General features: G+C 49.3%; 1 protein-coding gene and 1 pseudogene across 1 annotated transcript; one reads left to right on the top strand and one right to left on the bottom strand.

Moving 5' to 3' along the window:
- Positions 1 to 19925: 19925 nt before the first annotated feature.
- LOC140711277 (uncharacterized) lies at positions 19926 to 74646 on the top strand (the record flags this gene model as incomplete). Its single annotated transcript, XM_073014217.1, has 7 exons — positions 19926 to 20094; positions 20379 to 20856; positions 61612 to 61714; positions 61834 to 61923; positions 62356 to 62438; positions 62642 to 62839; positions 74413 to 74646. Coding segments are annotated over 7 exons (1195 nt in total), but the record flags the coding sequence as incomplete, so codon positions are not given.
- On the bottom strand, positions 63136 to 74413 carry LOC140711279 (ATP-dependent 6-phosphofructokinase, platelet type-like; annotated as a pseudogene).
- Positions 74647 to 133778: the final 59132 nt, after the last annotated feature.

Genomic DNA, 133778 nt, shown 5'->3' with positions numbered 1-133778 from the left:
GAGGGGGTTACTCCCTCTGAGGGTGTGCACACTGGGGGTGTACAATTGTCTGAGAAGAGTTGAAAATTTTCAGATGGGGAGATGATATTACTCAAAATATCAGAAAGAGGCTGTGAGTCCACAAGGGTCCCAGAAGCCAGGGGGGCGGGCCGGGGGTGGCGGCTGGGAGCCCGATCGCGGGGGGTGCCTGCACCCCCGGCGATGGGGCTCCCAGAAGCCAGGGGGGCGGGCCGGGGGGTGGCGGCTGGGAGCCCGATCGCGGGGGGTGCCTGCACCCCCGGCGATGGGGCTCCCAGAAGCCAGGGGGGCGGGCCGGGGGTGGCGGCTGGGAGCCCGATCGCGGGGGGTGCCTGCACCCCCGGCGATGGGGCTCCCAGAAGCCAGGGGGGCGGGCCGGGGGTGGCGGCTGGGAGCCCGATCGCGGGGGGTGCCTGCACCCCCGGCGATGGGGCTCCCAGAAGCCAGGGGGGCGGGCCGGGGGTGGCGGCTGGGAGCCCGATCGCGGGGGGTGCCTGCACCCCCGGCGATGGGGCTCCCAGAAGCCAGGGGGGCGGGCCGGGGGTGGCGGCTGGGAGCCCGATCGCGGGGGGTGCCTGCACCCCCGGCGATGGGGCTCCCAGAAGCCAGGGGGGCGGGCCGGGGGTGGCGGCTGGGAGCCCGATCGCGGGGGGTGCCTGCACCCCCGGCGATGGGGCTCCCAGAAGCCAGGGGGGCGGGCCGGGGGTGGCGGCTGGGAGCCCGATCGCGGGGGGTGCCTGCACCCCCGGCGATGGGGCTCCCAGAAGCCAGGGGGGCGGGCCGGGGGTGGCGGCTGGGAGCCCGATCGTGGGGGGTGCCTGCACCCCCGGCGATGGGGCTCCCAGAAGCCAGGGGGCCGGGCCGGGGGGTGGCGGCTCGGGGCCCGGTCGCGGGGACAGTTTGAAGAGTATCACATGGCGTTGTACAGTGTGTGTGATACTGAGATTAATAACTGGGTGAACTTCCACCCTGTGCCACATTGCTAGTAATATCAGCCTGTCCCCTCCGTGAATTTTAGAAACAATATCCCAGACTGGGTGTACGCCTTCTGCTGTACAGAGTGCAGTATCATCCTCTCCCTCCCAGGATAGTAATTACAATATCACTGGGCGGGAGCACGCAGCCTGCGAATTATTATCATCCTCTCCCCCTCCGTATACTAGGAACAATATCTCAGAAGAGCTGTACCCTCAGTGCCATATTCGGACTAATAGCATAGGTGTCTTCCGGGAATATTACGAGTAATATTACCGGGTAGCTATCCATTCATTGTTATGTTTGGAGTCATGTGATACTCTCCCCTCCTTTATATTAGGATCAGTGTCACGCGGTGAGTGTACACCTACTGCGATATTAAAACTAAAGTCCTGCTTTCCGTCCCTGGATATGAAGAACAGCATCACAAGTAGGTTTACACTTCCTGTGGTATTAGGAATAATAATATGATTATTAATCATCAATGATCGATTTTAATAATTATCAATGATACTAAAAATTCATAGGATACCATTATTAATGATGGATAATGATTTTAAACACATGATTACGCATGTTTTCAATTAATTATTAATATTAATGTCATGCAATAATATTATTAGTTCCTAATACTAACTATTATTTGATTCCCAGCGTCTCTGGGTATTGATTTAAGTCACATTAATAGCTAATATCATAATATTATTATTAATAGTGATATTACTAATAATTATTATTACAAATCGATACCATTTTAAGCCAGTATTAATTTTTACTCTCTTTATTGTGATCATTAGTATCAATAATAATAATAATTATTAATATAATTATTAATATTAATGATTAATAGACTTCTTCCTGATATCCACCGGGGAGAGGACGATGTTAATTTCTATATCACAGATGGTGTACACCCCCCGTGATAGTGTTTCGAACTTCTGCTTGGGAGAGGAGGAAATGACAATCAGTATCACCGGAAGTAGCAACACCTGTGAGATACTGTTCTGAATATTCAGGGAGGAAGAGGCTGATATGACTACTAATAGAGAGGGGGTTACTCCCTTTGAGGGTGTGCACACTGGGGGTGTACAATTGTATGAGAAGAGTTGAAAATTTTCAGATGGGGAGATGATATTACTCAAAATATCAGAAAGAGGCTGTGAGTCCACAAGGGTCCCAGAAGCCAGGGGGGCGGGCCGGGGGGTGGCGGCTGGGAGCCCGATCGCAGGGGGGTGCCTGCACCCCCGGCGATGGGGCTCCCAGAAGCAAGGGGGGCGGGCCGGGGGTGGCGGCTGGGAGCCCGATCGCGGGGGGTGCCTGCACCCCCGGCGATGGGGCTCCCAGAAGCCAGGGGGGCGGGCCGGGGGTGGCGGCTGGGAGCCCGATCGCGGGGGGTGCCTGCACCCCCGGCGATGGGGCTCCCAGAAGCCAGGGGGGCGGGCCGGGGGTGGCGGCTGGGAGCCCGATCGCGGGGGGTGCCTGCACCCCCGGCGATGGGGCTCCCAGAAGCCAGGGGGGCGGGCCGGGGGGTGGCGGCTGGGAGCCCGATCGCGGGGGGTGCCTGCACCCCCGGCGATGGGGCTCCCAGAAGCCAGGGGGGCGGGCCGGGGGTGGCGGCTGGGAGCCCGATCGCGGGGGCTGCCTGCACCCCCGGCGATGGGGCTCCCAGAAGCCAGGGGGGCGGGCCGGGGGGTGGCGGCTGGGAGCCCGATCGCGGGGGGTGCCTGCACCCCCGGCGATGGTGCTCCCAGAAGCCGGGGGGGCGGGCCGGGGGGTGGCGGCTGGGAGCCCAATCGCGGGGGGTGCCTGCACCCCCGGCGATGGGGCTCCCAGAAGCCGGGGGGGGCGGGCCGGCGGTGGCGGCTGGGAGCCCGATCGCGGGGGGTGCCTGCACCCCCGGCGATGGGGCTCCCAGAAGCCGGGGGGGCGGGCCGGGGGTGGCGGCTGGGAGCCCGATCGCGGGGGGTGCCTGCACCCCCGGCGATGGGGCTCCCAGAAGCCGGGGGGGTGGGCCGGGGTGGCGGCTGGGAGCCCGATCGGGGGGCGTGCCTGCACCCCCGGCGATGGGGCCCCCTGAAGCCGGGGGGGGCGGGCCGGGGGTGGCGCCTGGGAGCCCGATCGGGGGGCGTGCCTGCACCCCCGGCGATGGGGCTCCCAGAAGCCGGGGGGGCCGGGCCGGGGGTGGCGGCTCGGGGCCCCGTCGCGGGGACAGTTGGAAGAGTATCACATGGCGTTGTACAGTGTGTGTGATACTGAGATTAATAACTGGGTGAACTTCCACCCTGTGCCACATTGCGAGTAATATCAGCCTGTCCCCTCCGTGAATATTAGAAACAATATCCCAGACTGGGTGTACGCCTTCTGCTGTACAGAGTGCAGTATCATCCTCTCCCTCCCAGGATAGTAATTACAATATCACTGGGCGGGAGCACGCAGCCTGCGAATTATTATCATCCTCTCCCCCTCCGTATGCTAGGAACAATATCTCAGAAGAGCTGTACCCTCAGTGCCATATTCGGACTAATAGCATAGGTGTCTTCCGGGAATATTACGAGTAATATTACCGGGTAGCTATCCATTCATTGTTATGTTTGGAGTCATGTGATACTCTACCCTCCTTTATATTAGGATCAGTGTCACGCGGTGAGTGTACACCTACTGCGATATTAAAACTAAAGTCCTGCTTTCCGTCCCTGGATATGAAGAACAGCATCACAAGTAGGTTTACACTTCCTGTGGTATTAGGAATAATAATATGATTATTAATCATCAATGATCGATTTTAATAATTATCAATGATACTAAAAATTCATAGGATACCATTATTGATGATGGATAATGATTTTAAACACATGATTACGCATGTTTTCAATTAATTATTAATATTAATGTCATGCAATAATATTATTAGTTCCTAATACTAACTATTATTTGATTCCCAGCGTCTCTGGGTATTGATTTAAGTCACATTAATAGCTAATATCATAATATTATTATTAATAGTGATATTACTAATAATTATTATTACAAATCGATACCATTTTAAGCCAGTATTAATTTTTACTCTCTTTATTGTGATCATTAGTATCAATAATAATAATTATTATTAATATAATTATTAATATTAATGATTAATAGACTTCTTCCTGATATCCACCGGGGAGAGGACGATGTTAATTTCTATATCACAGATGGTGTACACCCCCCGTGATAGTGTTTCGAACTTCTGCTTGGGAGAGGAGGAAATGACAATCAGTATCACCGGAAGTAGCAACACCTGTGAGATACTGTTCTGAATATTCAGGGAGGAAGAGGCTGATATGACTACTAATACAGAGGGGGTTACTCCCTCTGAGGGTGTGCACACTGGGGGTGTACAATTGTCTGAGAAGAGTTGAAAATTTTCAGATGGGGAGATGATATTACTCAAAATATCAGAAAGAGGCTGTGAGTCCACAAGGGTCCCAGAAGCCAGGGGGGCGGGCCGGGGGGTGGCGGCTGGGAGCCCGATCGCGGGGGGTGCCTGCACCCCCGGCGATGGGGCTCCCAGAAGCCAGGGGGGCGGGCCGGGGGTGGCGGCTGGGAGCCCGATCGCGGGGGGTGCCTGCACCCCCGGCGATGGGGCTCCCAGAAGCCAGGGGGGCGGGCCGGGGGTGGCGGCTGGGAGCCCGATCGCGGGGGGTGCCTGCACCCCCGGCGATGGGGCTCCCAGAAGCCAGGGGGGCGGGCCGGGGGGTGGCGGCTGGGAGCCCGATCGCGGGGGGTGCCTGCACCCCCGGCGATGGGGCTCCCAGAAGCCAGGGGGGCGGGCCGGGGGTGGCGGCTGGGAGCCCGATCGCGGGGGGTGCCTGCACCCCCGGCGATGGGGCTCCCAGAAGCCAGGGGGGCGGGCCGGGGGTGGCGGCTGGGAGCCCGATCGCGGGGGGTGCCTGCACCCCCGGCGATGGGGCTCCCAGAAGCCAGGGGGGCGGGCCGGGGGTGGCGGCTGGGAGCCCGATCGCGGGGGGTGCCTGCACCCCCGGCGATGGGGCTCCCAGAAGCCAGGGGGGCGGGCCGGGGGTGGCGGCTGGGAGCCCGATCGCGGGGGGTGCCTGCACCCCCGGCGATGGGGCTCCCAGAAGCCAGGGGGGCGGGCCGGGTGTGGCGGCTGGGAGCCCGATCGCGGGGGGTGCCTGCACCCCCGGCGATGGTGCTCCCAGAAGCCGGGGGGGCGGGCCGGGGGTGGCGGCGGGGAGCCCGATCGTGGGGGGTGCCTGCACCCCCGGCGATGGGGCTCCCAGAAGCCGGGGGGGGCGGGCCGGCGGTGGCGGCTGGGAGCCCGATCGCGGGGGGTGCCTGCACCCCTGGCGATGGGGCTCCCAGAAGCCGGGGGGCCGGGCCGGGGGGTGGCGGCTCGGGGCCCCGTCGCGGGGACAGTTGGAAGAGTATCACATGGCGTTGTACAGTGTGTGTGATACTGAGATTAATAACTGGGTGAACTTCCACCCTGTGCCACATTGCGAGTAATATCAGCCTGTCCCCTCCGTGAATATTAGAAACAATATCCCAGACTGGGTGTACGCCTTCTGCTGTACAGAGTGCAGTATCATCCTCTCCCTCCCAGGATAGTAATTACAATATCACTGGGCGGGAGCACGCAGCCTGCGAATTATTATCATCCTCTCCCCCTCCGTATGCTAGGAACAATATCTCAGAAGAGCTGTACCCTCAGTGCCATATTCGGACTAATAGCATAGGTGTCTTCCGGGAATATTACGAGTAATATTACCGGGTAGCTATCCATTCATTGTTATGTTTGGAGTCATGTGATACTCTACCCTCCTTTATATTAGGATCAGTGTCACGCGGTGAGTGTACACCTACTGCGATATTAAAACTAAAGTCCTGCTTTCCGTCCCTGGATATGAAGAACAGCATCACAAGTAGGTTTACACTTCCTGTGGTATTAGGAATAATAATATGATTATTAATCATCAATGATCGATTTTAATAATTATCAATGATACTAAAAATTCATAGGATACCATTATTGATGATGGATAATGATTTTAAACACATGATTACGCATGTTTTCAATTAATTATTAATATTAATGTCATGCAATAATATTATTAGTTCCTAATACTAACTATTATTTGATTCCCAGCATCTCTGGGTATTGATTTAAGTCACATTAATAGCTAATATCATAATATTATTATTAATAGTGATATTACTAATAATTATTATTACAAATCGATACCATTTTAAGCCAGTATTAATTTTTACTCTCTTTATTGTGATCATTAGTATCAATAATAATAATTATTATTAATATAATTATTAATATTAATGATTAATAGACTTCTTCCTGATATCCACCGGGGAGAGGACGATGTTAATTTCTATATCACAGATGGTGTACACCCCCCGTGATAGTGTTTCGAACTTCTGCTTGGGAGAGGAGGAAATGACAATCAGTATCACCGGAAGTAGCAACACCTGTGAGATACTGTTCTGAATATTCAGGGAGGAAGAGGCTGATATGACTACTAATAGAGAGGGGGTTACTCCCTTTGAGGGTGTGCACACTGGGGGTGTACAATTGTTTGAGAAGAGTTGAAAATTTTCAGATGGGGAGATGATATTACTCAAAATATCAGAAAGAGGCTGTGAGTCCACAAGGGTCCCAGAAGCCAGGGGGGCGGGCCGGGGGTGGCGGCTGGGAGCCCGATCGCAGGGGGTGCCTGCACCCCCGGCGATGGGGCTCCCAGAAGCCAGGGGGGCGGGCCGGGGGTGGCGGCTGGGAGCCCGATCGCGGGGGGTGCCTGCACCCCCGGCGATGGGGCTCCCAGAAGCCAGGGGGGCGGGCCGGGGGTGGCGGCTGGGAGCCCGATCGCGGGGGGTGCCTGCACCCCCGGCGATGGGGCTCCCAGAAGCCAGGGGGGCGGGCCGGGGGTGGCGGCTGGGAGCCCGATCGCGGGGGGTGCCTGCACCCCCGGCGATGGGGCTCCCAGAAGCCAGGGGGGCGGGCCGGGGGGTGGCGGCTGGGAGCCCGATCGCGGGGGGTGCCTGCACCCCCGGCGATGGGGCTCCCAGAAGCCAGGGGGGCGGGCCGGGGGTGGCGGCTGGGAGCCCGATCGCGGGGGGTGCCTGCACCCCCGGCGATGGGGCTCCCAGAAGCCAGGGGGGCGGGCCGGGGGTGGCGGCTGGGAGCCCGATCGCGGGGGGTGCCTGCACCCCCGGCGATGGGGCTCCCAGAAGCCAGGGGGGCGGGCCGGGGGTGGCGGCTGGGAGCCCGATCGCGGGGGGGTGCCTGCACCCCCGGCGATGGGGCTCCCAGAAGCCAGGGGGGCGGGCCGGGGGTGGCGGCTGGGAGCCCCATCGCCGGGGGTGCCTGCACCCCCGGCGATGGGGCTCCCAGAAGCCGGGGGGGCGGGCCGGGGGGTGGCGGCTGGGAGCCCGATCGCGGGGGGTGCCTGCACCCCCGGCGATGGGGCTCCCAGAAGCCGGGGGGGCGGGCCGGGGGTGGCGGCTGGGAGCCCGATCGCGGGGGGTGCCTGCACCCCCGGCGATGGGGCTCCCAGAAGCCGGGGGGGCGGGCCGGGGGTGGCGGCTGGGAGCCCGATCGGGGGGCGTGCCTGCACCCCCGGCGATGGGGCTCCCAGAAGCCGGGGGGGCGGGCCGGGGGTGGCGGCTGGGAGCCCGATCGGGGGGCGTGCCTGCACCCCCGGCGATGGGGCTCCCAGAAGCCGGGGGGGGCGGGCCGGGGGTGGCGGCTGGGAGCCCGATCGGGGGGCGTGCCTGCACCCCCGGCGATGGGGCTCCCAGAAGCCGGGGGGGCGGGCCGGGGGTGGCGGCTGGGAGCCCGATCGGGGGACGTGCCTGCACCCCTGGCGATGGGGCTCCCAGAAGCCAGGGGGCCGGGCCGGGGGTGGCGGCTCGGGGCCCCGTCGCGGGGACAGTTGGAAGAGTATCACATGGCGTTGTACAGTGTGTGTGATACTGAGATTAATAACTGGGTGAACTTCCACCCTGTGCCACATTGCGACTAATATCAGCCTGTCCCCTCCGTGAATATTAGAAACAATATCCCAGACTGGGTGTACGCCTTCTGCTGTACAGAGTGCAGTATCATCCTCTCCCTCCCAGGATAGTAATTACAATATCACTGGGCGGGAGCACGCAGCCTGCGAATTATTATCATTCTCTACCCCTCCGTATACTAGGAACAATATCTCAGGAGAGCTGTACCCTCAGTGCCATATTCGGACTAATAGCATAGGTGTCTTCCGGGAATATTACGAGTAATATTACCGGGTAGCTATCCATTCATTGTTATGTTTGGAGTCATGTGATACTCTACCCTCCTTTATATTAGGATCAGTGTCACGCGGTGAGTGTACACCTACTGCGATATTAAAACTAAAGTCCTGCTTTCCGTCCCTGGATATGAAGAACAGCATCACAAGTAGGTTTACACTTCCTGTGGTATTAGGAATAATAATATGATTATTAATCATCAATGATCGATTTTAATAATTATCAATGATACTAAAAATTCATAGGATACCATTATTGATGATGGATAATGATTTTAAACACATGATTACGCATGTTTTCAATTAATTATTAATATTAATGTCATGCAATAATATTATTAGTTCCTAATACTAACTATTATTTGATTCCCAGCGTCTCTGGGTATTGATTTAAGTCACATTAATAGCTAATATCATAATATTATTATTAATAGTGATATTACTAATAATTATTATTACAAATCGATACCATTTTAAGCCAGTATTAATTTTTACTCTCTTTATTGTGATCATTAGTATCAATAATAATAATAATTATTAATATAATTATTAATATGAATGATTAATAGACTTCTTCCTGATATCCACCGGGGAGAGGACGATGTTAATTTCTATATCACAGATGGTGTACACCCCCCGTGATAGTGTTTCGAACTTCTGCTTGGGAGAGGAGGAAATGACAATCAGTATCACCGGAAGTAGCAACACCTGTGAGATACTGTTCTGAATATTCAGGGAGGAAGAGGCTGATATGACTACTAATACAGAGGGGGTTACTCCCTCTGAGGGTGTGCACACTGGGGGTGTTCAATTGTCTGAGAAGAGTTGAAAATTTTCAGATGGGGAGATGATATTACTCAAAATATCAGAAAGAGGCTGTGAGTCCACAAGGGTCCCAGAAGCCAGGGGGGCGGGCCGGGGGTGGCGGCTGGGAGCCCGATCGCGGGGGGTGCCTGCACCCCCGGCGATGGGGCTCCCAGAAGCCAGGGGGGCGGGCCGGGGGGTGGCGGCTGGGAGCCCGATCGCGGGGGGTGCCTGCACCCCCGGCGATGGGGCTCCCAGAAGCCAGGGGGGCGGGCCGGGGGTGGCGGCTGGGAGCCCGATCGCGGGGGGTGCCTGCACCCCCGGCGATGGGGCTCCCAGAAGCCAGGGGGGCGGGCCGGGGGGTGGCGGCTGGGAGCCCGATCGCGGGGGGTGCCTGCACCCCCGGCGATGGGGCTCCGAGAAGCCAGCGGGGCGGGCCGGGGGGTGGCGGCTGGGAGCCCGATCGCCGGGGGTGCCTGCACCCCCGGCGATGGGGCTCCCAGAAGCCAGGGGGGAGGGCCGGGGGGTGGCGGCTGGGAGCCCGATCGCGGGGGGTGCCTGCACCCCCGGCGATGGGGCTCCCAGAAGCCAGGGGGGCGGGCCGGGGGTGGCGGCTGGGAGCCCGATCGCGGGGGGTGCCTGCACCCCCGGCGATGGGGCTCCCAGAAGCCAGGGGGGGCGGGCCGGGGGTGGCGGCTGGGAGCCCGATCGCGGGGGGGTGCCTGCACCCCCGGCGATGGGGCTCCCAGAAGCCAGGGGGGCGGGCCGGGGGTGGCGGCTGGGAGCCCGATCGCGGGGGGTGCCTGCACCCCCGGCGATGGGGCTCCCAGAAGCCAGGGGGGCGGGCCGGGGGTGGCGGCTGGGAGCCCGATCGCGGGGGGTGCCTGCACCCCCGGCGATGGGGCTCCCAGAAGCCAGGGGGGCGGGCCGGGGGGTGGCGGCTGGGAGCCCGATCGCGGGGGGTGCCTGCACCCCCGGTGATGGGGCTCCCAGAAGCCAGGGGGGCGGGCCGGGGGTGGCGGCTGGGAGCCCGATCGCGGGGGGTGCCTGCACCCCCGGCGATGGGGCTCCCAGAAGCCAGGGGGGCGGGCCGGGGGTGGCTCCCAGAAGCCAGGGGGGCGGGCCGGGGGTGGCGGCTGGGAGCCCGATCGCGGGGGGTGCCTGCACCCCCGGCGATGGGGCTCCCAGAGTCCAAGGGGCGGGCCGGGGGTGGCCGCTGGCAGCCCGATCGCGGGGATATTTGGAAGAGTATCACATGGGATTGTACAGTATGTGTGATACTGAGATTAATAACTGAATGAATGTCCACCCTGTGCCACATTGCGAGTAATATCACCCTGTCCCCTCCGTGGATATTAGAAACAATATCCCAGACTGGGTGTACGCCTCCTGCTGTACAGAGTGCAGTATCATCTTCTCCCTCCCAGGATAGTAGTTACAATATCACTGGGCGGGAGCACACAGCCTGCGAATTATTGTCATCCTCTCCCACTCCTTATACTAGGAACAATATCTCAGAAGAGCTGTACCCTCAGTGCCTTATTCGGACTCATGGCATAGGCGTCTTCCAGGAATATTACCAGTAATATTACCGGGTAGCTATCCATTAGTTGTTATATTTGGAGTCATGTGATACTCTACCCTCCTTTATATTAGGATCAGTGTCACGTGGTGAGTGTACACCTAGTGCGATATTAAAACTAAAATCCTGCTTTCCGTCCCTGGATATGAAGAACAGCATCACAAGTAGGTTTACACTTCCTGTGGTATTAGGAATAATAATATGATTATTAATCATCAATGATCGATTTTAATAATTATCAATGATACTAAAAATTCATAGGATACCATTATTAATGATGGATAATGATTTTAAACACATGATTATGCATGTTTTCAATTAATTATTAATATTAATGTCATGCAATAATATTATTAGTTCCTAATACTAATTATTATTTGATTCCCAGCGTCACTGGATATTGATTTAACTCACATTAATTGCTAATATCATAATATTATTATTAATAGTTATATTACTAATAATAATTATTACAAATCGTTACCATTTTAAGCCAGTATTAATTTTTACTCTCTTTATTGTGATCATTAGTATCAATAATAATAATTATTATTAATATATTTATTAATATTAATGATTAATATACTTGTTCCTGATATCCACCGGGGAGAGAATGATGTCAATTTCTATATCAGAGATGGTGTACACCCCCCCCCCCGTGATAGTGTTTCGGTCTTCTGCTTGGGAGAGGAGGAAATGACAATCAGTGTCACTGGAAGTAGAAACACCTGTGAGATACTGTTCTGAATATTCAGGGAGAAGAGGCTGATATGACTCCTAATACAGAGGGGGTTACTCCCTCTGAGGGTGTGCACACTGGGGGTGTACAATCGTCTGAGAAGGAGTTGAAAATTTTCAGATGGGGAGATGATATTACTCACAATATCAGAAAGAGGCTGTGAGTCCACAAGGCTCCCAGAAGCCAGGGGGGCGGGCCGGGGGTGGCGGCTGGGAGTCCCAGCTACTTGGGAGGCTGAGGCAGGAGAATGGCGTGAACCCGGTAGGCAGAGCTTGTAGTGAGCCGATATCACTTCACTGCACTCCAGCCTGGGTAACAGAACAAGACTCTGTCTAAAAAAAAAAAAAGAAAAAGGAAAATGGGCCTATAGAGCTCCATTTAATGGCAAAAAATTAAGGAAAGAATAAAAAGACTCTGCTAATAATGATGACATGAGCTGCTCATATTGTCATTTTCTCTGGGACCTAATATTGGGGAGGAGGTGGGATCACCTCCCACCAGGCTCCAGGTGACTTTCGGGCTGTTGCCCCAAATCACTGCAGCCTCTTCCCTGCTGGTCCCTTGATCCTGCTGCTGTGCCGGGCGTCCTGAGTGACAGGAGGCACCTCGGCAGCTTCCAGTGGGATAGGCCTGCGGCATTCTGAGCCAGAATGCCGTGATCACTAGGAAGTAAGGAGACATAAGCAGGAAGGGTTCAGGGATAGAGCGGCCACTTCTCGGGGATCAGTCTTGGGCCCGAGCTGAGAAGAATCCCCTTTCAGGATGATGGTCCAGGCTGAGGTCAGTGCTGTTTCTGTGCATTATGATGACTGACCTGCATCCACAGGGAAGCGTATCCGGGCTCCTTTTTCCCAGGCAATGTTGGGAACACCTTGAAATGGGCCCTGGTGGATTTCAATTCCAGCCTTCCAGAAGCCACTCCAAATGGAAATTGAGCTAACGGATACAGGTGGAGTAAGTAAACAACTTTAGGTCCCAAACAACAATTTTCACATACAATATAGTGTACAGGGAAAAACAAAGCCTCGGGACCCCAACTCACAGCCAAAACGGAAAAATATCATTAAGTTGGAAGCTGAATCATGCAAGAAACTGCCTTTCCTTTTGTTCCTAAGCAGATAGCTACAGATAGCTACATCTCCACAGGAAGCTGGTCTACGTTCACCTTATCTTATATAAAGGCTTATGTAGAGGACTGATTTACTGCATGTGAGATGAAGACGTAACTGATCCTTCCCCATCTGCTCTCTTTCTCTTGCAACCTGAGGAAGACCACAGGTTCCCTCTCTCCCCTCCTGCCCACCATTTTCCTCCAGCCCACCCTTCCCCTCCAGCCCACCCTTCCCTCCTGCCCACTCTTTTCCTCCAGCCCAGCCTTCCCCTCCAGCCCAGCCTTCTCCTCCAGCCCACCTGGAAGAGGAAGAGGTCTGCAGCTTACATCAGAATCTCGAAGTTGACACCCAAAAAAGGTAAAAGATCCTGTGGGATGCTGGCATGTACAACTAACGAGATAACGCTCTGGGTGTACATCCTAGCATACAGGAAGAGCATTCTTGTTCATGACGGTGGTTTCAAATATTTCAGTGGGTTTTCCCTTGAATGCCTCAGTCGGGAGCCACTTCAGTTCAGCGCAGGCAGCAAGGGAGCTTCAAGGACTGGTAGTTATGAATTCAAGCTTATACACAGCAACAGGTCACAGGTCTGTGGAAGATACTTGTCAATCAATATTCAGAGGTAGCATTCCATAACTGAAGCATAGGGCATATCTGACTTCATCTGACAAGGCTAAAATCATGATTGTTTTTCTAACTGGGAAATTTATGTCACTTATTTGCCAATAAACAACCATCTCTCTCTCCCCATTTTCTGACATAACGCTAGTCGTTAGAGAAATGTTCCGATGATGTTCATGAAAGAACAAACAAATGTCTTCCACTTTAATACCACCTATTTCACACATATGACTCTTGCTGCTTCCATGTGACACTAAAAATATCAGGAGTGCCAGGAAGTCTCTTTAATCATCATTCTCCAATGTGCTCAGGAGATGAAGTCATTCTGTGAAATGGACTTCAGTTGACACCACTGAGAAAATGTCCTAGAGAAAGTAAAACTTGTAGTGGCCTCATACTTTACAGAAATAATCCAACTTCTTTCTTTCATTTCTTTCCAGTTTTTGGACATTAATTTTAATTGGTTCAGGGCAACCTGTTTCTGTATCAAAGTCTTGGGAAGCTTCCATTTGTTTTTAAACTATATTATATTATATTATATTATATTATACTATTTACTTATTTAGAAATAGAGTCGCACTGTGTCACTCAGGCCAAAGTGTAGTGGTATGATCACGGCTCACTGCAGTCTCAACCTCCTAGGCTCGAGCCAATCCTCAGGCCTCCACCACCTGAGTAGCTGGGACTACAGGTGTGCCACCATGTCCTGCTAACGTTTTATTTTTATTTTTTGTAGAGACAGGATCTGGTTATGTGGCCAAAGCTGGTCTCAAACTCCTGGTCTCAAGCAATCCTTGTGTCAGCCTCGTAAAGTGCTGAGATTATAGACATGAGCCATGGCACGCAGCTGATTTATTATTTTATTTTCTCAGAACTCTATGCAACCTGATTCTTAATACATAAGGAAAGAGAAGCCAGTCAAAAGTGGAAGTAGTTGCACACAATGAAAGTGTCATTTGGCACTTAGACAAGAGAGGCGGATTATAAAAATAAAAGATCTACATGTCGCAATTGGCTGTGGGCTTGGATATGGACTCCAGCACTTTTTATTTTTATTTTTTTAGGAGAGAGTGTCTCACTCTCTTACTCAAGCTGGAGTGCAGTGATATAATCATAGCTCACTGTTATTTCAAACTCCTGAGTTCAAGTGATCCTCCTGCCTCGACCTCCCAAGTACCTGGGACTACAGATGTGCCATCGCTCCAGGCAATTTTTTTTTTTGAATTTTTGTAGAGACGAGGTCTCCCTGTGTTGCCCAGGCTAGTCTCAAACATGTGACCTCAAGCAATCGTTCCGCCTTGTCCTCTAAAGTGCTGGGGTTATAGGTGTGAGTCACTGTACCCGGCCAAGAAACCAACTCCACCTGTTTTCTATATAAAGTTTAGCATCTAGATACGAAGCAAAATAAGTTTTAAAGATCAAGGAGTCTGAAGGGAAGCTGCTGGGAGGGGAATGGGCTCAAGGCAGCGTTTTCTGGTCTACAGTTTTGCTTATTCTTGGACTTTCCAAAGTCCTGAAAGAAGAAGAAGGAAAGTGAGAAGAGAGGAAGAGGCAGGAGGAAAGGAGGAGTGCTGCGCCTCTGCGGTTGCAGATTAGCCCAAGGCAGCTCAGTGGCTGGGAAGGAAGGGAGGAAACCCCCAAGGCCGAAGGTGGAGTCAGAGTCCTGGGTCCAGCAGAGACTGGAGGGGAGGAGGGTGCCAGGAGCCAAAGACCTTCCTGCTAGCACTGCAACCTCTTAAACTGCTTAGGCTTTTATCTAAATTTGATATGTCCACATTTTGTAGACCTCCAAACCAAGTCACTCAGGGTAACCCAGACAGGAAGAGGAGGATGTTAGGAGAAGGTGCCCCACCTGATGATGCCCTTCTGGCTTTTATCCATTCCTGGGAATGACTCTTTCTCCAACTCGAGGGATGTCCCTATGGGAGAATACAGTGGCGTGGACCAGCAGTGGAGAATTCCAAGTCCAAAAAACGATTGGCATTTTCAAGGAAAGTAAGAAATCATCTTGCATATATGAAATATTGGGAAAAAGGTTGTTACTAATAATTCTCAAGCGACCACTCTGGTGAGACTAGGTTTCTCTGGGGATGTGTGGAGCAGGGTGTATGTACCGAGTGAGCACATCCCACCCTTCAGACTCCTTCAGCTCCTGTCTACTGTAGCAGTCAGAGGGCAACTCCTGTCCTCATCTCCTCTGAGCGACCCACTCACTCATTCACTCACTCATTCATTCACTCATTAACTCATTCACTCACTCACTCATTCACTCATTCACTCCTTCACTCGCTCACTCACTCATTCACTCACCCTTTTACTCACTTGCTCATTCATTTACTCATGCACTCACTCATTCACTGACCCATTCACTCACTCATTCACTCACCCATTCACTCACTCATTCATTCCCTCATTCACTCACTCAGTCATTCACTAACTCACCCTTTCACTCACTCATCCATTCACTCATTCACTCACTCATTCACGCACTTATTCACTCACTCACTCATTTCCTCATTCATTCACTCAATCATTCACTCACTCAAATCATTCACTCATTCACTTACTCATTCACCTCTTCACTCATTCATTCACTCATCCTTTACTCACACACTCACTCATTTATTGACTCATTCACTCACTCACTCGTTCATTCACTCACTCACTTCTTCACTTCCTCATTCACTTGTTCGCTCACTGACTCATTCACTCACTCTTTCCCTCACCCATTCACTCACTCACCCACTCATCTGTTCACTCACTCATTCACCCACTCACCCATTCACTAAGTCACTCATTCATTCACTCACTCACTCATTCATTCACTCACTCACTCATCACTCATTTATTCCCTCGGTCACTCACTCATTCACTCACTTATTCACTTGCTTATTCACTCACTCATTCACTAAGACACTCATTCATTCACTTACTCACTTATTCACTCACCCATTCACTCACTCACTCATTCACTCATTGACTCCCTTGGCAATTCATTCACTCACTCACGGTCACTCATTCAGTCATTTACCCACTCACTCACTCATTTCTCCTTCCCTCATCCACTCACTCACTCATTCACTGACTGACTGACTCACTCACCCATTCACTCATTTACTCACTCATTTACTCCTTCACTCACTCACTCACTCCCTCTTTCATTCATTCATTCAGCAGCACCCATGACAGGTTCACTCTGTCCTGGGCTCTGCTGTTGCCCTGGGACTGCAGCAGGGAATAGTCAAAGATCTCTGAATCCACGGCATTCAGGGTTCAGCCAGGGGACCTTTCGAGAAGCCCAGCAGATAGGTGAAACGCCCCATGTGTGACACTGACAAGGATGTTTTAAGAGCAGCAGGGAGAGAACAGGAGTGTGCATGGAGCCCAAAATTTCTAAGAGGGTGATCTGGGGAGGCCTCACCATGCAGGAGACCTTGCAGGACAGACCTGTGGAAAGTGGGCAGAGTCGGTAGGGAGAGGAGGGCCTGGTTTGAGGAAAAAGCAGAATGGGTCTGAGGTTGTTGGGTGCCTGCATGGGCCTCTGGGCAGCACCAGGATCTGAAGGGACCAGAGGACAGGCCAGTGTGGCTTGTGTGGTGTCTGTGACACCGAGTCAGCAGAGAAGATGCCTGAATTACATCCTGATAGGTGCACCCTGACTTTGAAGCTGAGGACACCCGAGACATGGAGGTGGGGTGGAGGTTGGGGCAGAGCAGGGGATGAGGAGGGAGCCTGTTCCGGTCCAGGTCAAAGGTGGTGGCCTGGCCCCAGTGGCTCCAGATGCAATGAAGAGCCAATAGGGACTTTCCTGAGGGACTTAGATGCCAGGGTGGAGGAGCACTGCAAGGCTTCAGCCTGAGCCCGTGGGAGGATGGAGTCACCAGGAGCTGAGGTGAGGAAGACTGAGCGGTGGGGGGTTGTGTGGGGGGTGCAGAGGCCTGAGCTCAGTTTGGCCCCTGCAGATTTGAGATGCCCACTCCATGCACAGGCTGAGACAGCAGAGAAGGGGAAGAGGCTGCAGCTCAGGTAGCCCTGGAATGTGCAGCTCCACATGCTGGGGCACTGGGTCATGGTGTCCTCATGGCTGGGAGCTGCTTCCCTCCTGGGATGCCAGAACTCCTTTAGGGCACATCGGCAACTCCTGCGCTCAACACTGAGGGGAAGTGGGAAGGGCAGCTGTCCCTATGCATGTTCTCCTTCACCTTGTCCTAGGCAGGTCCCAGGCAGCACCTCCCCTCCCAAGTGGCTCCCCTTGTCCGCTGCCCCTAATGTTCACAGCCAGACCCTAGAAGAGGGCTGGACTCAGTGGCTCACTTCTGATGAATAGAACCAGGCAAAAGAGATGGCGGTCTCTCCTGAGATTGGATTGGGAGGAGCTGAGGTTCTGTCCACTGGAACTCTCCCCCTGGCTCTTGGTAGGTGCTAGTTCTGGCAAAGCCAGTCACGCACCCAGGGCAGAGGGCAACCTGAAGCTGATGCCACAGAGAGACTGGGGCCTTCAGTCCAACAGCCTGCAAGCAACAGAATCCTGCCAGCAACACAGAAGTGAGCATGGAAGCAGCTCCTCCCCTGATGAGCCTGAGCCTTCAGAAGACACAGCAGCCCTAGGCAGACAGCTGCTGCAGCCCTGGAGAGCCCCTGGGGCAGAGGGCCCAGTGAAGCCTGCCTGAACTCCTGGCCCAAGGAGTAATCATTCCTGGGGTATAAGTGTGTGCTGGTGTGGGCCTTTGGAGTAATCTGTCAAGGGACAATAAAGAACATACACACACCTCAGGTCCTACTGGGTGGAAGCTGTATGGTCAGCACGGCATGTAATATCTTCCTCTTGAATTAGAAGATTCATTGCTAAGGCCAAAGTTAAAAAAAACAAAAACAAAAAAACCTCTAGTTGTAGCAACATTGACATACATGACTTTCAAAAAAAAAAAGCCATAGCTATTCTTTTCCATCTTTGCTACAGGTATATATTAATATATGTTAATTCCCTGACTGACTGAGCAATGGGCCAAACTCATAAGAACAGATGTGTGAGGACCGTCAGTGACCACCATGACCCCAGTCCCAGCCCTTATACACAGACAGACTTTTGAACATAATCCGTAACCTTGGGGGTCTTGACACTCTAAATTTTATTGTTTTTCATTAACTATTTCTATTCCCTAAACAATACCTGTTCATCGCAGAGAAAAATGGCATTGCCTATACTAAGCAAAAGAAAGGAAATAAAATGCTCAGAAACATTTACATATGTATGCAGACTCACACACACACACACACACACACACGCACGCATGCACAGGCTCGCACTGTGTCTAGGCCTGCCTTTTCACTTATTTGTATGTCCTGAACATATTTCCATGTCAGTAGACACATATCTTTGTAGTGGTAACAGCAACTAAATATTATTGCAGCGCATATTTTTACCATCATTTATTTAACTCATCATATTTGAACTGTTAGGTTATATCTATCATTTTCTGTATTACAGACAATTTGATGACAAATGACCAATCCCCTAATGTTCAATATAAAAATATCAATTGCATAAGGAGATAACGGGTATTTGGCTAAAATAAAATTCAGTGTGGCCCACCTTCTCCACATGTAACATGTTCTAAAAAGGCATGAATAATTATATTAGCCCTTCTATTCTCCAGCACAGATCCTGAGCCCAGCTGTGGGTACAGGTGCTTAGAGCCTCAGTCTGCTCTTCTGCCCACCAGAAGGCAAAGGCCACTCAACTGCCACCTTAAAACAGCCAGGATTCTCCTCTCCCTTTTATTTAATAGAATAATGCTCAGGTTCACTGCATGAGAGCAGCGCTCTCTGACTTTGCATTCATCAGGACAACCAAGGTGGTTTGTTTAAAAATACACATTTCCTGGCTGAGTTCCCAGAAACTGGACTTCAGTGGTTTAATGGGGGTGTGCATAGGACAGGTGATTCAGAGGACCACAAGGGGTTAGGAATTTCGCCGTTAATTCTGGCCAAGGGAGCAATTAGACTATCCAGCACTATCCGCAGCATATTTTTTTTTTCCTCTTTTGCAATGAATATTTGATGCTCAGCGGGATGAGGCCCAGGATGAGGCACACATCCAAGAAAAATCCATGCCTCTCCATCTTTTCCCCAGGATTGCCCTTTGGTGAGACTCTCCTTTGCGATTGCTTCACTTTCCCGGGTTCATAGAACAAACCTCTTCTTAGTCTCTTTTGTTGTTTCCTATCTGTTCAACAAACACCCACTGCGCAGGACCATCCTCCGGAAAGCCCTCGAGTGGGGCCGTTTGGGAGCCCTTCTTCGTGGGGTGAGCACTGAAGGAACCGGGATCCCATAAACCCGTGCTTTTGTGGGGGCTGCTCCCTCTCCCATCGCAGGTAACTGGCACCAGGCTGTTAAGCTGTGGATGGGCAACTGGCACAGTGCTTTGGATGTGCGTATTTCAGCACGTGGAGTTGGTCAGTGAAGTCAGCCGAGGTCAGCACAGTGTACGTAGGGAGGAAGGGTCGTCCCGCCTCCGCGCCAGGTCAGTCCCGTTGCGCCTCCTCCTGTCCCACTCTGACTTTCGCGCGCCCAGGCGTCTCTGAGGGTAGCGCCCCGACACTCTCCCCCACCCCAAGGATTCTTCTCCCCACGGGACGGGCTGGGGGCCCAGGAGCGCCACAGACCCCGTGGACCCGGGAAATCGCAGCTTCGTCATAGCTAAGCTCGCCGCGCTCAGCTTTTCCCACCACCTGGAGGATCCACTCTCCGGGCGTCCTTCCCGACCTCAGGCTGCAGAGAAAACTTGGGGGCGGGGATCGAGGAAGCCTCGCGCAGAGGCTCCTAGCGCAGCCCCAGGAGGAATCCTGCCGCCAGCAAGAAGCTGTGCGCACGGCCGGGCTCGGTGCTGACAACAGCCGGATCTACCGGGCCTACCGCGAGCCTCCGCGTCCAGGTGGGGTCTCCGCGCCCCAATTCCACCCCGCCCCGCCATCGGCGTTCCCCGCAAGTGCGGGGTTTCCACCGGCCCCTGCGTTCGCGCCCACTCACGGTCTCCCTTGCCCCCCCACCCGGAGATGCTCCCGGCGTTCTATTCCGCCCTGCCTTGGCCCGCCCAGCGAACGATGTGACCCCGCCCCCCTGCGGTCTCCCCTCCCCCGGTCGCTGCCCCTGCCCCCACCTGTGGCGCTCCGGGCATCTCTAAAGGCCCCAACCAGAGTCTTCCAACCCACCCGCGAGGCTAGCGCACCAGCAACGCGGCCCCACCCGCAGGGACCCCGCCCACTTGTGGTGCTACCCCCGCCTCCGCGACTTCACCCACCGCTGGCGCGGCAGCCACCTACGACGACCCCCGCGTAGGTCCTCCTGCCCACACCCGCCCCCGGCCAGCCCCTGCCCCTTTCTCTGCCCCTTTCCCTGCCCCTGCCCCTAGCCGCCCCCCCACCCCCGCAGCCCCTCCTGTGCGCTTGGGCCCCGCCCGTCAAGGCCCTTTGGCGCTAGGGCCGGGCGGGGGCGCGGGCGGGGCAGCGTTTCCGAGTCGGGCGCGCGCCCGCAGCGTCTCCATTTCCTGCTGCGCAACCGGACTAGCTACTGCCCTCGGCCTCCTCGCCTTGGACGCGGACGACTCCCGGGCCCCCAAGGGCTCCTTGCGGAAGTTCCTGGAGCACCTCTCCGGGTCCGGCAAGGCCATCGGCGTGCTGACCAGCGGGGGACATGCTCAAGGTGCGCGCCCCGCTCCGGGCGGCGAGGGAGGGACGGACGGAGAAGGAGAGAAGAGGGAGAAGGGGAGAACAGGGCGAAGGGGATGGGGGAACGGGGCAGAAGAGGGGGAAGCGATGGGAGGACCCGGGGAAAGGTGGGGAAGCGATGGGAAGAACTGGGGAGAACAGCGGCGAAGCGATGGGAAGAACTGGGGAGAAGCCCGTGCCCGGGAGCGGCAGGGGTACCTGCGGGGCGGCGGGAGCCGGCAAGGCAACCCCGGGGTCCTTGCCGGGTGGGGCGGAGGAGGAAGGGACATGGCGGTAGGAACCTCCATCCGGAAAATAGTGAGCTTTCCACCCTCTCCGGTTTATGTTTTAAATTGAGCCTGGTAGAGGGGGTCGCCTGGAGCACCTTCCGGGGTCGTTCTGCCTCTGAGCTATAGGATGGGGCCGGGCTTCCCCTCCGAATCCTGGGTACAGCGCGATCACTTCTTAAGTTGCCCCCGCCCCCCAACTCCGCCCCACGCCACCCCCCAGCATGTCGAGGAAGAAACGGCCGGATGCCCGCGGGCCTCCTGTCGCCTCGGGCCCCGCGCGGCGTGGGCAGGGTCCCGGCTGCTGCAAAGCAGGAAATGGCCGGGGTGCTCTGGGTTCCCGCCTAGCGTCTCCGAGGCGGTCCGGCAGCCCCTCGCGTTTCCGCTGGAAGATTTTAAAAAAGGGTTTCCTGCGCTCGCATGTGCTGTCGCCTTCCGGTTCGTGACAAAACCGAAAACTAAAATGGGTCCCAGGCCCTCCCCGCCAGCCTCCGCGGACGGGAAGGACCAGGAAGCGGGGACTCTGGGACGTCAGCGGCGCCGCAGCGCGGGCTCTGGGCTTCCCCTGTCCTGTAATGTGGAAAGGGCTCTCCAGTGGGGGCCGAGCCTGGGCCCACCACGCGGGCGCGCCAGGAGGACATTTAACATTGAAGAGCGGGAGGTGGTGGAGACTCGCTCCCCAGGCCCCGGGTGCACGTAAGGGCACCGGTGCCCGGGTTCAGGAGGGTGAGGCCTTCTTGGCCAGGTAGCCTTGTTAAATCTATCTGAAAATCACAGATAACTAAGTATCAAGTCGTCACAGATCATTTTAGTATCCTGAATGAGATGGCTACGGAAAACATGAAAACATCGTTACTGGTTACATGCATGATGCATCCAAAACATTGTTACCTGCACAGTGGCAGCACTGATATTTGTGGGCTTTTGAACGTGTGGACTGGAGTGTTAAGAGCCCCTCAGAGTTATGACAGTAGTTTGATTTGAATGTTCTTTTCTTGGCGAATAAATGCTGTACATTGAATTTACCCAGGAAACTAGGAAGGTGAACCCACACGAAGGACACAGGCCTGTGGGCTGCTCCAGGCGCCCTTAGGGCGTTGCAGGGCCTGAGCCATGCGCTTCCTGCTCAGCCTCCTGAGAGCCCTGACGGCGTCTCTGTTCTGCCTCACACTGGACCCGCTAGTTTCATATTCCTGTTATGGTTCCGAGGCTACAAGCGGTTGGATTCTGTGAGACACTCTCTGTCTTCCTCCTTTGGCTGCTTTCAAATGGGTCGTCTTTTTTTATAACTGATTTTTAAAGCAGTGATTGCTGGGGTGAGTTGTAGTGCTGTCCTGAACTGGGTTTTGATGCTGTGCACATCAGCTGAGTCACCAGCCCAGGGCCCTGTCAGTCCCATTATTAAGCTCTTTTCTTGCTCTTCTCATCATTTCTCAGACGCCTTAAAAAAAAAGCAAACTCCTGCTTGCCGTCACTGGCTGAGTTTGGCAAATGGGTGTTTACCCTGGAAAGAGGGGCATTTTGTCCTCTGGAACATCTAAGGCGCCCTTTGGTGAGGTGGTCTGTATCTGACCACTCTATCCCGTGGGCGTCCTTCCTGCTTCCACCTTCCCTTTCTGAACGCCTCCGCCTCCAGGGCTTTAATTTTCCTTCTGTGTGTGTGCCACGCAGAGGTTATGACTGTTGTGCCACTGCCCTGTTTTTTCTCTTTCTTTCTTTCTTTCTTTTTTTTTTTTTTTTTTTTGCTGAGGGCCCAAAACTTGCTGCATCTCAAAAGAAGCAATTGTATCCATTTGTTCGCGATGAGCATAAACTGCTCTTTAAGGGAGACTAATTGGTAAACCCTGCTGCTGTGGGTAGACAGACAGAGGTGGCCATGGAAGGAAGGCTCTGCCTCTTGGAAGCCTGCACAACCGTCCTGCTTTCTTTCTTCAGTATCCGCGGGGGGTGGGGGGTGGTTAATTTTAATAAGCCCTGGAAACCAACAAAGCAGGAAAGTGCTAAGACATTGAGGTGTGAGATTTAAAATTACAACCAGCAGCCTCTCATTCTTCCTTCACTGAGGAAGGAAGGAACCAGTTGCCTCTTCGTTTTGGGGCTGCAGGGTATGTTTGGCAGCGACACTGGCCCTTTGTGCTGTGTGACTCATGAATTGAGATAGTTCTTTGCTAAGTGTTTTGTGCAGTAGGTATGAAAATGGAGAAAGAGGGAGCACTGTCCAGGGTGGAGAGGCGTGGAGAGACGCTGTGATACATAGCGAGTCCTTTTCTTCTGGGCTCCTGGTTTTCAATCTTTTTCTTTTTTTTTTTTCTAACAGCTTGAAAGATGGTTTTTGTGTCTTAATTAAAAGATTGAAGACTGTGGGTCAGACCCAAACTAATTCCATTGGCATCAAAGAGAAGGATTCTTTACATATTTATCTATAGGCATAATTGATTTTTTTATTTTTTGCTGAATTATCTGGTTAGTCAAATCATACATTAGAGAAGTAATATTAAAAATTAAAAATTAAAAAATGTATCTGTAAACATATCCCCCTTCCATTCCAGTCTTTGTCTCTGTGTAATTTTAGAACCTTGGGCCATGATGTACATAGAGTTTATATTCTTTTAATATCTTGCTACTTCATTATTTTCATGTTTAATCTTTGGGTTGATGTATCACAGGTCACTTGACTGTTTCTTACAGGTGTTTGGTTTAATTTTTTTTTTTCCCTTAACGCTAATGTAAATTTCAGTGTTTGGATGGTAGTTTTAGCAGAATTTAAGGCAGAGTCTCAGTTAGGGTGATGGATCGATTTATAGTCCCTAGTTTGAGGAGGAAGGTGGCAATATGCCCTTTCTTCTAAAATTGATATGTTAAATCACAATGGACATTTACTTGATTTTGAGCACTTGGGACTCCCCTGGGGTTCACTGGTATTGCAAGGTCAGGGCTGGGGATCTTCTGCTGGAGAGGCCCCCAGCGTGCCCAGCGCAGGGTCCTGAGTGCGTTGCTGCAGGACAGAAGCTCTGGGCTTTGCCCTCCAGCGGCCGTCGCTCTGGGAAGAGCTGGCTGCTCCAGGAATGAGGCCTATGCTCTGAAGCTTACAGTCAGCAGACCAGCAAAGGTCAGCACAGATGACCTTATATGAATCATTCATTTAACAGGCATTCATGGAATACACATTCCATGCAGCTGGAACTTAGAGTGGAAGGCCATCAGTTCACTGTTGTCTCAGCAGAACTTTGTCCCTGGGTCCCTGTTGAACTTAGAGTGGAAGGCCATCTGCTCACTGTTGTCTGAGCAGAGCTTGGTCCCTGGGTCCCTGTTGAACTTTGAGTGGAAGGCCATCAACTCACTGTTGTCTGAGCAGAGCTTGGTCCCTGGGTCCCTGTTGAACTTAGAGTGGAAGGCCATCAGCTCACTGTTGTCTGAGCAGAGCTTGGTCTCTGGCTCCCTGTTGTAGCCTCCGCTCCTAGGAGGTGCACGGTGAGTGTTGGGGGACCCTCCACAGGCACAATTGCTGAACAAGGACCCCTCCCAAGGGTGTCAGCCCTAGGCCCTGAGCTCTGAAGAGGAGGAAGGCATTCCTAGGGCCGACTTCCCTTCTGGATACTGAGCTCTGCCCAGAGAGAAACTCTTCCACATTCACTGCAGTGAAGTTCATACTTTAGAGACTGGGGCCTGCATTCCCCAGAATTTCATGGCCACAGGTGGTGGCCACACCATGCGACTGGTGTCTTATGTTCCCTGGAATTTCCGTGGCCATAGACGGTGGCTGTACCATGTGACTGGGGTCTGCATTCCCTGGAATTTCCGTGACTGCCGGTGGTGGCTGCACCATGCGACTGGAGTCTGTGTTCCCCAGGATTTCTGTGACCACAGATGGTAGCTGCGCCATGCGACTGGAGTCTGTGTTCCCCAGGATTTCTGTGATCACAGGTGGTAGCTGTACCATGTGACTGAGGGTCTGCGTTCCCCTGAATTTCCGTGGCCATAGGTGGTGGCTGTACCATGGGAATGAGGGTCTCTGTTCCCTGGAATTTCCATGGCCATAGGTGGTGGCTGTACCATGCGACTGGGGTCTGCGTTCTCCAGAATTTCTGTGGCTGCAGGCTGTGGCTGCACCATGCGACTGGGGTATGCATTCCTCGGAATTTCCGTGGCCATATATGGTGGCTGTACCATGTGACTGAGGGTCTGCATTCCTTGGAATTTCCATGGCCATAGATAGTGGCTGTACCATGTGTCTGAGGGTCTGCGTTCTCTGGAATTTCTGTGGCTGCAGATAGTGGCTGTACCATGTGACTGAGGGTCTACATTCCTGGAATTTCTGTGGTCGCACATGGTGGCTGTACCATGCAACTGGGGTCTACATTCCCTGGAATTTCCTTGGCCACAGGCGGTGGCTGCACCATGCATCAGGTCCTCTGTCTCAGGAGTTGGTGCCATTGTCTCTGTTACTCCCTCGCCTGACACAGAGAGGCAGTTCCTGACTTTATCACTCCCAGGAAACACACAGGCATCTGTTTTGGATCCTTGTTTTCTTTCCCCATCACTTTTCTCATCAAAGGGAAATTCACATCCTCTAAAGCTGAAAATGGTGTGGGGCCCCCTGGTGGTCTTTCCAAGGCATTATCAGCAGGTAAATTAGATCATGTGGGCCAGTGTACCTGAAGTGAAAACAGAAAGGTAAGTCGTGTCACTAAACTTTGCTGGGAGATTCAGGGTCTTTTTCAGTGGCAGAATCATCCAAAGTAAGTTGTTTTTTCACTGCAGATCTAGATGGTTGGCTGTGTCGGGATTAAACTTAGCCAGTGTCGACAGAGTGTTGCTTAATCCTCACGGAAGGGTGTCAAGTACATTGAAGAATAGCTGCCGAGTCTGCTATTGTCGGGAGAGGGGCAGGTACGTCTCTCGCTTAGCCCAGTGCTGCAGGAGGCCAGGCTCACGTCAGGCTGTGCGTGTGAGTGGGTTGGATTTTTAGCACTCTGGGACGGTAAAGCACAAACATCTATTTTTAACTTGTGGGTGACCTTCTTCTGTGCTGCTTGAGTCTCTGTGGGCCTTTCTCTGTTTCCTTCCTGAGGAGTCTGTGCCAGGGTCCCAAGCGTTCTCTGGGCTGCACCTCCGCACCTGCCCAGTGAGGAGCCTCCTCCTGGTGGCTGTGGGACTGGGCTGGGCCCACACTGTCAGCATCATCTGGGGTAAGCAAGCCCGCCCTTCCACACCTCAGTGTCCCCAGCTGTTGAACAGGGCTAATCAACTGACCGTCAGGATTAATGGGGATCAGATGCGCTCATCTCATAGCCCTGTTGGTAAATAGCCACTTCCACTCTGTCCTCCAATGTGCTACTCTAGACTTTTTCTTTACCTCCATTTAGCCAGGTGATTCGAGGTGACAGTGACTATCAAGAGGGATGTACAGAGGAAATCAGTGGAAGAGAGCTCGAGGAGCAGACATGGGTGCAGGGAGCACAGTGCGTGAAGCACGGATGCAGGGAGCATAGGCATGGGGAGCACAGATAGGTGTAGGGAGCATGGGCATGGAGAGGACGGGTGCGGGGAGAACGGGTGTGGGGAGCACGGATGCCCGGTGCACAGGTGTGGGGAGCACGGGCGTGTGACGCATGGGTGTGGGGAGCATGGGTGCTGGGAGCACAGGTCATGGAGAGCATATGTGTACTTGCTCTGCTCTGACAGATGCTGCCGAGCATGTACTCTGTGCTCAGATGGGTCAGAGCCTCAGTGCCTCTTTTTAAAAAAAAAAAAAAAATTCTTTTTTTAAAGATAGTACTTCTGTCTTCCTGGTGGCCCCTTTTAGTCGATACTATTTTAAGCCTGCTTTTCCAGAGAAAAGCTAGGAAGGATGGCCTATATAGGTTCCAGTCTGGGCATATCTGGAAGAATGGGTCTCTTTTAGGTTTGAGTCTGGCGTACCTGGGGACATCTTTGAACCTCCACTCAGAGTCCCAGAACCACGTGTAGAGGCTCCCCAAATGTCTGCTTGGACTTTCCCCTCTGCTCGGGGATGATGAAGAGCAAAACCTCACCCTGCCACGACCTCTGGGGTCCTCCTTCCTGGAGGGCAGTGCCTTGGTGACCAGCGTGTGTAGGAGTCTGAGCTGGCACCTTCGGGCTATGCTGTGCAGCGGGGGCTCATGCCATGGGGCATTCTTGTGTTCTGCACCGGGACTGGTGATGTTGGGTATCCTCATGCACTGTGGACCACATGGGGTGCACATGAGCCAGACAGCTCCCGGAATTCGGAGCCTGGCTCTGTCTCAGGCCACCCACCTGTCTGTGGCACTTCTGAGGGATTGTGGGGACCGTATGAGTCTGTGTCCCCACCCTCACTGGCTGGACACCTGTGCCAGGCTGGAGCTTTATGTTTCACCATCCCCTGTTCCGAGTTGTGTGAATATTTATTTTCATTACCTACTCTCATGAGCTTTCCTTTTTAAAAAAAAAAAAAAATCGGAGACAGACTTTGAAGTCCCCTGGCCCCACCGTTCGTGGACCTAATGGTATTGCAGAAATTATGACTTCAATTATGTATAATAACTGGGGCTACTTTAAAAGTCATGTAAAGGAACAAGGTGGAGTAGCCATTTCAAGCTGTACATCATGCTGGATTCTTAAGTGAACGTTATCAGGCTTTCAACACATTTTCTCTTTTTATTTACTTTGGAGAATATAATGGATGCTCAGAAGCTGTTGGAATTTAGTAAGAGGAAGTTATCCTTAAGAAGCTATTTAAGCAAGGGGACAGTTGGAGTAAACGTAAATTATGAACACACACCTATTCCAAACCAGAGAAATAAAAGCATCAACTGTACTGGGGTTGAAACTTGAGTGCTAGTGTGTCTTTCCTGCCCACAGTGACTCTGACAGTGCTGTGGGCAGGAAATTCTGGAAAGAAGACTTGGTGCCAGTGGTAATTTTTGTGACGATTCATTTGCTTTCAGCTCAAGTGACTATAGTCTTACTTGCAAATGGCTAGGTCTCCATCAATGGGCCACAACACTGACATAGGACAAATGAGAAATGACCCTTGGGTTTTTAACAATTATTATTTTTAATGGACACATTGTAGTACATATCCGTGGGATACAGTGTGATATTTCAATACATATTTTTCGTGTGTAATTAGCAACTCAGGGTAATTAGCATGTCCATCATCTCAAACATTTGTAATTTCTTAATGCTGGGAATATTTTAAAATCCTCTCTTCTAGCTGCTTGAAAATATACAATAAATTGTAAACTATAGTCACCCTACAAGGCTATAGCACACTAACCCTTATTTTTACTATCTAGATGTAATTTTGTATTCATTAGCCAACCTCTCCCTTTCTGCCTTCCCGTCGCCCTTTCCTGTCTCTAGAAGCCACTGTTCTACCTTCAGAGGGTAGAATATCGTTTTCCTCATAGAGATCTTTAACCTTCTTGATTAGATTTCTTCTGAGGTATTTTTATTTTTATTTTATATTTTTGTAGTTAAATGGGATTGCTTTCTTGATTTCTTTTTTCACTGGCTCGTTGTTGGTCTATAGAAATGCTACTGATTTTTATATGTTGATTTTGTATTCTGTAACTTTACTGAATTTGTTTATCAGTTCAAAGAGATTTTTGCTGGAGTCTTTTTTTTTTTAAATATATAAGAGCACATTGTCTGAAAACAGACAATTAGAGTGCCTCCTTTCCACTTTGGGTGCCCTTGATTTCTTTCTCTTGCCTGACTGCTCTTGACTAGGACATTCAGTGCTGTGTTGAATAGGAGTGGCACAAGTGGGCGTCCTTGTCTTTTACAGATCTCAGAGAAAAAGCTCTTAGTGTTTCCCCATTCCCCATTATGTTAGCTGTGGGTTTGTCACATATGGCCTTTATTGTGTTGAGGTATGTTTCCTTCAGTGCCTCGTTTGTTGAGACTTTCTATCAGGAAGCAGCGTTGAATTCTATCAAATGCTTTTTCTGTATCTATCGAAATGATATTATGGTTTTTGTCCTTAATTCTGTTGATGTGATGTAGCATGATTATTGATTTGTGTTTGTTGAGCAATCCTTGCATCCTGGGATAAATCCCACTTGATCATGGTGTATAATCTTTTTGATTTGCTGTTGGATTCAGTTTGTTAGTATTTTGTTGAGGATTTTTGCATCTGTGTTCATCAGGGATATTGACCTATAGTTTTCTCTTTTTATTGTGTCCTTGTCTTATTTTGGTATCAGGGTAATGCTGGTCTTGAAGAATGAACTTAGCAGAATTCCTTCCTCTTCATTACTTTTGGAATAGTTTGAGAAGAATTGAAATAAAAATGTGTAGAATTCAGCTGTGAAGTCACCTAGTTCTGGGGTTTTCTTTGTTGGGAGACTTTTTATTATTACTTAGTCATACATGTTACTCATTATTGGTCTCTTCAGGATTTCCGTTTCTTCTTGGTTCCATCTTGGTAGGTTGTACGTGTCCGGGAATTTATCCATTTCTTCTAGATTTTCCAATCTGTTGACATACAGTTGTTCAAAATAGTCTGTAATGATCCCTTGTATTTCTGCGGTATCAACTATCATTCTCCTTTTCTGTTTCTAATTTTATTTCTTTGGGATTTCTTTTTGTTTGCTTAGTGTAGCTAATGGTTTGTCTATTTTATTTATCTTTTCAAAAAACCAACATTTTTTTCTTCATTTTTATATTTGTTAGTTTCAAGTTTATTTAGTTCCTCTTTGATCTTTGTTATTTCTTCTACCACTTTTGGATTTGATTTGTTCTTGCTCTTCTAGCTCATTGCAGTTCCTTGTTAGGTTGTTTATTTTAAATCTGTTTTTTAAATGTAGGAGTTCATTGTTATAAACTTTCCTCTTAATACTGCTTTCGCTGTATACCATAAACTTTGATATGTTGTGTTTCTGTTTTCATTTATTTCAAGAAATTTTTAAATTTCCTTCTTCATTTCTTCATTGACCCATTGGCTATTCAAGGGTATATTGTTTAATTTCTATGTATTTATACAGTTTTGAAAGTTCTCCTTGTTGTTGATTTTTTTTTTAAATTAAACTTTGTGTTCTAGGGTACATGTGCACAATGTGCAGGTTTATTACATATGTATTCACGTGCCAAGTTGGTATGCTGCACCCATTAACTCATCATTTACGTTAGGTGTATCTCCTAATGCTATCCCTCCCTCCTCGCGCCTCCTCCCTCCCCACAACAGGCCCCGGTGTGTGATGTTTCCTTTCCTGTGTCCAAGTGATCTCACTGTTCATTTCCCACCGATGAGTGAGAACTTGCGGTGTTTAGTTTTCTGTCCTTGCGATAGTTTGCTGAGAATGATGGTTTCCAGCTGCATCCATGTCCCTACAAAGGACGTGAACTCATCCTTTTTTATGGCTGCATAGTATACCATGGTGTATATGTGCCACATTTTCTTAATCCAGTCTGTCATTGATGGACATTTGGGTTAGTTCCAAGTCTTTGCTGTTGTGAATAGTGCCGCAATAAACATACGTGTGCATGTGTCTTTATAGCAGCATGATTTATAATCTTTTGGGTATATCCCCAGTATTGGGATGGCTGAGTCAAATGGTATTTCTAGTACTAGATCCTTGAGGAATGACCACACTGTCTTCCACAATGGTTGAACTAGTTTACAGTCCCACCAATAGTGTAAAAGTGTTCCTATTTCTCCACATCCTCTCCAGCACTTGTTGTTTCCTGACTTTTTAATGATCGCCATTCTAACTGGTGTGAGATGGTATCTCATTGTGGTTTTGATTTGCATTTCTCTGATGGCGAGTGATTATTGTAGCAGGACTAGCCGCAGACAAAACATGATGGAAGGCTACATGCATCAGCTAACAGAACAAAACGTTTTACAGTGCTTTCTCAAACAATGTCTGGAATTTACAGATAACACTAGTAGTTTTGGTCAGGGGTTAATATTATTATTATTATTTTAACCACCAGGGCCAGGTGGTGGTGCCAAGGTCATCTAGCTATTTATCTTACTTCTGTTTCCTTCCAACTTTTTGTTTTCTCCCCCTTCTCCTGTCTTATAAACTAGGGAAAAAGGGAGATGGGGAAAAGCTGGGAAAGACAGCAGGAGAAGTGGTGGTCTCCTTCTATATTATGAGCATTTTTTCATGTCTCTTTGCATAAATGTCTTCTTTTGAGAAGTGTCTGTTCCTTGTTGTTGATTTATAGCTTTATTCTGTTAGAGTCTGAGAATATCCTAGATGTTATTTCAATTTTAGAAAAAATGTATTGAGAATTCTTTTGTAGCCTAGCATGTGGTGGATTCTAGAGAATGTTTCATGTGCTGAGGAGAAGAATGTGCATTTTGTATCTGTTGGATGAAATGTTCTGTAAATGTCTGTTAGGTTCCTTTGGTCTACACTGGACTTTAAATTTGATGTTTTGTTGTTATTTTTTGTCTAGATGACCTCCAGTGCTGACAGTGGGATTTTGAAGCTCCTACTATTGTTGTGTTGGTATCTCCCTGTCTCTCTCTGTCTCTCTCTCTATATACATATATACACACACACATATATATATGTGTGTATGTATATATATATGTATATATAAATTTATTTGAGACAGAGTTTTGCTGTTGTTGCCTAGGCTGGAGTGCAGAGGTGCAATCTCAACTCATTGCAAACTCCACCTCCTGAGTTCAAGTGATTCTCCTGCCTCAGCCTCCCAAGTAGCTGGGATTACAGCATATGCCACCATGCTGGGCTAATTTTTTGTATTAGTAGAGACAGGGTTTCACCATGTTGGCCAGGCTGGTCTTAAACTCCTGACCTCAGGTGATCCACCTGCCCCCACATCCCTCCCAAAATGCTGGGATTATAGGCGTGAGGCACCACGCCCGACCTCTCTCTCTATTTAGATCTACTAATATTTGCTTTATATATCTGAGTGCTTTGTTGTTGGGTGCACATATACTCGTAATTGTTATATCCTTTTGCTATTTTGATCTCTTTATTATATAATTACCTTTTTGTCTCCTTTTTACAGTTTTTGACTTAAATTGTGATTGATCTGAAATAAATATGGCTACTCTTGCTCACTTTTAATTTCCATTAATGTGGAATGTGTTTTTCCATCCCTTCACGTTTAGTCTATGTGTGTCTTTGCGGCTGAACTGAGTTTTTTGTAGGCAGCATATAGTCGGTTTTTCTTCTTTTAAATTCATTCAACCCGTCTGTATCTTTTAATTGGGAATCTTGGGATTATTTTGCTATTGATATCACAGTCCAGACATTAAGATTTTCTCACTTAAGGTGCTTGTACACAAATTAATATGAAGAGGAAGTAGAGTTTTTCTGTTGTCCTTTTGAAGAGAGTGATGGATTATTATTTTGACTTCATGCAAGTGAGGGACTCACCATGCCTGTTGGGATTTTAGAATTTCTTTCCTGTTATTAGGAAGAGCAATGATCTGTAATGGGTTCCTGGAATCATCCAGTGATGGTCTGAATATCTTAAAAGTTTCCTTTCATGTCTCATTTTCTATTTCTCCCCTAGTAACCATGCACCCGGGGCAGGACATGGCCTTACATTTCCTTGGTTTCTTGATGATTTCTTGGGTTTAGTGTTTTACACTGTTAGGATTCTGGATAAAATCAGCCCTTCTGGGAAGTGTGTAAGTCAAACAAGGACTTTCTGGTGGCGTTATACAGGTTTCCCATGCCCCATGAGTACAGGAATAGCTCCCTGGGGAAGGAGAATGGGCACATGATGGCAGGGAGCCATTCTTGGATGGTCCCATCGTTCTGTAGAAATTGTCGTGCAGGAAGAAGAAGCACGTGGCGAATGAGCTGGTAGTGATTCTGCTGATAGTTTTGATCGTTATGATTTGCTCCTGAAAGGTGATGTGGGATGAACTGCAATATTTAGAATGCTGACATTCCTTGAAACAAAGATATAGAAAAAGGCTTATAATTGCATGATGCCTTGTAGTTTTCAGCTGCTCTCATGTGGATCCTTTTTCGTCCTTCTGAAATGCTTTCCCAGGAGAGAGCATTGTTTTTCATGTATAGATGAGGAGCCTGGGTTTCAAATGGTTAGGAATTCAGCACACACATTGGAATCTTTAGTTTCCTGGAACATTTTCTATTCAAGTATAGACCACATGGCCTCTAAAGGCTGGCTCATTCTTAACACCGTGATTGGGGATCCAGCCTCATACCTGGGGTGGGTGGCAGGAACTCCACAGCCATCCTGGGTGCTCTGGGGTGGGGTGGCTGAGCTGTGGCAGCCCCTCCCAGCTGAGCAGCAAGGCTGGGGAAAGCTCATTCCATTCCCCTTGGTTCTAACCAGGTAGAGGCTTACACTGCACATTTCCTTAGCTGGGAACTTTAGAACTTTACATTTAAATCTAATCTGTGATCCAGGGGGTAGACACATGGGTATTCACTGTACAATTCCTACATTTTTTGTATATTTAAAATTTTTTTTATATGTGTCATGGACGACAAAAGAAATGAGACCCCTTTGAGTTAGCTTTTCTGTATAGCATCTTCTAGAATCAGGAGGCTGGACAGGATTTAGTTCCATCAGAAATCTGAATCTTTCTGGTCAAGAGACGGCACATTAAGTTCTTGGTTGTGTGGTTTCTGGGAAAGAAATATTCTAAATGAGTTCCAGGAATCACCTCTGTGGGATTTCTACAGGAAAAATGACCACTCTTGAAGCTTCGCTGTCACTAACAAGAATAATGGTGACGGTTTCTAAGCTGTCTCCAGCCAATCTTTAGTTCTTTTATGCAGAGTGCTTTTATTCCAAGTGAAGTGCCCTTCTGTTTAATAGTGACCTCCAGTTATTACAGGGATTGCAGCTGCATTTGATGGACGTGAACCTGCTCATCTCTTGCTCCCCAGCTTCGCCTCTGGGGTGCATGGCAGGAGCTCCACAGCCATCCTGAGTGCTCTGGGGGTGGGAAGTCTCTAGGGGGAGTGGACAGTGCATGGCCGGGACGTTCCTGTCCGACGTTCCACACTGGTGTGTGGGCGTCTCTGCCCTGTTTCCTCCGTCCATGCATCTGTGGCCTGTTTTCTCCGTGTGTGCCTCTGTGGCACGTTTCCTCTGTCCATGCGTCTGTGATGTTTCTTCTGTCCGTGCGTCAGTGGCATTTCTTTCGTCCCTGCGTCTGTGGCACTTTTCCTCCCTCCGTGTGTCTGTGGCTTTTCTTCCCTCCGTGCGTCTGTGGTGTTTCCTCCGTCCGTGCGTCTGTGGTGTTTTCTCCGTCTGTGGATCTGTGGCGTTTCCTCTGTGAGTCTGTGGCCTGTTTTCTCCATCCACGCTGAAGGCCGTCGCTTCTCTCTAGTCACCACTTACTGATCGCTCCCTGTGTGCTGAGCCTGTGTCAGGCATGTGGCGTGTGTCACCTGTGTGGCAGGGTTTTGCGTGACACACAGGGACACACGCTTGGGGAGCTGCAGTGATGGGGTCATAGCCACGCAGCTCAGCCCTCGGTCTGAGGGTCTTGGTGCCCACCCAGCTCTTCCCGAAGCAGCCTCGGGGCAGATCCCAGCTCTGCTTTCTCTCCTCGAGGTACCTCATGAAGTAAACTAAGCAAATCGAAAGTAGGAAACGGTTGTGAAATGAGGTCTGGTTTCAGGTGTGTGTGGTCATTTCTCTTTACATGTTTACTTCACATACCCCAAATGATATACTTTCCAGCTGGTATAACAATTAATTACCAGCCATTACTAGTACAAAATTCCATGAAGGATATTTGAGGAGGGCATAGTCTCAAAAACATGCTTGATTTTCACAGTTGTGATTTGCATGATAAAGCTGTCAGGACTGTGACTTTCTTTTGTTATATTATTTTTATTTTTAGACCCTTGGGAGGAAGTTATTTAGTGATTACTTATAATTGTGAAAATAATGTAATGATTACAGAATCTCATTAGAATAAATATTATATTTTCTGTTCCTTATGTCAATGAAATCATCTTAATCCAGGCCGATGTTGGCAGGAATTGTCACGTTTAAAATGGGTAAGATATTTATGTGATGTGACGACCTCCCGTATTGTCTCTGGAACATATCAGAACTTTCATCTCAATTCTCACTTGTTGACACCCTACCCTGTTTTGTAATTATTCTTGTTTGCATCAGAATTTTGAATCCATGTACCTGAGATGATACTTACGTATGCATGTACGCATGCAGGTGTGTGCATGTGTGTATGCGTGTGTATGTGCGTGTCCACGTGTCCATGTGCACGTGCATATGCATGTATGTGTGTGCATGTGTACATGTGTATATGAGTGTACGTGTCTGTGCATATGCGTATGTATGCATGTATGTGCGTATGTGTGCATGCATGTGCGCTCATGCACACACGTGTACATGTGCATGCACGTGTGCACGTGCATACACGTGTATGTGTGTATGTGTATGCACATATGTAAACGTGTGTGTACATGTATAGGTACGTGTATGCATGTGTATGCATCTGTGTGCGCACAGATATACCTTCCCCTTTCATACAGGCTGTTTTGAGTATTGCTGTTAGGCAGTGACAACTTTCTGTTTCCTCAGTCAGAAAATGGGTAGCTCATCATTAATAAAGATGAGCATTCAACATCAAGAATAACTAAATACAAATGAAATTGTCATATTAAATAAATAAATTGCAAAACAAAGGCAATGTTCTGTACTATGTGTTCACATTGAACTTTCTTTTTTTTTTTTTTTTTTTTTTTTTTTGAGACGGAGTCTTGCTCTGTCGCCCAGGCTGGAGTGCAGTGGCCACATCTTGGCTCACTGCAAGCTCCGCCTCCCGGGTTCACGCCATTCTCCTGCCTCAGCCTCCCGAGTAGCTGGGACTACAGGCACCCGCCACCTCGCCCGGCTAGTTTTTTTTTTTTGTAATATTTAGTAGAGACGGGGTTTCACCGTGTTAGCCAGGATGGTCTCGATCTCCTGACCTCGTGATCCACCCGTCTCCGCCTCCCAAAGTGCTGGGATTACAGGCTTGAGCCACCGCGCCCGGCCCACATTGAACTTTCTTATAAAAATTGGTGTGAATGTTTCCCACTTATTGGAAATCACATGACTAGTTTAAGCCAAAACGTGGAATATTAATTAATTCTGTCTTCAGATCACTTTTGCATATTTATGATTGATCTGTTCTGCTGTTCTGGAAGCTCTGAAAACCACTCTGTCTTACTCTAGCTGGTGCCACGGTTGTGAGAATTCAGGGAAACAAGGTGTTTGCCAGTTTAAGTATTTTAGATCTCAAACTGCCTCTTTTCTGCATCATAAACCAGTCTTAAAGAAAGACATAGTGTGACTTGTAGTGAATTATATCAATTTTATTTTCTGTGGCTGAATCATCACTCTACATTGTGAATTAATGTTATTTTTCAGATCGTCTTCATAACACAGGGAGGTTCTCTAGTGTTGAGTGCAGGTTCAGTGAAAGTACTAACACTGTTACTACGGACTTAAACAGACTTGTTTTCTGAGGTGATAACCTTGGAGTCAGGCATTCAGTGTCCGCCCATCTCTTGGTTCCGAGTTCTCGGTCCCCTCCCGCTCTCCTCCCCCTGTACCCTTACTACTGTCTTACCTTCTTTTTGACTCATAGGCCCTCGGAAGATGGTGTGTTGGGTGCAGGTGCCTGCTCTGAATCTTTGATAACTTTGGGAGAGAACTTTTTCTTTGGAGCAAGACCTCTCTCAATAAACTTTCAGTAGCCTGAGTATCATCTGTTGTGTGAACTATTTGTGGAAAATGTTCAGCATTTTTCCTTGGATTTTGACTGATCTTTCTCCACCTGCCAGTTTCTTCTCAGTTTGCCATGTCTGTACCCTCACCAACCCGTTCCAGCCCTGGTTACATGTAAAGTATTTGAAGCAGAGCTCTGCAGATGAGAGAGTGTATGTCACCCCCCGAGTTCCCTTTCTGGCCTCTGAGTGTCGGTTGTGTTTTGTTCCGAGGGACGACTCTGAGGCTCCTGGCCCCTGTTTTGGAGCACCCCACACCAAATTGGGTGTAAAATGAAAAATGGGTTTATGCTGTATTATTGTAATTCATAGAGTAGATGATAAAAATGCTTGAATCTGAACAGCAACTGAAAATGAGGACATGGTACCAGTTTGGATGTTAGACGACTTTCTTGAAAAAAGTTTTCATCAAATTTAGAAACTGTGTGTGTGCTGTTTTCTATTTCATACTTAGAATATGTATAGTGTGTGTTGTATGAAGGTGTTGTATGAGTGTGTTGTGTTGTATGTGAGTTGCATGGGTTGTATGTGTTGTATGTGCATATTGTGTTGAGTTGCACTTATTGTATGTTTGAGTGTTGTGTGTTGTATGAGTGTGTTGTGCATGTATTTGTGAGTTGCATGCTTTGTACGTTGTATGAGTGTTGTGTGTTGTATGTGTGTATGTGTATGTCGTATATGAGTTGCATGTATTGTGTGTGATGTATGAGTGTTGTGTGTTGTATGAGTGTGTTGTACATGTGTTTATGGGTTGCATGTGTTGTGTGTTGCATGAGTGTTGTGTGTTGTGAGTGAATTGTACATGTATTTGTGTTGAGTTGCGTGTGTTGTGTGTATGTTGTATGTGTTATATGTTGTATGAGTGTGTTGTACGTGCATGCTGTGTTGTGCGTGAGTTGCATGTGTTGTATGAGTGTATTGTATGTATATGTTGTGTTGTGAGTTGCATGTATTGTGTGTACGTTGTATGAGTGTTGTGTTGTATGAATGTGTTGTACGTGAATGTTGTGTTGAGTTGCGTGTGTTGTGTGTGTTGTACGTGCATGTTGTGTTGAACGTGAGTTGCATGTGTTGTACGTGAGCTGTTTGAGTGTGTTGTATGTGTATGTTGTGAGTTGCGTGTATTGTATGTATGTTGTATGAGTGTTGTGTGTGCATGTTGTGTTGTGAGTTATGTGTGTTGTGTGTTGTATGAGTGTTGTGTGTTGTATGAGTGTTGGAGTCCGCGTGTTTCCTAAACAAAAGAATGTACACACAAGACAACACAGGACAAGAATACATGGCTTCCACGCTCAGAGCCTCCGCCTCACTTTATTTATACTCCATAAACCCCACGTCAGCAGAAAGAACACAATGCAAAACAAACTTTCTTTACCCAGATGTAACCTTCTGCTTAGTTCCTTGTCTCTATGCTCTTCCTTATTTGTCCACCTTCTTGGCGCCTACGGGAGTTCATTAAAAGTTCAATTGGAGATACTGTCCTTGAGCCCTATCTATTCTTAGCATACTGTTTTCAAGGGCCCCTGCATATGAGTGTGTTGCATGTGCATGTTGTATGTGAGTTGTGTGTTGTGTGTGCTGTATGAGTGCATTGTACGTGTGTGTTGTGTTGTATGTAGGTTACGTGTGCTGTATGTGTGTATGAGTGTGTTGTACGCACATGTTGTGTTGTGAGTTGCATGTATTGGTTATGTGTCGTATGAGTGTGTTATAAATGCATATTGTGTTGTGAGTCGCAGATATTGGGTATGTGTTGTATAGGTTGTGTGTGTTTGTGTGCAGTGTGTGTTGTCAGTGTTGTATAACCGCATTATACATGCGTGTTGTGTTGTGTTGCATGTGAGTTGCATGTTGTCAGTGTGTGCCATGTGAGAGGCGGGGCATCCACATGACTGCTCCTCAGTGAGTCCTGCCTTGCAGCCCCTTCGAGCTTGTATCTTCCCGAGCAGCCTAGAAGCAGCAGGCTGTTTGCCTCTGCCCCTCCCCAGGAGGCCTCAGCCAGGTCCTGTGCTCAACCCCCCGCTGGGCAGTTTGCCTCTCTTGTCTCTCTCTCTTCTCTCTCATCGTCCTCCTGCGCCTCCTCCTTCTCGGGACCTGCATCCTTCCTCTGTGCTTCCTGGCAGGCCACACCTGGGACGTTGGAGTTCAGGCTGTCCTCGAAACCGTTTGCTCCTCTCTGAAGAGCGCCCCCCTTGACTGGCCGTGAGCAGCTGGAGTGGATTGCAGGGAAGGGAGGTGGGTGTTCCTGTAGAGACGCCAGGGTCTTACCTGGGGAGAAGGGAGCCTGCACTGGGCAGGCCGCCCTCCTGAGGAAGGGGATAGGGTGGGAGGAGGCTCTCGTGGACAAGGGGCTCACCTCCTGCCCTCCTTCCCTCTATCCCAGTCTGTTGTGAGGGAGGGCGGGACCCTAGGTGATTTCTATGCAGATCTTCAATTATCCACACTGTGAAACAAATACTTCTGTTTTTTTTTTTTTTTTTTTTTTTTTGAGACGGAGTCTGGCTCTGTCACCCAGGCTGGAGTGCAGTGGCCGGATCTCTGCTCACCGCAAGCTCCTCCTCCCGGGTTTACGCCATTCTCCTGCCTCAGCCTCCGGAGTAGCTGGGACTACAGGCGCCCGCCACCTCGCCCGGCTAGTTTTTTGTACTTTTTAGTAGAGACGGGGTTTCACCGTGTTAGCCAGGATGGTCTCGATCTCCTGACCTCGTGATCCGCCCGTCTCGGCCTCCCAAAGTGCTGGGATTACAGGCTTGAGCCACCGTGCCCGGCCTAAATACTTCTGTTTTTAAGATCAGAGGAAATCTCCTTTGTTTGTCTGCCTTTTATTTTATTTTATTTTATTTTATTTTATTTTATTTTATTTTTTTTGAGAAGGAGTTGCCCAGGCTAGAGTGCGGTGGCGTGATCTCGGCTCACTGCAACCTCCACCTCCCAGGTTCAAGCAATTCTCCTGCTTCAGCCTCCTAAGTAGCTGGGATTACAGGTGCCCGCCACCACATCCGGGTAATTTTTGCATTTTTAGTAGAGATGGGGTTTCACCATGTTGACCAGGCTGGTCTCAAACTCGTGACCTCAAGTGATCCACCCGCCTTGGCCTTCCAAGGGGTTGGGATTACAGGAGTGAGCCACCGTGCCCGGTCTGTCTGCCTCTTAGTTAGAACCTGTGTATTTTATGTTTTAAATTTCACTTTTCTGGGTCAGAACAGTAGTGTTTCTTTTTCGTAGTGTTGCTATGAATGTCCTTTACGATTAGGAGACTGGGTTGGCTGCCCACTGGAGAGTGGTATCACTGGGTCACGGTCACCATCTGCCCCAGCAGCGTCCAGAGTGTTTAGAGTCTTTCCTGGACGTAGAAACCCTTTTGTCTGACGTTCAGATAAAACCAATCACCGCATTCAGTTAATCAAAGAGGTCAGAGCTGGGAACCGTTAGTGCACATCCACCTCTCCCGAGAGTGTTCACGCCTCTTCCACACGGGGCTAGGCTGCTGCTGAGCATGGTTCTGCTGGCTGTGGCTGTGGCCCCTTTCCTCAACCACAGCCATCGCAGGCCTGCCACAGTTTTTGTTCTTCTAGAAGAGAATAGGCAACACAAGAGAAGCAAGGTATGTTAGATATGAAACCATTAAAAATTATTTCCTCAAACATTGCATATATTTTTTGCCCATACCTAATTTGATAGCAATTTTTAAAAGATTAAAATGAAAAAAAAATCCCCTATATTAAGTCTTTGAAAGGCATCCAACTTAGTTTTCATACAATTATTCTCTCTTTGGAGTCATACTTTATTGGTTTCAGTAATGTGTAACAAATGCACCAGCATAAACAGATTTAGGAGCAAACAGCTGCTTCGTAATTATAGTTCAGCTCGCGGGGCCCAGCTGTAGGGGTGCAGCCTGTGCCTGCCTGTGCGCCAATAGGGCTGGTCACCTTGAGCATCTGGGAGTGTCTGGGTAAGTGAGGTCTGGGCAAGGCAGCATCCACACACCTGCATAGTTCTCACTTTGTCCACGTTATCCGACAAGGCCACAAAATTATCAAGTAAGTGTTCTCCAAGCGCATATTCAGTTAGTGTTTGGAAAGTGCATAGGTACCTCATACAGCACCTTTAAGAGGAGCTAGGAGCCCAGGAATGATATCAGGTGTGAGGCCTGTACTCTCTTTGCATAGATAAAATATGCATGTGCATATCTGAGGCCAGAAAGTTTGATTGGGGCCAGAATGTGGAAGTCCTTACCTGTGGGATACTAGGGAACCACTGTGGATTTCGGAGAGAATCGTGTCTCTGATGTGCAGCATGCCGTGGAGCCGGGGGGTGACAGGGCAGGCTCATGCAGGGCACTCGCCGTGGCCGGAGGAGGAGAGAAGGCAGCCAGTGAGCTGAGCAATTCGGTGCCTGGGTCAGGAGGGGAAGAGGGAGTACAGGAAGGCGGATGAAGCTGCGAGTCTGCACCTCGAGGTCGCCGTTGCGCTTTGCCGGAAATCAGGAGAAGCAAGTGTGGACCTGACTCAGAGATACTTAGAGACACCACTGCAAGCTGCAAGTTTGGAAATACAGGAGGAGGCTTGGGGAAAATCTGGAGCAGGGAGCATTTGGGAGCCTCTTAGGTAGAAGTGCAGGTCAAGTAGCCAGAGTGTGAGGCATGCACGTCTGGAGAGAGGAGGCCAAAGGAAAGCCCACATTTGGAAATGGAGGAAGGGTTGGAAGACCCAGAAAAGGCCCTGCTTAGAGTCCAGAGAAGAGCTGGATGGTGCAGTTCACGAAAGCCCAGAGCCGAGAGTTTCCAGGAGAGTCCCAAGTGTTGCTGAAAACCAGGGGGCAGGACTCCAGTTGGAGCCTGTGAGGGGAGCCTGGCGGCCCTGATCCCTGAGAGCAGCCAGAGCCTGGGCGTCATGGTGGAAGTGGGTGGGAAGTGCAGGAAGCAGGTGGAGATGGCCTTTCAAGGCCTGGTGCTTCACACAGGTAGCCAGCTGTGGACCGAGACACAACTGGAGAGGGGCCTGAACCCAGAGCATCTCCAGGTGGATGAGGGAGCCAGGAAGGGCAAAGGTATCCGGAAGAAAGGGGGCAGGCATGGAGCCAGGTCCCCAGGGAGGCTGCAGTCTTCTTTTTCTGTTCATGGACTGGTTGTTGGTTATTTTGAGTTCTCAAAGTCGTCCACTCGGTGTGGTCCAGAGAAAGTTCCCAGGGGTCTCAAGTCGGAGCAGGCCTTGTGCTTTTCTGAACACTGTGCGTGTTGACTCAGGGTTACCGTCAATGGCTAATTCTAGCGTGTCTTTTGTTGAAGTCTGCAGAAGAGCCTCAACCAGCACCAGCTCTTGAAGAAATTATAAAACTTGTGTTCTTCTGATTCTGGGATTTTTGCCTGAAATGCCTCGTATATTTTTGGGTAGGTGTTGTTAGCACTTGTGTTACAGCATTTGGAGCTCTGCATTTTTGTGATGTGCTAGCTGTGAGGATGTTTAAAATTAGATTCCTAGAAATCAGGTTATAGGAGCTCTCGGCCATGCTTCATGGGTTGTGTTTTGACTCCTCATAGTGGACCCCATTGCAGTGGCTATTCTTAGTATTTGTGGAACACCTGACTGGTGATGCTAGGAGAATGTGATTTGTTTTCTTTGTAAGTCTAAAGTCTAATGACCTTGTAGAGTCTTTATACCCATCTCTTATATATCAGCTTTAATATACTTGAAAATGTCCTCATTGTGCCCTTGAAAAGCAGGCTCACATTTTAAAAGTCATCCTTTTAAAATCCTTTTCTGCAGCCTGTGCCCTTTGTCTGTTTTGTTACCTTCACTGCAACATCATGAAACAGGGACAAGGGCTAGAATCTGTTTCAAACACAGAGCTTGAAACAGGGACAAGGACTAGAATCTCTGTTTCATACACAGAGCTGAACTGTGCTGAGCGACCTGCTATGCTAACGTCTGTTTCTGTCATGAGAGGGAACCCAGACCTCTTGACTTTTCCTTTTGTACATTTTCAAAAAGAATATTTTTTCCTCTCTGGGGTCCATTCCATTGTGGGATTCTCTCCTAAGGCTGTTTCTTTGCATTCCATTTTGACAAGTATGATTTAGTTTCCGAGATGATGAAAGGGCAGTGAAAAGGCCTGGGAAAGAGAAAGCAGGAAGAGAAGGAATTGTCTCATGATTTTAGTCAGAAGGAAATCACTCAGACAGAAACGCTATTCCAAGTGGGTCAGATCCCAGGAAGTGGGATTGAATAAGTGACATGGTATCGCACAACTCTGTTTTACATTCTTGCTGTTGCCAGGGGTAACGAAAAGAACGAGTATATTCATTCCGAGGTCAAATATATATCTTTGCTGACTCTGACTATAATTAGCAGAATTCGTTCAGTTCAAGTTTGAGAATACCTTTACAGAAGAGGGTCTTCGTGCCCGTGTGCCTATTTCTATTTATATGTTCACACGTATTGGAGTATAAATGTGTGTGTGCTGTGTGTGAGACCTCATTATTTGAAACAAGAAATGTGCAGTAGAGCTTATTAATTACGAGAAGGTACATTTGGGGGATAAACTACTTTGTTTAGAATTGAATAATGGGGTCTTTGAGGGATGTATATATGTATGTGTGTTTGCATTTATGTGTATGAAAGTGTGTATTGCATGTATATGTGTTGTGCATGTATGTGTGCCTTTGTGTGTAATGTACATGTGCATGCATGTGTATATGTGTGCATGTGTATTTGTGTTGCATGTATGTGTGTGCATCTGTTACATGTTTAGGCACGACTGCACATATGTGCAAGTAGACATGCATGGATGCTCGTGTGTATATAGTTATACATGTATATTTGTGCATGTTATGTCTACGCATTTACATATGTATGTGTGTCAGAATGTGTATGTATATGCATGTGTGTTTGAGTGTTGTGTGTATGCTTGTGCATGTGTGTTTGAGTGTTGTATGTGCGTGTGTGTTTGAGTGTTGTATGTGTATGCATGTGTTATGTGGTGGTATTACGTGATTATGTGAATGTGTGTGCATGTGTGAATGTATGCATTGCATGTAGGTGTGCTTGTCCATGTGTATGTGTGTGTGTGATATGTGTCTGTGCATGCATGCATGTGCACATTTGATTTGTGAATCCTCTCTGGGAGGGGCATGTTCCTGGAGACAGTGCATGGGATCCTCCGCTGTCCTCTCAGGGAGAGAGACATTGTGAAAGTTCGAGCCATTAGGTAAACATGCCTGATGTTCTATAAAATATATATTTACATATACCACTGGGGTTAAATATATGTTAAATGGGTGCAAAGCTGTTATATTGCATTAAAAGTCATGTTAGTACTTCCTGGTTAAAGGCTTTGTGAATGATTTCCTGTACATGGGACATAATACACCACAGAGAATTACAGCGGGTCAATGGTATTTGCCAGGAGGTCTGGCTTATGATTGGTATTTCTAGTTGCAGACATGCAGGTTGAGATTTGCTGGACTTAGAGGAGGGTCATTGACTCTGCCCACTGAATGATACCAGCGTCTCTGCTGCTTCCTTTTTCTGCCGGCTTCATCCAGAGCTGGGACAGCTGCTCTCAGACGCATTGTACTTTTCTCTCCATAAAAATCTGCAGCATTTGTTAGCAGTCCAGTAGCAGACCGAGTGGCAGGTCCAGGGGCAGGTCCAGCGTCAGGTCCAGCATCAGGTCCAGCGGTAGGTCCAGCATCAGGTCCAGGAACAGGTCCAGCGGCAGGTCCAGCGGCAGGTCCATCCAACTTTCCACATGGCCCATGTGAAAATGTACCCTCTCCCTTCCATTTTTTAAAGCAGTATCATTAGTAGAGCCTACTGCCATTTCTCCTTGAGCTCCTCACAGTGGATGGTAAGCATTTGCTTTATTAAAGCAAAGTTCTGTGCTCTTTGTGCTAAGTCTCCTCTGCCTTTCTGTGAGAGGCTAGAATTGGGATCGACCCTCAGCTGTGCCAGAGCCTTGGTACACGTCTCAGTTCTGGAATCTACTCTGTGCTTGTTGCCTTCCATCCACCGACAGCCATCTGTCTTCCTGTCACTCCTTCAACACGGAGTCCAGCAGTGTGCACACAGGTGAGCCTGTGTGAATGCTGGTTTTGTAGGATCTTATCGGGACCTTAGTCATCTTTTCACTAGGAAACCAGACACTGCAAGGGACTTAAAGAAAAGCCCAAAGAAGCCGTATCAGTAGAATCATAGAGACAGAATTCTACAACCATAGGAAATGGCATTGATTATCATGAAATGTGCATTTATGTGAGGCATAGTAAAACATCACATTTCTTACTGGGTAAGAGCTTGGAAAAGAGATTATGAAAGTATAACTGACTCTACTCTTGTATCGTGGAACATGGTAAAATGACGCAAGGTATTGTATAGAATGGAACAAACAGAATAGAATTATATAGAGTAGCGCAGAATAGAACAAATAGCATAATGTTATATAGGGTAGCATAGAATAGAAGAAACAGTGTAACATTATGTAGTGTAGTATACAATAGGACAAATAGTATTACATGGTCTAGAATAGAACAAGTAGGATAGTATTGTAGAGTATACAGTTGAACTAATGACGTAGTATTGCATAGCATAATACAATCTAGATTAGAACACACAGCATAGTATTAATATTACGTAGTGTGGTGTGGAATAGTAGAGTCGCATGGCACAGAACAGAGAGGATAGTGTTCTGTAGCACTGATGCAGGAGTTTTGCTCTTTAGCTCAGCTGGGTCCAGGTTCTTGTCTCATGACCAGGAAGAAACAGGCACGGGGACATCGAAGAGTGAGTGCAGTGGAACTTGTTAAGCTAAAAGTTAAGCTCTCAGCGAAAAGAGGGGTCCTGAGAGCAGGTTGCTGGTCGCTCCCTTCCCAGTTGACTACAAGGGCTTTTATATAGAAGCTGATGGGGCTGGGCTCGCTGTCTAAGGGGCAAATATCTGGTGGTTCCACCCCATTCCCTCGTGTGCATGGGGACCTTTAGTCTGCTGTGAGCATGTTTAGGCGAGCCCCCCCGTGCAAGTCCCCCTATCTGCACAAAACATGGGCTGGAGGCTCTCTGGGACCCTTCCCTTACTGTCTGCCTAAAGCAAGCTGGCTAACTCCTTTCTGTATAGAAGAAAATAGAATAGAATAGAACAGATAGTACAGTATTTTATCGTATGGAATGAAGCTGTAGTATTCTATCATAGAGAATGGAATAGTATAGAATAGAACAAACAGATCGTACTAGTGTAGTATAGAATAGTAGCCTCATGCAGCACGGAGCAGTGTTGTGCTCCCTATGTACAGAGTGTAACCACCATGAGAGCGTTCTTCAGTGGGGCGTCACTGGCCCTTCATATTTCTTTGGTTCTGCGGAAATGAGGAGAGGGAGTTAAGAGAGGGGGAGGAGGTTGGCTTTCTTACTTTTAAGGCGCTCATTACTTCTTGGGGATCATTTGATGGTCCCCTTTGGTAGTATTCTGTGAAGCAGTCTCTGTACTCTGTGTAGGGTGAAATGTGGGGCAGTCTGTGGACTCTGTGTAGGGTGAAATGTGAAGCAGTCTGTGGACTCTGTAGGGTGAAATGTGGAGAAGTCTGTGGACTCTGTAGGGTGAAATGTGGAGAAGTCTGTGGACTCTGTAGGGTGAAATGTAGAGCAGTCTGTGGACTCTGTGTAGGGTGACACATGAAGCAGTTGAGAAAGGATGAAGTCAGAAGTAGCTCAGCAGAGATGCACTAACTCTTACCTGGGAGACTGTGGAGCAGTCTGTGGACTCTGTGTAGGGTGAAATGAGGTGTTTTGTGTAAATTTTTGTCTCATGCCTGGCACATGGCAGAGCCTCCGTGGATCTTGCCGTCATGAACCCTCTGATAACTTCTCTACAGTGCCCTCCACACTATAAATACCACACATTGTGGGAAGTCCGGGCCTTTTCAAAGGCTGGGTTTCTTTTTAACAAAATTGGAATGCCCTGCATATTTGGAATGGCCAGATCATCCTGCACTTTTGACTTCACTTGTCCAGCTTGGTACACCTCCCTGCGTGCTGCCAAGGTTTACAGTGGAATTCCCTGACGCCACTACCCTCACTGCCTGCACCTGAATCTGCTGTGGGGTCATTTCCTTATTGGACTTGTCTGGGGACCTCCTGAGGGGTGGATGGGTCAGGACTGGGTTATCTGGGGAAGGTGTTCATGGCATTCCTGTTTGCAGTCTGTGTCTCTGTTGGAAGAGATGCTTTTAGCACATCCGTTAATCCAGACGTGATTAGCAGGGGGTGTCTCTCTCAGGTAAGAGTTGGTGCATCTCTGCTGAGCTACTTCTGACTTCATCCTTTTTCAAGTCTGTTACAAAGAGAACTTTGGTTTCTCAAGATTTAAGAATTAATGTCAAAGAGCAATTTAGTGTTCTTTTTGAGTCCCCAGCCTTGCTGTGGATGATTCATGAGTCCTTGGTGGTTAGGGCCACAGCACAAGCGGTGGGCCGTCTGTTCCCCACCCTGGTGGATACTTTATCACCCAAAGAAATGTATTCTGTTAACATGTCTCAATTAGAATATTTTAGTAGGAGACAGAGTTATGGCTCTTGTTTTAATTTGTAATAGATAATTACTGTAGCAGGGGCAAGGTTGAGACTTGCAGTGTGGCTCATGGAAAACATTGATTAGAAGCACCCAAAATATATCACCAGCTTTGTTGCTGCAGCTCCAAGGGACTAGGAATGCATATGTATTTTTTCTTTTGTTATTATTTATTATTTTTATTTTTGAGACAGAGTCTTGCTCTGTCACTTAGGCTGGATTGCAGTGGCATAATCTCAGCTCACTGTAACCTCTGCTTCCAGGGTTCAACAGAATCTTGTGTCTCAGCCTCCCACGTAGCTGGGATTACAGGTGCCTGCTACCGTGCCCAGCTAATTTTTGTATTTTTAGTAGAGACAGGGGTCTCACCGTGTTGGCCGCCACCCCCGGCCCGCCCCTCTGGCTTCTGGGAGCCCCATTGCCGGGGGTGCAGGCACCCCCCGCGGTCGGGCTCCCGGCCGCCACCCCCGGCCCGCCCCCCTGGCTCCCGGCCGCCACCCCCGGCCCGCCCTCCTGGCTTCTGGGAGCCCCATCGCCGGGGGTGCCGGCACCCCCCGCGTTCGGGCTCCTGGCCGCCACACCCAGCAAGTGGAGGCAGGATGAGATCACAGGATGGTGTTAAAATTAAAATTAAAAATGAAATTTTGGGCACTCATTGTCATTGATAACATCTTATCAGGAAACAGGGTTTGAGAACAGACAACCTGTCTGACCAAAATTTATTAGGTGGGAATTTCTTCATCCTAATAAGCCTGGGAGCGCTACAGGAGGCCGGGGCTTATTTCATCCCTTCGGCTTCAACCGTAAAAGGCAGAACGCTTCCAAGGGGGTTGTTTATAGGCCTACCCTCAGAGCGCATTCTCTTTCTCAGGGATGTTCCTTGCTGAGAAAAAGAATTCAGCGATATTTCTCCTATTTGCATAAGAAAAGAGAAGAAATATGGCTCTGTTCCGTCCAGCTCACCGGTGGCCAGTTCAAGGTTATCTCCCTTGTTCCCTGAACATCGCTGTTATCCTGTTCTTTTTTCAAGATGCCCAGATTTCATATTGTTCAAACACACATGCTCCACAAACAATTTGTGCAGTTAAGGCAATCATCACAGGGTTCTGAGGTGACATATATCCTCCTCAGCTTACAAAGAAGATGATGGAATTAAGAGATTAAAGTAAAGACAGACATAAGAAATTATAAAAGTATTAACTTGGGAGAACTAATAAATGTCCATGAAATCATATTTTATGTTTTTCTGCCGTGGCTTCAGCCATTCCCTGCATTCAAGGTCCCTGACTTCCCGCAACATTCTCTCTCCCTTTTCCTCTATATAAATGTGCCATGGCGATGAAGGATTGTTCATTGTCTCGATTTGACGCAGGATTCTTCGGCTGGTCCGGCACACTAAAAACAAGCCGATTAAACAGAGACACATAATTCCAAAATTTACTGCAGTAGAGTTCCCAATAGACTTAATCCAAGTCGTTGGGTTTAATCCATAAAGATTTTTTGCCACTTGATCTAACGCCTCAGCTCCAGGCACAATATTTAAGTGACTTTGAGAGGCTTCAAAAATTTGTTCTTTTAATTTAGAAATGTCTAAAGTGAGATTATCTTCTCTTCTTACCATGTGATAAGTAATCTGCTGGTGGGACTGACAGTAGGTACTTCTACCAACCAATTTTGAATAGCAGGCATTAAACATCCTGGTGCTCTCCCTAGGCAAATAGGAGGATAACGTTACCCAGTGGAAATATTTATCATCATTCCTTCTTCCTCCAGTTTGGCAGGGCAACGATCATCTGTGGGACCAGGTACCCACACACTATTATTAACGTATGCTTCAATAGGATTATCCATCCATGTGACTGCCCCAATTAAGGGTGGGAAAGGCACATAGGCCCAGTAGGTATAATTAGCTGCAGCTGCTCCTGCAGGCATGGGGAGACTTACCACCGTTGATACAATCATTAGAGCTGCAAGCAGCATTTTTTTCTGGGGTTTGTGTCACCTTTGTGCTAGCTAGGCTTTTTCCAGCTAACGGTGTCAGCTTCTTTAACTGTGCCCAGGTCGGCAGCTCCGCCTTCTTGGTGCGTGGTGACTTCATCTGTTCTTCTGATATCACCACTTGGTTCATCATGCGAGTCAATGGCGCTCGATTGGGTGTTTCCGTCTCCGTGGAGGTGCTTTTCTCTGCATCTCCGATGGGTTCATTGTAGAACTTTAAATGTCTAGTGGGTATCCAAACAGGAAACTGATTTTCTCCTGGTGAAACACAAGCAAAACCTCTTCCCCAGTTATCACCTTCCCTATTTCCCATGTCTTATTTTTGTTGTCTTTCCACCAAATCAGTTTTCCTTCATGTGGATTGTTCTTTTTACCAGTAAGATGTTGTTCTGCGGAAGTAGTAGTCTGATTTCTACAAATGTTTAAAAAACTTAAAATATAGAGTGCTAGATTAAGCTGCATCTGAGGAGTGGTACACTCCTTACTGTCTCCCCCTTCTTTTTGTTTAACTGAGTTTTGAGTGTTCTATTAGGTCTTTCAACTATGGCCTGTCCTTGGGAATTACAAGGAATTCCTGTTGTATGTGTAATATTCCACTGATTTAAGAATTTTTGGAAAGCTTTAATATAATAACCTGGTCCATTGTCAGTTTTAATTATTTTTGGAACTCCCATTACAGCAAAACAAGATAATAAATATTTTTTAACATGGGAAGTACTTTCTCCTGTCTGGCAGGTTGCCCATATGAAATGTGAATAAGTATCAACTGTTACATGAACATATGATAATTTTCCAAATGAAGGTATATGTGTAACATCCATTTGCCATAATGCATTAGGACACAGACCTCTGGGATTAACTCCTGCCTCTTGAGTGGGCAGGTGTAGTACTTGATACTGGGTGGAATGTTGTACAATATCTTTTGCCTGTTTCCATGTGACATCAAATTTGTTTTTTAATCCTGCTGAAATTACATGAGTCAAAACATGAAGTTCTTGTGCTTTTATGAATGCAGAGGATACCAGTAAGTCAGCTTGTTCATTTGCTTTAGTTAAAGGTCCTGGTAAATTAGTGTGTGCTCGAATATGAATAATAGAAAATGGGAAATTCCTTTTTCTTAGTTTGTTATAACAAATTGAACAACTGGTTTAACTGATCATCCATGCTATATTTAATTAGAGCTGTCTCAATATCCCTTGTAGCCTGTACTACATATGCAGAATCTGATATAATATTAACAGGTTGATTAAAATCTTGTAACACTGTAATGACTGCAACCGACTCTGCCCTTTGAGCTGATTGATATTGAGTTTTGATTACTCGCTCTTTTGACCCTGTGTAAGCTGCTTTTCCATTGCTGGAACCATCAGTAAATACTGTCAGAGCATTTTCTAAAGGTTCATGTCTGGTAATTTTAGGTAAAATCCAAGTAGTCAATTTTAAAAACTGGAATATTTTTGTTTTTGGGTAATGATTATCAATGATTCCCACAAAATTGGCAAGGCCAATCTGCCATGCACCAGAATTGATAAAGGCTTGTCTAACTTGTTCCTTGGTTAAAGGAACAACTATTTTGTCTGGGTCATTACCACACAATTTTATTATTTGTAATCTTGCCTGACCAATTAATGTAGCTATTTGATCCAAGTACAATGTAAAAGTCTCAATTGTACTGTGAGGAAGGAATGACCACTCTACAAGATCAGTATTTTGAATGATGATGCCTGTTGGAGAATGTGTACTAGCAAAAATTAAAAGTTGAGTGGGGCTAAGGGATCTATTCTACTTATTTGCACTGACTGAATTTTTTCTTCCACTAATTTAATTTCTTTTGTTGCCTCTGGGGTTAATATTCTTTTACTATTTAAGTCTGGCTCTCCTCTTAGGATAGAGAACAAATTTGACATGGCATAAGTAGGAATGCCTAGGCTTGGCCGAATCCAATTAATATCACCTAACAATTTTTGAAAGTCATTTAATGTTTTTAGTGTATCTTTTCTTATTTCTATTTTTTGTGGCTTCATTTTTCTATTTTCTCTCTGCATCCCTAAATAATGAAAAGGAGTAGAGGTTTGGATCTTATCAGAAGCTATTGTTAGTCCTTCACTGGAAACCTCTGCTTGCAGAAATGTGTAACAGTCAATTAATTTGTCTCTTGTTTCTGCAGCACATAAAATATCATCAATATAGTGAATAATATAACAATCTGAAAATTTACCTCTAACTGGTTGAAGGACTTGACCTACAAAAGTTTGACAAATAGTTGGAATATTAAGCAATCCCTGAGGTAATACTTTCCACTGAAACCTGGTGGCTGATCCTTTATTATTTATGGCTGGTATAGTAAAGGCAAATTTTTCACAATCTTGCTCTGCCAGAGGAATGGTAAAAAAACAATCCTTAAGATCAATTATAATTAAAGGCCAGTCTTTCGGGATCATGGCTGGAGAGGGCAATCCGGGTTGAAGAGGCTCCATGGGTTTAATTACAGCATTTACTGCTCTTAAGTCCATTAACATATGCCATTTGCCTGATTTTTTCTGAATTACAAATACAGGAGAATTCCAGGGTGAGAATGAAGGCTCAATGTGTCCCTTTTCTAATTGTTCCTTTGCTAATAAATGTAAAGCCTCCAGTTTTTGCTTAGCTGGCGGCCACTGATTTACTCATACCGGTTTTTCTGTTTTCCAAGTTAATGGAATGGGTTCAGGAGGCTCTACAGTGGCCGCCCTTAAAAATGATACCCTATTCCTTTTCTTTCTTAATTTTTCTCAGTCTCAATTGGGACTTTAATGCCATTTTCATTTTTTCCTAATCCCTTTCCTGGTATATATCCCATCTTAATCATGAGTTTTTGACTCGTGGAGCTGTATAATGGAGCGGGCATAATGATTTCTGCATCCCATTGTTGTAATAAATCTCGACCCCATAGATGAATAGGAATTGAAGTAATCATTGGCTGAACAGTACTTTCTTGATTATCTGGTCCTAAACAATGTAAAATCATGTACTTTCATACACTTCTGAAGCTGTGCCTACGCCGACAAGTCTTCTAACAGCCTTTTGTTTAGGCCAATTTTTGGCCACTAATTTAAAGCAATGCCAGAGATATCTGCTCCAGTGTCTACCAACCCTTCAAACTGTTTTCCTTGAATAATGGCCTTACACACGGGTATGCTCTCAGAGACCAGACTTACCCAATATGCAGCCTTTCCTGCCGGATCAGTGCTTCCGAACCCTCCTGTTCTTTTTATCTCACTCTTTCCAACTTTAATATAAGGTAGGAGTAATAATTGAGCAATCTTGTCTCCTGGCCTGGCACTCCAAGGAATTGAGGAACAAATAACCAATTGAATTTCGCCTTTATAGTCTGAATCAACCACACCAGTATGAATTTGAACTCCCTTTAGATTTAAACTTGATCTTCCTAAGATTAGTCCTACAGCCCCCTCAGGCAATGGGCCATATACCCCTGTGGGGATTTTTTGTGGAGGCTCCCCTGGAAGCAAAGACTGCTTGTATGGTGCATACATCTACTGCTGCACTGCCTCTTGTGGCGGGGGATAATTGCTGTATTGTGATAACTGGCTTATTCCCTGAGACACTTGTGACAGTGGGGGTTGTTGTTCCTGAAAACCCTGAGGAACAAAGGGCTGAATTTGGAATGCCCCAGTTTGTTGCGGGGCCTGAGGCTGGCCCCTCCTCTCATTTCCTGACACTGGTTGCCCATTTTTATCAAATTTAGAACGACATTGATTACCCCAATGTTTTCCCTTTTTACATCTTGGACATAGGCCAGGTGGCTCTTTATCTGTTGTTGTAGTAGCTTCAGTAGTTACATTTTGCTTACTTGAGACTAGGCAATTCTTTTTTAGATGACCAATTTGACCACAATTATAACATTTTTCCCCAAATGTTCTAACTTGTCCTCCTAAAGCAACTCCTGTGATTGCTTGAGCCATAAGCATAGCTTTATGCATAGCTCCTCCAATTCCATTGCAGGCTTTAACGTACTCTGAGATTACATCTGATCCTGCGGGAACCCTTCCTTTTAATGGCTTAATGGCTGATTGACAATCAAGATTGGTGTTTTCATATGCCATCAACTCCACTATGACCTTACGGACATTTTCATTGGTAATTGACTTTTGAGTAGCATCTTGAAGTCTTGCTACAAAATCAGGGTAGGGCTCTTTAGAGCCTTGTCTTATTGTATTAAAGGAGGGGCAGGTGGTTCCTGTGTCTTGGATTTTCTCCCAGGCCCTAAGGCAGATAGCCCTGATTTGCTCAATGGCCTCATTTGGCATTATTACTTGTTGGTCAACAGTGCTCCAATTTTGACCTATTCCTAATAGTTGATCTGCATCTATGTTAATTGGAGGATTGGCAGTCCTATTTCTTTGGACCTGTACTTGTGCCTCATCAATCCACCAAGTCTTAAATTGTAAAAACTGAAAGGGTGAGAGTGATGATTTTGCCAGAATCTCCCAATCATAAGGAATGAGTCTATGTCCATGAGCAATGGAATCAAATAATGTTCTCATGTAAGGAGAGTTGGGTCCATACTGTTTTACTCCTTCTTTCATTTCTTTTAGCATTTTTATAGAAAAAGACTGATATCTGGCTTCAGCTATGGGAGGCTCTCCCTCTTGGACCCCTTCTCCAGGTGGTCTTGCTTCTAATATTACTGGGAATTGCCATGCCTCAATATCTCCTTGTTTTCTTGCCTCATCAATAATTTTATGTACTGCACTACCCTGTGTACTAGGCAGTGCTGTAGGATTAAGTCTCATGGTGGGCGGCTGAGGATATGGCACCCTGCCCTGTGGCAGTGGAAATGTTCCTGGTTGTCCATACGGATTTTCTGGGGGCTGCCGATACTGCAGCTCGGCTGGCAACCAGTATTGATAGACTACTGGCGGCTGGGATTTATTTTCTACCGGCTGATATTGTGGACACTGTATTTGGATTGGCATTGCCATGCCAGAGACTCTTTTTCTATTTGATCTTCTTTTGGAGTTTGTACTTGTTTAACCTGCATTTGAGGTTGTAAAGTTACAGGCATCTGAGGTGCTGTAAGAGGAGTTGGCCATCGTGGTTTAGATTCTGATGGCTCTGCTAATTCTGGACTCTTTTCTTCTAATTTTAACGTTTCAGGATATACTACCTCCTGTAATTGATTATCATAAACATTTTGCATTGACTGAGCCATTACCAGCTCTGCTACACATTTACAGTGTGAACTTTCCTTTCCTTTCCAGGATTCTATCCCTGCCTCTTTTTCACAATCTACTGCACAGCTTTTAGGGACATCAGAAATTGGAACGCTATCTTCTTCTGTTTGCAATGGTTCTAAAGCTACTTTAATAATGACTCAATCATTCCATACTGTAAGTAGGATGATTTTACCTTCCCTACTTGCTTGTTTTAATTCTTTGCCAATTTTTTCCCAGTCTTTTAGATCTAAAGTTCCCTGTTCTGGAAACCATGGACAAAACTGTTCTATTGTTTGAAATAGCATAATTAGATTTTTGGTAGAGACTTTAACTCCCCCTCTTTTTAAGAGAATTTTAATAAAGCTGTGATAAGAGGCATATTTACTTTCAGTTTGCCCCATTGTTACCCTAGGTTCTTCCGAGTGCACAAGCTTATCGCAAGGCTGACTGTAGACGTACTCGGGAGTCTCTCATCGACTTGTCCTCAATGACCACGCTCTGGTGTACCTTCACCTTAGAGAAAAGCTTCCACGTTGGTCACCAGATGAAGGGGTGGCCTGCCCCTCCACACCTGTGGGTGTTTCTCGTTAGGTGGAACAAGAGACTTGAGAAAAGAAATGAGACACAGAGACAAAGTATAGAGAAAGAAAAAGTGGGCCCAGGGGACTGGCGCTCAGCTTAGAGAGGACCCACACTGGCACCGGTCTCTGAGTTCCCTTAGTATTTATTGATAATTATCTTTACCATCTTAAAGATAAGGGAGTGGCAGGACAATAGGATCATTGTAGGGAGGAAATCAGCAGTAAGACATATGAACAAAAATCTCTGTGACATGAATAAGTTTAAAGGAAAATGCTGTGCCTTGAGATGCATATGCAAACATCTCCATAAACCTTTTAGCAGCATTGTTTCAGCCTATCACATGGGGAGAAACCTTGGACAATACCTAGCTTTTCTAGGCAGAGGTCTCTGCGACTTTGGCCATGTACGTGTCCCTGGGCAGTTGAAATTAAGAGAATAGTGATGACTTTTAACCAGCAAGCTGTCTTCAGGCACTTATTTAACAAAGACACATCCTGCACAGCCCAAAATCCATTAAACCTTGAGTCACCGCAGCACGTGTCTCTTGCACGGACAAAGTTGGGGGTAGGGTCACAGATTAACAGCATCTCAAATACAGAACAAAATGGAGTCTCTTATGTCTACTTCTTTCTATATAGACACAGTAACAAGCTGATCTCTCTTTCTTTTCCCCACAGAAGTGTTAGTTTTTTATTTGTTCAATCATTTGGAAATGTAAAATCCATTCTTGATTCGCAGGCCACGAGAGCAGGCAGGGACAGGCTGCCCCTTGCCGACCTCTGGAATGAGCTTAGAGAAGGAAATGACAGGCTGGGCCAGCGCAGCCTCCTCACAGCGAATTCGCTGCAGGAGGGTCCTTCTTAGCAACCACTTCTCATCCTTCATCTTGGCTTCAAATGCAGTTCAGGTGGAGAAAGAGAGAACAGAACTGGCCTCAGCAACAAGAAGGAAGGAGACGCAGGGTCAAGCAGCCCTGTGGACCGATCACACTCAACATTCACACCAAGCGGAGCACAGGCAGGACCAGCCCAGGGGGGCCGAAGTGGAGGCTCTCTGGGGTGGGGGAACTCTGGGTGGGCAAGATTCACAACCTAAAACTCATATAGAAGTTCTACACAGCAGTAGTTACAGAAAACACACACTAAGAAAAGGCCAAAATAAAAATAGGACAGCCACCTTTGACCGCACCTTATCCCTCAGGAACCCACCTTCAAGCCCTGGCAGATGAAGACTCACTTCCTGATGCACTTCCCGGTGAATTATGTGGGCGAATGCATCCGAACTGTCCCCTACACGGACCCAGATCTTGCCAGGTAGGAGGGTGGAGGTCGGGATCTCTCAGGCCTGAGCCTTACAGAAGCAGCTTGTCAAGCCTGTTCGAGTTCACAGGGCATGTTTTAGCACAGGAAGAGTCTGCACTGACTCTGAGTGTTGGACCTGGGGCTTTGTGAGTCTACGAGCAGCCCTCTTTAAACAGCAGAGTCTTTATGAACAAAGGCCCTAACCACAAACTCCTTTCAAAATGCCCCATGTACTCCCCTCATCTCTAGGTGGAAATTGAATGAATTTAGGTTGAGACCTCTGATAAACATGGTAGATTAATCCTTCGTGAGGACAGATGCATGGAACGACAGCAAAGGTAGATCAAGACACAAAGCCACAAGGGAGAGTGGGAGGTGACCCAGGCAGCCATGGGGGCTGCAGGAGAACCTCATGAGCCAGACTGTGGGTGGGTGGGTGGGGGGTGCCTGACCCGGGGCCACAGAGGGACAGGGCAGTGGGGAGAAACCAGGTGGTCCTGCAGAGCCCTGCAGATGGCAGGGCTGGAGGCTGCCTCACAGTCCCTCTGAGGAGTTTGCCTCCCCTGTCTCCCCACCAAGTCAGAAGCTCAGGGAAGGAGGCCCGGGGTTGAGCGGCCGAAGCCACGGCCGAGAGTGAGGGTCAGGCCTGTTCCCAAAGTGGCGTGGGGCGAGGGAGTTTGCAGCCTACGAACTGGCCCTCCAGCCCTTTCTTCCAAAGTGTGGCTGCCCCTCGGCTGTGTTCATCCCATCTGTGGAAACTGGCCAGACCAGGAGGACAGACTCACAGACATACACTTTTGGGGACCTGTCAGTTGGGTGTGGATGACACAGATCTGTGCAAAAATGTTATATCCCGGAAATTCACTTCCTGTATCCTTGTCCCAGGCAGCTACCCCCATGAGGGACTAAACCAAGGAGGAGACCCCCAGGGTCTGGCTCCAACCTCACTGGTCCCAACTGATGGTGCCCCAGCCACCCGAGTGGTAGAGAGGGGAAGGCAGGCTTAGGCCTGGGCAGTCTATCCTGATAGGAGAAGGTGCCGGGCCTCCAGGGTGTACGTGTGTCACAGTGGGACCACAGATGGGGAGGTGTGTAGCCAGGTGGGAGGAAATGTGGGGCTGCAGTGGGGGCCCAGAAAGAGCTCTTCTGTAGAAAAGAGGTGTGTGGTCAGCTGTTTTGTTCATTAATTTCCATATTTGTAGGAGATAAACAGATCTGTCTGCTGTGCCAGCAGAAGAGTGGTCTGTTTCCACCATCCAATAGGAAAATGCAGACAGAAAACGCTAAAAATGTGGAGGTTCCCCCTGGGCCAGGGGGAGTCTAGATCTTTTTTTCCTTGTTTTTTGTATTTTATAATCTTTCAACAGTGAGCATGTGTTTTTAATATACAAGTAATAGAAATTTCTCAAGGAGGAGGATGCATGGATGGATTGAAGGCCATCCCTGCTGGTGCTTGTAGAGGCTCCGTCCCCCAGGGTCTGGCTCCAACCTCGCTGGTCCCAACTGATGACGCCCCAGCCACCCGAGTGGCACTGGGTTTCTCCTGGAGGGCCCACACGAGATGGTCATGATTTCTCCCAGCACAGCCCCTGGGAACATGCCCACTCCTTCCTTGATTTCCCACCTGGCCTATTTGACTCCCTTCATCTGCTTTGGGAAATGGCCCATCTGTGGAAGTGGTGACCCGGGGCTGATCTCGCCACGGGCGCCTTTAAGGAGCCTGTGTCTTTGCTGCAGACGCTACCATCATTGTCTGCCCTGCCTTCTGTCGGAGGAGGATGTGTTCTGGAATCATCTAGAATGTGATGTCACCATTCGCAGTGGAAGGCAGATGAAATCAGCCCCGTTCCTGGAAATGTGATGTATCGGAGAGTGTGTGTTTACTTAAGGGATTCCTATAAAACTCAAAGAGTTTGACTTCAGTTTCCTTTTTTTTTTTTGGTATCCTAATGTGAGACATTTAAATATTCATTTGCACATTTGCCTTTACAATAGAAATAACATCTTTCTACTTCACCAGATTTAAAAAATGCCACATATGCATTGGAACAAGTTAAGCAGTGTGGTGCTGGAAGTGTTAGATTCCCTCCCCACCACCACTGCTTTCAACCATGTAATCCAAGACAACTGCTTGAAAATTGTGCTTCCTTGTGCTTTTTAGTTTTTGTTAATTAAAAAGAAAATCTCATGCCTGTAAGCCCAGCACTTTGAAGGCAGGAGGATCACTTGAAGCCAGGTGTTTAAGACCAGCCTGGGCAACGGAACTAGACCCTGCCTCTACAGAAATTGTAAAAATAGGCGTGGTGGCACGCATCTGTAGGCCCAGCTACTCAGGAGACTGGTGGGAGGATCCCTTGAGCACAGGAGTTCAAGGCTGCAGTGAGCTGTGATTGCCCTTATGCACTCCAGCCTGGCGACAGAGCAAGATCCCGTCTCTTAAAAAACAAGACCAAAAAAATGGGACCATAATTTATGTGGCATTATTGTACAACTTGATTTTATTTTCATTTTCACTGAATCCAATAATTACTTCATTGTCTATGTTTTTTTATCAGCCATGGTGTTTTAAACTTGCATTTTTTAATCATTAATTTCAGTCTTAAAATCCTTGCATGTTTGATGACTGCTAAATTCCTACATACAGAAATTCGAGAAAAAGGTGGCGCTTACAGTGGAGGCGCAAAACTCAGCCACAGTGGGGTTTTCACCCTTTACTCTTACAGGTGAGCTTTGCTCTAGTTCACACATTGGGACACACACTGTGTTTTAGTCTCCTACTCATGATTATCAGTGTCATTTTCTTCTACTGCAGTGAACTTTAGACAAAAGTTGTTCTATGTGCTGCTTTTCACTTCTCGAGCACTTAGCCACACCCAGCAATGTCCTTTCTGGTGCAAGGATTGGGGCCAGCAGCGTAAACGGGAAGCATTCTGTCTTTAGTAAACCCTGGCTTAAGCCAGCATATTTTGGCAAAACACGGTAGTGCCTCCATCCATGGTTTTGCCTTCCACGGTTTATTACCCAGTCACCCTTGGTCTGAAAATATTAAATGGAGAATTCCAGATATAAACACTTCCAAAGTTTTAAATTGTACATCATTCTTCTAAGCAGTGGGATGAAAGCTGACACTGTCTACGGTACCTGCCTGTTGGTCACTCAGTAGCCATCTAGGTCATCAGATACGCTGTGGGTGTCCAAGAGCTTCTGTTCACAGAACGCTTGTTTTACTTAGCATAACTTTTATTACAGTATAATTGTTGTATTTTGTTAATATCTTGCTGCACCTAATCTATAGACTTTTTCATAGGCATAGGAGAAAAACACAGTATCCATAGTGGCTGTCTGAGGTTGCAACCCTGCTCTGGGGGACCTGGGACACAGGCCCCAGGTGAGGGGCGCGATATAGCCTGAGAACATTCTTAGCTCATTTCATTTGGAGGTGCCTGATGTGGATGCAACTGTTAGCTTTCATAAACATAACACCGTTATTCTAAAATAATAAATTCTTGATTGTGTATGGCTTTGCTGCCCAAGAGAACCTGTATTCTGACACTTTTTAAGAAGGAGTTGGCCAGGCATGGCGGCAAGTGCCTGTGGTCCTAGCTACAGGAGGCTAAGGCGGGAGGATCCCTTGAGCCTAGGGAGGTTGAAGCTGCAGTCAGCAGATTGTGCCACCACACGCCAGCCTGGGCGAATGAGAGCCTGGCTCGTGGATGCAGAGATAGATTAGGTAGGTAGGTAGGTAGGTAGGTAGGTAAGCAGGCACGTAGGTAGAGAAGTCGGTAGCCATTGCCACCCTGCTGAGTTCTCCCATTTGCTGTGCTGGAAGCCACTCTTCTAGACAAGGATGGGGAAGCAGCTCACAACCCCTCTGCAGCTCTGAGTCAGGGTGGAGGGAGGGCTGGGCTCTTTCCATTTACACAAAGGGAAGTCTAGATCAGCCCCCTCAGACTGATTCCTGTACTGCCCTGGGTGTGTCCTTAAGGGAGATTAAAGGAAAACCTTTGTTTGCTTGATTTTTCCATGTGAGTCTTCTGTAATTTCCTCGTAATCTTGACCTGCCCCCACCCTCCACATCTTTCCTCTCCTGATGTCACAGAGAGGTGGATTTAAATCATCTGGGGAGGACTTTATGCAGACAGACCCTGTCTAAGAGGGAGAACGTGTTGAAAGTCTTATGTGATCGGATTTAAACTTCCACTGAGAGTAATTGAGCAATTTGTCAGGGGGCTGTTTGGACTAGATCAGATGTAAAATAGAGCTGTTAACCCATAGAAGATGTTGAACTGTTAAGTCACAGGTTTGTCATAAACTTGTCCTTTGGTAAAATGCTTGCCTATTTATTTCTCTGGGTTTCCTAGGGACCCAAAAACAATAGAGACACTCCAATCTTTTGGGAAGGTTTACTGGGCAAAATCTGGAAAATTCACGCAGCAAGACATTGACGAAGGCAAACTTTGTCTTCTCAACCGTAGATGCTCCTGTCGCTCCTTCATACAAAGGTATTGTGAATGTAACAGTGAGAATCTCAGTCCACAGCCTCGCAGATGACATTGCTGTTTTCCGAGTTCCCTCATGCACAGGCAGGAGCACCAGCTTCTGGCGCCTCTGTCCTTGCCTGTGATACGATTTCCACGTCTGACACCCTAAATATTGGCCTTGGAAACACGCTTCCCGACATCTGGGTGAGAAGAGTGCATCCTGTCATTTCAGTTTTACTGACCTGAGGCCCAGTGGGGCCAACCCACGGCAGTGACTGGGCTCATTCGTGTGGAAGGATGACGTGACCACGGCCCAGGCCTGGCCACATTACACTGTAGAGCCACTTTTGCTCACAGCATTATCAGCCTCACGCGGTCCTGAATGCATCCACGCTGCAGAAGCAGGCCTGTAAGAGTCAGCGTGGCTCGTGGGAGCTAGAGGTCAGGGTGTGATCTCTGGGCTGTTAGACATGACCCTGTGGTTGAAACACGTATGTGAAGTAACAGTGAGATGCACCTGTCCCCTCTGGGACACGAGGGCATAGCCCACTGTGCGAGCTCCTGGGTGGCAGCCCCCCTGTGCCTGTGGTTTGTCTTCTAGGAATGGACCACTTCTTGTACGGCCTCTCGGATGAGATGAAGCAGGCCCACAGGGAGCAGCTCTTCACCATCAGCCACAAGAAGCTCCTGGCCATGAGCGATAGGTGAGTGGGGAGTGGGGAGTGGGGAGCGGGGAGTGGGGGAGACAGCGTCCGGGATTGGAGACCTTAACGGCACTGAAGTAGAAGCCAGTCCTCACTGACCTCGCCTGCCTTCCTCTCAGGTACCTCGGCACTGGGAAGAGCACGCATGGCCTGGCCATACTCAGACCCGAGAATCCCAAAATCGCCAAGGACCCATCCTGGATCATCAGGTGAGCGGCCCTGGTGCCCCCAACTGTGCAGGAGCCCCTGAGACAATAGGCCTCTAGAGCTGAATATGAAAAGTCAGAAATGCTACTGCTTTTCCAAGAATATTATGCCATTCTTAAAGTGTTGCCAACTGACTGGCAAGTCAATCTTAAGAGCGACCAGGAAGATGTCCATTGAAATAGTCATACACGAAATGCCAAAGATGCACCACGTAGAATTTTCACTTTCTACTGACTGAAAGGCTTGTTTTACCTCATTAGTTCTAGAATATTTAAGAATCTAAAAATAAAGGGCAACTCTGATTTAACCTCTGCTTGAGTCATTATCTTAAGTAGCATTTAGGGCTTTTACTAAAAAACAGAAGTAAAATGAAAAGGTACACAAAGGTGTCCCGTGTCTGCCTGTGCTGATTCATGAAACTCGATTACACCGAGGCCCTGTGGGAGCGTCCTCCTAACAGACGGAAGTTCAACGGGGCGGCCGGATGGAAGCAGTCCTGAGAAGCAGGTGGGCTGGGGTGAGTAAGCGCTCGCTTCGTCTTCACAGAGCCAGAAAGGAGAGCCGCCACGCCAGCTCTTCTTGGCCGTTGGACTCTGATTTCCCAAACAGCTTGTTTTTGGGGTCTCCTCTCCCTCCACACAGCTCTCCACCGCCGTTTCTGAGGCACAGCTGTGGTCTCCTGCAACCTAGAGCTAAGAGGCAGAAACGCTGTCCCTACAGGAGGTGGGCCCACGAGGGCAGCAGGGCCGTCACGCCAGCACCCATGTCTACTCTGGCAAGAGTCATCAGAGAATTCCAAATTAGGTCCCAGCAAGGACCGTGGCTTGGACTGGACGAGAAACTGGCTATCAGATTTTTCAAACCCCCACCTTGGTGGTTTTAACATGCAGCTAGGATTGCAATCAAGAGGCCGAGTAGGTAAGATTCATGTGTTCTCTTTTACTTTCTAAGGAGAGCAGGAGCCTGGGGTCAAGGCCCAGGGTCCTGGCCTGCTGCTGTGGTTGGAAACTGACACATGGCAATAAACATGGCATTCCCCTTGGCCTGTGTAAACTACTGGCTTTGTTCTCCTTTTATGACTTGTGCATAGTTCAGTGATCCCTACTAAAAATATTTTTATAATCTTTGCCCACAAAAGTGCTGAGAAAACCATTAGTAGCCACCCATAGATTGAGGTTTTAATCTCCTACTTAAAAAACTAAAACGGAGGACTGTTGGAGTTGTAGGCAAACGTTTAATACACACATCTGAAAGCATGAGACACAGTCCAGACAGCACGCACTGGAGCTGGTGGGGCACACGGTCGGTGACAGGTGCTTGCTTGTTAGGTATTAATGTCAATAAATACTTTCAGAAAGTGCTGATAAATAACTTAAGTGTTACAAAAACAGATGGTCCACGGTGAGTCCAGGTTGCAGGTACATGCAGGCAGGACTGGGTCAGACGCTCCAGGGCTGGGCTGCACGTGCTCTAGCTGGCCTGAGTCCGACACATCATAGTTGTCCATGTACTTGGCCAGGATCTTCATGAGGGGCCGCAGCTTGAGCCACCACTGTTCTTTGGGAATCCTGTGCCTGTGGAGGGATGGGGGGACAGCAGTGAGGCTGGGAGATGCCACGGCCAGCACAGTGAGCCGTCTTGCCAGAAACACGGGGTTTGTAGGGTCGGCTGAATCAACTAGATAATAAAGCCAATTTCAGGGTCAAATGAAACCATTGCTTTTATATTTCTAAAAATTCTTCCCAAAGACCTAGTGGTGGTTTCTTATTGTTGTTCTTTTGAGACAGAGTCTCGCTCTGTCCCCAGGCTGGAGAGCAGAGGTGCAGTCTCAGCTCACTGCAACCTCTGCCTCCCAGGTTCAGGCGATTTCTCCTGTCTCAGCCTCCTGAGTAGCTGGGACTACAGGTGTACACCACCACACCTGGCTAATTTTTGTATTTTTAGTAGAGATGGGGTTTCACCATGTGGGCCAGGCTGGTCTTGATCTCTTGACCTTGTGATCCACCCACCTAGGCCTCCCAAAGTGCTGGGATTATAGGTGTGAGCCGCCATGCCTGGCCAAGACCTAGTATTTTTTAACTGAGCTTCAGAAAATCTAGTTCCTCAAACCCCTGAATGAGTTGCCGAAAGCAACAGCAATGGCCATTCTCCTGTCCTGTACTCACGTTGGCTGGGTTTGCTAAGGCAATAAGACCCCAACTTACTCAAAATCCGTTTGCTTCTTCAGCTCTGCCACAGGTTGAAAAATAAGGTTTCTTTTGCTTATTCCCAGCACACAAACGGAATCATCGGTGGTAAATTTTTTTCCTATAAAAGATTTTAAAAAAGATTAACAACACCCTGTCACATGGGCAGGTGGGAGAGCAGAATCATGGGGCGAGATGAGAAGTGAGATTCCTGGCAACCATCCTGAACCTGGCCTGGAAGCCTGGGGGAGGCTGAGAATGGCCAAGAACGGCCGAGAACAGCTGAGAACAACTGCACAGTGTGGCCAGCGCCTGGCCTGGGCAGCTCTGCTCTTGTGGGATCGCCCTGATGGCTTCCTGGAAAGCAGCTTTTGTTTTTCCTCTCAGTGGAGAGAATTTTTCACTAAATAGTGGAATAGGGAAATTACCTTAAGAAATTGATGCCCACGAATACACACACAGAGGAGTGAGAAACATCCATAGCTAAATTAGCAAAAGAAAATCGATGTAGAAAGAATCAGTCAGTTCTTCAAAAAGACAAACCAATTGAAACTGTTCACATCACTGTTTTTTGTAGACTGTCATTCTTCTACGTTGCACATTGGCAGTGATAATGGTTTGCCCTAAAAAAGCACACACCTGGTATGACTGAAGAAAGCTGAGGGGGGTGGGGGCAAGAAAGATGCTGGCACAAACAGCCACTCAGGAATGAGTGGGGACCAGCCACATTGGAACAATTAACAATTGTATTATACAAAATGTCATGTTTTTTAAAAATTTTCAGTTTATCTAAAGATTTGTTAGAATATGTAACTTACAAAACTGATTTAAGGAAAAACATGCATAGTTCTACAAACATGAACAATTCATTCAGCAGCCAAATCTTCCTCAAAACTGGAAGTTCTGACAGATGGAGTTGCAAGGAGGTTGTCCTAACATACATCCAAAAAATAGAAGGCCCCACTTAAACTGTGAGGGAAACTGCGGGCTGATGCTCAAGATCTCCAGAGCAAAAAGCCTGCACAAAAGAACTTCAGGTTGAATCTAGCAGTGATAAAAGAGAACATGTTACCCACGCCCAAGCTGACCTTATCCCAGGAATCCAAGGTTGGTTAAATAGCAACGCTCAGAGACCAGCAGGAGTTAGAACATCACACGCAGCTCAGTACTGGACTGAAGAAGGAACCAGTATACCCTACTTCTCCCCGATAGGACAGCATTTTCACCAAGGCAGACAGCCTCCCTCCGCGGACCCCTTACCTCTGCCCCAGGCCTCCTTGAGTTTCGCAGTGATCCACTCCATAGCTCTGGCAGAGATTTTGGTTCCAAAGTTTCTATCAAATGGAGAGGGTGCCCCACCCTGTTGGTGGTTAGAGTCATATGAAATATCAGTTATACAGTAACACTTTGTTGTTAAATAGAAATGACGATTTCTATTTCACAGAATTCACGTTTTTATTTCTAGGTCTTTACGGATAGCTGGAACAGAAAAAAACACAATCTCTGTTTCCTGTAGCCTGAACTCAGCCTGTTAAGCAAAAGTGTCAAGTGTTCCCCCTGCCCAGTAAGAGGAGGATTTTAATAAATGGAATGAGTCAACTAACAATCTCCAATATTTTAAAATCTTCAATCAGGATTTCATAAACTCATCTGGGGTGGGGATGGGTCGCAGCTTTAAGAATCTGATAAACGTTGTGGATTCTTTAACAAAATCACACATACGCCTCCTATTTCATCATCATTTCAGGGGATTCATCAGCTCTCTGGAATAAATTCACGGGCTCTGGTTTAAAAGTATAAAGAATAGGAGGTTGTGAGGAAGGAGTGTGTGTGAGTTAGGTATTACATGTCTGATAATCCATTTTAAATCTTAGGAAGCTCCAGTTTTTAACTCGATGAAGTGTTTAATTTGAATAAGCATTTCCAAGTAGTGGGGTTGTCACTGTTTTCATGAAAGCTGACAGTTCCCTTAAAATCCCCATTACTCAAACCTCACCAACAAAAGAATCCTAAAGCTGGTGATGTTTGGCATGACTTAAAAGTTTAGATGATTTGGCTGGGCATGGTGGGGATCACGCCTGTAATCCCACCACTTTGGGAGGCTGAGGTGGGCGAATCACCTGAGGTCAGGAGTTTGAGACCAGCCTGGCCAACGCAGTGAAACTCCATCTCTACTGAAAATACAAAAATTAGTTGTGCATGGTGGTGGACACCTGTACTCCCATCTACTCAGAAGGCTGAGGCAGGACAATCTCTTGAACCTGGAAGAGGTGGAGGTTGCAGTGAGCCAAGATTGCGCCACTGCACTCCAGCCTGGGTAACAGAGCAAGACTCTGTCTCAAAAAAAAAAAAAAAAGTCTCCCAGCTAACTGGGTGTATGCATACACTGCAGATCGTTTTGTTGTATAGTGACAACACACGCGACACATAATGTGACACAACAAACTGACACAGGATGTCGATTTCACCTAAGCCCAGCTAACAGGGAGTGATGAAATCTCGTGCTGTGTTGCTCTTTCCCACCCAGAACGCAAATCATCCCTGTGCCCTAAGTCTCCATGCTGTCTGTGCCTCCTGTCCCTGAGTCACTCAGTAGCCGCCTTGGTTATCAGATGGTTATCAGTACCCACCCCCTCATGTATACAGGGGGCGGGTACTATCCCCAGGTTCAGGCACCCACTGGAGACTTGGGACACATTCCCTGAGGCTAAGAGGGATGACTATTTCCTTCTTCCTTCATAAACATCAGGTGCTAATTAGAGAAATGATTTTAAGATATCTAAAAGAGTAAGACTATAAAGCAAAAATTTTAGTTGTCTAAATGCGGGGAAGTCTGTAGAGCAACACACCACGACTCTGTTCTGCAACTGCTCAGCGTATAGTGCACTCCAGGGGCAAAGAAATTACCACTCATCCAGCCCAAAGTCACAGAGCAGAATCTAAGAACCGCAGTGTTACGGTGACCATAAGATCAGCCCTGGTCTCTCACTCACCTGAGCACAAGGCCCCTCTGGATAGTAGTCTTCATTTTCTGCGTCAGGCGCTCCACATTGGACTGGAAAAGAGCATTTTGTTAATCAGACAATAAACTTCTGCTAAGCACCTACTGTGTGCCAGGTCCTGCAGGGCAGGAAGTGCCAACCACACGTGGTGGTGAGCGTGGCCAAGGAGGCTGCAAGCTCTCACAGCTTGGGTCTCGGGGAGCCTCCCCAGGCGGCGAGAGCACGTCTGCAGCAATGAATGCTGAGCACAGGGCACTGATGTGAGCAGCCCTCACAGCGGCCACTAGAAACGCCTTCCGGAATCAACAGGGTCCCTCTGAAGATGATAATTCCGTGACTGGCCTAGTGCTCATTCATGGCTCTATTGCTCCTTATTTTCATGACGATGTTCTCTCGGCGCTCTCAGAGGAAAAGAGCGACCTGTGGCCTTTCAATGGAATCTCCTATGACGGCCTGATGAACCGTGTCTGATCAGAGAATTTTGTAAACTCTCATCGACACACAGATTTCTTAAGGAACAGATTGTCTTAGAAAAGGGTAACATCCTATATCAGATCATCTTGGGAGGATTACAAGAGGGAGGTAATTCTCTAATGACTCATCCTAAGAAAATGGAGATTTTTACATCTAATCAATCTGTCACTGGGCACGGTGGCAGAATTTCACAAAGTAGGAGCCTGGGCACAGTCGCTCATGCCTGTAATCCCAGCTCTTTAGGAGGCCAAGGCGGGTAGATTGCCTGAGGTCAAGAGTTTGAGACCAGCCTGGCCAACATGGTGAAACCCCGTCTCTACTAAAAATACAAAAATTAGCCGGGCATGGTGGCAGGTGCTGTAGTCCCACCTACTTGGGAGGCTGAGGCAGGAGAATCACTTGAAGCCAGGAGGCTGAAGTTGCAGTGAGCTGAGATTGTGCCACTGCACTCCAGCCTGGGTGACAGAGCAAGCGTCCATCTCAACAACAACAACAACAAATCATAATTTCTCTTCTGAAGCTCTTGCCAGGTTGAATGCTGGTGAGGCAGGATCTTTGGACAGATTTCTGAAATACGGTCATGAGTCACATAACAGGGGGATATGTTCTGAGAAATGCATTGCTAGGTGACTTGAGCCTTGTGCAAACATCCTACAGTGAACTCTCACAAACCCAGGAGGCAGGGCCTGCCACATATCTGTTGTTCCTGACTACAAACCTAAATGTCTGAGACTGTTGAATACTGCAGGCAATTGTGTATCTAAACATGTCTAGATGTAGAAAAGCACAGTTAAAAATATATATATATATGTATATAACATATGTTTTTTAATATATATAATCTTTCTATAAAAGATAAATAACAGTGCACCTGTTTGGGGCAGCTCCAATATCATCTTATGGGACCCACCGCTGACAGAAACATCATGATGAAGTGAATGACTCCACAAGTATTTAATATGACATAGTGAAGAAATTCGTGATTCACATGTCACATAATTAGTGACAACGCCAAGGCCCTTTTTACTTGATCTACTTGGCCCAGAAACAAGTAACATCCTAACCTTTTAAAAGACAATGGTGCCGGGTACAGTGGCTCACGCCTGTAATCCCAGCACTTTGGAAGGCCAAGATGGGCAGATCACGAGGTCAGGAGTTCGAGACCAGCCTGACCAACAAGGTGAAACCCCATCTCTATTAAAAATACAAAAATTATCTGGGCATGGTGGCACGTGCCTGTAATCCCAACTACTCGGGAGTCTGAGGCAGGAGGATTGTTGGAACCTGGGAATCGGAGGTTGTAGCGAGCCGGGATCATGCCACTGCATTCCAACCTGGGTTGCAGAGCAATATATAACATTATATATTTATTTATATAACTAACTAAAGACAATTGTTCAAGTTGCATTTTATCTGCCAAGGCCTGTCATCCTGCATGGAGTTTAGTAACTGAACACTGCAGGGTCCAGGCCTGGATTCTGCTGTGCCATCCAAGCAGGGGCAGACCCCGGGCTCGGTGACACTCTTCCCTAAAAGAGCCACAGATGCCAAAAAACCACGGCCGTGTGTGTGTCAGTTTAGAGGCAGACGCAGCATCAGAGGCCTCAAGATTTAAAAGAAGCTGCAGCAAGCTTCAGAGCCAGTTGCAGACGTGGGTGGTGATTGTTAGCGGAGGCGCTCAAATCGTTTGTGACAGAAGTGAGAAAACATTAACTACACAACAGACTACATCAAAAAAACAAGCTCGTGTTTCACACAAGAGACTAGAAGGTGTCCTCAACCAGGCACGTCCGCCTTCACCTGACACATGGGAGAGGCATCTGGGCAATGCGAAGGGCATCAAGCATGGCGTGTTCTGTAGTACCTGTCTCCATGCCCCCTCGAAAAGCAAACCACCCTAGATACGATGTTTCACTCCACAGCACCGAGTGGATCCAAAGGGGACGGTCCCCCTAGGCCAGCCCCCGTCACATACCTGCAGATCCCTGCTGTCGAAGGGCTCTTCGAAAATGTATGCGGCATCGGCTCCGGCCGTGAGCCCCCCATGTTGGCCAGGTAGCCACGGTAGCCGCCCATGGACTTGATGAACACGCGCCGCTTGGTTCCGCTGGCAGACTGCTTGATGTGGTCGCAGGTCTGGTCACAGAGATCAGTCACTCCAGCCCAGGGCCAGGGTGCACCCACCATCCCAGAGCTCCCCGACGAGTAAGTGCAGCAAGGGCCCCCACCGCGCCTGAGCATGCGGTCCCAGCATCGCAGAGGTGAAGGGTGTACAGCAGCCGGGATGTGCCCTTGGAGTGGGTGTGAACATGCCCCCAACCCCCCCACCCCACCGTGGCAGCCACCTGGAGATGACCTCAATGACCTGTGGTGGGGGCCTGGCCATCTGCCGCTCCCTTCTCCCAGGACCCATAAGAGGAGACTGAAAAGACGACCCCACAAGCCAGCTCACTCCACGCTGCTCTCTGTCCCTGCTGAAGCAGCTTTCACCAGACACGGACACCGTTAGGTGTGAGCTGAGAAGTTAGGGGGCTCTCACCTACCAGCTTAGTCCATGGGAACAGCTGTGATCTTCTATTTTCTTCCATTAAAGCTCCCTGTGATTTTAGATCTGTGGCCATCTTCCGTTCATCAGGTGAATGTTACGTTTATAGAAACTCTACTCAAAGGCAGACGGTGGTTCTTAGACCCAGGTGCCTGGGGAGTCTTTCGGATGCATAGGCATCAGGTCCCCAAGTGAAATGTCTGCCATCCGCCCTCCACGAGGACCCAAGCTCAGTGGGGAGAAAAGCAGCAGAGAAATGCATCGGCCACCTTCCCACCCACACACGAGTCCGGGCTGCAGCGCCCTCTCCTGGGACTCTGCAAAACCTCTGCCTGGGCCTCAGCTCCCATCCCGGCACCCTCCAATCTGTTCACACAGACTGGAGACCCATCTATAAAAAACATAAATCTGATCCAGTCATTCAAAACCCTTTGGCTCACTTCAAGTACACGTCAAGACTTTCTCGGGAATCCCTGGCCCCGCCTGCTTCTGATACCAGGTCCCGCTCTAGATCCAGCAACCTCAGGTCCTCCTGGGGCCTCTGGATATGCTGGCTGCTGTGTGCATTCAGGTACAGTGGTGGGCGGGAGAGCAGCCCCCAAAGGAATCCCGGTCCTAATGCCTGGAACCTGAGAACGTTCCCTCATGCGGTGATAAAGGAATCCTGAGGACTATCCAGGTGCGCCCTAAGTGCCACCACTTGCATCAGCAGATGAGGGGTGTAGAGGCCCTGGAGCAGGATGCTGCACACCTACATGGGAGGAGGCGGCACCAGGGAACAAGGCGGGCAAGGCCCGCAGCTCTGGGCACCTGAATGGGCCACGAGGGACTCTCCTGGAGCAAACACTGGCCTCAGTCCATGGCTCCTGCCTTCCAGAACTGTGTGACAGTGAGTATTATTTTCCAGCCCCAGGTGTGTGGTCAGGGTCACAGCAGCCACGGAACACACACAGGCACCTTCCTCAGCTCTGACCAGGAGGGAAATGTCATTTTCTCACGAAAATGCCGCCTGGTTTCTAATGGCAAAGTTCGTCTGTCAGGGGTTCTCGGGGCACCCCATGTCCTCTCTTCATAGAAATCACCCTGGAGTCTCTCCCTGCAGTTAGCTCGTGGTTATTTGACTTGCAGTCCTCACTAGGCTACAAATTCCATGAGGGCAGGAACTGTGGGCTGGACTTCCACCACTGCACCATCAGCAGGACCCGGCCAAGCACCCACAGCAGGCGCTCAAGAAATGCTTGTCTCTGAATGACATAAGCACAGTATTCTCCAGCCAGCCAGCCATCCTGGTCAAGGGCTGATCCTGGAGGATTCCCTAACCGGCCTCCATGGGACTCAGCCAAGAGTAAAAGCATGAAGTGGGGGTGTGGACTTGAGACTGGGGGCCACATGAGAGTCTGTGCACCAAAGTTTAACACCCACTGGGAAATTTTCACTTGAGATCTTCGGATGAAATTTTAAAACACACTTTGTTGAATAAACACAGGCTTCATTAAACCATTCCAACCTATACTTCGTTTCTTTGGCAGATTCTTTTCCTCCCAAAATAATTGGTTGATGTGTTCAAAAGTGAACACGGGCTCTAGTTAGCGGGCCACTTTGCATTGTGTAGAAGCCGAGATGGGGAGAGAAACAGGCAATGGGAAGAATTCCCATCTTTGTGCTTAGGAAGGACAGAGGACAGAAGCCCGTCAAGGGTCCAAAGAGCCCACAACTGCCTTCTTGAAGGGCCAGTGCAGAATTCTGAGGGTGTCACTGTTCCACCTGTACTGGGTTCTCTCTCTAATTGCGATCTAAGACTTAGGATGTCGTAAGGCTTTAAGACTTGCCCTTTGTCTTAGAGAATCCCGGGCATGGGAAGGAAAATGTGGGTGGGGCATCAGGACCCCCAGAGCCACAAAGCCTTATGGGTTATTTTTCCAACTGAATCTCCCCCGCAGCCCACCCTGAGGTGGGGAATTACTGTCACTCATTCAAAGAATGACATCAACCACTTAATGACAAAAGAATTCTGCAGGTAAGCAGCTCTCCCAAGAGGCTGATTTGTGCCCGAGCGTGTCTGAGTTCTAGTCCCACCAGGCTGCTGCTGTGGGTGCGTGGAACAGCGCAGCGCTGACACCTGAGCCACGCCCCCGATCGTGTGCTCCTCTGAGTGTAAACACAGTGACAGCTGGGACGGAAGAGTCCGCCTTTACTGGAGCTCAGATACAGCTTTCCTGAACTCTCTCATTACCTAGATGGTGTCTTAAACCTGAATTAGCTTCTAAAAATAGCAAGTCCCTCCGGCGGTGCCTCAGGCAATTAGTCAAAGTAGTACTGACAAGAAGAAGGCTGATCCCAAGCATGGCCCTGCCTGCCTGCAGTGTTTCAAGCCTGGACATCTAGAAACTGCTAAAGGAGAGCAAAGCCAGCGATGGCCGGACCCTAACGACATTCAGTGAACAGGAGTCAAGCGCGGGGCCCAAGGAAGTCCATGGAACGAGCCGTTGCCAACCTCTGCAAAGCCAGTAGAGCACCAGGGAACACGACAGGGAGAAGCCCAGGAGAGAGATGGCCCTCAGCTCGAGTGGGAGGCACAGGAGGCTGCAGCTGACCTCACGGCCCCTCCGCTCCCTTCCCTGCACTGGAACTCAGTTCTGAAGGAAGAACCCGGAACAGAACTGCTGTTTTCCGAGGTTCTGTGCCAAGCTGAACTAAGGAGTCTCCAACAGGGCTGGGAGTTTTCATGCAAACTCTGGAGCTGGTTTGGACGTGAACATCTAAGGTAAAGGCCAGCGGCTGCTCTCCAGGAGGCACCAGGCGGCCAAGTCACTGATGTAACCCCATGTGCCAAGGGGGCCACTGTCCCATTTGCAGATGAGGACCCTCTCTGGGTCAGCTTATCAGGGACCGGAGGGGGCCACCATGAGGGTGTCAGCACCACGCCCATGACTGGCAGAATCCACTCCTTCCAAAGCACATATTGGTGAAACTGCCTGCCCAGGAGGGCATGATCTCGGCTCTCTTCAGAACCTCTCGTCTCACCAGGAAGGCTGTGGTTCCAGGCAGTGGCCCCCAGTGGGCACGCCTCTGCTACTCAACGCAGGCGGGAGAGGCAGTCTCCAGAGAAATGGTGCTCACCACTCCCCTAGTCTAGCAGGGATAGAAACACGACCCCAAGGACTGGATATATCCTCTCACTTTTAATCAATAAAGACAGGTTCTTCCTAAGGCAGAGAAGCTAAAAAATTTACCCTGTTCTGGCCAGTGTGACTGACATAAAGCCAAGCTAGAAAAGGGTGAGGGGGAAATCTGGCTCATTCTTAACACAGAAGAAACACACTGCTAAAATAAATGAAAGAAAGCAATGGGAGGAAATGATGTTTCTTGCATTTGAAACATCAACTTGCTTTGTTCAAGAGGTTTAAGACACACGTAAGCCATGCTCCACACACACGGCCGGCCGTTTCTGAAGTCAGTGTTTCTGGAACAAAAGCCTTGGCCTGCCCAGTGAACATTCACACTGAGCACACTGTCGCGAGGCTGCTTGGCCAGCCAGCAGGGGGCAGGAGAGAGCCGCAGGTGCCATGTGGGGTCCCTGCAAACTGGCCTCACTCCCTCAGTCAAGGGCCTTGCCTCTTGCCAATCCAGGGGCTTCCTCCAAGGGGAAGCGGCCTCTTCAGCTGCCACCGCACTGACTTCAGAAGGCTTAGCCAATGGGACAATAGATTCAACAGAGTTCCATGTTGTTAAGGGAAACTTCTGTTACCAGGCAACCTTAGTATCATATTCAATGTAAAATAACCAACAAGATCATTTCCAAACAAACATGCTAGTAGTGCCTTATCCTTCAATGCTGCTTAAACACGGAGAAGAATGAGGAAAAAAGAGCATGGCACTTACTTCTTAAAAAATAACACCTCTTCCAGGTTCCTTTTACCCATATCATAAAGACTTACAACTGGATTCCCTACAGGAAGGTGGAGTGGGGGTGGATCCCCACGCTGACCCAGCCTCCCCCCAGGTCAGTCACCCGCCCCTCACCGCGGGGTTCACAGCTCTCCAGACACTGTCACCTCAACAAAGAAAGGTGGCATCTCTGAGCTCTCTTCACAGGGAGCACCCAAACGGGAGCTAGAGAGACAGACACACCCACAACTGCTGTAAAATCCAGAAATGCAATACATATTTAAGGACTTCATTATTAGTTATTTAAAACTTGAAGAACAAAGTGAGCCTGCTTTTAACCTCTCTGCCACAATAACATCGTGTACGTCTGTCTTCTACCGTTTGTTCCTTCTCCAGCAGCTGCCGCCTGGCTGGCCGCCTGCAGAAGAGCCGCCTCCGGTACTCCTGCGAGGCCCTCGGTAAAAGCGTGAGCACCACGATCACATCTCAGGACGCTGCACACTTTAGGGTCGCCCACAGACCGCCATTGCCAATGCCTGGAAGGCACTGAACGGGCCCTCCTGCTCTTTGTAAATGTCACCTCTCGTAAGCTATGTTGTGTTGAAAATTTTTAACTGCAGTCCACACATACTTCTTTGTTTCTGTCTTGTTTTTATCCTAGAGGCATATTATTATGGAAAATTAAGTTTGCAAGTGTGAAGGGTTTTCTGAAAATCGACTTCTAATCCTGGAAGGACCAAAAAAAAAAAAAAACTGCCAGATGTGGTGCTCACGCCTGTAATGTCAGCAGTTTGGGAGGCCGAGGCAGGCAGATCGCTTGAGCCCAGGAGTTTGAGACCAGCCTGGAAAACATGGCAAAACCCTGTCTCTACTAAAATTACAAAAAAAAAAAAAAAGGATTAGCTGGGCGTGGTGACATGTGTCTATTCCCAGCTACTCAGGAAGCTGAGATGGGAGGATCACCTGAGCCCAGGAGGTAAAGGCTGTAGTCAGCCAAGGTTTGCGTCACTGCACTCCAGTTTGGGCGACAGAGTGAGACCACTTCTCAAAAAAAAGCAAAAACTGTATAAATCAGTACAGAAGGGAACTGGCTGGGCACGGTGGTGCACGCCTGTAATCTCAGCATTTTGGGAGGTCGAGGTGGGCAGATCACAGCTGAGGTCAGGAGTTTGAGACCAACCTGGCCAATATGGCAAAACCCCATCTCTAATAAAAACACAAAAATTAGCCGGGCATGGTAGTGGGTGCCTGTAATCTTAGCTACTCAGGAGGCTGAGACAGGAGAATCACTTCAACCCTGGAAGCAGAAGTTGCAGTGGGCCGAGATTGCACCACTGCATGCCAGCCTGGGCAACAAGAGCAAGAGTCTACTTCCAAAAATAAAAATAAAATAAAAATAAAATAAAAATACAAAAAAGAGAGCTAATGCTTTTCATTTAAGGGAAGGGAGAAGAACATTCAGTATTTACACATCTCACGCACACATCTGCAGTGGTGCCCTGAAGTATTCAAAGATACACATTCCTACAAACATAGCTCAAAACCACTCACCAAGTTACATGCTAAAAGCACATGCATTGGAAGAATGCTACATTATATTTTTTAAGCATCTGTATCCAATATTTTAGCATACTGTCAATTTTCTCTTCAGGTGCTGTATGCCTAAATTATTACATCTTTAGTCATTCATTTTAGAATTTATGACTTGCTTTAGACAAAAGAAATATATTTGAACATAAGCTACTAACTTAATGACTTAGGGGAAAAATTACTAAATTAACTTAGAAGTTAAACTTTGCAAACTGAATTTGTTGGACCTCATGTAAGCTAGATCATCAGTTTTTTAAATTGTTGTGTGTTTCCCTTGAGGATGGAAGTCTCTTTTCTCTCATGCACTGTGCACACCACTGCAGCCCGCGTCTCTCGTCCACTGCACCACAGTGCGACCTGCAATTCACACTGTACCACGCCTTCCACACTTTACCTGAAAGTCACTAAGTATAACCAAGGAGGAAATGAAAAGCAGATAAATGACCTCCACCCCCAAATCTAGCATACAAATGTTAAACATTCATCCAAGTAAAACCAAAAACCCCTGTTAGCTCACGATTGTAACTGGTAGAGTTATGTGCATGGCAATTGAAAGTCTCAAGAAAAAGTTTATACAAAAAGACATCTGCAAACATCGACAGTGCAGAGAGGACTTCACTCTGCATCCAGCCTGTCCTGGAAGCCACGGCCAAATGCCAGGTTGTATAGATCCGAAAAGCAGAAAAAAAAACACAAGTGTTGAAATGTGTAGAGTCTTAGCAATGTACAACTTCGATGTAGGATGTGCAGAAACCTTGAATTTCCAATCAGAAAACAGGAACATGAGCAAGTTCCCCAGCAGCGCCCGCCTTCTGCCTACGCCACGTTTAACAGGAATGCTGGCCACCTCCGGGGGGAGAGGCTTCCTGGTCACATTGGCTCTGGCAGCCGCACAGCTGGCCCTGCCACAAACACCTGTCTAATACTGAAGAACCACCCGCTCCCTGGGCTTTGCTCACTCTAGCCGAGAGAGCGTATTTACAGAGTATATTATCAACTGAGTCCTCGTTCAATGCATCAAGCTTGTTGAAGGCAGGGCAACCCCATTCCTGGCCCAATTAAGTGAACTGAGCAGAGCAAATGGCCCCAGTTGGATGGCACTCAGTCACGACAGCAGCGGCCACTATTCACAGGGCACTGGCTTCGTGCCTGGAACAGTTCCAAGCATCTTCTTTCTGTCCGAGGAATGTGCACTGCAACCCTGTGGGGCCATTTGCAACGTCCACCAGAGTTCTGAGGCAGCCAAGTCCAGGCTGTCTGTGGGCCTCCCCGTGTGGCCGTTCACATCCCCTGCAGACCAGACCTCACTGCAGGGACCGCAGGGACCGTGGGTTCCAGGGCTGCCTTGAGGCACATGCCCCCTTCGCCACCTCTTCCTGGCCCCTGACACCAACCCTTACCACTGCTGCCAACACTTTATTTTCTCATGGCTCCTGAGGGGCCTGTTCTTTCTGCCCTTCCCTGCTCTTGGCTTGGAGGACGCCCACATCAACGCCAACGCTCACCTATCCCTACTCCCGCGTCCGGCTTGGAGGACGCCCACATCAACGCCAACGCTCACCTATCCCTACTCCCGCGTCCGGCTTGGAGGACGCCCACATCAACGCCAACGCTCACCTATCCCTACTCCCGCGTCCGGCTTGGAGGACGCCCACATCAACGCCAACACTCATGTAATCACCACCCCTTCCATGGGACTTCATGCCTAGGAGTCTCAGTATCAGAAAGTCAGATTCCTGTGCTTGTTGGAGAATTTCTTCCCATCATGGAAGTGAAGGAGATACAATTCTAGGTGCCTGCAATAACCTCATTTCCACAGCTAAGCAACTTCAGTAGTAGCACAAAACAAAAAAGTTTTTTTTTTTAACTTATTTTATACAAGCTAAATATAATTTAATTTTTACATCCACGTTCTCATCAGCTCCCACCTGGTGAGCAGGCGAATAGTAATTTTCAAAGAAACAAATTGTTCCATAATTTCAACACTTAGCATTATCACTATTAAGCAAGAATTATCCCAAAAATACACGATCGTGTTCTCACATTCAAAAACTGATTGTCACACAGTGAACTAGCACTTACTGCAAAGGAATGTTTCTTTTCAGGTTTCTGTTCTGGGGAAAAAAAAAGATTTCTGGCAAAGAGATAAACATTAATTATGTAACTATCCAAAATGCGTCCGAGAAAAATAATGTCATCCAATTAGTTCTTTAAAGTGTTACAAATGCAGCTCAGTTTTAATAGTAATTCATCCATAATTATCAAAAGAATCTTTAAAAATCTTAATACTGAAAGAATAACCATAAATGGATACAAAACACAAAGCAGAAGAGTTAACATTTGGGGTAGGTTTTGGCCCATATTTTTAACATATGCATAGTTACTTCCTTAGCTGAAGTATATCCCTCTCCTCCTAGGCTCTTCAAGCCTGATTTTCAAACATAGACTGGCTTTTGGTTCATGAAGGCAGCTTTAGAAGATGTCAGGATCGGGCCGGGCGCAGTGGCTCAAGCCTGCAATCCCAGAATTTTAGGAGGCCAAGGTGGGCCGATCACTTGAGGTAAGGAGTTCGAGACCAGCCTGGCCAATATGGCAAAATCCTGCCTATATTAAACATTTTTGTAATTAACCAAGCGTGGTGGCACACACCTATAATCCCAGCTACTCAGGAGGCTGAGGCAGAGAGAACTGCTTGAACCCAGGAAGCGGAGGTTGCAGTGAGCCAAGATGGCACCACTGCACTGCAGCCTGGGCGACAAAGTGAGACTGTCTCAAACAAGATCTTAGTCCTCAGAAAAGGCTGTGAGCATCCCTGGCCCCAGCCAACCCAAGCAATCACATGGTAATGGTTATCATCTGATTTTGACACAAAGTTCTATTATCCTCTCTAAACACAATGGTAAACAGTTGCCATCAGCCCACAGAAACTCCCAGGACCCAGTAACACTGGACTAGCAAGATTAATGGGACACATACGCAGGGTTCAGCTGCAGAAAGTGATGGCACCAAGAATGGTGTGTGCTCAAACCAGTCCCCACCCAGCCAAGCCCCTTCTCCTTTTCCCCACTGGATTCATCAAATCAAATCTCGCTGTCCTTGGCAAACATACCATTAATTTATTTGCTGCCCAGAAGAAAAGCACACTTCCAGTTAACATGACACCCCCGCTATGATAGAACAGCCTTAATTCAGATATGACGTGGAGGAACAGAGGGAGGAGGGGTCGAGGGCCGTTCTGGAATCCACAGCTGTTTTCTGGGGAAGGCCTCTGTCCCACCCGAGCCTGACACTCGTGCCACACTGTCCCCGTGGTGTCTGAAAGCTCCATGAAGACAGGGTCACTCTGACCCCTTCACACCCACAATGCCAAAGAGGAATGTTCAGGAAAAGTCTCCTGCTAGTGCTGAAGACAAGAATAATTCCTCGTGGTGCCCGAATGTCAGGAGAAAACAAGGCACCATGTGGACGCCTTCCAGGTGAATTTTGGAATGACTCTACCGAATGCCACTCATCCTTTTTCAGAACAAAACCAATACCAGAAAACATGTGTCGCCAGCAGAGAGATGGTCCCTTTGACGGCTCACAAACACACCTACGTTACACTGAATTTGTCTCAAAAGCCACCCTCTCTGTGCTCATGTAAAAAGTCTCCTTTATTAACCAGTACCCTTTCCCATCTGGTGCTTTTTAACAAGCAAGACAGTCCTGTAACACTCAGGCAGTCTAAAACGTCAAATGGAAGCCTAGAATCCTCTTCCATGCATCTTCACTGCAAAGTATTTTGACTTGAGCCAAATCGTGCTATTCCTACACCTCGATAGGCAACTCAGAGCTTCCTATTAAGGAGATGCAGCATGATTTCTGCTAGGCACAGAAACTGGTGGGGTGGGCATGGGGTTGAGGGAACATTATATAGAAAGCACACCCCGATAATCATCTGCATGAGAGCCACACTGGCCAGCAAGCCCCGGTCGGCTCAGTCCCTGCACAGTCACAGGTGTGAGGCCTACACAGGGCAGACACCTGGCACTGCTGAACCCCCAAGGTCGTGGCCTCTGCCCCTTCTCTGCTGCCCATCAGTTCCAAGCTTCTGGCAACAACGCCCGCTGCCCCCACTGCCTGATCGACTCTTCGTGAAGAGCAAATGTTGCCAGGATAGCTTATGAGTACATGTGCCAGGAAAGCAGCTCCGACTGACATTGAAACCCCGTTCTCGCACCCCTGGCAGCTCCCTTGTCCCCGATGTGGACATGCTTACAGGCTCTGTCTCGCAGAGAGCCGAATGCAGACTCAATGTTGAGTCAGAAATACACAAAGAGAGTGATGGTTAGGAACTGCCTGCCTGTCCCCCAAAACACAGGTTGAAATCCTCACCCTCAATGCGATGCTGTCAGGTGGTCTTTGGGAGGTGATGAGTTCCCAAGGCTGGAGCCCCATGAATGGGGTTTGTGCCTCAGAAAGGAGCCCAGCAAATCCGTCACCCTCCCACTGTGTCTGGGTCAGAGAGAAGGTGTGCATGAACCAGGAAGTGGCCCGCACCAGAACCCACCTGTGTGGCACCCTGATCCCGCCTTCCAGCCTCTAGAACTGTGAGAAATTCCTGTTGTTCATAAGCCACTCAGTCAATGGTGTTTCGTTACAGCAGCCTGAGCTGCCTGAGATGACAATGCTTCACCGTTCTACGGAGACGGCTACTCCCCTCTCCCAGAAAGAGGGGTTTAATTAAAATCCCTGTCTCTCCTCGCCGCCACCACAGATCTCATTCCCCCACCCAGTAAGCCAGCAGTCGCTAGGATTAAAGGAAAAGGAGGATCGTTTTAGACCAGCCCCTCCATGTCGGTCTGAAGCCTTTGACTTTGCCCACTTGCACGCTGGCCGTGTCACCAGGTTCCCCATGCCAGCTCTGCAACTGCACCGGGTCCCAGGCTCTGCACAGACTTCTCCAGTTGCCCATCCAGCACACCCATTTCCCCTTCTCCTTTGCAGATTGTCCTTCAATATCCAACCACCCTCTCTGCAACCCAAGGCCTTTTGATCCAGCCGTGCACTGGAGTCCTTGGCTCAGGTAACCCAGGCCCAAGCCGTTGGCACCTACGATCTACTGGTTGTGGGGTCTGCACAGCCACTAGCTGCCCCAGCCACACCAGGGCCTGGGAGGGGAGGCAGAGGAAGCTCTGAAGTTGCCAATAGTCACGCGGGGACAGGGGTCCTTGGGATGAGGAGGATGTCATGGAAAGAAATTCAGAGAAAGAGCCCGAGGGCTGGACGGGTCATGCCCGAAGCCTGCACTGCTGAATTTTCCAGGTTTCTGAACTCAATCGCTGACCCACATAGCACACGTTTCCTGAGTGCTGACCCTGTGTGGCATTGGATACGGCAATAAAGCAGGACCCCCACCTCCCCCCGTCCCCCACATACATGGGGCCTCCGTCCTGGCAGGAAGTCAGGCCTGGGCACCCAGCTGGCACAGCGAGCCTGGGAATGGGGCCATTTCAGATGGACAATGGGTGCAGCCTTGCCACAGCCCAGCAGTCACCTGCACTGCCACAGCCAGGCTGAGTCTGGATCAACCGCACAGAAACCTGACCCTCTCAAGGGCACGCCTGCGCTCATTAGGGAGAGACACTGTGTCCTGCTTATCTCCAACACTATCTCTGCATGTCTAGTTACAAACGGATGACACAGTCTCGGAAGCACATATCCCAGGCCTCCCCCTGCTCCTCTCCTTGGTGCCATTGACGGGAAGGGGCCGGCATGGCCGTGAGGTCGCATACCCACAGCCACCCTGCCGCTGAGAGGTGGGCCTTTGATGGTTACTTCTGCCAAAGAACCCGCTCCATCTTGGAGCACGTCATGGCGGGCGGGAAGCTCCGTCCGGAGAAACAGCGATGCTTCTCCCCAGGGCCAACGGAGGGCACCCCCCACCCTGCATTCAGCAGCTTACTTACATTCTGGAAAACATCTGAATGAATGGGGAACACTAAAATGAAAAGAAAATTTAGAAGGCTGTGTGAAGTCTCAGCGAGTCCAAAGGTTTCTGAACCAAGACTGCTGGGGTCGACGAGCTTACAGGGAAAGTTTCCACACGGGCCTTCAACAGGCAACACTCAGCAGAGAGCGCCACGCTCTGGGCAGAACCTCAGACACCACAAAGTCACATCAGAGCCAACAGCAACTGAAATACAGCTCTAACCCTAACCCTTCCACAAGTTTAAATTCAGCTGAGGAAACCACATGAGACTCCTAAAAATAGGAAACAGTATCTGAGTTCTTAAAAAAAAAAAAAAAAAAAAAAAAAAGGCCTAGACAAACACGCACACCCCTGTAATGCAGAGTCAAACTTTCAAAACCACACATTCACATGCAGTGAAACTGTTGGCAACTATAGTAAGGCCAGAAGATCCCTTTTCCATTTAGCTCTTTTTAAACAAGGCATATGAGGGGCAATCAGCTTTTCCAATAGTAAGAGATGGCATTTTCCAGACTAATCCAACTTCACCTAGAATTTAAAACCACGGAATTCACATGTGCTAAAGGAATAAGGATATAAAATCGTGCTTTTCGGATATGCTACAATGTAAGTTTTAAAAGGCATATCATCAAATGCACTTAAATTTCAAACTCCTGCAGTTGCCCAAAACCCAAGCGTAAAAATGCGTGCTTATGGTCACGAAACGGAGTCAAGCACAGCAAGGAAACTAAAGCAGGAGTTACCCTCCCAGGCTGGCGCCCTGCTCAGAGGTATGTAACAGTCTAATAACTGAGTCCAAGGGTGGAAGGAAACCACTGACCAGCACTTCACATGCTGGGAAGCAGGCAGGGCCGTGTGGGCACCCAGCTTTGATTTGCTGTTTCAGATCCGCATCACCCGCTCTCCTGCTGGAGGCAGCACCTTGGACTCCTGCAAAGGCCGGCGTTCAGATGCTGTCGGACCCTGATGGAGAGGGGCGGATTCCAAACCCACCAATAAAAAAAAGAATAAAAATGAAACCTCTAAAACCAATGCCTTATTTTAGGGCTTTCTAAGATCTTCAGTCCAAAAAAAGTAGTAGCTTACATTTTAGAGTGTCTGAAGAAACATTTTTTTAGCCCATTTTTAAACTAATTATAGTTACTATTTATTAAAAGCCTGGCCAGCAATCTGACCAACACGCTTTTTCACATGACCCTCGCAGGGTAACAGTGCCAGGCTTCCTCAGAAGCAGTGTTGCTATTACTGGCTCACCTGGTGCATGTGCCACTGACCCACCAGAGGCTCCACCAAACCCTGAAGCATTACAGTTGCCTTTCTGCTCACGTAGCACGTCACAAACAAACAGCACCGACACGCCGCACACTGATAGTTTGACAGTTCACTTAGACTTTGACGCTTACACATTCAGATAGCAAAACATGCCGGTGCTGAGGAGACAGGTGTCAGCACCTTCTCCTGCCCTCTCCTGAGGCGAGGGCCCATAGACCCTGGCACACAGAAGCCCAGGCTTTCTTCATAGCAACCCCTGGCCGAGATTTCTTGAGTCTCTGGCATGGAGGCTGTGTTTTCAAAGACAACGGCAGCACCTCAGAGGGTCCCAGTGGGGTGCAGCTGTGGCCATGGGCACCACACAGAGCAGCGTCTGTGGCTGCTGTGATGCCAGAGACATTTCATCCACAGCACGTACTGCCTCCTAACCAAGGCTTGGACAACAGAAATCCCATTCCATAAACCATCAATGGCTGAGGAAGCCATCTCAGAACTGACGTTCCAGTGGCTCAAATCTTTTGAGATGCACTGACTTATTCAGAAAGGGATAACAATTCTTTGTAATTGGAAAGAAGCTAAATGTTAAGACTCACTTGGTTGCACAGAGCCCAAATCAGCATCATCTGAGAATCTGGAATTCCATGTATCCAGGGCCCCATCTCAGAGCCGCCAAATCAAACCCAACTCTCGTGGAAGGAGGACAGGCACCATTTGGGGGGGGGGGTTGTTTTGTTCTGTTTTTTGAGACAGCGTATCACTCTGTTGCCCAGATTGGAGTACAGTGGCACGATTTGAGCTCACTGCAACCTCCACCTCCCAGATTCAAGCAGTTCTCCTGCCTCAGCCTCCTGAATAGCTAGGATTACAGGTGCACACCACCATACCCAGCTAATTTTTATGTTTTTAGTAGAGATGGGGTTTCACCATGTTGGTTAGGCTGGTCTCGAACTCCTGGGTCTTGTGATCTACCCTACTCGGCCTCCCAAAGACAGGCACCTGTTTTAACAGTCACTCCTGCTCCCAGCCACAACACGACTGAAAGTCGGCAGATAATTAACTGAGCTGTTGATTCTCTTAATCAGAAAAGACTTCCTAAATCTGAATACTTCTGCCAAACATACATTCTCTCCTCTGCTTACAAGCCGTGAGCATGATATAGAGAAGTTTTGTTTTGTTTTTCTGTGACAGTCTTGCTGTCATCCAGGCTGGAATGCAGTGGTATGATCTCTCCTCACTGCAACCTCCACCTCTCAGGTTCAAGGGATTCCTCCTGCCTCAGCCTTCAGAGTAGCTGGGACTACAGGTGGGCACCAGTTCACCCCGCTAATTTTTAGTTGAGACAGGGTCTTACCACATTGGCCAACTGGTCCCCAACTCCTGACCTCAGGTGATCCGTCCACCCCGGCCTCCCAAAGCGCTGGGGTTACAGGCATGAGCCACCATGCCTGGCTGAGAAGTTTTGACAGAGACTGAGGGGAGGCTCCTGTCTCATCCTGTGACTTCCACGTCCCACCCAGCTTCCCACACCAACTACGATACTCGAAGCTTCACAGTAAGGGGGCAGCTGCATCCCTGCAGTTCTCTGCACTAACGCCACAGCTGCTTGAGCTGCCACAGCCCTGGAGCTGCCACTCAGCCTTATGGTGTTGGCACAAGCACAGCAGAAACTACCGAGCCCCTAAGAGGGAGGAGTGGGGGCCCAGGGGGGTGAACCAGGAGGGAGGAGTGGGGGCCCAGGGGAGTGAACCAGGGGTGAGGAGGGAGGAGTGCGGTCCAGGGGAGTGAACCGGAGGGAGGAGGGAGCAGTGCGGTCCAGGGAGTGAACCAGGAGGGAGGAATGTGGTCCGGGGGATGAAAAAGGAGGGAGGAGTGCAGTCCAGGGGAGGAGGGAGGAGGGAGGAGTGAGGCCCAGGAGAGTGAACCAGTGAGGGAGGACTGTGGTCCAGGGGAGTGAACAAGGGGGCTCTAGGGGTAGCAAGTTCACACACCTCAAATACCTCCCAGATCCATCCCCGCGCAGGGAGGGAACGGAAGCCACGCAGCACCTGCAGCGCTTTTTCCTCGCAAATGAGGAGTGAGGATACCGACTCATGCATGAAATCAGAGCTAAAGTTCTACTGTGGTGGGGAGATGCTGTTCAACAAGTTTCATAGACACAAATGGGAGCAAAAAGAAACCAATCATACAAGATCAGTGGATGGAAAGGGATCAGAAATTTAAGCCTGTAACAAGCTTTCAGAAAGAAACTTCACTTGATCTGCAAGATGGTTGTGGCTCTGCCTGATCATTTCTGAAAATGTCTAACCCGCGATGTGCCATCTCAGAGCCGTTCAAGAGGAGTAATAAAATCAAAACACCAAGGCACGCTCCATATTTTAGATGGCCTGCAACAGTACGGAAATGAACAGCGGTGCCAGAGCTTTCAAGTTTGTTTGAAGTAAATTCCAGCATGAGGGCACCATCTTCCTAGCTGTAGCAATGAGGTGGGCTCCTCTCACCGCATGGGAGAACAGTTTTCAGGTAAGGTGCTGCCAAGGGTCTGCAAACCGTGATCCCCGAACCAGCCTTGGCCAGAGAACCAGAAGTGATTTTTACACTTTGAAGTTTTAACAAAAGAAAAATATGCAGAGACTTCTGTGGCCCACAAAGCATAACACGTTGCCTACCCTGCCCTTTACAGGAGCTTCTAAGCTGTGTTGTCAGTTACAAAGTGTTTCTATAAAATAATGTCACTGAAGCTCAAGCGTGCCAGGAAAAGTCACACTTGTGAACAACCCTCAATGGAGATGCACCATCCTGTGTTTCAGATTTTAGTTTTGTAAAAGCCAAAATAAGGGAGGTAATTCAGCTAAGTATTATAGTAACACAATTTGAGATACATAATGATGTATGACAACAGAATAATTGGCATTCCTGTGAGACAATAAACTAGCTCAAAGTCAAACACAAAGTAACAAACCAAAGCGTATTTTGGCCTCTCAAAGTGATCAGTGAAATTGGGAATAACATTCAGTTAAAATGATACTTCAAAAAAAAAAAAAAAGCAAAAATGAAATAAATACCACTACACCATCACTCCTTAAATTTATTTAACTACTGCTGCAAAATAAAGTGGAAAGACTTCTTACTGCAGGGTAATAACCGGCCATTGTCACGATGACATAGACCACTGTGCCAGCTCAGGCCCTCCTGCCCACAAAGGCAGGGGGATGAGGAGAAACGATAGCCAGAAAGAAAGGGACAGGGCAACCTTGGCCTACTCAGCAATTTTAACCTCCCGCCTTTCTTCTGGACTTAAAATTTTAGAGCCATCTGGGTTTATCTTCCTATGTCCATAAATCAGCAAGTTCTCGAAGCCAGAAAGCTACAATGCTTCTGGCAGCCAACTCCTCTCTGCCTTCCCCAATGTTTTAGGGTCCCATCAGCTCAACCCTGGATAGTATCAATGGCCTCAGAGCTCCAGCCAACCTTGCACTCCACAGACAGATGTATGCCAAGAGCTACTCGAGGCTGCCACTGCCATGACCAAAGGTTTTCAGAGGCAGTCACAAGCACTGCACAAATCTATGTGGCTTCACCAGGCACAAAGCAGCTCCAGCATTCCATCCAGCCTGCCACTGCACCATAGCTGTGAGTCTACGATGTGTCAGGAAGGGAAGGAAGTCACCATGTAGATCATCTTATTTAAGCTTCAGTGTCACAAGGTAGATTTTGTTGTGCCCATTTTATGGATCAGGAAACAGTTTTAAAGAGGCCAAGCACAGGGCCCTTCTGACACAGAAGCAAGCCCCGCAGAGGCCTGGGCATGACCCCCGCCCCACGCTCCCTGGCTCCTGAAGTCTACTCCTCCCCCATGGGAGCCTGATCCTGGGTCTGCCTGAATTGCTGCCATTCCTATGATGCAACCCACATCTGTCCACCTCCTCCTTTATCTGTTTCCCACAGCCCCAGAGACATGTACTCTTCCATCCAGCCAGTCAGACGTCACACTTCAGCACCCGCACCTGACACCACTTCAGCCAAAAGCTTTTCTTAAACTTCCCCCAACACCTGCTGGTCACACAGGTCTGCACCTATCACCTTTCTCACACGAATTCTCACGTATTCCTGTGTAGCACCATCCAAATGATCATAGTCTGTTGAGAGGGGTAAGCTCTGTAGATAAGTCCACATCCTACTTTGCTCTCAAGCACACAGTGTTGCATGAGACAACCGATTAACAGCAAATTCATTTCAACACATTTCCATTTGAAGAAATGTAGAGCATAGAACTCTGGTCATAATTAAAAACGTGTTTCATTCGTCATTAAAATTCCATGTACTGCTGCAACAGCAACACCCCCTCCTTGCCAGGCTCTGCTCAACGGACATCATTCTCACAGCGCACGGACTCCCATCAGAGCCCTGGCAGCAAGAGCCCCACAGGCTTCCCAGTGCCTTGGGCTGCGGCTTCCACGCTGGGCTGACACTGGCCTAACAACATGACAGCCACACGACAGGAGTAGTCCCCCAACAAATACAGAATCAGAAGCTGGCCGACTGCTCTGTAGAATGGAGACATGTTAGTAATCCTTGACATCTGCATTGAAAGGCTGCTCAGCTAAACTGGGAAAAAGCCACAAAATAGAAAGAACCCATGGGGAGGAGCACTTCTCTCTCCAACCTGACAGCAAACGGTGGCTGTGCAGACGACCTCTTCGGGATAACCGTCGACTGTATCTCAGGTCAGCAACAGCTCTGCTAAGGGCCAAAAAATCAGCTCCCCCCCGGCCCTCACTTCCTAAGGGTTAGCCCTCCCAGGCCGCCTTTCCTGGAAGATCAGCTTTGACACACCCACGAGGGTCAGGAACTGGCTCTGGGGCTCATTTCCCAGGCTCCTGCCCACCGCCCTCTCTCTTCCTCCTCCCTCCATCTCCCCTTTCACTTCCCTTCTCGCCTTTCCTCCCCCTCCCTCATTTCCTTTCAGCCATCACCTTTCTTCACTGCACCTCCCCATCCAATTCAGCTGACACATTCTCAGGTCAGTAGAGGGTTTTTTTCCACTCTGTTTTTATTGTAATGATCTTTCTTAATGAACAGAAACCTGTTTTGGACCATGTGGATGCCACCTCATGATCAACTGCTGCCCCGCGGCTCCATGCCCACTCAGTGTCCTCACGGCGCAGGTGCCCAGCAGTATGACTGTGACCAGGGGTAGCAACATGGGACATGGGAGAGGTATCCCAGCCAAGAGGCCCTGCAAAGCCTCCCCAGCAAACCGGAGCAAGGCCCAGGGTGGTAGGGAGAGCGCCGTGCTCATGATTTAGGCAGTTCAGCTTCCACAAACTGTTCATCAACTGCAAATTACTTTGTTTCCATGGTTACAAAAGAACCATAAGCATTCTGAAATATGTTCTTTGTTTCATGTTTGCAAAATCTAAGCAACATTATAATAAAAATCACTGAATTCTGCCCGAGGCTCTAGGGTGTTTTCCTCTCTGAAAGAAGCCCCTTCTGGGACTCTAGGGGTGTTTTCCTCTCTGAAAGGAGCCCCATCTGGGACTTGGGATTGAGTGACAGCCTTCAATCACGGTTATCCTGGTGGTAACAGGGAAATCCTCAGCCTGCCAGGATCTGGGGCCCTCAACAGCCTCACGGCTCTACATGCCAGTGTTCTAAGGATCACACATGTGCAGATAGCGAAGCTTGCTACACACATGCCAGGTGCTAACAAGCCCCAAACGTCTCACTCATACTTGCTAACCACATCTCTTCTCTCAGCCTCCACGGCGTTTCACACTCTGCCTTTACATAGAGATGAACCATGCATCCTGAGCGCCACAAAATGTACTTAGAGGTTTTCTTTTAAAGTTATTTTTCAAGATTTCTAAGTTGCAATACTTAAAAGCTTCTGGAAAAAGAAAGGAGAGAGGTATCTGGAAGATTTATACTAAATGATTTTAATGTCTTTTTGATAAAGTTAAATAAGGTCAGCCTTGAAGTAATGGATTCCACTACTATGAGGCTGTGAATGAAATCCATCACACCACGAGACAATTGAATAAACAGCAAGGCTGCACACATAGGACGCAGGGAGTGAGCCAGCCTGACTAGTTGTCAGGTTCTGGGTCAGTTCTACCCAGTTCTTCCCTGGTCCCAGTGGAGATGAAAACCTGCCCTTTAGAAGCCTTCAATCCCCCAAATTTCAAAATCTAAACCTCTCCAACTGAGGCCTGAGTCCAAAAATCCACTGACATCATAGCATGCATTACGCCAGCTGTCCCAGATGCTATTTGGCATCAACGATGGATATCCTGGAAGACAATTTTTCAGAGAGGTGGTTTTGAAATAAAACTGTTCGACCTCAGGTCAGGCATTGGATTCTCATGAAGAGCACTTCCAGGATCCCTCACAGGCAGTTTACAATAGGATCTCAGGGCCTAAGAGAACACGCCGCTAATGAGAGGATCCCAGAGACTAGGAGAACACACGCGGCTTATGACGGGTCCCAGCGGCAAGAAGAACACGAGACTAAAGAGAGGGTCCCAAGAGCCTAGGAGAACACTCGGCTTACGAGAAGGTCCCAGCGCCTAGGAGAATCTAAATGCTGCCGCTGATCCAAGAGGAGGCAGAGCTCAGGCGGTCATGCTCACTTCGCCCGCCACTCACCTCCGGCTATGACCCCGGTCCCTAACAGACCATGGACCAGCACCAGTCTGCAGTCCAGGACTAAGCCCTACTGGCCAGCACACACACACCAGCCCAGGTGGAGACACTACTCGTGACCCTGGCTGGGCAGGAAGGAAGCCTGAGGGCCATTTCCTGACCAGGATGCCACACCCCCGACCCAAATACAGAGGTTCCCCATAAAAACCCACTGTACACTCACCAGAAAACAGAGCCACACCTGGGCAACACAACAAGACCCCCCCATCCCTGCAACAAAGAAAAGAAAAATTAGCCAGGCATGCTGGTGCGCGCCCCAGGTCCCAGCTGCTCGGGTGACTGAGGGGGGAGGATCGCCTGAGCCAGGGATCACGCCACCGCATGCCAGCCTGGGTGACAGAGCAAGACCCTGTCTCGGAAAATATAAATAAACTAAAAACCAACAGAAACTGGGTGCATGTAGGGTGGAAGAAACGCCGCAGGAGACTAGCGAACGGCACCACAGGGTTTCTATCAGGAAGAACAGCACGTCTCCCAACCAAGTGCTCACGCCCTCATGAGACCCTGTGCTTGGGAAGCACCAGCGAGGCCACGTGGCTGGCCTCTTCCTGCTTTAAATCAAGTGGAACCAGACGCTGTGATGACACACAGGGACTATGACAAACCCTGGAGGTTCTAACTGAGAAAACAATGACATGTGTGAGTTCCTATGACAACGTCTCAAAACAATGGAAGGAGGGTACCGTTTGCAGATAAGACAACTTCTGAAGTCTATTCAAGTGTTACCTCTTGGGAAAATAGGGAAGACTCATTTTCTCCATAGACAGCGCACACACAGCACTTTGCCACACATAATACAAGGCGGTTTATGGCAGTGGCCGCATATTTTCACGTGTATCACCTTTTGGGCATCTTCTAGGTTTGCTAGAGCCGGCGGCTACTTTTATTCCCCACAAAACACACAGAAATGCATGAGCATTATCTCCTCTCATGGAGCATCTACACTAATAGGAAGAAGAATGTCGTGCTCCAAGTGTACCTGCAAACACGGTTTTCTTCTGAAAACCCAAGTGCATGCAAAGCAAACACGGCATATCACTAAAGCGCACAGGAGAGCAGAGCACCTCTGAGTAGAAAGCATGTAAAGGATAGCTAGTTGGGAACATTATTTTAAAACGTTTCTATGGAATGAGTTATCCCAGGGAGCCCGTTTGGTACCTGCATTCAAAGGCAATTCATTATTCGACATCCAACCTTTAACAGAAGGTTCACAGTAAGATCCCCGGAAACGGCATTCCCCTGGTGACTTTTCAATGCTCAGATTTCAGTATCGATACAGCTTGGTAAGCAGTCAGGAGAGGGGCGGCTCAGAGGCTGAAAGCACACAGGTCAGGGCCCTCCTGTGTCCGACAGCCTCACCTGGGCCTCGCTTTCTGCACTGCCCAGGGCTGCTCATGAGATTGTGCCGAAACGGAGCTGTGCACGCCAAACAGCTCTCAGCAGGGGCTCAACAGCCAGAAGCCGTTCCACCACACCGTCATCCCCCTTCTAACCAGAGAACACCCGATACAGAAACAGGAGAAACAGGTATTAAATGAGTTGGCAAAGCCAAAATCCACCCGGATCTACCACTCCAAAACAAACATACACCACACTGCCCAATATTGATGGGAGCCAAAAACATGGAAGTCCTGAGAGCCCACACTGACCACAGCCAGACACCACTTCTGCAAGAACCAAGCACGCGCCTAGAGATCGCCCGTGATGACCCAGGAGAGCAGCTTGGAGCAGAGACAAACGTGAAGGAGAGGCACAGGGGCCAGGGTGCTGGGTGTGCCCGTCTGTGTGACCTCACTGAGATTGCTGACCTCTGGCCCTTGGTGTCCGTCCTGTGGAGGAGGTAGGCCCCAAATCCCTGCCTCCCTTCAGCGCTGACGGAGGCTGCCCTGAAGCCTCCCCAGGGCTGAGACCGCTTCGAAATCCTGTCAACTGCACACCCACATAAGCACACAAATAAACAAAGTGTCAAGTACGCAGACAGGAAAAGAAAAGTATGCCAATCCTCCCCTATCCAACAGGCATTGAAAAAGGAACAGGAAAATTGTGGTAGTCTTGAAACCACCACCAGCTATCACGTCCTGTTGAGATGTTTTAGCCAATCAGGAACATCTCTTTACCAAGCACCTGTGTGTTTAGGAAGTCCGTTGACAGATTCCAAACAACCTCGGAGCCTGCGACCTGACCCCCATTCTACGCGCATCACCTCTCCGGCGGAACAAGCCCTGGACACCATTCAGATGGTGAGGAACAGGAACAAGGGTAGCTTTCCCTGACCACCACCAAACAAGCTCGACCCCGAGGAGCCCGGAGAACAGCGACGTTTGCTTAGACGCTTTCCCACTGACCTTGTCAGAGCGAACGTTCCCATCCCACGCCACCCAGTGTTTGACTCTCCCTGGGATGCCAGCAGCCGCCAACCCTCACAACTCACAAGCTGGAAACAGAGGCCAAGCTGACAGGAGGGAGGCCTCTCTCCATCCCCTACTGAATTCGCTCAGGACACGGAGGTTCCCAAACACACACGGCCCCGGGTATTCCACACCTGGAGAACATTCTAACAACAGACGCTGCAAAGACGTTCCCCTAAAGAGAAACTCAGTTTCTAACTTCCCTTAGGGAAAAATAGGAGGCCCAGAACTTTCCAGAAAATCAAGCCTGGGAGGAAGCCCCTCACCTCTGGCACTTCCTAAACCTGCCTTCCCGCAGGTGCTCAGGGATGTCCCCGCGCCAGCCCCGTCCACCCAGGACGGCAGCAGGGCTCAGGCAGCCAGCACCTGGGCAGCAGGCGAAGCAACCCCAGGGTGAAAACGTCATCCCAGGCACCACTTCCCGGAGCCCCTCAGCAAGAAAAACAGAGGCGGGACCAGAACCGAGGGCTGACTCGAGGCTGGGGAGCCACAGACCCGCACAGCTCAATCATCGGACACGCTCTGCTGTGGACAGAGGAGCCCAGCCCAGGGAGAGGCCAGCACAGAGATCCTCGTGCCGGCTCCACGGGCCAGCGTCCCCCAGGGCTGCAAGTTTGCGATCACAGCTTCAGAATCGGGTTCCAGAATCTTCCGGAATCAAAGACACACCCAACTGTAAAGCTGCCAGGACAGCAGGGCCCAGGAGCAGGCTCAGGGGAGGAGCAGGTAGAAACCCCACACACAGCACACACGTGTGCATGCTTACTCCACACATGCCACCCCTTCACCCGATACTATACACGCAAACGCCTCTATGCACTCCATACACACCCTCAAATACACTCACCAAATGTGATGCGTGTACACACTCCACACACCCTCCAACATACACGACACACGCATGAACACGCTCACTCCACACACACCTGCTAAATACACTCACCACACACGCACAAACGTGACACACGTGCACACTCATTCCAGACCTCACGCCCCTCACCAAGTACACAGGTGCACACATCCCCAAGTCCAGCACCTGCAGACTCCACAAGCTTTGGTTTCCCCCACTGTTTCTCTCATCACATGAGATCCACACACACACACGTGTCATTTACTGACATCTAACACCCGGGGAGGCCCTTAGACAGAACTGCAGTCACAAGTCGGCTTCATTCAGGCATTCATCACCAGCCCCCGGAAGCCACCTCTCCTGTCCCCACGGGGAGGGGGGGCCGAGACCGCAGGCGTCGCTGGGCTTACAGATCCCCAGGCTGGCAACCCAGCGAAATCAGGAGGGCTCGGCCACGGCCCTGGAGGGAGACGGGTACTGGCTCAGGTATGCGGCACACGGGTCCTCATTTCCATGCGGCGTCACCTACGACAGCGTCGGGTGAAAGCCAGTGGGGCTTGGCATTCCTGGGATAGACGGTCCTGGAATTACAAGGGAAGCTTTTTCACTTCTCCCCTCTGAACACATGAGGTCCATGGTCCCCGCTCACATCTAACCCTGGGAATCGGAATCGGTGACTCCTTGTCCACCTGAGGACCACCCAAGAGGATCCACACACCTGCTGCAACAGCAGCACTGCACCTGGTCCGCAGGGTAGCAAAGCAAATCCCACCTTTTGACGAAAACTGGATTACCCCGACACTGGCAGCCTGCAGTGTGTATATATCGTCAGGCCCCCACATCTGCGGCGCCACCTGCAAGAGGAACACAAACCCTTAGTCCCGGGTTCTCACGATGGCCTGTGAGGTGGATGCTGGCACCTTCTCTCCTCCCAGTGGAGAGGAGAGAAGGCCAGGGCCAGAGCTGGCGTGTCAGGAGGGTCAGGGTTCAAAAACCCCATCATCCACCTCACACAGCAGCCCTGACCGTTCAAGTGACTTCTATCATCAGCCTGAAAATGGACCACAGTTACCAGTAATTCTGAGTGCTGTTCCTTCTGACGTCAGACATTTCGCTAGAAAGATTTTGCCAGATCTGCTTTCAAAATCCTATGCTATGAAATGTCTAACGAAAATCTGAGCTGTGAAATAAAGCACACATTTCAATGAATCCCAAAATGACTATCCCGAAGGAAGTTGTAACTTGAAGTGAAAAATACCCTCTAAAAGACATCAGCCAGAATTACCTGCCATCATTACTGATCCCATATGATTAATGAATTCTACAGCATCCTCTCAGATATAAACTTAAAACCATGAGCTGAATGCACATGTTAGCACAACCAAAGTTCTGCTTTCATAAGCAGCACAGGCGTCTCTGGAGAGGATTTTAATTGGGACTACAATGCGCACGGTGGTGGTAAGAGGTTTCATGCCGGCTGTTCTCCAAGGTGCAACACAGAAACACCACTAACCTCGAAGACACCTTTGTAACGGAGATGATGAGAGACGATGTGGACAGAATACTGGAAATATTTGAAAAGGAGAAACAATGCAAGGAAAGAATCTTATCAGTTACCCTTTAACACGCTTAGAAAAAACCGATTTCTCTTTTGGGATGATTAAAGAAGAAAACGACATTTCTGGATTTTTCTTTTTCTTGTCTTTTTTTTACATTTTCCTTTCTGAGACAGGGTCTTGGCTCTGTCACCAAGACTGGAGTACAGTGGAGCAATCACAGCTCACCGTAGCCTTAAGTGTTCTTCCCACCTCGGACTCCAGAGTAGCAGGGACCACAGGCACGCACCACCATACTCAGCTAATTTTTCTGTTGTGAGAGAGATGGGGTGTCTTGCTCTGTTGTCCAGGCTGCTCTTGAACTCCTTGGCCTCACAAAGTGCTGCGATTACATTACAGGCATAAGCCAGCGTGCCCAACCAACCTTTTTCTTAATTCTATAACAATTACGCCGCATTCAGAGGAAGGATAACTATTAGTGAGAAGAGACTTGGCGAAGCAATATGTTGATACGAAAACAAAATGGTAACAATTCCTCCTTGTGACATTTGAGTTTGAAACTGTTAACATACCAAGCAAAAATGATAGCTCAAATCAGGTTTTACAAAGAAGTCCAATAGATGATGATTCCAATTGTATGTTTGTTTCTAGATCTGAGAAAGTCAGTCATAGCCAACTTCTACAGTTTTGTTGCCATAGACCCAAGATTAAATCACAATGTGCGTGCGAACGTGCCCCAGGGTGCGGCAGGGAACCCCACGCCCACCAAGCACGCATATGCAGAAATATTTTGCCCAAATCTATTTTCCAACATAGAATTAAAGAGGTCCCAGATATACTTCTCTCTCTCCCCACCAAGTATGTGAGGTCAAGTTTATCCTAGTATTCGATAAAAAGGCTCATGTGAAAAAGGGAACAGCAACGCTCAGGCGACCCACGCAGGCCCCGGCAGACGCTCTATAGCAGAAGGGACGCGGCACAGGCAGGGCTGTGGGTGCACCTGCACCCTCGCTAACCTCATGGTGCAAGCACCCGAGGCTCTACAGATTCCACTCCCAGAGTTAGTGGGAAACTCCATCCTAGCACCGGGATGCTCTGCGTTGCTAGATGTACCTGCTTTAAGATATGCATGAACTGTCCTTACTCTACACACGAGACTCACTAGGAGATACTTTCAGATTTATCGGAAAAGAGACATTCCAGCAAATGCATTTCTGTAAGATTCTCTACCTCTTTTCACTGGGGGGGGTGGGGGAGGGGGGAGGGGGAAAAGGTAACTTGCCTCCAAGGGTTGGAGACAAAGCCGTTACTGCAAGACAAGAGTGCTGCGCACCCCGGGAACCGCTGCGCCACGAGGCACGAGGCACGAGGCACGAGGCACGGCCGTGCACCCCGGACGCAGGAGTAGCACACGAGGCTAGCACAGGTTGACGCCAGCCCTCTCCAGAAGCAGGCCTGTCCCTTCCTCCTCCCCCTCAGCCCCCAGCTCCCTCCAGGCCTCAGTGGCTGCTGACAGGGCAGAGGCCACAACTAGAGGAGGCTCTCAACTCCACCAGGGACAGGAGCCCCGGACGCTGGGGACTCCGCTGCTGCCCTCCGCGCCCACCTCCCTCTGCTCCGCCCTATCTCAGGAGCCAGGCGTGGCCACTTTGACCCTCTCCTTCCCTTCTGTGACTCCTACAAAAACCAGTCCAGCGAGTCCAGGCTGCCTCGCACGCCACGGATGCCCGGCACAGGCCACATGTCCTCATCCAAGCTCCTGGGGCAAGAAGGCTCTTGCAGTATTTCGCTTTCTGGTTGAGCATCCCCAGCCTGAAATCCAAAGTGCCCCGAAGAGCATTTCCTGCGAGTGTCATATGAGGGAGAGCTCGGAATGTTTCAGGTTTCAGAGCATTTTGGAGTAGGGACGCTCAGCCTGAATTTGAACGTCTTTTCAAGGAGGCCACACACTGAAGCCCCCGATGTCCGCCCCACACAATCCCAGCACACCCTCTGAAGTCCCCAGCAACAAGATTTTCTTTCTTCAAAAAAAATAAAAAATAAATAAATAAATAAAAAACCCCAAGTCACATAAACTCACACGCAACCACTGAAGGGGGTTGTGGACACCTGCACAGACTGGATGAAATGGAACTGTCACATCTTTACCAGGGTAATTTCAAGTCATTCCTCAAAACACACACCTGTTTTACTGAGCTGCATTTTAAGGTGAACACACACAAATCATTTCGGGGAAACAAATGTCACTTTGGGCCGTGTGTGGTTTCTTGACTCCTGGGAATAACTCAGCGTTCACACCCTCACTTCTGGATAAGGGAGAAGATGCAAAGAAATCTGTTAAAACAAAGACATGGAAACAAGTTTAAGAAGGGTTTGAAAGGTTCCTCCTGTCCCCCTGGAGGGGAGAGGAGGACGCCTGGAAGGCTTACGGGGGACAGGAGCACAGCCTCCTCGGTGTGCCATGGACGTCGCCTCGCTGAGGGGAGAGGACGATGCCTGGAAGGCTCACGGGGGTGGGAGCACAGCCTCCTCAGTGCTTTCTACACTCAGCAGCTTCAGAGATTCCCGTAGAAGCAGAACGCGTGAGAACCGAGTCCGGAACACACCCCAAGGAAAGGGGATGAGGGGTCAACAAAAGCATTCGCTCATTACCAAGGAGCACGGGCATGACGCCGCTTCAAAGAACGTGTGAAAAAGTCACTCACGGGTGTTTCAGAAAATAAGGGTAGCGTGAGATTGCTCGATCAGTTCAAACAGGCTGCCATCCCCCAGGCCATGAAGCCCCTGAGATGAGCCTCTCACAGTGAACAGAAGTCACTCGCACCTCTGCCAGAGAAAGTCCTACAGCCGACACGTGACCTCACGAAACCTGGCCTACAGCCCGTCGACCACAGTGAGTCTGACACGGTACATCCCTCCAGATGGTTAAGGACCCCAGCCTTCTCGGCACCAGGGATGGGTATCGCGGAAGACAATTTTTCTGAGGGGTGGTTTTGAAATGCAACTGTTCCACCTCAGGTCAGGCATTGGATCCTCATAAGGAGCACCTCCGAGATCCCTTCACATGCCGTTTACAATAGGGTCCCAGCGCCTAGGAGAATCTAAATGCTGCCGCTGATCCAAGAGGAGGCAGAGCTCAGGCGGTCATGCTCACTTCGCCCGCCACTCACCTCCGGCTATGACCCCGGTCCCTAACAGACCATGGACCAGCACCAGTCTGCAGTCCAGGACTAAGCCCTACTGGCCAGCACACACACACCAGCCCAGGTGGAGACACTACTCGTGACCCTGGCTGGGCAGGAAGGAAGCCTGAGGGCCATTTCCTGACCAGGATGCCACACCCCCGACCCAAATACAGAGGTTCCCCATAAAAACCCACTGTACACTCACCAGAAAACAGAGCCACACCTGGGCAACACAACAAGACCCCCCCATCCCTGCAACAAAGAAAAGAAAAATTAGCCAGGCATGCTGGTGCGCGCCCCAGGTCCCAGCTGCTCGGGTGACTGAGGGGGGGAGGATCGCCTGAGCCAGGGATCACGCCACCGCATGCCAGCCTGGGTGACAGAGCAAGACCCTGTCTCGGAAAATATAAATAAACTAAAAACCAACAGAAACTGGGTGCATGTAGGGTGGAAGAAACGCCGCAGGAGACTAGCGAACGGCACCACAGGGTTTCTATCAGGAAGAACAGCACGTCTCCCAACCAAGTGCTCACGCCCTCATGAGACCCTGTGCTTGGGAAGCACCAGCGAGGCCACGTGGCTGGCCTCTTCCTGCTTTAAATCAAGTGGAACCAGACGCTGTGATGACACACAGGGACTATGACAAACCCTGGAGGTTCTAACTGAGAAAACAATGACATGTGTGAGTTCCTATGACAACGTCTCAAAACAATGGAAGGAGGGTACCGTTTGCAGATAAGACAACTTCTGAAGTCTATTCAAGTGTTACCTCTTGGGAAAATAGGGAAGACTCATTTTCTCCATAGACAGCGCACACACAGCACTTTGCCACACATAATACAAGGCGGTTTATGGCAGTGGCCGCATATTTTCACGTGTATCACCTTTTGGGCATCTTCTAGGTTTGCTAGAGCCGGCGGCTACTTTTATTCCCCACAAAACACACAGAAATGCATGAGCATTATCTCCTCTCATGGAGCATCTACACTAATAGGAAGAAGAATGTCGTGCTCCAAGTGTACCTGCAAACACGGTTTTCTTCTGAAAACCCAAGTGCATGCAAAGCAAACACGGCATATCACTAAAGCGCACAGGAGAGCAGAGCACCTCTGAGTAGAAAGCATGTAAAGGATAGCTAGTTGGGAACATTATTTTAAAACGTTTCTATGGATATGAGTTATCCCAGGGAGCCCGTTTGGTACCTGCATTCAAAGGCAATTCATTATTCGACATCCAACCTTTAACAGAAGGTTCACAGTAAGATCCCCGGAAACGGCATTCCCCTGGTGACTTTTCAATGCTCAGATTTCAGTATCGATACAGCTTGGTAAGCAGTCAGGAGAGGGGCGGCTCAGAGGCTGAAAGCACACAGGTCAGGGCCCTCCTGTGTCCGACAGCCTCACCTGGGCCTCGCTTTCTGCACTGCCCAGGGCTGCTCATGAGATTGTGCCGAAACGGATCTGTGCACGCCAAACAGCTCTCAGCAGGGGCTCAACAGCCAGAAGCCGTTCCACCACACCGTCATCCCCCTTCTAACCAGAGAACACCCGATACAGAAACAGGAGAAACAGGTATTAAATGAGTTGGCAAAGCCAAAATCCACCCGGATCTACCACTCCAAAACAAACATACACCACACTGCCCAATATTGATGGGAGCCAAAAACATGGAAGTCCTGAGAGCCCACACTGACCACAGCCAGACACCACTTCTGCAAGAACCAAGCACGCGCCTAGAGATCGCCCGTGATGACCCAGGAGAGCAGCTTGGAGCAGAGACAAACGTGAAGGAGAGGCACAGGGGCCAGGGTGCTGGGTGTGCCCGTCTGTGTGACCTCACTGAGATTGCTGACCTCTGGCCCTTGGTGTCCGTCCTGTGGAGGAGGTAGCCCCCAAATCCCTGCCTCCCTTCAGCGCTGACGGAGGCTGCCCTGAAGCCTCCCCAGGGCTGAGACCGCTTCGAAATCCTGTCAACTGCACACCCACATAAGCACACAAATAAACAAAGTGTCAAGTACGCAGACAGGAAAAGAAAAGTATGCCAATCCTCCCCTATCCAACAGGCATTGAAAAAGGAACAGGAAAATTGTGGTAGTCTTGAAACCACCACCAGCTATCACGTCCTGTTGAGATGTTTTAGCCAATCAGGAACATCTCTTTACCAAGCACCTGTGTGTTTAGGAAGTCCGTTGACAGATTCCAAACAACCTCGGAGCCTGCGACCTGACCCCCATTCTACGCGCATCACCTCTCCGGCGGAACAAGCCCTGGACACCATTCAGATGGTGAGGAACAGGAACAAGGGTAGCTTTCCCTGACCACCACCAAACAAGCTCGACCCCGAGGAGCCCGGAGAACAGCGACGTTTGCTTAGACGCTTTCCCACTGACCTTGTCAGAGCGAACGTTCCCATCCCACGCCACCCAGTGTTTGACTCTCCCTGGGATGCCAGCAGCCGCCAACCCTCACAACTCACAAGCTGGAAACAGAGGCCAAGCTGACAGGAGGGAGGCCTCTCTCCATCCCCTACTGAATTCGCTCAGGACACGGAGGTTCCCAAACACACACGGCCCCGGGTATTCCACACCTGGAGAACATTCTAACAACAGACGCTGCAAAGACGTTCCCCTAAAGAGAAACTCAGTTTCTAACTTCCCTTAGGGAAAAATAGGAGGCCCAGAACTTTCCAGAAAATCAAGCCTGGGAGGAAGCCCCTCACCTCTGGCACTTCCTAAACCTGCCTTCCCGCAGGTGCTCAGGGATGTCCCCGCGCCAGCCCCGTCCACCCAGGACGGCAGCAGGGCTCAGGCAGCCAGCACCTGGGCAGCAGGCGAAGCAACCCCAGGGTGAAAACGTCATCCCAGGCACCACTTCCCGGAGCCCCTCAGCAAGAAAAACAGAGGCGGGACCAGAACCGAGGGCTGACTCGAGGCTGGGGAGCCACAGACCCGCACAGCTCAATCATCGGACACGCTCCGCTGTGGACAGAGGAGCCCAGCCCAGGGAGAGGCCAGCACAGAGATCCTCGTGCCGGCTCCACGGGCCAGCGTCCCCCAGGGCTGCAAGTTTGCGATCACAGCTTCAGAATCGGGTTCCAGAATCTTCCGGAATCAAAGACACACCCAACTGTAAAGCTGCCAGGACAGCAGGGCCCAGGAGCAGGCTCAGGGGAGGAGCAGGTAGAAACCCCACACACAGCACACACGTGTGCATGCTTACTCCACACATGCCACCCCTTCACCCGATACTATACACGCAAACGCCTCTATGCACTCCATACACACCCTCAAATACACTCACCAAATGTGATGCGTGTACACACTCCACACACCCTCCAACATACACGACACACGCATGAACACGCTCACTCCACACACACCTGCTAAATACACTCACCACACACGCACAAACGTGACACACGTGCACACTCATTCCAGACCTCACGCCCCTCACCAAGTACACAGGTGCACACATCCCCAAGTCCAGCACCTGCAGACTCCACAAGCTTTGGTTTCCCCCACTGTTTCTCTCATCACATGAGATCCACACACACACACGTGTCATTTACTGACATCTAACACCCGGGGAGGCCCTTAGACAGAACTGCAGTCACAAGTCGGCTTCATTCAGGCATTCATCACCAGCCCCCGGAAGCCACCTCTCCTGTCCCCACGGGGAGGGGGGGCCGAGACCGCAGGCGTCGCTGGGCTTACAGATCCCCAGGCTGGCAACCCAGCGAAATCAGGAGGGCTCGGCCACGGCCCTGGAGGGAGACGGGTACTGGCTCAGGTATGCGGCACACGGGTCCTCATTTCCATGCGGCGTCACCTACGACAGCGTCGGGTGAAAGCCAGTGGGGCTTGGCATTCCTGGGATAGACGGTCCTGGAATTACAAGGGAAGCTTTTTCACTTCTCCCCTCTGAACACATGAGGTCCATGGTCCCCGCTCACATCTAACCCTGGGAATCGGAATCGGTGACTCCTTGTCCACCTGAGGACCACCCAAGAGGATCCACACACCTGCTGCAACAGCAGCACTGCACCTGGTCCGCAGGGTAGCAAAGCAAATCCCACCTTTTGACGAAAACTGGATTACCCCGACACTGGCAGCCTGCAGTGTGTATATATCGTCAGGCCCCCACATCTGCGGCGCCACCTGCAAGAGGAACACAAACCCTTAGTCCCGGGTTCTCACGATGGCCTGTGAGGTGGATGCTGGCACCTTCTCTCCTCCCAGTGGAGAGGAGAGAAGGCCAGGGCCAGAGCTGGCGTGTCAGGAGGGTCAGGGTTCAAAAACCCCATCATCCACCTCACACAGCAGCCCTGACCGTTCAAGTGACTTCTATCATCAGCCTGAAAATGGACCACAGTTACCAGTAATTCTGAGTGCTGTTCCTTCTGACGTCAGACATTTCGCTAGAAAGATTTTGCCAGATCTGCTTTCAAAATCCTATGCTATGAAATGTCTAACGAAAATCTGAGCTGTGAAATAAAGCACACATTTCAATGAATCCCAAAATGACTATCCCGAAGGAAGTTGTAACTTGAAGTGAAAAATACCCTCTAAAAGACATCAGCCAGAATTACCTGCCATCATTACTGATCCCATATGATTAATGAATTCTACAGCATCCTCTCAGATATAAACTTAAAACCATGAGCTGAATGCACATGTTAGCACAACCAAAGTTCTGCTTTCATAAGCAGCACAGGCGTCTCTGGAGAGGATTTTAATTGGGACTACAATGCGCACGGTGGTGGTAAGAGGTTTCATGCCGGCTGTTCTCCAAGGTGCAACACAGAAACACCACTAACCTCGAAGACACCTTTGTAACGGAGATGATGAGAGACGATGTGGACAGAATACTGGAAATATTTGAAAAGGAGAAACAATGCAAGGAAAGAATCTTATCAGTTACCCTTTAACACGCTTAGAAAAAACCGATTTCTCTTTTGGGATGATTAAAGAAGAAAACGACATTTCTGGATTTTTCTTTTTCTTGTCTTTTTTTTACATTTTCCTTTCTGAGACAGGGTCTTGGCTCTGTCACCAAGACTGGAGTACAGTGGAGCAATCACAGCTCACCGTAGCCTTAAGTGTTCTTCCCACCTCGGACTCCAGAGTAGCAGGGACCACAGGCACGCACCACCATACTCAGCTAATTTTTCTGTTGTGAGAGAGATGGGGTGTCTTGCTCTGTTGTCCAGGCTGCTCTTGAACTCCTTGGCCTCACAAAGTGCTGCGATTACATTACAGGCATAAGCCAGCGTGCCCAACCAACCTTTTTCTTAATTCTATAACAATTACGCCGCATTCAGAGGAAGGATAACTATTAGTGAGAAGAGACTTGGCGAAGCAATATGTTGATACGAAAACAAAATGGTAACAATTCCTCCTTGTGACATTTGAGTTTGAAACTGTTAACATACCAAGCAAAAATGATAGCTCAAATCAGGTTTTACAAAGAAGTCCAATAGATGATGATTCCAATTGTATGTTTGTTTCTAGATCTGAGAAAGTCAGTCATAGCCAACTTCTACAGTTTTGTTGCCATAGACCCAAGATTAAATCACAATGTGCGTGCGAACGTGCCCCAGGGTGCGGCAGGGAACCCCACGCCCACCAAGCACGCATATGCAGAAATATTTTGCCCAAATCTATTTTCCAACATAGAATTAAAGAGGTCCCAGATATACTTCTCTCTCTCCCCACCAAGTATGTGAGGTCAAGTTTATCCTAGTATTCGATAAAAAGGCTCATGTGAAAAAGGGAACAGCAACGCTCAGGCGACCCACGCAGGCCCCGGCAGACGCTCTATAGCAGAAGGGACGCGGCACAGGCAGGGCTGTGGGTGCACCTGCACCCTCGCTAACCTCATGGTGCAAGCACCCGAGGCTCTACAGATTCCACTCCCAGAGTTAGTGGGAAACTCCATCCTAGCACCGGGATGCTCTGCGTTGCTAGATGTACCTGCTTTAAGATATGCATGAACTGTCCTTACTCTACACACGAGACTCACTAGGAGATACTTTCAGATTTATCGGAAAAGAGACATTCCAGCAAATGCATTTCTGTAAGATTCTCTACCTCTTTTCACTGGGGGGGGTGGGGGAGGGGGGAGGGGGAAAAGGTAACTTGCCTCCAAGGGTTGGAGACAAAGCCGTTACTGCAAGACAAGAGTGCTGCGCACCCCGGGAACCGCTGCGCCACGAGGCACGAGGCACGAGGCACGAGGCACGGCCGTGCACCCCGGACGCAGGAGTAGCACACGAGGCTAGCACAGGTTGACGCCAGCCCTCTCCAGAAGCAGGCCTGTCCCTTCCTCCTCCCCCTCAGCCCCCAGCTCCCTCCAGGCCTCAGTGGCTGCTGACAGGGCAGAGGCCACAACTAGAGGAGGCTCTCAACTCCACCAGGGACAGGAGCCCCGGACGCTGGGGACTCCGCTGCTGCCCTCCGCGCCCACCTCCCTCTGCTCCGCCCTATCTCAGGAGCCAGGCGTGGCCACTTTGACCCTCTCCTTCCCTTCTGTGACTCCTACAAAAACCAGTCCAGCGAGTCCAGGCTGCCTCGCACGCCACGGATGCCCGGCACAGGCCACATGTCCTCATCCAAGCTCCTGGGGCAAGAAGGCTCTTGCAGTATTTCGCTTTCTGGTTGAGCATCCCCAGCCTGAAATCCAAAGTGCCCCGAAGAGCATTTCCTGCGAGTGTCATATGAGGGAGAGCTCGGAATGTTTCAGGTTTCAGAGCATTTTGGAGTAGGGACGCTCAGCCTGAATTTGAACGTCTTTTCAAGGAGGCCACACACTGAAGCCCCCGATGTCCGCCCCACACAATCCCAGCACACCCTCTGAAGTCCCCAGCAACAAGATTTTCTTTCTTCAAAAAAAATAAAAAATAAATAAATAAATAAAAAACCCCAAGTCACATAAACTCACACGCAACCACTGAAGGGGGTTGTGGACACCTGCACAGACTGGATGAAATGGAACTGTCACATCTTTACCAGGGTAATTTCAAGTCATTCCTCAAAACACACACCTGTTTTACTGAGCTGCATTTTAAGGTGAACACACACAAATCATTTCGGGGAAACAAATGTCACTTTGGGCCGTGTGTGGTTTCTTGACTCCTGGGAATAACTCAGCGTTCACACCCTCACTTCTGGATAAGGGAGAAGATGCAAAGAAATCTGTTAAAACAAAGACATGGAAACAAGTTTAAGAAGGGTTTGAAAGGTTCCTCCTGTCCCCCTGGAGGGGAGAGGAGGACGCCTGGAAGGCTTACGGGGGACAGGAGCACAGCCTCCTCGGTGTGCCATGGACGTCGCCTCGCTGAGGGGAGAGGACGATGCCTGGAAGGCTCACGGGGGTGGGAGCACAGCCTCCTCAGTGCTTTCTACACTCAGCAGCTTCAGAGATTCCCGTAGAAGCAGAACGCGTGAGAACCGAGTCCGGAACACACCCCAAGGAAAGGGGATGAGGGGTCAACAAAAGCATTCGCTCATTACCAAGGAGCACGGGCATGACGCCGCTTCAAAGAACGTGTGAAAAAGTCACTCACGGGTGTTTCAGAAAATAAGGGTAGCGTGAGATTGCTCTATCAGTTCAAACAGGCTGCCATCCCCCAGGCCATGAAGCCCCTGAGATGAGCCTCTCACAGTGAACAGAAGTCACTCGCACCTCTGCCAGAGAAAGTCCTACAAGCCGACACGTGACCTCACGAAACCTGGCCTACAGCCCGTCGACCACAGTGAGTCTGACACGGTACATCCCTCCAGATGGTTAAGGACCCCAGCCTTCTCGGCACCAGGGATGGGTATCGCGGAAGACAATTTTTCTGAGGGGTGGTTTTGAAATGCAACTGTTCCACCTCAGGTCAGGCATTGGATCCTCATAAGGAGCACCTCCGAGATCCCTTCACATGCCGTTTACAATAGGGTCCCAGCGCCTAGGAGAATCTAAATGCTGCCGCTGATCCAAGAGGAGGCAGAGCTCAGGCGGTCATGCTCACTTCGCCCGCCACTCACCTCCGGCTATGACCCCGGTCCCTAACAGACCATGGACCAGCACCAGTCTGCAGTCCAGGACTAAGCCCTACTGGCCAGCACACACACACCAGCCCAGGTGGAGACACTACTCGTGACCCTGGCTGGGCAGGAAGGAAGCCTGAGGGCCATTTCCTGACCAGGATGCCACACCCCCGACCCAAATACAGAGGTTCCCCATAAAAACCCACTGTACACTCACCAGAAAACAGAGCCACACCTGGGCAACACAACAAGACCCCCCCATCCCTGCAACAAAGAAAAGAAAAATTAGCCAGGCATGCTGGTGCGCGCCCCAGGTCCCAGCTGCTCGGGTGACTGAGGGGGGGAGGATCGCCTGAGCCAGGGATCACGCCACCGCATGCCAGCCTGGGTGACAGAGCAAGACCCTGTCTCGGAAAATATAAATAAACTAAAAACCAACAGAAACTGGGTGCATGTAGGGTGGAAGAAACGCCGCAGGAGACTAGCGAACGGCACCACAGGGTTTCTATCAGGAAGAACAGCACGTCTCCCAACCAAGTGCTCACGCCCTCATGAGACCCTGTGCTTGGGAAGCACCAGCGAGGCCACGTGGCTGGCCTCTTCCTGCTTTAAATCAAGTGGAACCAGACGCTGTGATGACACACAGGGACTATGACAAACCCTGGAGGTTCTAACTGAGAAAACAATGACATGTGTGAGTTCCTATGACAACGTCTCAAAACAATGGAAGGAGGGTACCGTTTGCAGATAAGACAACTTCTGAAGTCTATTCAAGTGTTACCTCTTGGGAAAATAGGGAAGACTCATTTTCTCCATAGACAGCGCACACACAGCACTTTGCCACACATAATACAAGGCGGTTTATGGCAGTGGCCGCATATTTTCACGTGTATCACCTTTTGGGCATCTTCTAGGTTTGCTAGAGCCGGCGGCTACTTTTATTCCCCACAAAACACACAGAAATGCATGAGCATTATCTCCTCTCATGGAGCATCTACACTAATAGGAAGAAGAATGTCGTGCTCCAAGTGTACCTGCAAACACGGTTTTCTTCTGAAAACCCAAGTGCATGCAAAGCAAACACGGCATATCACTAAAGCGCACAGGAGAGCAGAGCACCTCTGAGTAGAAAGCATGTAAAGGATAGCTAGTTGGGAACATTATTTTAAAACGTTTCTATGGATATGAGTTATCCCAGGGAGCCCGTTTGGTACCTGCATTCAAAGGCAATTCATTATTCGACATCCAACCTTTAACAGAAGGTTCACAGTAAGATCCCCGGAAACGGCATTCCCCTGGTGACTTTTCAATGCTCAGATTTCAGTATCGATACAGCTTGGTAAGCAGTCAGGAGAGGGGCGGCTCAGAGGCTGAAAGCACACAGGTCAGGGCCCTCCTGTGTCCGACAGCCTCACCTGGGCCTCGCTTTCTGCACTGCCCAGGGCTGCTCATGAGATTGTGCCGAAACGGATCTGTGCACGCCAAACAGCTCTCAGCAGGGGCTCAACAGCCAGAAGCCGTTCCACCACACCGTCATCCCCCTTCTAACCAGAGAACACCCGATACAGAAACAGGAGAAACAGGTATTAAATGAGTTGGCAAAGCCAAAATCCACCCGGATCTACCACTCCAAAACAAACATACACCACACTGCCCAATATTGATGGGAGCCAAAAACATGGAAGTCCTGAGAGCCCACACTGACCACAGCCAGACACCACTTCTGCAAGAACCAAGCACGCGCCTAGAGATCGCCCGTGATGACCCAGGAGAGCAGCTTGGAGCAGAGACAAACGTGAAGGAGAGGCACAGGGGCCAGGGTGCTGGGTGTGCCCGTCTGTGTGACCTCACTGAGATTGCTGACCTCTGGCCCTTGGTGTCCGTCCTGTGGAGGAGGTAGCCCCCAAATCCCTGCCTCCCTTCAGCGCTGACGGAGGCTGCCCTGAAGCCTCCCCAGGGCTGAGACCGCTTCGAAATCCTGTCAACTGCACACCCACATAAGCACACAAATAAACAAAGTGTCAAGTACGCAGACAGGAAAAGAAAAGTATGCCAATCCTCCCCTATCCAACAGGCATTGAAAAAGGAACAGGAAAATTGTGGTAGTCTTGAAACCACCACCAGCTATCACGTCCTGTTGAGATGTTTTAGCCAATCAGGAACATCTCTTTACCAAGCACCTGTGTGTTTAGGAAGTCCGTTGACAGATTCCAAACAACCTCGGAGCCTGCGACCTGACCCCCATTCTACGCGCATCACCTCTCCGGCGGAACAAGCCCTGGACACCATTCAGATGGTGAGGAACAGGAACAAGGGTAGCTTTCCCTGACCACCACCAAACAAGCTCGACCCCGAGGAGCCCGGAGAACAGCGACGTTTGCTTAGACGCTTTCCCACTGACCTTGTCAGAGCGAACGTTCCCATCCCACGCCACCCAGTGTTTGACTCTCCCTGGGATGCCAGCAGCCGCCAACCCTCACAACTCACAAGCTGGAAACAGAGGCCAAGCTGACAGGAGGGAGGCCTCTCTCCATCCCCTACTGAATTCGCTCAGGACACGGAGGTTCCCAAACACACACGGCCCCGGGTATTCCACACCTGGAGAACATTCTAACAACAGACGCTGCAAAGACGTTCCCCTAAAGAGAAACTCAGTTTCTAACTTCCCTTAGGGAAAAATAGGAGGCCCAGAACTTTCCAGAAAATCAAGCCTGGGAGGAAGCCCCTCACCTCTGGCACTTCCTAAACCTGCCTTCCCGCAGGTGCTCAGGGATGTCCCCGCGCCAGCCCCGTCCACCCAGGACGGCAGCAGGGCTCAGGCAGCCAGCACCTGGGCAGCAGGCGAAGCAACCCCAGGGTGAAAACGTCATCCCAGGCACCACTTCCCGGAGCCCCTCAGCAAGAAAAACAGAGGCGGGACCAGAACCGAGGGCTGACTCGAGGCTGGGGAGCCACAGACCCGCACAGCTCAATCATCGGACACGCTCCGCTGTGGACAGAGGAGCCCAGCCCAGGGAGAGGCCAGCACAGAGATCCTCGTGCCGGCTCCACGGGCCAGCGTCCCCCAGGGCTGCAAGTTTGCGATCACAGCTTCAGAATCGGGTTCCAGAATCTTCCGGAATCAAAGACACACCCAACTGTAAAGCTGCCAGGACAGCAGGGCCCAGGAGCAGGCTCAGGGGAGGAGCAGGTAGAAACCCCACACACAGCACACACGTGTGCATGCTTACTCCACACATGCCACCCCTTCACCCGATACTATACACGCAAACGCCTCTATGCACTCCATACACACCCTCAAATACACTCACCAAATGTGATGCGTGTACACACTCCACACACCCTCCAACATACACGACACACGCATGAACACGCTCACTCCACACACACCTGCTAAATACACTCACCACACACGCACAAACGTGACACACGTGCACACTCATTCCAGACCTCACGCCCCTCACCAAGTACACAGGTGCACACATCCCCAAGTCCAGCACCTGCAGACTCCACAAGCTTTGGTTTCCCCCACTGTTTCTCTCATCACATGAGATCCACACACACACACGTGTCATTTACTGACATCTAACACCCGGGGAGGCCCTTAGACAGAACTGCAGTCACAAGTCGGCTTCATTCAGGCATTCATCACCAGCCCCCGGAAGCCACCTCTCCTGTCCCCACGGGGAGGGGGGGCCGAGACCGCAGGCGTCGCTGGGCTTACAGATCCCCAGGCTGGCAACCCAGCGAAATCAGGAGGGCTCGGCCACGGCCCTGGAGGGAGACGGGTACTGGCTCAGGTATGCGGCACACGGGTCCTCATTTCCATGCGGCGTCACCTACGACAGCGTCGGGTGAAAGCCAGTGGGGCTTGGCATTCCTGGGATAGACGGTCCTGGAATTACAAGGGAAGCTTTTTCACTTCTCCCCTCTGAACACATGAGGTCCATGGTCCCCGCTCACATCTAACCCTGGGAATCGGAATCGGTGACTCCTTGTCCACCTGAGGACCACCCAAGAGGATCCACACACCTGCTGCAACAGCAGCACTGCACCTGGTCCGCAGGGTAGCAAAGCAAATCCCACCTTTTGACGAAAACTGGATTACCCCGACACTGGCAGCCTGCAGTGTGTATATATCGTCAGGCCCCCACATCTGCGGCGCCACCTGCAAGAGGAACACAAACCCTTAGTCCCGGGTTCTCACGATGGCCTGTGAGGTGGATGCTGGCACCTTCTCTCCTCCCAGTGGAGAGGAGAGAAGGCCAGGGCCAGAGCTGGCGTGTCAGGAGGGTCAGGGTTCAAAAACCCCATCATCCACCTCACACAGCAGCCCTGACCGTTCAAGTGACTTCTATCATCAGCCTGAAAATGGACCACAGTTACCAGTAATTCTGAGTGCTGTTCCTTCTGACGTCAGACATTTCGCTAGAAAGATTTTGCCAGATCTGCTTTCAAAATCCTATGCTATGAAATGTCTAACGAAAATCTGAGCTGTGAAATAAAGCACACATTTCAATGAATCCCAAAATGACTATCCCGAAGGAAGTTGTAACTTGAAGTGAAAAATACCCTCTAAAAGACATCAGCCAGAATTACCTGCCATCATTACTGATCCCATATGATTAATGAATTCTACAGCATCCTCTCAGATATAAACTTAAAACCATGAGCTGAATGCACATGTTAGCACAACCAAAGTTCTGCTTTCATAAGCAGCACAGGCGTCTCTGGAGAGGATTTTAATTGGGACTACAATGCGCACGGTGGTGGTAAGAGGTTTCATGCCGGCTGTTCTCCAAGGTGCAACACAGAAACACCACTAACCTCGAAGACACCTTTGTAACGGAGATGATGAGAGACGATGTGGACAGAATACTGGAAATATTTGAAAAGGAGAAACAATGCAAGGAAAGAATCTTATCAGTTACCCTTTAACACGCTTAGAAAAAACCGATTTCTCTTTTGGGATGATTAAAGAAGAAAACGACATTTCTGGATTTTTCTTTTTCTTGTCTTTTTTTTACATTTTCCTTTCTGAGACAGGGTCTTGGCTCTGTCACCAAGACTGGAGTACAGTGGAGCAATCACAGCTCACCGTAGCCTTAAGTGTTCTTCCCACCTCGGACTCCAGAGTAGCAGGGACCACAGGCACGCACCACCATACTCAGCTAATTTTTCTGTTGTGAGAGAGATGGGGTGTCTTGCTCTGTTGTCCAGGCTGCTCTTGAACTCCTTGGCCTCACAAAGTGCTGCGATTACATTACAGGCATAAGCCAGCGTGCCCAACCAACCTTTTTCTTAATTCTATAACAATTACGCCGCATTCAGAGGAAGGATAACTATTAGTGAGAAGAGACTTGGCGAAGCAATATGTTGATACGAAAACAAAATGGTAACAATTCCTCCTTGTGACATTTGAGTTTGAAACTGTTAACATACCAAGCAAAAATGATAGCTCAAATCAGGTTTTACAAAGAAGTCCAATAGATGATGATTCCAATTGTATGTTTGTTTCTAGATCTGAGAAAGTCAGTCATAGCCAACTTCTACAGTTTTGTTGCCATAGACCCAAGATTAAATCACAATGTGCGTGCGAACGTGCCCCAGGGTGCGGCAGGGAACCCCACGCCCACCAAGCACGCATATGCAGAAATATTTTGCCCAAATCTATTTTCCAACATAGAATTAAAGAGGTCCCAGATATACTTCTCTCTCTCCCCACCAAGTATGTGAGGTCAAGTTTATCCTAGTATTCGATAAAAAGGCTCATGTGAAAAAGGGAACAGCAACGCTCAGGCGACCCACGCAGGCCCCGGCAGACGCTCTATAGCAGAAGGGACGCGGCACAGGCAGGGCTGTGGGTGCACCTGCACCCTCGCTAACCTCATGGTGCAAGCACCCGAGGCTCTACAGATTCCACTCCCAGAGTTAGTGGGAAACTCCATCCTAGCACCGGGATGCTCTGCGTTGCTAGATGTACCTGCTTTAAGATATGCATGAACTGTCCTTACTCTACACACGAGACTCACTAGGAGATACTTTCAGATTTATCGGAAAAGAGACATTCCAGCAAATGCATTTCTGTAAGATTCTCTACCTCTTTTCACTGGGGGGGGTGGGGGAGGGGGGAGGGGGAAAAGGTAACTTGCCTCCAAGGGTTGGAGACAAAGCCGTTACTGCAAGACAAGAGTGCTGCGCACCCCGGGAACCGCTGCGCCACGAGGCACGAGGCACGAGGCACGAGGCACGGCCGTGCACCCCGGACGCAGGAGTAGCACACGAGGCTAGCACAGGTTGACGCCAGCCCTCTCCAGAAGCAGGCCTGTCCCTTCCTCCTCCCCCTCAGCCCCCAGCTCCCTCCAGGCCTCAGTGGCTGCTGACAGGGCAGAGGCCACAACTAGAGGAGGCTCTCAACTCCACCAGGGACAGGAGCCCCGGACGCTGGGGACTCCGCTGCTGCCCTCCGCGCCCACCTCCCTCTGCTCCGCCCTATCTCAGGAGCCAGGCGTGGCCACTTTGACCCTCTCCTTCCCTTCTGTGACTCCTACAAAAACCAGTCCAGCGAGTCCAGGCTGCCTCGCACGCCACGGATGCCCGGCACAGGCCACATGTCCTCATCCAAGCTCCTGGGGCAAGAAGGCTCTTGCAGTATTTCGCTTTCTGGTTGAGCATCCCCAGCCTGAAATCCAAAGTGCCCCGAAGAGCATTTCCTGCGAGTGTCATATGAGGGAGAGCTCGGAATGTTTCAGGTTTCAGAGCATTTTGGAGTAGGGACGCTCAGCCTGAATTTGAACGTCTTTTCAAGGAGGCCACACACTGAAGCCCCCGATGTCCGCCCCACACAATCCCAGCACACCCTCTGAAGTCCCCAGCAACAAGATTTTCTTTCTTCAAAAAAAATAAAAAATAAATAAATAAATAAAAAACCCCAAGTCACATAAACTCACACGCAACCACTGAAGGGGGTTGTGGACACCTGCACAGACTGGATGAAATGGAACTGTCACATCTTTACCAGGGTAATTTCAAGTCATTCCTCAAAACACACACCTGTTTTACTGAGCTGCATTTTAAGGTGAACACACACAAATCATTTCGGGGAAACAAATGTCACTTTGGGCCGTGTGTGGTTTCTTGACTCCTGGGAATAACTCAGCGTTCACACCCTCACTTCTGGATAAGGGAGAAGATGCAAAGAAATCTGTTAAAACAAAGACATGGAAACAAGTTTAAGAAGGGTTTGAAAGGTTCCTCCTGTCCCCCTGGAGGGGAGAGGAGGACGCCTGGAAGGCTTACGGGGGACAGGAGCACAGCCTCCTCGGTGTGCCATGGACGTCGCCTCGCTGAGGGGAGAGGACGATGCCTGGAAGGCTCACGGGGGTGGGAGCACAGCCTCCTCAGTGCTTTCTACACTCAGCAGCTTCAGAGATTCCCGTAGAAGCAGAACGCGTGAGAACCGAGTCCGGAACACACCCCAAGGAAAGGGGATGAGGGGTCAACAAAAGCATTCGCTCATTACCAAGGAGCACGGGCATGACGCCGCTTCAAAGAACGTGTGAAAAAGTCACTCACGGGTGTTTCAGAAAATAAGGGTAGCGTGAGATTGCTCGATCAGTTCAAACAGGCTGCCATCCCCCAGGCCATGAAGCCCCTGAGATGAGCCTCTCACAGTGAACAGAAGTCACTCGCACCTCTGCCAGAGAAAGTCCTACAAGCCGACACGTGACCTCACGAAACCTGGCCTACAGCCCGTCGACCACAGTGAGTCTGACACGGTACATCCCTCCAGATGGTTAAGGACCCCAGCCTTCTCGGCACCAGGGATGGGTATCGCGGAAGACAATTTTTCTGAGGGGTGGTTTTGAAATGCAACTGTTCCACCTCAGGTCAGGCATTGGATCCTCATAAGGAGCACCTCCGAGATCCCTTCACATGCCGTTTACAATAGGGTCCCAGCGCCTAGGAGAATCTAAATGCTGCCGCTGATCCAAGAGGAGGCAGAGCTCAGGCGGTCATGCTCACTTCGCCCGCCACTCACCTCCGGCTATGACCCCGGTCCCTAACAGACCATGGACCAGCACCAGTCTGCAGTCCAGGACTAAGCCCTACTGGCCAGCACACACACACCAGCCCAGGTGGAGACACTACTCGTGACCCTGGCTGGGCAGGAAGGAAGCCTGAGGGCCATTTCCTGACCAGGATGCCACACCCCCGACCCAAATACAGAGGTTCCCCATAAAAACCCACTGTACACTCACCAGAAAACAGAGCCACACCTGGGCAACACAACAAGACCCCCCCATCCCTGCAACAAAGAAAAGAAAAATTAGCCAGGCATGCTGGTGCGCGCCCCAGGTCCCAGCTGCTCGGGTGACTGAGGGGGGAGGATCGCCTGAGCCAGGGATCACGCCACCGCATGCCAGCCTGGGTGACAGAGCAAGACCCTGTCTCGGAAAATATAAATAAACTAAAAACCAACAGAAACTGGGTGCATGTAGGGTGGAAGAAACGCCGCAGGAGACTAGCGAACGGCACCACAGGGTTTCTATCAGGAAGAACAGCACGTCTCCCAACCAAGTGCTCACGCCCTCATGAGACCCTGTGCTTGGGAAGCACCAGCGAGGCCACGTGGCTGGCCTCTTCCTGCTTTAAATCAAGTGGAACCAGACGCTGTGATGACACACAGGGACTATGACAAACCCTGGAGGTTCTAACTGAGAAAACAATGACATGTGTGAGTTCCTATGACAACGTCTCAAAACAATGGAAGGAGGGTACCGTTTGCAGATAAGACAACTTCTGAAGTCTATTCAAGTGTTACCTCTTGGGAAAATAGGGAAGACTCATTTTCTCCATAGACAGCGCACACACAGCACTTTGCCACACATAATACAAGGCGGTTTATGGCAGTGGCCGCATATTTTCACGTGTATCACCTTTTGGGCATCTTCTAGGTTTGCTAGAGCCGGCGGCTACTTTTATTCCCCACAAAACACACAGAAATGCATGAGCATTATCTCCTCTCATGGAGCATCTACACTAATAGGAAGAAGAATGTCGTGCTCCAAGTGTACCTGCAAACACGGTTTTCTTCTGAAAACCCAAGTGCATGCAAAGCAAACACGGCATATCACTAAAGCGCACAGGAGAGCAGAGCACCTCTGAGTAGAAAGCATGTAAAGGATAGCTAGTTGGGAACATTATTTTAAAACGTTTCTATGGATATGAGTTATCCCAGGGAGCCCGTTTGGTACCTGCATTCAAAGGCAATTCATTATTCGACATCCAACCTTTAACAGAAGGTTCACAGTAAGATCCCCGGAAACGGCATTCCCCTGGTGACTTTTCAATGCTCAGATTTCAGTATCGATACAGCTTGGTAAGCAGTCAGGAGAGGGGCGGCTCAGAGGCTGAAAGCACACAGGTCAGGGCCCTCCTGTGTCCGACAGCCTCACCTGGGCCTCGCTTTCTGCACTGCCCAGGGCTGCTCATGAGATTGTGCCGAAACGGATCTGTGCACGCCAAACAGCTCTCAGCAGGGGCTCAACAGCCAGAAGCCGTTCCACCACACCGTCATCCCCCTTCTAACCAGAGAACACCCGATACAGAAACAGGAGAAACAGGTATTAAATGAGTTGGCAAAGCCAAAATCCACCCGGATCTACCACTCCAAAACAAACATACACCACACTGCCCAATATTGATGGGAGCCAAAAACATGGAAGTCCTGAGAGCCCACACTGACCACAGCCAGACACCACTTCTGCAAGAACCAAGCACGCGCCTAGAGATCGCCCGTGATGACCCAGGAGAGCAGCTTGGAGCAGAGACAAACGTGAAGGAGAGGCACAGGGGCCAGGGTGCTGGGTGTGCCCGTCTGTGTGACCTCACTGAGATTGCTGACCTCTGGCCCTTGGTGTCCGTCCTGTGGAGGAGGTAGCCCCCAAATCCCTGCCTCCCTTCAGCGCTGACGGAGGCTGCCCTGAAGCCTCCCCAGGGCTGAGACCGCTTCGAAATCCTGTCAACTGCACACCCACATAAGCACACAAATAAACAAAGTGTCAAGTACGCAGACAGGAAAAGAAAAGTATGCCAATCCTCCCCTATCCAACAGGCATTGAAAAAGGAACAGGAAAATTGTGGTAGTCTTGAAACCACCACCAGCTATCACGTCCTGTTGAGATGTTTTAGCCAATCAGGAACATCTCTTTACCAAGCACCTGTGTGTTTAGGAAGTCCGTTGACAGATTCCAAACAACCTCGGAGCCTGCGACCTGACCCCCATTCTACGCGCATCACCTCTCCGGCGGAACAAGCCCTGGACACCATTCAGATGGTGAGGAACAGGAACAAGGGTAGCTTTCCCTGACCACCACCAAACAAGCTCGACCCCGAGGAGCCCGGAGAACAGCGACGTTTGCTTAGACGCTTTCCCACTGACCTTGTCAGAGCGAACGTTCCCATCCCACGCCACCCAGTGTTTGACTCTCCCTGGGATGCCAGCAGCCGCCAACCCTCACAACTCACAAGCTGGAAACAGAGGCCAAGCTGACAGGAGGGAGGCCTCTCTCCATCCCCTACTGAATTCGCTCAGGACACGGAGGTTCCCAAACACACACGGCCCCGGGTATTTCACACCTGGAGAACATTCTAACAACAGACGCTGCAAAGACGTTCCCCTAAAGAGAAACTCAGTTTCTAACTTCCCTTAGGGAAAAATAGGAGGCCCAGAACTTTCCAGAAAATCAAGCCTGGGAGGAAGCCCCTCACCTCTGGCACTTCCTAAACCTGCCTTCCCGCAGGTGCTCAGGGATGTCCCCGCGCCAGCCCCGTCCACCCAGGACGGCAGCAGGGCTCAGGCAGCCAGCACCTGGGCAGCAGGCGAAGCAACCCCAGGGTGAAAACGTCATCCCAGGCACCACTTCCCGGAGCCCCTCAGCAAGAAAAACAGAGGCGGGACCAGAACCGAGGGCTGACTCGAGGCTGGGGAGCCACAGACCCGCACAGCTCAATCATCGGACACGCTCCGCTGTGGACAGAGGAGCCCAGCCCAGGGAGAGGCCAGCACAGAGATCCTCGTGCCGGCTCCACGGGCCAGCGTCCCCCAGGGCTGCAAGTTTGCGATCACAGCTTCAGAATCGGGTTCCAGAATCTTCCGGAATCAAAGACACACCCAACTGTAAAGCTGCCAGGACAGCAGGGCCCAGGAGCAGGCTCAGGGGAGGAGCAGGTAGAAACCCCACACACAGCACACACGTGTGCATGCTTACTCCACACATGCCACCCCTTCACCCGATACTATACACGCAAACGCCTCTATGCACTCCATACACACCCTCAAATACACTCACCAAATGTGATGCGTGTACACACTCCACACACCCTCCAACATACACGACACACGCATGAACACGCTCACTCCACACACACCTGCTAAATACACTCACCACACACGCACAAACGTGACACACGTGCACACTCATTCCAGACCTCACGCCCCTCACCAAGTACACAGGTGCACACATCCCCAAGTCCAGCACCTGCAGACTCCACAAGCTTTGGTTTCCCCCACTGTTTCTCTCATCACATGAGATCCACACACACACACGTGTCATTTACTGACATCTAACACCCGGGGAGGCCCTTAGACAGAACTGCAGTCACAAGTCGGCTTCATTCAGGCATTCATCACCAGCCCCCGGAAGCCACCTCTCCTGTCCCCACGGGGAGGGGGGGCCGAGACCGCAGGCGTCGCTGGGCTTACAGATCCCCAGGCTGGCAACCCAGCGAAATCAGGAGGGCTCGGCCACGGCCCTGGAGGGAGACGGGTACTGGCTCAGGTATGCGGCACACGGGTCCTCATTTCCATGCGGCGTCACCTACGACAGCGTCGGGTGAAAGCCAGTGGGGCTTGGCATTCCTGGGATAGACGGTCCTGGAATTACAAGGGAAGCTTTTTCACTTCTCCCCTCTGAACACATGAGGTCCATGGTCCCCGCTCACATCTAACCCTGGGAATCGGAATCGGTGACTCCTTGTCCACCTGAGGACCACCCAAGAGGATCCACACACCTGCTGCAACAGCAGCACTGCACCTGGTCCGCAGGGTAGCAAAGCAAATCCCACCTTTTGACGAAAACTGGATTACCCCGACACTGGCAGCCTGCAGTGTGTATATATCGTCAGGCCCCCACATCTGCGGCGCCACCTGCAAGAGGAACACAAACCCTTAGTCCCGGGTTCTCACGATGGCCTGTGAGGTGGATGCTGGCACCTTCTCTCCTCCCAGTGGAGAGGAGAGAAGGCCAGGGCCAGAGCTGGCGTGTCAGGAGGGTCAGGGTTCAAAAACCCCATCATCCACCTCACACAGCAGCCCTGACCGTTCAAGTGACTTCTATCATCAGCCTGAAAATGGACCACAGTTACCAGTAATTCTGAGTGCTGTTCCTTCTGACGTCAGACATTTCGCTAGAAAGATTTTGCCAGATCTGCTTTCAAAATCCTATGCTATGAAATGTCTAACGAAAATCTGAGCTGTGAAATAAAGCACACATTTCAATGAATCCCAAAATGACTATCCCGAAGGAAGTTGTAACTTGAAGTGAAAAATACCCTCTAAAAGACATCAGCCAGAATTACCTGCCATCATTACTGATCCCATATGATTAATGAATTCTACAGCATCCTCTCAGATATAAACTTAAAACCATGAGCTGAATGCACATGTTAGCACAACCAAAGTTCTGCTTTCATAAGCAGCACAGGCGTCTCTGGAGAGGATTTTAATTGGGACTACAATGCGCACGGTGGTGGTAAGAGGTTTCATGCCGGCTGTTCTCCAAGGTGCAACACAGAAACACCACTAACCTCGAAGACACCTTTGTAACGGAGATGATGAGAGACGATGTGGACAGAATACTGGAAATATTTGAAAAGGAGAAACAATGCAAGGAAAGAATCTTATCAGTTACCCTTTAACACGCTTAGAAAAAACCGATTTCTCTTTTGGGATGATTAAAGAAGAAAACGACATTTCTGGATTTTTCTTTTTCTTGTCTTTTTTTTACATTTTCCTTTCTGAGACAGGGTCTTGGCTCTGTCACCAAGACTGGAGTACAGTGGAGCAATCACAGCTCACCGTAGCCTTAAGTGTTCTTCCCACCTCGGACTCCAGAGTAGCAGGGACCACAGGCACGCACCACCATACTCAGCTAATTTTTCTGTTGTGAGAGAGATGGGGTGTCTTGCTCTGTTGTCCAGGCTGCTCTTGAACTCCTTGGCCTCACAAAGTGCTGCGATTACATTACAGGCATAAGCCAGCGTGCCCAACCAACCTTTTTCTTAATTCTATAACAATTACGCCGCATTCAGAGGAAGGATAACTATTAGTGAGAAGAGACTTGGCGAAGCAATATGTTGATACGAAAACAAAATGGTAACAATTCCTCCTTGTGACATTTGAGTTTGAAACTGTTAACATACCAAGCAAAAATGATAGCTCAAATCAGGTTTTACAAAGAAGTCCAATAGATGATGATTCCAATTGTATGTTTGTTTCTAGATCTGAGAAAGTCAGTCATAGCCAACTTCTACAGTTTTGTTGCCATAGACCCAAGATTAAATCACAATGTGCGTGCGAACGTGCCCCAGGGTGCGGCAGGGAACCCCACGCCCACCAAGCACGCATATGCAGAAATATTTTGCCCAAATCTATTTTCCAACATAGAATTAAAGAGGTCCCAGATATACTTCTCTCTCTCCCCACCAAGTATGTGAGGTCAAGTTTATCCTAGTATTCGATAAAAAGGCTCATGTGAAAAAGGGAACAGCAACGCTCAGGCGACCCACGCAGGCCCCGGCAGACGCTCTATAGCAGAAGGGACGCGGCACAGGCAGGGCTGTGGGTGCACCTGCACCCTCGCTAACCTCATGGTGCAAGCACCCGAGGCTCTACAGATTCCACTCCCAGAGTTAGTGGGAAACTCCATCCTAGCACCGGGATGCTCTGCGTTGCTAGATGTACCTGCTTTAAGATATGCATGAACTGTCCTTACTCTACACACGAGACTCACTAGGAGATACTTTCAGATTTATCGGAAAAGAGACATTCCAGCAAATGCATTTCTGTAAGATTCTCTACCTCTTTTCACTGGGGGGGGTGGGGGAGGGGGGAGGGGGAAAAGGTAACTTGCCTCCAAGGGTTGGAGACAAAGCCGTTACTGCAAGACAAGAGTGCTGCGCACCCCGGGAACCGCTGCGCCACGAGGCACGAGGCACGAGGCACGAGGCACGGCCGTGCACCCCGGACGCAGGAGTAGCACACGAGGCTAGCACAGGTTGACGCCAGCCCTCTCCAGAAGCAGGCCTGTCCCTTCCTCCTCCCCCTCAGCCCCCAGCTCCCTCCAGGCCTCAGTGGCTGCTGACAGGGCAGAGGCCACAACTAGAGGAGGCTCTCAACTCCACCAGGGACAGGAGCCCCGGACGCTGGGGACTCCGCTGCTGCCCTCCGCGCCCACCTCCCTCTGCTCCGCCCTATCTCAGGAGCCAGGCGTGGCCACTTTGACCCTCTCCTTCCCTTCTGTGACTCCTACAAAAACCAGTCCAGCGAGTCCAGGCTGCCTCGCACGCCACGGATGCCCGGCACAGGCCACATGTCCTCATCCAAGCTCCTGGGGCAAGAAGGCTCTTGCAGTATTTCGCTTTCTGGTTGAGCATCCCCAGCCTGAAATCCAAAGTGCCCCGAAGAGCATTTCCTGCGAGTGTCATATGAGGGAGAGCTCGGAATGTTTCAGGTTTCAGAGCATTTTGGAGTAGGGACGCTCAGCCTGAATTTGAACGTCTTTTCAAGGAGGCCACACACTGAAGCCCCCGATGTCCGCCCCACACAATCCCAGCACACCCTCTGAAGTCCCCAGCAACAAGATTTTCTTTCTTCAAAAAAAATAAAAAATAAATAAATAAATAAAAAACCCCAAGTCACATAAACTCACACGCAACCACTGAAGGGGGTTGTGGACACCTGCACAGACTGGATGAAATGGAACTGTCACATCTTTACCAGGGTAATTTCAAGTCATTCCTCAAAACACACACCTGTTTTACTGAGCTGCATTTTAAGGTGAACACACACAAATCATTTCGGGGAAACAAATGTCACTTTGGGCCGTGTGTGGTTTCTTGACTCCTGGGAATAACTCAGCGTTCACACCCTCACTTCTGGATAAGGGAGAAGATGCAAAGAAATCTGTTAAAACAAAGACATGGAAACAAGTTTAAGAAGGGTTTGAAAGGTTCCTCCTGTCCCCCTGGAGGGGAGAGGAGGACGCCTGGAAGGCTTACGGGGGACAGGAGCACAGCCTCCTCGGTGTGCCATGGACGTCGCCTCGCTGAGGGGAGAGGACGATGCCTGGAAGGCTCACGGGGGTGGGAGCACAGCCTCCTCAGTGCTTTCTACACTCAGCAGCTTCAGAGATTCCCGTAGAAGCAGAACGCGTGAGAACCGAGTCCGGAACACACCCCAAGGAAAGGGGATGAGGGGTCAACAAAAGCATTCGCTCATTACCAAGGAGCACGGGCATGACGCCGCTTCAAAGAACGTGTGAAAAAGTCACTCACGGGTGTTTCAGAAAATAAGGGTAGCGTGAGATTGCTCGATCAGTTCAAACAGGCTGCCATCCCCCAGGCCATGAAGCCCCTGAGATGAGCCTCTCACAGTGAACAGAAGTCACTCGCACCTCTGCCAGAGAAAGTCCTACAAGCTGACACGTGACCTCACGAAACCTGGCCTACAGCCCGTCGACCACAGTGAGTCTGACACGGTACATCCCTCCAGATGGTTAAGGACCCCAGCCTTCTCGGCACCAGGGATGGGTATCGCGGAAGACAATTTTTCTGAGGGGTGGTTTTGAAATGCAACTGTTCCACCTCAGGTCAGGCATTGGATCCTCATAAGGAGCACCTCCGAGATCCCTTCACATGCCGTTTACAATAGGGTCCCAGCGCCTAGGAGAATCTAAATGCTGCCGCTGATCCAAGAGGAGGCAGAGCTCAGGCGGTCATGCTCACTTCGCCCGCCACTCACCTCCGGCTATGACCCCGGTCCCTAACAGACCATGGACCAGCACCAGTCTGCAGTCCAGGACTAAGCCCTACTGGCCAGCACACACACACCAGCCCAGGTGGAGACACTACTCGTGACCCTGGCTGGGCAGGAAGGAAGCCTGAGGGCCATTTCCTGACCAGGATGCCACACCCCCGACCCAAATACAGAGGTTCCCCATAAAAACCCACTGTACACTCACCAGAAAACAGAGCCACACCTGGGCAACACAACAAGACCCCCCCATCCCTGCAACAAAGAAAAGAAAAATTAGCCAGGCATGCTGGTGCGCGCCCCAGGTCCCAGCTGCTCGGGTGACTGAGGGGGGGAGGATCGCCTGAGCCAGGGATCACGCCACCGCATGCCAGCCTGGGTGACAGAGCAAGACCCTGTCTCGGAAAATATAAATAAACTAAAAACCAACAGAAACTGGGTGCATGTAGGGTGGAAGAAACGCCGCAGGAGACTAGCGAACGGCACCACAGGGTTTCTATCAGGAAGAACAGCACGTCTCCCAACCAAGTGCTCACGCCCTCATGAGACCCTGTGCTTGGGAAGCACCAGCGAGGCCACGTGGCTGGCCTCTTCCTGCTTTAAATCAAGTGGAACCAGACGCTGTGATGACACACAGGGACTATGACAAACCCTGGAGGTTCTAACTGAGAAAACAATGACATGTGTGAGTTCCTATGACAACGTCTCAAAACAATGGAAGGAGGGTACCGTTTGCAGATAAGACAACTTCTGAAGTCTATTCAAGTGTTACCTCTTGGGAAAATAGGGAAGACTCATTTTCTCCATAGACAGCGCACACACAGCACTTTGCCACACATAATACAAGGCGGTTTATGGCAGTGGCCGCATATTTTCACGTGTATCACCTTTTGGGCATCTTCTAGGTTTGCTAGAGCCGGCGGCTACTTTTATTCCCCACAAAACACACAGAAATGCATGAGCATTATCTCCTCTCATGGAGCATCTACACTAATAGGAAGAAGAATGTCGTGCTCCAAGTGTACCTGCAAACACGGTTTTCTTCTGAAAACCCAAGTGCATGCAAAGCAAACACGGCATATCACTAAAGCGCACAGGAGAGCAGAGCACCTCTGAGTAGAAAGCATGTAAAGGATAGCTAGTTGGGAACATTATTTTAAAACGTTTCTATGGAATGAGTTATCCCAGGGAGCCCGTTTGGTACCTGCATTCAAAGGCAATTCATTATTCGACATCCAACCTTTAACAGAAGGTTCACAGTAAGATCCCCGGAAACGGCATTCCCCTGGTGACTTTTCAATGCTCAGATTGCAGTATCGATACAGCTTGGTAAGCAGTCAGGAGAGGGGCGGCTCAGAGGCTGAAAGCACACAGGTCAGGGCCCTCCTGTGTCCGACAGCCTCACCTGGGCCTCGCTTTCTGCACTGCCCAGGGCTGCTCATGAGATTGTGCCGAAACGGAGCTGTGCACGCCAAACAGCTCTCAGCAGGGGCTCAACAGCCAGAAGCCGTTCCACCACACCGTCATCCCCCTTCTAACCAGAGAACACCCGATACAGAAACAGGAGAAACAGGTATTAAATGAGTTGGCAAAGCCAAAATCCACCCGGATCTACCACTCCAAAACAAACATACACCACACTGCCCAATATTGATGGGAGCCAAAAACATGGAAGTCCTGAGAGCCCACACTGACCACAGCCAGACACCACTTCTGCAAGAACCAAGCACGCGCCTAGAGATCGCCCGTGATGACCCAGGAGAGCAGCTTGGAGCAGAGACAAACGTGAAGGAGAGGCACAGGGGCCAGGGTGCTGGGTGTGCCCGTCTGTGTGACCTCACTGAGATTGCTGACCTCTGGCCCTTGGTGTCCGTCCTGTGGAGGAGGTAGCCCCCAAATCCCTGCCTCCCTTCAGCGCTGACGGAGGCTGCCCTGAAGCCTCCCCAGGGCTGAGACCGCTTCGAAATCCTGTCAACTGCACACCCACATAAGCACACAAATAAACAAAGTGTCAAGTACGCAGACAGGAAAAGAAAAGTATGCCAATCCTCCCCTATCCAACAGGCATTGAAAAAGGAACAGGAAAATTGTGGTAGTCTTGAAACCACCACCAGCTATCACGTCCTGTTGAGATGTTTTAGCCAATCAGGAACATCTCTTTACCAAGCACCTGTGTGTTTAGGAAGTCCGTTGACAGATTCCAAACAACCTCGGAGCCTGCGACCTGACCCCCATTCTACGCGCATCACCTCTCCGGCGGAACAAGCCCTGGACACCATTCAGATGGTGAGGAACAGGAACAAGGGTAGCTTTCCCTGACCACCACCAAACAAGCTCGACCCCGAGGAGCCCGGAGAACAGCGACGTTTGCTTAGACGCTTTCCCACTGACCTTGTCAGAGCGAACGTTCCCATCCCACGCCACCCAGTGTTTGACTCTCCCTGGGATGCCAGCAGCCGCCAACCCTCACAACTCACAAGCTGGAAACAGAGGCCAAGCTGACAGGAGGGAGGCCTCTCTCCATCCCCTACTGAATTCGCTCAGGACACGGAGGTTCCCAAACACACACGGCCCCGGGTATTCCACACCTGGAGAACATTCTAACAACAGACGCTGCAAAGACGTTCCCCTAAAGAGAAACTCAGTTTCTAACTTCCCTTAGGGAAAAATAGGAGGCCCAGAACTTTCCAGAAAATCAAGCCTGGGAGGAAGCCCCTCACCTCTGGCACTTCCTAAACCTGCCTTCCCGCAGGTGCTCAGGGATGTCCCCGCGCCAGCCCCGTCCACCCAGGACGGCAGCAGGGCTCAGGCAGCCAGCACCTGGGCAGCAGGCGAAGCAACCCCAGGGTGAAAACGTCATCCCAGGCACCACTTCCCGGAGCCCCTCAGCAAGAAAAACAGAGGCGGGACCAGAACCGAGGGCTGACTCGAGGCTGGGGAGCCACAGACCCGCACAGCTCAATCATCGGACACGCTCCGCTGTGGACAGAGGAGCCCAGCCCAGGGAGAGGCCAGCACAGAGATCCTCGTGCCGGCTCCACGGGCCAGCGTCCCCCAGGGCTGCAAGTTTGCGATCACAGCTTCAGAATCGGGTTCCAGAATCTTCCGGAATCAAAGACACACCCAACTGTAAAGCTGCCAGGACAGCAGGGCCCAGGAGCAGGCTCAGGGGAGGAGCAGGTAGAAACCCCACACACAGCACACACGTGTGCATGCTTACTCCACACATGCCACCCCTTCACCCGATACTATACACGCAAACGCCTCTATGCACTCCATACACACCCTCAAATACACTCACCAAATGTGATGCGTGTACACACTCCACACACCCTCCAACATACACGACACACGCATGAACACGCTCACTCCACACACACCTGCTAAATACACTCACCACACACGCACAAACGTGACACACGTGCACACTCATTCCAGACCTCACGCCCCTCACCAAGTACACAGGTGCACACATCCCCAAGTCCAGCACCTGCAGACTCCACAAGCTTTGGTTTCCCCCACTGTTTCTCTCATCACATGAGATCCACACACACACACGTGTCATTTACTGACATCTAACACCCGGGGAGGCCCTTAGACAGAACTGCAGTCACAAGTCGGCTTCATTCAGGCATTCATCACCAGCCCCCGGAAGCCACCTCTCCTGTCCCCACGGGGAGGGGGGGCCGAGACCGCAGGCGTCGCTGGGCTTACAGATCCCCAGGCTGGCAACCCAGCGAAATCAGGAGGGCTCGGCCACGGCCCTGGAGGGAGACGGGTACTGGCTCAGGTATGCGGCACACGGGTCCTCATTTCCATGCGGCGTCACCTACGACAGCGTCGGGTGAAAGCCAGTGGGGCTTGGCATTCCTGGGATAGACGGTCCTGGAATTACAAGGGAAGCTTTTTTACTTCTCCCCTCTGATCACATGAATAAGGTCACCTGACGCCCGCCCTTCGCACCAAACATACAAACTGTTTTTCACACAAGACTGTGATGGAGCTAGCTCTCAGCTGAAAGCAAATACGTGAAACTTTATTTTCCCCATTTTGGATGGAGTGTGAAGACTGTCAGCAATCCAGGGCCCCAGTGTGAAGCAGAGAACAGATGATCTGACTCCCGCCTGAACATTTTCTTCCCTCCCCTCTCTTGGATATTGAACACCCTCAGAGCTACTGAGTCACCCACATTTGCAGGTCATTTATCCAGCCACCAAGATAACGTAATTATGCGAGAAAAATGCCTTCTCAGGGCTTTATCATACTCAGGAAGGAAGCTCAGAAGGCTAGGGAAGGCCAAGAAAGGGGGAGCGTCCTCCAAACAGACAAAAACCGAGGAAACCTGTGCAGAGACTCTCTCAAGAGAGCAGAAACAGAGTCCGCGGTAGCCTTTTTGGCCCTGTTGGCCGCAGCCCTGCATTAGGTGACACACTTTCCACAGATGCATCCTGCTGGACCCATTTGAAAAATCCCGCTCGCGAGACACTGACACCCACTTCCAGCTCCTGCAAGACCGGCTGCAGCCCCACTCCACCCCGGGGCCAAGTCTCATTGGTTGGGAAGGGGATCTCACTGCTCAAACACTCCCTGCAAACAAAAAATCCAAAACCCCTCTTAAAGAATGTTTACTATAACCTCAAAAGACGACTCATCCCAAGACCATGGAAGATACACACACCTGACATCTGGTGGGCATCAGTGTCCAACGCCACGGCTTCCGTGTGGCGTGTGAAGCTGGAGTCCTGTCACGGTGACTCAGGCTGGGGTCTGAATAGGGGTCTTAAAAGCAACTAAGCAACTAGGACGTACACCCCAAAACCCAAGTCCCCACACTCATGTACCTGTCAAATGCTGCGTGGCCATCACCACCAGATGTGAACCAAGATCGATCTGTATCCTGTGGCCCTCATAACCTCCGTACATGCCTGGGCCCAGCACAGGCCTGCACGGTACCCTGCTCACCTCCAGTGGGGCTCTCTCCTGCCAAGGGGGATGGCCCTGAATTAAGTTGAGATTTCCAAAGCTCTACAAAAGTCATCCTTCCTCCTGCTGGTTCAGAAGGCCTAAAGCCCTGAAGACACCAGTGAGAATTGAGCTAGCCTCTTAAGACAGCTCAAACACCTACACACAGGAACGCTGGACCTCTCTGCCCTGGAGAGCAGCCGATAACCCGCTGGGCTAAACAGAAGGCACAGACATCACACACCCAGAAGCAAGTGGTGCTCACGTTTGCATTCCAGGAGCCGCCCATGTGAGTCCCCCCCTCCAAGGCTTCCAAGTCCCACTTGATTGTTTTCATCATATCTCTATAACATCAGAGACATTATATCTCGTGGTATGTATGAGATCGCCTCTACTTTTACGAGCACATATGCTCCCTGAGTTACCATGGGATGAAACTGTTCCAATAAACCCAGCGTAAGCTGAAAATATCCTAAATAGAAAGTGCATTTGACATAATAGTTTCAACTTACAACGGGTTCATCCAGAGGCAGCCCATCTCGATTCGAACAATGCACCGAGTGTGACTAGTTCACACCATCACAAGGTTGAAAAACAATCACAAATGTAACCATTGTGAGCTAGGGACCATCTGTATTGTGGCTCCTGTCTTCAGAGACAACAGAAACCTCTTCTTAGACAAGAATCACGATTTATAATCCTCAAAATGTTTAACTAAAATTAGTTTAACAATCTACAGGTTCAAACAAAGCCGAAGTAGGCCCACAAGGCCGTTTGTGCCATTCACTAAGACACATGACTCTGTAGTAACCCTCACCACAGCCCCTCATGGTGGGTCCCACAGGTGGCTGAGGCTTGTGGCTACGGACACTAATGAAACCAAAATCAGTATGCAGGTGCAGTCAAGTCATATGACTTCTCCACTAGAATATGCACAAATATTCATCAGCAAATCTGATCTTTGCTTTACCTCCCCCTCCCATGACCTAAAAAGGAGTCCACCACACACACACCCCACTTGAAAAAAAATTCGTCCTTGCATTCAATTCTGGGCATTTGGAATAGACCTAATGGGGGATTAAACCTTTCCTCCAACCCATTGATTAGTCTTCTTAGAGGATGAAGGATTTTGCATAACACAAGTCAGCATGTAAAAGATCTTGTATAGAAACATACTTTCGAGTGGTCGTCATAGTGATTCAATATACAAAGGACCCAACACACAGCACAATGTCTATTAGAAGAATGATTAATTTGTTCCCCTAAAAATCCTAATATCTACATAGAAAAAATACCCTACACACATTTTATCATTCTTTACCAGTATAGTCATACAAAGGAGTATCACAAAAGCAAAAGAACACATTTGGTTTGACTCACAGTTCTAAATTTAATATAAAATTGCAAAAACCACCAAGACAAACATGACTATGAAGTATTTAACGATCTTCACCTAAATTCAAGTCACCATTCAACCACCAATACCTCTGCTCTCCTTACAGGAACTTTCCAAAAGTCAATTCTGGAATTAACAGGACAAATTTTTCTGGTGATAGAAATTAGGAAGAAATTGGTTGAAGACTGTTCCTTGGCTGTCAAATTTTTCTCAATAATATTTTGTAAAATAAAAGCGTCAAACAGATCTTTACATTAACTTACAATCTATCAAGCAATACTGGAGCAAGCTTTAAATATTAGCCACATTCTCACAAGACAGGGATGCCCTCTCTCACCACTCCTATTCAACATAGTGTTGGAAGTTCTCGCTAGGGCAATTAGGCAAGAGAAAGAAATCAAGGGTATTCAGTTAGGAAAAGAAGAAGTCAAATTGTCCCTATTTGCAGATGACATGATTGTATATTTAGAAACCCCCATTGTCTCAGCCCAAAATCTCCTTAAGCTGATAAGCAACTTCAGCAAAGTCTCAGCATACAAAATTAATGTGCAAAAATCACAAGCATTCTTATACACCAGTAACAGACAAACAGAGAGCCAAATCAGGAATGAACTTCCATTCACAATTGCTTCAAAGAGAATAAAATACCTAGGAATCCAACTTACAAGGGATGTAAAGGACCTCTTCAAGGAGAACTACAAACCACTGCTCAGTGAAATCAAAGAGGACACAAACAAATGGAAGAACATACCATGCTCATGGATAGGAAAAATCAATATCATGAAAATGGCCATACTGCCCAAGGTAATTTATAGATTCAATGCCATCCCCATCAAGCTACCAATGAGTTTCTTCACAGAATTGGAAAAAACTGCTTTAAAGTTCATATGGAACCAAAAAAGAGCCCGCATCTCCAAGACAATCCTAAGTCAAAAGAACAAAGCCAGAGGCATCACGCTACCTGACTTCAAACTATACAAGGCTACAGTAACCAAAACAGCATGGTACTGGTACCAAAACAGATATATAGACCAATGGAACGGAACAGAGTCCTCAGAAATAATACCACACATCTACAGCCATCTGATCTTTGACAAACCTGAGAGAAACAAGAAATGGGGAAAGGATTCCCTATTTAATAAATGGTGCTGGGAAAATTGGCTAGCCATAAGTAGAAAGCTGAAACTGGATCCTTTCCTTACTCCTTATACGAAAATTAATTCAAGATGGATTAGAGACTTAAATGTTAGACCTAATACCATAAAAGTCCTAGAGGAAAACCTAGGTAGTACCATTCAGGACATAGGCATGGGCAAAGACTTCATGTCTAAAACACCAAAAGCAACAGCAGCAAAAGCCAAAATTGACAAATGGGATCTCATTAAACTAAAGAGCTTCTGCACAGCAAAAGAAACTACCAGAGTGAACAGGCAACCTACAGAATGGGAGAAAATTTTTGCAATCTACTCATCTGACAAGGGGCTAATATCCAGAACCTACAAAGAACTCAAACAAATTTACAAGAAAAAAAACAACCCCATCAAAAAGTGGGCAAAGGATATGAACAGACAGTTCTCAAAAGAAGACATTCATACAGCCAACAGACACACGAAAAAATGCTCATCATCACTGGCCATCAGAGAAATGCAAATCAAAACCACAATGATACACCATCTCACACCAGTCAGAATGGCAAACATTAAAAAGTCAAGAAACAACAGGTGCTGGAGAGGATGTGGAGAAATAGGAACACTTTTACACTGTTGGTGGGATTGTAAACTAGTTCAACCATTATGGAAAACAGTATGGCGATTCCTCAAGGATCTAGAACTAGATGTACCATATGACCCAGCCATCCTATTACTGGGTATATACCCAAAGGATTATAAATTATGCTGCCATAAAGACACATGCACATGTATGTTTATTGCGGCACTATTCACAATAGCAAAGACTTGGAATCAACCCAAATGTCCATCAGTGACAGATTGGATTAAGAAAATGTGGCACATATACACCATGGAATACTATGCAGCCATAAAAAAGGATGAGTTTGTGTCCTTTGTAGGGACATGGATGCAGCTGGAAACCATCATTCTTAGCAAACTATCACAAGAACAGAAAACCAAACACCACATGTTCTCACTCATAGGTGGGAACTGAACAATGAGATCACTTGGACTTGGGAAGGGGAACATCACACACCGGGGCCTATCATGGGGGAGGGGGGGAGGGATTGCATTGGGAGTTATACCTGATGTAAATGACGAGTTGATGGGTGCAGCACACCAACATGGCACAAGTATACATATGTAACAAACCTGCACGTTATGCACATGTACCCTACAACTTAAAGTATAATAATAAATTTAAAAAATAAATAAATCATGCTGCTATAAAGACAAAAAATATATATATTAGCCACATTCTGTCAGGGCTGACATTAAATCAGCCTCAGTCTCATGTCTTGCAGCATCCACAGCTCATTTTCTCAAAACCACTTAAGATTTCAAAATTAACTCAGTTAAACAATGTAAGTCATCTCCTTGATCTTTGACATGAAGGGGTAATTTTCCCCCAAAATAGTACCTCTTTCCTTGACATGATTTAATCTGCAGTTAGAGTATTTAACAGGGTTTTTTTCCTTCATAGAAAATAAAATATACACCTTTCCAATATGAAAAACACTAACTGATAACACTTTTGACCTGGTTCAGCTATAGTTTGTTTTTTTTTTTTAAAGTTTAAAAAAGGAACCTAACTACATCTTTGGACCTTATGTGAGGTCGTGTCCAGGGTCACTGGGACCCCCGCTTGGTTAGTGCAGCCAGGTACCAATTGAAGACAGAAACCCAAGAGTTCACTCAAAGCCCCTTCCCAGTGGTTCATCCTAGTGGAATCCATGGGCACAAAGGAATACAGCATTCCACGGAGGGCTTTGGGGATAGGCTGCTTGAGAACAAAGAAGTGGCTCACGTCCCCCAAGTATAAAAGTCAGTGACTGCTCCCAGCTTCAATGCAGCATCATCCACATCAGCCAAGGTCTGGAATCACCCGAGACCCCATCAACAGGGGATGAACGGAACGTGGCCCGAACATACACAGAAGCAATACTCCACCACACAGCAGAGAGCCCTGTCATCTGCGGCAGCATGGATGGAGCTGGAGTACATTACGTTAAGCAAATGAGCCAAGCAAAGAAACAGCGCATGTTCTCACTCAAGCAGGAGCTGAGAGATCTCATGGAGGCCAAGAGTAGGTGGTGAACAGGGCCCAGCAGAGCCCACTCATAAGCAGGATGGGCAGAGGCTGGTAACGGGCACTAACAGCCTAATGGGAGCACAAGACCTACTATTGACAAATCAGCAGGGGGATGGCAGTGGGTCATCTACTGTGTATTTCAAAACAGCTAGGAGAGAATAATTTGAACATTACCAGCACAAGGAAAAGAAAATGTTTGAAGTGAAAGACATCCCAAGTACCCAGATTTAATCAATATAGGGATGAATCAAAATATCACATGCATTCCGAAAATATGTATATATATTATGTATCAACAAAAAGAAAAACTAATGACAGAACCATTTGCGAAGCACGTGCAGGAGAAGAATGGGAAGCCTGACATGGTGGCTGTGTGTCCCCACCCAAATCTCATGCTGAACTCTAACCCTGTGTTGGAAGTGAGCCCTGGTGGGAGGTGATTGACTCATGGCGGTGGTTTCTAATGGTTTAGCAAAATCCCCCCCAAGTGCTGTCCTCGTGACAGTTCTCCTGAGATCTGGTTGTTTGGAAGTGCATGGAACCTTCCCCTTCCAGCCATGTGAAGGCATGCCTGCCTCCTCTTCACCTTCCACCCTGATTGTAAGTTTCCCCAGATGTAGAAGCCTGTACAGTCCACAGAACTGTATGCCGATTAAACCTTTTTTTCCTTATTACCCAGCCTCAGGTAGTTCTTTTATTGTAGTGGAAGAACAGTACAGTTCTCAGGACCAGCAATGTTTTCCTTCTACCCAGTGGCCAACAAGGTCCCACACCCTAGCTGGTTTTCTGAAGCCTTTGCCAGAACACTAAGGCTGTTTTGGGGATACTAACTCCCCATCTCTGGCAAACCAGATGGGGCATCCTATTTCCCTTTTACCACCTTTGAGAGAGACCCCACCTCTGAAATGACCTCTGCCAGGGGCCTCCTTCAGCAGCAGCAAAGCTGAGTATTCCTTGCACTTCCCTTCTTCTGAACAAGTGAACATTTTAAGCTTGTTTTTCCATCTTCCCAGCTCATTGGAAAAAAAAAAAAAAAAATCTTATGCTTTTTATACACACACACACACACACACACACACACACACACACGAGAAGTGCCATGAGGGCAGGGGCTCTTGTTTTCCCAGATCTGAGCCTGGCCCTCAAACACTAGCTGAATTCCTACTAACATGATATCCAGAGGCAGAAATGCAAATATCCCCACGACTTCAAATACCCTAAGGATCTAACAGGCCTAGTGGCCCATGTAACTATGGTTTGTGCAGGGCCATTCAACTGGTGTCCAAATCCCTATCCAAGTGAGCTCTTTAATTTTAGGACTTTTCAGACAGCTTTTTTTGGTTGTTCTGTTTTGTTTTTGTTAAAGGGATCTATTACAGTTACAGTCAAGAATATCCCAGGCCAAGTATGGTGGCTTATGCCTGTAATCCCAGCACTTTGGGAGGCCAAGGTGAGTGGATCACCTGAGGTCAGGAGTTCAAGACCAGCCTGGACAACATGTTGAAACCCCGTCTCTACTAATACAAAAATGAACCAGCCATGGTAGCAGGCACTTATCTCAGCTACTCAGGAGACTGAGGCAGGAGAATGGCGTGAACCAGGAGGTGAGGCTGCAGTGAGCCAAGATCATGCCATTGCATTCCAGCCTGGGCAACAGAGTAAGACTGTCTCAAAAAAATAAAAATAAACCAATATGCCCACTTACTTCTTCACCAATGTCAGATATATCAGTTAAAACAAAAATGTGAAACATGTTTTTAAATTTCAGTGTTGAATTTAACCATATCTTTTGAGATATGGAGATAGAAGTTCCCCAAGGATCAGGGGAGAAAAAAGTTAAGAAAATTTCAAAACCTCAGGAGAAAAACAAGTATGGGGTAAGACCTCAAGGCAAAACTTTTTCTTTGTACTTTGATTTCAAAAGAACAGAGATACCAAAAATATGAAGTCTCCCATCTGCATTTTATACTCCTCTATGTCCTTTGAAAGGCTGGAGATGGGATCCCAGGTTCCAAAGTGCCCGGCCACGGCTCACATCAGGTGGATCCCTCTACATCCTTTGAAAGGATGAAGATGGGATCCCAGGTTCCAAAGTGCCTGGCCACGGCTCACATCAGGTGGCATCTTTCACAGCCGTTTACTCCCCTGTGTCTAGAGAGCTCTGTGGCCCAATTTACACAAAAAGGTCCTAATTTACACACGTTCATCACTTTGAACAAAGTCTCAAGAAATGAGACAAATATTGATACTCCACAGAAGTATTCTCTTCCGAAAAGTCAAGTGTCAGGCTTCCATGAGCCAGGCAGCTTGGTTACAGAAAGCACTGGCTGACTTGCTGGTTTAATGTTAAATGCATTTAAAATGCTAAGTGATCCGGCCCCCGCCAGTGGGTGTGTGTGTTGAGCTGGCTGTAGTAGTGATGCACACAGGACCATGTTCTTTCCTTTGGTTTTGCTTCAAGCAGAGCACCCCACACCC

Source organism: Chlorocebus sabaeus, unplaced genomic scaffold (genome assembly GCF_047675955.1).
Source record: "Chlorocebus sabaeus isolate Y175 unplaced genomic scaffold, mChlSab1.0.hap1 unalloc_scaffold_460, whole genome shotgun sequence".
Classification (NCBI taxonomy): domain Eukaryota; kingdom Metazoa; phylum Chordata; class Mammalia; order Primates; family Cercopithecidae; genus Chlorocebus; species Chlorocebus sabaeus.
This window is presented reverse-complemented; position numbering and strand designations above follow the sequence as displayed.